Genomic DNA, 144,179 nt, shown 5'->3' on the forward strand with positions numbered 1-144,179 from the left:
TGGCTACATGGAAATTATACAGAGCATACAAAAGATTGGGCACCCCGTTCAAAATTTCTGTTACTGTGAATAGTTAATTGAGTAGCAGATGAAATGATCTCCAAACGTTATAAAGTTAAATATGAGACAATGATTTTGGAAAATAAATTTCCACTCTGTCCTGAATATGTGTTCCTTAATTCTGAGGCAGCGTTCCATTAATAGAATTCTTCTTCAGATATACATTTGAAAACTTCTGACGCTGAATCTTGTGATGAGAACGCAGGAAAGGTTTCCGTCTGATGACTATTCCATGAAGGTCACATTTCTGCAGGCCTCGCTGCAGAGTAGAACAGTAGAACCACTCCAGAGTCTGCTAAATCTTCCTGAAGTTCATTTGCAGTGAAACGTGGATTCTGATTTGCCTTTCAAGGAATTCTAAGAGCAGTTCACTCGGAAAGTTTTATTGGTCGTCCAGACGTCAACTTGACCTCCACCCTTCCTGTTAAATACCATTTCTTAATTACATTACGAACTGAGGAAGCAGCTACCTGAAAACGCTTTGCTATCTTCTTATAGCCTTCTCGTGCTTTGTGGGCATAATTTATTTTAATGTTCAGAGTGCTGGGCAGCTGTTTAGAGGAGCCCATGGCTGCTGATTGTTGGGACAAGGTTTGAAGAGTCAGGGTATTTATAAAGCTTTTCAGTTGGCATCACCTGGCCTTTCCCAACAAGCTAATTAAAGTCTGAGGCCTTCGGAAAAGTTATCTGAGGGGTCACAACTCTTGGGGTACCCAAACATTTGCATGGTACTCCTTTTTTCTTTCATTCTAAAATTGTACAAAGCAAGAACAATACACTAATTTTGCTTAAAATGTTGAAAAGAATGTTTCATCTTTATCTTTATGACCTTTGCAGTTCAGTTCATCTTCTACTCACTTAACTATTCACAGTAACATAACTTTTGACCGGGATACCCAAACTTTTTCCTGCTACTGTAGGCCCTTTGCCAGACACCTCTTGGAGTACTCTGCTCAGTTCTGGTCGCCGCACTATAGGAAGGATGTGGAAACCATGGAAACGGTGCAAAGGATGTCGCCTGGAATGGGAAGCATGCCTTATTGGAATACCTTCAGTGAACTCGGCCTTTTCCCTTTGGAGCGACGGAAGATGAGAGCTGACCTGATGGAGGTGTACAAGATAATGAGAGGCATTGATCGTGTGAATAGTCAGAGGACTTTCCCCGGGACTGAAATGGCTAACACGAGAGGGCACAGTTTAAGGTGCTTGAAAGTACTGTAGGCACAGAGGAGATGTCAGGGGTAAGTTGTTTTTTGTTACGCAGGGAGTGGTGAATGAGTGGAATGTGTTGCCGGCGACGATGATGGAGGCGGATACTATATGGTCCTATAAGAGATTCCTGGACAGGTAGATGGAGCTCAGAAAAATAGAGTACTATGGGTAACCGGAGGTATTTTCTAAGGACACTGATCGCACAGCTTTGTGAGCCGAAGAGCCTGTATTGTGCTGTAGGTTTTCTACGTTTTTTAAAAAAAATGTTTATATGCTTATATGAATAATCACGCATCAAATCCGTGAAATCTGTGTATGTGACTGCTCCGTGACTATACTCAGTCTTCGAATTTAGAGCTCCGGCATTTTTCCTCTAGGTGACTCTCGGCTGAGGTAATGCCCAATAACTTAGTTGCGCTTATCTTCAATCAGCCCAATATTTCCATCAGAGTCAATGGTATAGAATTAAATTGTTTGTCCAAGTAACTGTAATGAAGAAAGTTACTCAGGGGTATAATCTTATCTCCAGAGACCGATCCTCTGTATAAATCAGGGCCGTTTAGAGTTCAATAGCTTAGCGTGTCTGATGGAGCTGTGATGTCAGGAGCATCAGCAGTCACGCATTTTCACTAAAATGGTGTATCCAGTCATCTGGCGAATAGAAGATGTCTACTATCCTTTTATTTCAGCCTTTGGAATTCCCGGTAAGCCGCAGTGTCAGATGCCGTTGGTGGGAAATGAAGCTTAATTCCAATGTTGTTTCCGTTCCTGTCGCTGGTTTGCATTGTCGCATGTACAGTGCTAATATTCCAATTTTCCAATCTGATGTCAACATAAGGACTGTGGAATATGGGATCTGGATCTTAAGATCGCTTCAGAAAGTAGAGATTCCGCCAACAACTATGCAATGGGAACGCTCAGGCAGCGCTGTTCCAACTGTTTGTGTTCAATAATATGATCTTTGGGTCTCCATGCTTTAGGTCTTGTATGCATTTGCACATATTGTTCCGCAGAAATTACACCAATTGATTGTCTGTATTTGTATGTGAGTGGTTCGCTGAGTTAGGTGTAACAACCAAATTATCGAGTGTTAGTACCACTTTAGCAAATGTGAGGAGTTCTGCGTTGTAGCATGAAACTTGCGGATGTTTAACAAATGTGTGCGATATGACTGAATGTGAAACAGTTGATGGACAACACAATGAAGTCGTTGCTGAGCGATTAACGCCATCGGCGTGTTGTTTCATAGTTATGTGTACTGTGAAATGTTTTCAATTTTGTCGACAATGACAATGTTACAAACATAGGACTACAGCACTGAGCTCACTGCTGGTCGGAGAAATCCTCTCCCCGACTCCCCTGTGATGGAGCCTGTGGGAGGCGTCATGTCTGTCTGTGAGGTTGTGTCAGACTGCGATGTAGATTAGGGATCAGTCAATGATCTGTTAGTGAGGTGGCAAACAGAGAAACAGGAAACGAACGCGGGGATTTCTGGAAGTACTGCGCTCCAGGCAGCTTTTAAGGAAAGAGAAGCTAGTTAACACTCGTGTCAGCGTCTTCTCTGAGAACAGATCTGAAAAACGACTCTTCGAATGCTTTGCCACATATACTTTTTTTTTTGCCTGGATGAGTGTTTCCAGCATTTTATATTTTTGTACAGTTCGTCGGCTGTTTTGTAGCTGAGAGGCATAGCCATGAAGTTCATAATTCAAGAATCCCGTATTTAGCGTCTGGCTTTATTCATTTCATCCGCATGAGATGCAAAAGGCGCCAGTAGAATTGTTCCATCCAGTATTGACTCTGAGGAGGTGGTTACCCAGTTTTAGATTTCCTCTGCTACTTCACATTTCGGTCATCAGTAAGGAATCTGTATTCAGATCATATTAATTTTATTTTACTGTGTAAACTCCTTCTTGGGCTCCAGCAACTCTGCGCTCTCTCTCGACCCTTCCACCACTAAATGCAACTTTAAAGTGGAAATATTGCAGGTTCCGCTCAAACTGCTGCATTAACTATTGCTCCATATATTTATTTCAACTTGCTGTTTCTTGTCTCCATTCCAGCGAACCTGGTGGCTATTGTGATCCTATCGCGGGGGAAGTGCGGTCTCTCCAAATGTGTGACTCGCTACATGGTGGGAATGGCAGCGGCCGATCTCCTGGTCGTTATCTCGGATCCGCTGCTGACGAGGACATCTGCGATTTATTTTTACCGATCATTCCTGTCCATCACTCCTGTCTGCAGACTTGGCAGATGGCTGATTTTTGCCAGCACTGCGACCTCTGACTGGCTGACTGTTGCATTCACCGTCGATCGATTTGTGGCTATTTGCTGTGAGAAGCTGAAAACTAAATATTGCACCGAGAGAACGGCGGCTGTGGTTATCGGGACAGTGAGTCTGCTGGCCAGTTTGGAGTGTCTCCCCTGGAGCTTTGCATACGAGACTAGAGAATTCATTGATGGTGTTCCCTGGTATTGTGTGTTTACACAGAGCTTCGAAAACTCCCCCTCATGGGTGGTATTTGAGGTACTTCATCGCATTTTAACCCCTTGTGTCCCGTTCTTTCTGATTTTGTTGTTCAATGTTCTGACCGTCAGGCGGATTCTAGCGGCCAGTCGAGCCCGCAGGGGGATCCGTGGACAAAAGAGTGGAGAGAATGACAAGGACCGGGAGATGGAGAACCGACGCAAATCCATCGTTTTGCTCTTCAGCCTCACCGGTAGTTTCATATTGTTGTGGTTAACACAGGTGGTATTTTTTATCTATGAACGGCTTTCAATAAGTGTTGATTATTCTTTCACCGATCACCGTTACATCACAAAACAGACATCGGTAATGCTGCAGATCCTCAGTTCCTGCACCAATACGTGTATTTACGGCCTGACCCAGAGCAAATTCCGAGACGAACTAAAGAATGCGGTGAAATACCCATTGAATCAGATTTTGATATTCATTAAAGGTTGGAAATAAACGTTGTACAGCATAACGTTTCAGCTGCTTTCATGTTCCCTACTCTGTACTCTCTCCACCCCCAATGTGGGTAAGTAGAAACAAGGTGATGGACAGAGTTACGAAAAAATATGCAGATGCTCGAATCTCAAAACGACACCAAGGTCAGAGCTCTGAAACGTTGACTGTTTTTTTTTCAATAGCTGCTGTGTGGTCTGATGAATTTCTCCTTTGTGCTTGTGTGTTCTCTGTGATTTACAAACAACTGTTTACAGCTGATCCCAACAGCATCAATGGCCCTAGCATCCCTGAGAGATCCCATTAGCCCTCCACCTTCCTTTCGGATTAAATTGAAGCGAGGCGAACCTGTTACTGCTGATACACCATTCCAATGAAACCGGCTGATCATGGAGTATATTTGCATCTGTAACAAACACCTGCTCCCGCATAGTATGTCCATTAATTCTAATACTTTTTTTTCTCCTCGTCTTCCGCAGTAGGTTCTCCTTTTCTCTGTCACCTTGCAATATCAACAGGTAACAGGATTTCAAATGTTTTACAAATGACGATTAAGTCCCACTGCCTTAACGCATCTGCGAGAGAGAGAGAGAGAGAGAGAGAGAGAGAGAGAGAGAGAGAGCGAGAGAGAGAGAGAGAGAGAGAGAGAGAGAGAGAGAGAGAGAGAGAGCGAGAGAGAGAGAGAGAGAGAGAGAGAGAGAGGAGAGAGAGAGAGAGAGAGAGAGAGAGAGAGAGAGAGAGAGAGAGAGAGAGAGAGAGAGAAAGAGAGAGAGAGAGAGAGCCAGCGCGAGGGACACATTGCGTGACAAAACCGCGAGATAGAGAAATCGTAATGAAGACAGAGAATGCAAAATCGCGAGAGAGAGCGGGAGACAGAATGAGAAGAAGAGCGAATCAAAAATCGAGTGGGAGAGTACTCGACAGTGAGACATATAGAGAAGTAAACATCACGCAGAAGAGTGCACGAGAGACAAGGAGGTTGAGAGATCGGGGGATAGAGAGAGAGAGAGGAGTAAGAGAGAGCAAGTGATAATGATCTCTCGCAAAAGAGAGAAAGAGCAGGGAGGAAATTCGAGAAACAGAGGGTGAAAGTGGGAGAGAGGGAGTGTGAGATATAGGAGAGTGAAATGGAGAGAGACAGACATACAGACAGACAAAAAACGTATGCAGACAGGTAGACAGGCAGACAAGTATTGATGTCTTGAGCCTCACAACAAAAGAGACAGCGAAGGGAAATGTGAACTAATATGATCTTCCCCTTAGTAACATCAACGTGAAATTCGACGGTACTAAAACGGGCCGCCCTATACAAAGAACTCGTGAATAATAGGTGGAAAAGATCATCTGATAGATTGCAAAAACAATAACTGAATATGATTACAAACAAGAGAAAATCCGCAGATACTGCAAATCCCAGCAAAACACAAAATCTGTCAGGAACTCAGCAGGCCAAGAAGCATCTAGGAAAAGAGTACAATCGAGTCGAACACAGTCCTGGCGAAACGTTTCGTGTCACCGGGTTCGGATCTGGTTCAAGTACGCAGTGAGAGACACGGTTGCTGTTGCCTGTCCCAAAAGCGGTCAAGTCGAAGTTGTGACTGGTGCATGACTTACGAGCAGTGAATGAAGTAGTGGAGGATTTGGCAGCAGTGGTCCCAAATCCACACACACTGCTGACTAATATCCCACCAGAAGCGAGCTACTTTTCACTGATTGATTTATGTTCGGCTTTCTTCAGCATTCCCTTAGCCCAGTGGTTCCCAACCTTTTTTTGGCCATGCCCCACCTAATCACCTCTAAAATCCTGATGCCCCCTGTGGTGATATACAATTCTTATTATTCAAAAAGTGAACTCCTATTCACCTGGAGGAAGCCTAAAAGACCAGTAACTTGGTTTAAACAAGCTTCCAAAGAACATGGCATTCATGATCGAGAAAAATAAAAGAGCCAAAGGACTGTTAAAGTTCTGAGGAAGTCATTACTAAGAAATTGTAAAAAAAAGAACATTAAGTGATTTTAAAATAATAATAATAATAATAATAATAATAATAATAATAATAAATAAACAGTGCCGATTCGTTTCTACAGAATACAAAGACAGATACACCGTTTAAAAGAGATGACGCAATGTACACATCTTCACACCACCAAGAACCGAAAGCTACTGCAAAAATCAGCATTGGCGGGACCTCGTACGAGTTTCGTACGCGTTTGGACTTGTTCATTCGTTCCTTCCTACATCAGTCAATTCATTAATTTAATTATGAAAGCCATTTGATGGTTGCAATGATGGTGATACACTATATATACAGTACATACGCAATTACACATGTACATACACACAAGTATTTTTATGCATGCATACTGTATATACACATATGTATTACCTCGCACGCATACTCATAATCATAATCATAATTCTTACTAGAAAGAATTCACTGTTAATAACTCATTCTCGAATTGCCCCCCTTAAAAATCAAATTACCCCCCTGTGGGGCGTATGCCCCACGTTGGGAACCACTGCCTTAGCCAAACAGTGTCAGTACCTATTCGCATTTACATACAGAGGCAGCCAGTACACTTACACCAGAATGCCGCAAGGATTTAAGCAATCGCCACATGTTTTTAACCAAGTATTGAAGGCAGATTTGGATGGCATTCCGCTGGAAAGTACACTGATACAGTATGTGGATGATTTGTTGATTTGCTCTGAAAGTGAGGAGCAGTGTGAACAGGATACTGTGACACTTTTAGAGAAACTGGCGTATGGAGGACATAAAGTAGCTAAGCAAAAGATGCAGTTTTGCAAGTAGCAGGTGAAATACAGGGAGTATGGTATCAAAAAGTGTGAAGGCAATAGCGCCGTCAGATTGAGGCGATAACGAAGGCTCCAAAGCCCCAGACAGTAGGGCAGATGAGGACGTTTCTGGGAATGACAGGATATAGCTCAGACTGGATTGGAGAATATGCTGAGATTGTAGCACCACTGAGGCAGATAATGAAGGAGGCAGGCCATACCAATTTGAGAACTAGCCTGCTGTGGAATAAGGAGACGGAGATAACCTTCAACACTATTAAACAGGAACTGCAGTCAGCCCCGGCATTAGCTTTACCTGACTATGAAAAGGCTTTCCATCTGTATGTATCTAATCGACAGGAAGGCTATGTCGCAGCAGAGCTGACACAAGAGACAGGTACAGGGAAAGCGAAGCAGCCAATAGCGTACTACAGTGCAAAACTGGACGAGGTGGCCCAGGAGTATCCACCTTGTTATCAGGGATTGGCAGCACTGTACTATGCGTATGAGAAGACATCATCTGTAACTATGGGTTATACTGTGATACTGTACACACACCACAAGGTAGCAGAATTGCTGGATAGAGGGAAATTTGTGTTAACACCAGCCAGGATGGCAGCGTATCAGATGTTGTTGACATTTCCGGATGTAACTATACAAAGATGTACCACCAGCAACGTAGCCGATTATGTCACTTTGAGCTGCGAAGGAGAACCCCATGATTGTGTAGGGGAAACTATGACATTTGCCAAGCTGAGAGCAGATTTACGGTCAGAGCCACTAGAGGATTCGAATAAAAAGGTTTTGTTTGTAGATGGTTCTTGCTATAGGGATTATGATGGGAATCATGCGGGATTCTCAGTAGCACAGCAGGATCAGTCAATCTTCAAGACCCTCAGAGTGGAAGCTTGTCCACAACCCTGCTCAGCCCAATTAGCAGAACTCAAGGCTTTGACAGCAGCATGTGAGACATGGAAGGTGAGAAAGTAGACATTTACACTGATTCGGCTTATGCCCATGGGGTATGTCATCTGTTTGGGGCAGTGTGGAAACAGAGAGGTTTCAGGAACAGTAATGGAGACCCCATACAGCATTGTCAGCAAATTTCAGACTTAATAAAAGCACTTATGAAACCCCAAGCACTGGCTATAGTGAAATGCCAGGCACATAAGAAAGGGAATGGTATGATAACAAAAGGGAATCAAGCTGCGGGCGAAGCGGCCAGGAAAGCGTCTGGGTGTACATCAGCTGTTATTGCACCCCAGGTAAGCCTAGAGCCGGAACTCATGGTACAGGACCTGGCTGAAATGCAAGGTAGAGCAACGTTGGCAGAACAGACAATGTGGAGGCGACGGGGGCCAGGTAGAACCCAGAAGGCCTGTGGAGCACGGAGGATGGTTTGTGGGAAGCACCTGCTCCTTTGTTGACTATCCTAATCTCAGAAGCGCATGGAGTGGACCATTGTGCAAGGGGGGAAGTAATAAATAAAATAAAAAAGGATGGTTTCTGGTCACCTTACTTACAGGTTTCGGTAGACTATGTTTTAGCACAATGCGAGATTTGTGCACGGAATAACATTCGAGAGGGGATTACAACCCCAATAGTTCACATACCCGTGGCTGAAGGACCCTTTCCACATCTGGTGATCGACTACGTAGATATGATAAAGACGTTAAGAGGAAAAAGATACATTCTGGTGGTAATTGACAGGTTCAGCAGGTGGGTAGAGGCAGTGCCCTCGAAGGATCAAGGGGCAGGAACAGTGGTAAAGTTCCTGACAAACGAAGTGATCCCAAGATTTGGAATATCTGCGGAGATTGGCTCGGACAACGGTTCGGCCTTCATCCAAAAGGTGGTCAAGTAGGTATTACAGGTACTGAGAATAAAGCAAAGGTTTGGATGTGTGTACCAGCCGCGGTCACAGGGCATGGTAGAAAGAATCAATGGCACTCTGAAGGCCAAGCTGAACAAAATATGTGCAGAGACCAGACTGAATTGGGTTGATTCATTACCGTTAGCACTAATGAGTTACCGTATGCAGACTAATCGGGTAACATGCTTGACACCACATGAAATGCTAACTGGAAGGCCCATGCCAGTGCCCCAGTGGAGAGGACCATATAAGGGACCCAGTTTAGAGCAACTGGAACTGGAACTAAGAAAATACATGCGGCAACTAACTATGATACATCAGTCTATCTCTACGCAGGAAAAGCAGAAAGAGCCGGAGACCGTCCAAGGGGAAGGACCAATCCGACCGGGAGATCAGGTCTACGTGCGAGCGTTTCGAAGGAAGTGGAGCGAACCAAGAAGGGAAGGGCCTTTCACGGTAATCAAGACATCACCCACTGCGGTTCAGGTGGAAGGGCGTTCCACTTGGTATCATCTCAACCACTGCACTAAGGCAGTTCCGCAGGTACAGACAGAGCCGGAACCCGAGGTAAGTGGTGAGGAGGAGCAGATTGCAGAGACCAGCCAGGAGGAACGAGAAGCCGACACTGCAGCACAGGAATTTGACCAGGTGGTAAGGGAAGTCTTTGGTAATTCTGATAACTCTGAGAATGAAGTTGGGGATAGTAGTATTCCTCCAGACAATGGGGGTGGTTTGGGTACAGTCAGTTTTGCCCCACAGGATAACACACCTGCCTACTATAGCGCAGAGTTAGAAACCATCAACATGGAGGATATGGGATGGGAATGATGTAACCCTGGGAAACTCGGGAGCACGCAGTAAGAGAAGTAGCACACACACCGTTTTGCCACGACAAGAGAAAACATGGTACCAATGGGCAATGTATACAGCAAGCACGATGGGAAGACAGAATTGCTACCTGTGCTCAAGGGCAAACCCTGCGCAGCATGTAGTCCCCATGCCTTATAATTCTTCCACTTGTGCGCAGTGACGTAGGGAACACATGGAGCGATGGGGACAACGATGTCCTGGTCCAGTCAATGCCAGGGCTTGTTACATGAGGATTTGTGTTAACACTGATCCCTGTTATCGAAACTGTCTGAACAATGCACCCATGTGCCCATATTGGTGTATGTTATATCAGGCGTCCTCGCAGTGTGACCAAAACAAGCTTGCCTATTACTGTAATTGTAGCAGACCCTGTGCTATAAATAAAAGGAGCCAAACACCTATGCAGGAACAACTTATGATGCAGGATCACCTGAGTTATGAATGCTTCATGCGGGTGGGCACTCGCCCGGTTGGCCACTTCCAAGGCAACTGCACTCAGACGTGGGATGTCACCACAGGTAAAAAACACATAACGGGCTCCCCTCCTCCTAGGGTGCATTGGGCACTCAGACCATCCCATTAGCAGACACCTGGTGGCTGTGCAGACAGGAGTGAGGTCTGAGATCTACGCTCCCCCTCAACTGGGCAGGAACATGTATGCGTGTCATGCTGCTTCAGGAAGTTATAATGTCCCCTGAAGTACAGTCCAACGCTAACTTCCCTGAGCAGCGGACACTGCTATGGCAGAAGAGAAAATATGAACCTAACCCGACAATCCGGATTGACAGTATAGGACAGCCGAGAGGTATACCTAACGAATTCAAGGCGCGGAATGAGATTGCTGCAGGCTGGGAAGCACTCATACCTGTGATAGGGGCAAGCAAAATTGTTGAATGGATAAATTATATATACTACACTCAACAGAGGTTCATCAACTACACCGATGATGCGCTGGAGGCCTTAGGGCAACAGCTGGATGCAGTAGCAGGATGGCGTGGCAAAACAGACAGGTACTGGATTGGCTTTTGGCAGAAAAAGGGAGTGTGTGTGTAATGTTTGGAGAACAATGCTGCACTTTCATACCGAACAATACTAGCCAGGAAGGGTCTTTCACCAGAGCAATGAATTAATTAAAGAATCTGCAGAAGGAGGTCAAAAAGAATGCAGGATTTGGGCATCAGTGGTTTGACTGGTTAGAAAGCAGACTAGGGGGATGGGGTGCGTGGCTGACTAAACTGGCAATGACTGCAGGCATTGTGCTGATAAGTTGTGCATTTATTCTGTGCTGTTTTCTTCCATGTCTCAAGACTTTGATAGTGCGTGCGACAGCAAAACAATTCCGGATGCTCCTGGAAATTGTTGAATCTGACCCCAGACAAGGAGAAAAACCGATGATGTACTGTTACAGTCTGCACGATGCATCAAGCGGACTGGAGGGTGCTAATGATGTGGACACTAGTCTGTAAGGGTGTCTGAGTCTTTTTTCCTGTCTCAGCTACGGAGGGACAGGTTTTTGGCTCAACAGCCTAGGATAACAGAGAGAGATCATTTTGAGCTCCGACTATGGAAATTGTAGCTGACCCAAATTTAGGATTAAAATGCTGGACTTTATTTTGGCTTTGGTGCACGGCCTCTGAGTGTTCTCTTTCTGTGTGAGACCCTGTGGGTCTCAAAGGGGGAATTATATTGAGAAATATACCTGACATAATCATTACATATACCTGAATTATAATCACTATGTATTAGCTATTTACTATACTATGTAATCACTTCTAGGTACTGAATATTACTATGTATTATTTTACTAGACACATGTTGCTATGTGTTGTTTTAACTAGATACGTTGTACTCTCTTAGCTGCATACTGTGGCACTTGCAGAACACCTGTTTAGCTAGCAGCACTATTAGCTGCGATGTATCCCATGTATTACACTCAGCCTTTGTTTAGTACGAGATAACGGTGGCGGACAGGAAGCTGCGAGCAGGAATGTAATGTGACGGAGGTTGTCTAGAAAGCATAACCTTGGCCAGGAATAAGGCCCCAATGCGAACGGGTGAAACATAATGGTGGCGCACCGTGAGCTAGGCAAGAGAGATTAATTAGTTAATATATAGATGATATGCAATTAAAACTTGATTGGGTATGCTGATGAAACCGAAATGTAACTGAGATAAGAAATTACTATAAAGAATGCTGTATACCGGAGCTCGGTGGGCTTTCGGTGACAAGTTCATTGATTGCCTCAGTCTTTGTTTGCAAATAAAAGTTTAATTTTCTTGAAGAATTGTCTGTGTCTCCAGGTCATTTCAAGTAACCACGACATGATCTTGCATTTCTTACGGTCCTTAAGCACCTCGTTGCACAAGGGATTTCCTGCGATTCACCATCTGCGATCCCCTGTCATCCTGCCCCATGTCAGCGCACTGGAGTCTTCTGCGCCCTCTACTGGTGACTAAAACGGGCTTGATGGTTAATTCACGCGCCTGGGGAACCAACAGGAATGGGATTTACAGAAGTGAGGATGCAATTAAATAACTTCATTGGAATTGCAAAAGACAAGAACAAATAACATACAGACGGCGAACAAATAAATGGAGTAATTTAACATTGTATAATACTGTGAGAAACGAAAGTACCAGTAAATGTTTCTTAACCAGCTGATCACTGTCACTGTCCCCAGAGTGATTGCCCCGATTTTCGTGGTGCAATTTTTTTTTGGCAACAAATGGCCACGGATCGATCAAAAGTGAAGGAGACTAAGTACCAGACTGAACAAAGAGGAACAGCGTGGATGTTAAACACCGATGCACACTCAGACAAGAAGAAAATTCCAGTTAACATGTGAGCATTCGGAATCCTGCTCAGTATCTGGTGCAGGACAACGATCAGCAGATCCCCCGCTTCCAATGCAACCAGTTAGCGAGTGAGAACTCCGGAGAGAATTCAAAATACAGATATGCAAAGTGACTTCGGTTCCTTCTGCAGGATACCCTAAAGTTTACCCTCCAAGGTTGAGTCGGTGGTGAAGTAGGCGAATGCAACGTTGGCATTCATTTCTGGCGGTATAGAATACAAGAGCAATGATGTGATTGTGAGGCTCTATAAGGGCTCATGAGACCACACTTGGAGTATTGTGTGCACTTTTGGGCTCCTTATTTCAGAAAAGATATACTGACTTTGGAGAGGGTTCATAGAAGATCCAGGAGAATGATTCAGGAATGAAAGGGCTACCTTATGAGGAACGTTTGACATCTCTTGGGCTGTATTCCGTGGAGTTCAGGAGAATGAGGGGGGATCTCAGAGAAACTTTCCGAATGTTAAGAGGCCTGAACAGATTAGATATGGCAAAGTTATTTCCCATGGTAGAGGAGTCTAGGACAAGAGGGCACGACTTCAGGATTGAATGACGTCCATTTAGAAAAGAGATGGGGATACATTACTGTAGTCAGAGCATGGTAAATCTGTGGAATTTGTTGACAGGTCGTTGGGTGTATTTAAGGAAGAGATAGATATTTTCATGATTTGCCAGGTCATCAACGGGTAGGGGAGGAGGTAGATGCGTAGGGATGACCGGAAGAACTGGATCAGCCCATGATTGAATGGAGGGACGGACTCGCTGGGCCGAATGGCCTGCATCTGCTTCTTTATCTTATGGTCTTATGCTCATACGCAATAAGCACAAGATTAAATTCCTCACGAGGTCGTTACGAGGGGCATAAAATCTTAGTGGTTACACATCCGGTAGCGTGTTCCTTTAATTTCATGAGGGACAATGTACAAGAACAGAGATATGTTGTTACAAATGTACTTGGCTCGTTTCAGCTCTGACTGAAGAGCTAGTCACAGCTTTCGACAACGCACTATCGGGAGGAAGATCCCCTGCACAAATGTGCTGAAGACTCTCACCAGAGTCTTGGGACATGTTCCTGGGATGGAAAGTTTCACAACAGGGACACACAGGTACCCGAGATAAGAGCTTGTTCGTGGTTTTCATCAGCAGTGAATAACTCAGATAAAGATCACTGATGATTAGGCAATTTCATAAATGGTGAGGGAAAGGTGGTCAATGGGGCATCAAATACAAACACCACAGAACTTAAATTCCATTCAATATCAGAATTAGAATCCGGTTTATTAACACTTGCATCTGTCGTGAAATTTGTTAACTTAGCAGCAACAGTTCAATGCAAAGCATAATATAGAAAAAGTAAAAAAAAACAATAAATAAGTAAATCAATAATGGTATATCGGTATTGAACAGATAAAAAGTGGAAAAACAGAAATAATATATATTTTAAAAGTGAACACAAGTGAATCTGCAGATGCTGAAAATAAATAAAAACGCAAAATGCTGGCAGAACTCAGCAGGCCAGACAGCATCTATGGGAGGAGATAGTGACAACGTTTCGGGCCGAAACCCTTCATCAGGAGTTAAGTGACACGTCGTCACTACCTCCTCCCATAGATGCTATCTGGCCTGCTGAGTTCTGCCAGAATTTTGAGTTTTTATTAAAAAAGTGAGGTGGTTTCATGGGTTTAATGCCCATTTAGGAACCGGATGGCGGGGGGTAGACGTGTTCGTAATAGTGACCCATTGTAACTGGTGGAAGGAAAGGATTTTGGGAATGCCTAGGGTGGAGCACCGTGGGAGGAGTGTGAGACGGATGTCATAGAAGGAGAAACAGGGGCGGAGCGTGAAGCGGTTACAGATATACCCAGACATGGTATTTCTCTCTGCGTGTCGGATGTCGGAATACTGGGAATCATCCAGTCTCACAGATGGCCACATCTACGCCAGGTGCACCGAGAGTCTGTGTTAGGGATCTGGAGCTGCGGCTCGATGAACTACAGCTTATTAGGGAGAGTGAACAGGAGATAGAGAGGAGCTATTTGTCACCCGGAGGCTGCAGGAGTTAGATAATTGGGTGACCGTTAGGGGAGCGAGAGAAAGTGCTCAGATAGTAGAGAGCACACCTGTGGCCACCCCGCTCAGTAATCGTTATCTTGTTTTGCATGCGGCTGGAAGAAGTGACCTGACAGAGGACGATCACAGCGATCTGGCACTGAGCGTGGTCCCGTGGTGCAGAAGGGAAAGAGGAATATGAGGAATGCAGCATTCACAGGGGATTCCATCGTGAGGGAACAGACAGTGGATTCTGTCAACCGGATAGAGACACCCGCATACTGTGTTGCCACCCAGGTGCCAGGGTACGGGTTGTCTTGGATCGGGTGCAGGGTATTCTGAAGGGAGAGGGTGAACAGCTGGAAGTCTTGGTACACGTTGGTACCAATGGCATAGATAGAACTAGGGAGGAGGTTCTGACGAGAGAATACATGGATTTGGGTAGGAAGTTGGAAAGCAGGATCTGCAGCGTAGTATCCTCGAGATTGCCGCCTGTACCTCGTGCTAACGATTCGAGAATAGCACAATCAGGCATGTTAATGAGTAGCTGAGACTGGTGTACGGGCAGGGATTCGGGTTCCTGGATCATTGGGACATGTTCTGCGGGAGGTACAACCTGTACGAAAAGGACGGATTACACCTGAACCCAAAGAGGTCCAATACCATCGCGGGAACACTTAATTGAGCTGTAAGGGGTGGGGGGGGGGCGGGTGGATGGGAACCGGAGTGATAGGCGTCAGGAAGGGGAAAACAGAAATAAGTCACAGATAGCGTGCAACAGAGATGATAGAAATGAAAGGCTGGAGATGAGGCATAATCACAGCCAGTGGGATGAGCTACAGGGCAATAGAGGCGTGGTGCAGTTAAATCAGAAAGCAACAAATACTGGAATGAAAGTGTTGCAGTAGAATGCACGCTACATAAGAAATAAAACGGACGATCTTTAAATTCAGCTACTGATTGGCAAATATGAGGATGTGGCCATCTCTGAAACTTGGCTAAAAGATGGCTGCCATTGAGAGCTGAACGCCCAAGGATATATGGTGCATCGGAAAGATGCAAGGGGTGGGGGAGTGCTGGTGTAGCCCTGTATATAAAAAATGATATTAAATCATTGGAAAGAGATGACATAGGGATTGGAATGTGTAGGATCTCTACGGGTTGAGATAAGAAATGGCAAAGGTAAATGAACCCTAATGGCAATTGTATACGGGCCTCTAAACAACACCCGGGATTTGGATTACAAATTACACCAGGAGATAGAAAAGGTGTGTCAAGAGGGTAATGTCATGATAATCGTTGGGGATTTTAGCATGAAATTCGATTGGGAAAGCCAGGCCAGTACTGGACCTCAAGAGAGAAAAACTGAAGAATGTCTAAGAGAACAGCTTGTTGTTGAACCCAATACGGGGTCGGCTGTGCTGGATTGGATTTTGTGTAACGATCGGGGGTGATAAAAGAGATTAAGGTTAAGGAACCCTTAGGGAAGTGTGATCACAATATGATCGAGTTCACTTTGAAATTTGAGAAGGAGAAACTAAATGTCAATGTGTCGGTATTTCAGTGGAAAAAAAGGAAATTTTAATGGCATGAGAGGTAAACGGGCTAAAGTTGACTGGAAAGAGACACTGGCAGGAAGGACAGCAGAGCAGCAATGGCTGGAGTTTCTGCGAAAAATTAGGGAATTGTGAGACAAATATATTTCAAATAAGAATACATTTTCGAATGGAAGATGGACACTACCGTTACTGACAAGTAAATTCGGAGATAAAATAAAAGTAAAATGGAGAGCATACAAGGAAGCCAAATCTAGTGGAAGGTAGATGATTGCGAAGATTTTAAAAACTTACAGAAGGAAACTAAGAAGATCATTAGGAAGGAAAAGATTAATTATGAAAGGTAGCTGGCGACTAAAGAGAACAATAGAATTGAGGGTAGATAGAGGACTAATAGAAAATGACGCTGGAGATAATGTAATGAGAGACGCAGAGATGGCAGAAGAGCCGAATGTGAATTTTGCATCAGTCTTCACAGTGGAAGACATCTGCGGTATACCAGACATTCAAGAGTATCAGGGAATGTGCAGTGAAAATTACGACTGTGAAGGTGCTCAGGGAGCATAATGGTCTGACAATGGACAAATCCATTTTCAGGATGGAGTAAAACGGGGGAAGATGCCAAAATAAGAAAATTGGGAGGAGCTGGAAAGAGCACAAGCTAGAAGGTAGTAGATGAAACTGGATGTGTGGGATAGTGGGCGAAATGTAGCTTGGGTGATAATGGGAAAAAGCAAAGAGCTGGAGAAGAAGGAATCTGATAGGAGAGAGTGGATCATTGGAGAAAGGGAAGCAGAAGGGGACCGAAGTGAGGTGATTGGCAAGTGAAGAGAAGAGTAGGCCAGAGTGGTGAAATGAAGAAGAGGGAAAAGGGAGAGGGGAAATACCGGAAAGCCGAGATATCTGTGTTCATGTCGTAAAATTGGAGGTTCCATAGACAGAATATATTTGCAGTTTACTCCTCCAACCTGAGGCTGCTCATGTGGCAGCAAAGGAGACGATGTGCGACATTTCTGACCAGGAATGGGGATTGGAATTGAAATGTTTGGCCACTGGGAAATTCTGCTTTTTGTTGTTGGAGCTGAGATGCTGGACTAAACGTTAATTAATCTGAAGAAGGCACGTCTGTATGAAACTTCGACATTATTCATCTCCATAGAATTTGCCTTATCCGTTGAGTTCTTTCAGCATTTTGTATGTGTTGTGATTATTATTGTTAACGGTTTTCGTGCGTCCATTATCTTCGTAAGTCTGGACGCGATATCAGGTTAAGGTTCTTCAATATATTACAGGAGCATACAAACAACATATATTTTTTTTATATTTCTATTGAAAGATCGATAACTGAGACAATTTCCCAGAGCGGATCTATAATCCAGACAAAGTCTATGGAGTCTGGAAATGGACAAGATCAACAATAAGAATCATGAAACCGAGAGGTGAGACTGAGAGACTTTCACGGCAGCATTCACTGAATTCTCGATTCATCATTTCTTCGTCTTTGGGATTTTGCAATTTCGTATGAAGCTCTCCATACCTCATCATACTTGAGATTTTACCTGAATGAAATCATGCTTATTTTTACCCCAGCTGTTGGGAGATGGATATATTTTGTGGACATGACTGGCAGCTTTGATTTATCAAGGTAAAACCGCTATCAAAGTAAACTCCAATTCTCCAGCGTGCTCGGCAGCATCCAGGGCCACGGCGTTTTTTTTTCCGCCCCAATAGTTCAAGATGCTTTAATTTCAAATTGAAAGCAATTGCGCTGTGTTTGAAAAAATGATACAAGGTTGAAGAGAACGCGGAGAGCGAAACCCTGGTGAGATTCGCTTATATGTTCAATCTCGGACCATCGGGAGTTTTGAAAATTCAAATCGTGTCGCTGTGCGTTTTCGTTTACAAGGGTTTGTTTCCACGCCTTATTATCGGTGAAGAGGGGTTTCACCAACCAGAGGTGTCTGTTAGATGCCTGACGGGGTAATGTACATGCAATACTCTGGTCGGGAAAAATAAACATCGAACCATTTGGAATAATGCTTCTGTAATTTGGAGCAGGTCAGGAAGAATGTGCAAAAAAAAAGAAAATGGGAACTTCCTGATCTGATCCCTTGAAGGAACAGCGTCCAAGTGTAGTTGCAGAATTTGAAAGCAGCGAGCCCAGCTGGGCCGGCGAGGGCAGGTGACAAACCGGAGTCGAAAAGGAGATGGATGCCTGCGAACAGAGGAAGTAAATGTGCTACGAACTTTGAACATTGTAAATGGACAACCTCAGAGGCAGCGGGGCGTAGCGACATGCGATGAGTGCCAGGATATGAAGGAAGTGCCGAGGTATCCAAACTTTACACATCGGTCGTAAAGCTCCCTTGGCGATCAGTTGACAGTGCCTCATTCCCAAATCCTGCTCCTCTTGCAGTACCGAGTATGTAACCTTCCTCCCTGCTTGCGCACCATTGCTCAGTCTGCGAAGCACGATTTAAACCTTTTAAACCTCCAGTATTGAGCGCCCGCCAGGTTTGATTGTTCTCTCTTTACAGCTTATCTCTGTCCCACAGAGCGTGAGAGAGTAATTCATTGATTCCTTCTGCTGTCCCCACCCCACCCCAAATGAATTTAGTGACGATTGTGATCCTGTCCCGGGGGAAGTGCGACCTCTCCACCTGCACCACTCGCTACCTGGTGGCCGTGACAACGGTGGATCTATTGACCGTTGTCTTGGTGGTGATAATGTGGCCGCTCAGTTATTATTACTTCCCTGGGACTTTCCTGGACATCACCCCCGTATGCAGTGTGATTGCTGCCCTGACAGAGACAGCCACAGACTCCTCTGTCTGGTCCACTGTCAGCTTTACCTTTGATCGGTTTGTCGTCATCTGTTGCCAGAGGTGGAGAGCAAAGTATTGCACCGGGAAAACTGCGTCTGTGGTTCTGATAACAACCAGTGTTCTGGTCTGTTTGAATCATTTGCCCTACTTCTTATATTGCAACCTGTGAAAGTGATTGACAATATACCCGGAGACTGCGTTCCAAAGACGGGATACTATACGGATCCCGGGTGGGTGGGATATGACTGTCTTACTACTGTTCTAACGTCATTACTCCTGTTCTTGTTAAAAATACTCCTCAACAACCTGACAGTCAGACACATTTTGGTGACTAATGGCGTCCAAAAGGGTTGAAAGGTCAGTGCAAGGTGGAGAACCGCAGTGACCAGGAGATGGAGAGCAGGAGGAGGTCTGTGATCTTACTTCTCACCATCTCCAGAAGCTTCATCATCCTGTGGTCAGTGGATGTTGCCCAATTGTTTATAACACCATTGCTGGATTGGATCAGAATTATTAGAATGATTTGGAATACATTTCTTCAACAGACAGGATACATACCAATGATATTTAGTTGCTGCACAGACGTGATTATTTATGGTAACTCAGTCCAAGTTCAGAGAGCAGTTCGTCAGCGCAGTGAAATATCCACTCACGACAATTATTCAACTAATTAACAAACAAAATATCTAACCTCTTCTCAGAGGCGGTTGCCGTGATTTCCATCTGGACACTGCAGAATGGACGGTCACCGAAGAACATGACAGCGGAGAGAATAAAACTGGTTTAGAGCCCGAGAGAGGACAACACAGGCAAACACACATTCACACCTTTAGCCCGCGACATCCACCTTCTATCTCACCTTACCTTTTCTGTTTATTTGCCCAGCATATTCCGGCCCTGTCACCGTCACAACGCTGTCGGTAATGATAAAGCGGGAGAGCATCCAAGGGTATTTAAAACCTAATCAGCAAAATTGATTCTCATTTGTTACTTCAGTCTTTTGCGTCAGGATGAAATGAAAAAGAAAGTCATCAGTCTAAGGAGCTTACAGTAAACCTCACACTTGTCCTTGGTATCAGATAAAGCTGTTGTGGAGAAATGATTAACACTACAGAACTCTTGGATTAGGTTCATAATTGTGCAAATTTCCATGGAACACCCAAATTCCTACTCCAGGGAGAAATGTCACCTTCCTTCCTGATTTTGATGAATGATGCTTGCCACTTGATGGCGACTGTGTGAGCAATCAAATGGCATATTCTGCTTTAGAGCCTGAGAAAGGAACAACACTTCGTCTTGAATTTGTTACTCTTTCAAAGTGCATGTTTGTTATTTTTGTGTCAACCGCCTGGTCCTCTATTGACACAAGGAACCACTCAGCTTCTGAGAAGAGATCTCCAGTTTTGAGCCTGTCCTCAGACGCTTCACATTGACACCTCGTCTGCTCAGATGGTGGATCTCACCCGTGGACGGTTATGTTCATCCATTGGTTAACTCAATCCTCTTTAGCAGAGTTTCCCAACCTACTTTAGCCCCAGTGCCGCGAGTTGAGAACAGTCCAGTACCCCCGTCACTAATTTATGCATCTGCAACAACGTCCGCTAGGGTGGTTAGGTCGGACGAGATCGCCAAGTGTCAGACGCGTTGTGATGACGAATGCTCAAGGCCTGCAGTGCGATGCTTCTTCCTGTGTCCCAGCGCCACCACCTTTTTTGGAAGTGCCTGCTCTACTAATGGTCGGTCAGATCTGATGCCTTAAGTTAGAGGCGGCTTATCGCCCCACCAAGATTCTTTAATGTCCCCCTAGCGAGTGTTATTTGCTCCTAAAGCCATCTTAGGACATGTAACCACCCCAGAGGGAATAACTGCTCGATTGTGATCATTTCTTCATCTTTCTGGTCTGAGCTTTCATTTCAGTTCAGAATAGTACATGCTCGCAGCATGTTGAATCCTGTTTTCATTGATGAAAATACATCCTTAGAAGAGTTACAGTGAGTAGGACAGAGGGAATGGGACTCCCTCAACACTGTGTGTGCAGCTCCATCAACATCTTGCTTGCTCCTCTCCATAGTGCACTCACTTTATCTTCCACTCCCTTTCTCCCTACCCTTCACCCTCCTCTCAATTCTCAGCACACCTTCCTCTCTGCTTCTCCTCCGTCTTCTCTCACTCTCCATTTCCTCCTCTCCCCCTTATCCTAATACATCCTCTCCCACTTCCTCACTTGCCTCTCCTACTCCAGTCACCCCAACTTCCGCTCACTCTCACCTCTCTTCTCCCCTTTCTGTCTACAAACCACACCCCCACCCCGACACTGAATCTCAGCCCGTGCTCACTGCAGGATGGCAACCCGTCCCTTTCAATATGCGACAGTGACATCGACAAGATAAGTAGCCTTGGTGACATCGGAACATACTGGCGTTTGGAGTTGGATGAAGCAGAGGAGGGAGAGAAAGTGACAGGAAGATAGAGGAAGAGGGAGAAAGAGAGAAGGGGAAGTGGGAGAGGAAGAGATAGAGAAAGAGGGGGAGGGAGGTTTGGAGGGAGGAGAGAACAGGCTGAGTGGTGGTTGTGAAAAAGAGGGAGAGAGAATCGAGAGACTAGGAGTGTTAGTGAGCAAGACTGAGGAGAGCTGGCAGGGACGTGTTAGAGGTGAGAAACAGAGGGGAGAGAGATGGTGGCAACAACCAGTGAGGGGAGAGAATTGCGGGAAGAGTGAGATGGATGTGGGTAAGAAATAAACGGGGAGCAAGTGAGGGGCAGAAAGAGGCATGGGAGATAATGACGGAGGAGAGAGATTGGAGGGAATATGAGAGGGAAGAGAGATGGGGAGTTAAGCTGGGATAGAAACCAGGGATTGAGACAGGGGAGATATACGAGGGAAAGGGACATATTGATCAGTGAGAGAGAAACTGACAGGGATCGAAAAGGGCCACTCATTTTAAATGGAGACATATGGAAATTTCTAAAATTCTAAATCTTCCATGTAAATTCCTTTAGTATTAGTGAAGTGTCTATCTAGCTGAGTGTAGGCGGCTGACTGGGTACATTTTAGGTGGAGATAGAGGGGGATAGACACAGAAGCATAGATCAGTCATGGCCATGTTGAATAAACATAATATCATAAGACTTCCTCTTTCTTATGAATTGATTTCCCTGTAGTCTGAGGGTGTACCCCTGGTCCTGGGCTATGCATTATGGGAAACACCCTCTCTATCTTGGCTTTACAGTAGTCAGGAAACCCGCCCATAATTCTAAACTCCAGCGGGAACAGCACAGAGACATCATATACCATGAGCTGTGGTCTTGTTAAGCAGTTTCAGCTGCAGCACCTTGTTCAGAACCATCTGAAAATCCAAACAAACAACACCCACCACCTTTCTTATTTCACCAAAAAATTCCAAGAGATCTGTCTGGGAAGAGGAAAACCATGCTGTTTTGGCCATAAAGGGGAGGATTTAAAAGGACTGTCATGGAACAGAATCACTGGCAGGGTCCAGCTGGCTAGAGTTGACTCTCTACTGTACACTAGGTGTGTTATAAATTCACTTCAGTACCAGAGACAGAGTTTAAAATAAACTGATTTATTTGTTTCATATTCAGAATATTAAACACCAGTCCCATTAAAGGTGAAAGAAGAAACTACTCCCATTCCCAGTGACCAGGGTGCAGAACTGGGTGTGGTGAGCAGCAGCAATAATTGCAGAGTTCAGCACCGACAGTCACTCTCGAAATTGCATTCAGCAACGGTGATGGACAAATATCCAGCATGCAGCTCATTGAAACTTTCTCCCCAGTGTGAACCCGATAATGTGTCACATGTGTAACATGCTGCAAGGTTTCACTGCTCATGTAATGGCCTCTCTGCAATGTTTCACTGCTGAGGTAATGGTTTCTCTGCAGCATCAATGTTCAGGTTAAGACTAGAGATAACAGGGTTTTGGAGTGCGGGGCTATCCAATGAGAGAAACATTCTTTCTTGTGAGTCTGGAAGAGAGAATTTGTGGTCTTTCGCTAGGGAGAGATGAGAAGACGTGAATGGAGAGAGAGGGCCCTTTTTCTTTGTTTACTTTACTAACCCTATAATCAAAGTAAGAATTATAAAGCTCAATCGTTTAATCGCATATTGTGTACTGTTTGTAATTTCGGGGAACTTATTTGTAACAGGGGACACATCACACAGCATCCACCCAAACGAGATTTCACAAGTTTGGCCGGGCTGGGGGCTATCACCCTTACATTAAGCTGCTAGCCGAAGCAAGAGTTACATACGCCTAGATGACTGAGTGAATCGCTTCCCAAGGTCTGAGCAGGTGATCAGCCTCCACCCACTGTGAACTCGTTGGTGTCTCTGTAGTTGAGATGACCAAGTGAATCCCTTCCCGCAGTCTGGGCAGGTGAACGGCTTCTCCCCAGTGTGAACTCTCTGATGTACCCTCAGTTGGGATGAGCAAGTGAATCCCTTCCCACAGTCTGAGCAGGTGAACGGCCGCTCACCAGTGTGAACTCTCTGATGTACGTTCAGTTGAGATGACTGAGTGAATCCCTTCCCGCAGTCTGAGCAGGTGAACGGCCTCTCGCCAGTGTGACCTCGCTGATGTACCCTCAGTTGGGATGAGTAAGGGAATCCCTTCCCACAGTCTGAGCAGGTGAATGGCCTCTCGCCAGTGTGAACTCGCTGATGTACTTTCAGTTCAGATGACTGAGTGAATCTCTTCCCACAGTCTGAGCAGGTGAACGGCCTCTCGCCAGTGTGACCTCGCTGATGTACCCTCAGTTGGGATGAGTAAGGGAATCCCTTCCCACAGTCTGAGCAGGTGAATGGCCTCTCTCCAGTGTGAACTCGTTGATGTACCTTCAGTTCGGATGAGCAGGGGAATCCCTTCCCACAGTCTGAGCAGGTGAACGGCCGCTCCCTTATGTGAACTCGTTGGTGAGCCATCAGGTACGACGACCGAATGAATCCCTTCCCACAGTCTGAACAGGTGAATGGCCTCTCACCAGTGTGAACTTGCTGATGTGACTTCAGGTTAGATGAGCAAATGAATCCCTTCCCACAGTCCGAGCAGGTGAATGGCCGCTCCCCGGTGTGAACTCGCTGGTGTTTCATTAGGGAGGATGACTGAGTGAATCCTGTCCCACAGTATGAGCAGGTGAATGGCCTCTCTCCAGTGTGAACTCTCTGATGTACCTTCAGTTGAGATGACCGAGTGAATCCCTTCCCACAGTCTGAGCAGGAGAACGGCTTCTCCCCAGTGTGAACTAGCTGGTGTACCATTAGGTCAGATGACCGAGTGAATCCCTTTCCACAGTCTGAGCAGGTGAACGGCTTCTCTCCAGTGTGAACTCGCTGATGTATCTTCAGTTGAGATGACTGAGTGAATCCCTTCCCACAGTCTGAGCAGGTGAATGGCCTCTCCCCAGTGTGAACTCTCTGATGTACCCTCAGTTGGGATGAGCAAGTGAATCCCTTCCCACAGTCTGAGCAGGTGAATGGCCTCTCCCCAGTGTGAACTCTCTGATGTACCTTCAGATGGGATGAGCAAGTGAATCGCTTCCCACAGTCTGAGCAGGTGAATGGCCTCTCGCCAGTGTGAACTCGCTGATGTACCTTCAGTTCAGATGACTGAGTAAATCCCTTCCCACAGTCTGAGCAGGTGAACGGCCTCTCTCCAGTGTGAACTCGCTGATGTATTTTCAGTTTAGATGAGCAAGTGAATCCCTTCCCACAGTCTGAGCAGGTGAACGGCCTCTGCCCACTGTGAACTCGCTGGTGTACCTTCAGATGGGATGACTGAGTGAATCCCTTCCCACAGTCCGAGCAGTTGAACAGCCTCTCCCCAGTGTGAACTCGCAGATGAGCCATTAGGTCAGATGGGCAAGTGAATCCCCTCCCACAGTCCGAGCAGGTGAATGGCCTGTCCCCAGTGTGAACTCACTGGTGAGCCATTATGTCAGATGACCAAGTGGATTTTTCCCCACAATTTCAGCAGATGACCAGCCTCTGCCCAGTGTGAACCGACTGGTGTGTCCACAGGTGGGAAGACCGACTGGATCCCTTCTCTCACACAGAACAGGTGAATAGCCTTGTCCCAGTATGAACTTGCTGATGTACCTTCAGTTGAGACGACCAACTGAACCCATTCCCACAGTCTGGGCAGGTGAATGGGTTCCCCCATGTAAAATAACGGGTGTAGAAGTCAGTCAGATGATCGAGTGAATCCCTCCCCACAGTCTGAACAGGAAGGAAGATGAAGTGAATCCCTTGCTCCACTTCGTAAATATCTGGTCAGAGACAGCAAAACTGGCGTGATCTGCTTGAGATTCCAGTCGACAAATTCCTCATCATTTTCAACCTGTAAAAAGATTTACTAAATCCATCAATGGGTGTAGGACAACATTTCAGATGAGATCACTTGACTCGTCAAGGTGTGATATGGCTTCACACCGTTACAGTAAAGTTCAACCCAAGTTGGAGAGAGCAGTCATCTTCTAACTGGGCACAGTGCTAGTATCTGGAATGACCATCAAATTCTCTGATGCTCCTCCTGTCTCTATGAGAATGGGGCATTTCTGCCGTCTCCAATCTGTGACCTGGCTCATTTTGACTCTCTCCATTGGTATTATTCCCTGTTCCCACTGAGCAGCATGGGTGCCTGGCCCCACAGTAACTGAAACACTCTCTACGCACCCACCACTCTCTGTGTAAAAAAACTAACCCCTGACATCCCCTCAGTATCTATTTCCAAGCACCTTAAAACTACGCCCCTTGTGTTAGCCACTTTAGACCTGGGGGAAAAAGCCTCTGGCTATCCACACGATCAATGCCCCTCATCATCTTTTCACCTAAAATATGCTCTAAACATAAACAAGGGAATCATACATTGCTTTGAGGTTTTGTTAGAAGTATACAAAATTATTAGGGTACAGATAGGGTAAATGCAAGCAGCATTTTCCACTGAGGTTGGGTGGGATGATAACCAGAGGATCATGGGTAAGTGGCGAAGGTGAAAATTTAATAGCAGCGTGTAGAAAAGCTCTTCACTGAAATAGTTGTGAGAGTGTGGAATGAGATGTCAGCATGAGTGATGAATATGAGCTCAGTTTCACCATTTTAAAGAAGTTTGGATGGGAGCCTGGATGGTAGGGGTATGGAGGGTGATGGTCCCAGTGCAGGTAGTTGCATTATACAGCTTAAATGTTTTTTCAGCATTGACTAGATTGGCCAAATAGCCTGTTTCCTTACTGAGCTTCTCCACGTTTCTGTGACAGAGAAGCTGGACAAACTTGTTTGGAAGGGGAAAGGTAGGAGTGACAACGGAGCAGCAATGGCTGGAGTTTCTGGGAGCAATTCGGGAGCTGAGTGATCGATACATCCCAAAGAAGTGGAAGCATTGGAAAGGCAGGAGGACACAACTGTGGCTAAAATGAGAAGCCAAAGCCAACATAAAAGCCCAAGAGAGGGCAAACAAAAGAGCAAAAACTATTGGGAAGCTTTTGGAAACCAACAGAAGATGAGTAAAAAAAGTCAGATGAGTTCAGTACATGGAATCATGATATTATAGTCATTTAATGAGTCTTGGTAGCACCCAACAGTCTGAGGCATTTAGAGGAACAAAATATCCGGGGCCTCAATATCTCTTAAAAACCCAGGTTCCCTGCACCAGTTACCTTTCAACCTTTATTTTGTCAGGCATGTACAAACTCCACACCCTCAAAATTTCATTTCTGAAGGCCTCCCACTTACCAAGTACTCCTTTGCCAGAAAACAGCCTGTCCCAAACCACACTTGCCAGATCCTTTCTGATACCACAAAATTGACCTTTCTCCAATTTAGAATCTCAACCCGTGATCCAGATCTCTCTTTTTGCATATTTACTTTGAATCTCATAGCATTATGATCCCTAATTGCTATCACCAGCCCTGGATCATTTCCTAACAGCTTATTGCACACTTCTATGTCGGGAATCCTATGTACTGATTAAGGGCACATTTGACAAACTCTACCCCATCTAGTCCTTTTATAGTATGGGAGTCACAGACAATATCTGGAAAGTTAAAAGCACTTGCTGAATCAACCTTTGTTTCTTGTCATGGTCTGCGATCTCTCTGGAAATTTGTTCCTCTAAATCCCTCAGACTGTTGGGTGCAACCAAGTCCCAATAATGGCTACAATATCATAATTCCCTGTCATCAGCTTATCTGGCTTTCCTACGATGCTTCTTGCATTGTGATAAATGCAGCTCAGCACATTCATACCATGCTTGACCATTTGATTGCTGACTCTTATCTGAGGTCTGAGCAACATCTGACTGGTGTCAAGAAAACAACCTTTCCCTGATTGTCACAAAAACAAAGGAGCTGATTGTGGATTACAGGAGGAATGGAGAAAGGCTAGCCCCTATTGATATCAATGGATCTGGGGTCGAGAGGGTGAACAGCTTTAAGATCCTCAGCACAAACATCAACAAGGATCTCACATGGTCTGTACAAACCGGATGTATTGTGAAAAGAGCACAGGAGCCCCTTTTAAACCTCAGATGGTTGAAGAGGTTTGTTATGGGCCCCAAATCCTAAGAGCATTCTAGAGGGAGACAATTGAGAGCATCCTGACTGGCTGCATCACTGCCTGGTATGTGAACTGTACTTCCCTCAATCTCAGGAACCTGCAGAGAGTGGTGCAGACAGCCCTGCACATCTGTAGATGTGAACTTCCCATGATTAAGGGCATTTACAGAAACAGGTGTTTAAAAGGGGCACAAAGGATATTGGGGACCCAATTCACCACAACCACAAACTGTTCCTGCTGCTACCATCCAGGAAACAGTACCGCAGCAAAAGGATTAATAGGCTTCAGGATGGCATCTTCTCCCAGGCCTTCAGACTGATTAATTCATGCTGATAGAATTGCATTTTTGCTTTATTGACTGTCCTATGTACAAACTATTTATTAGAAATTACTATAACTTACACATTGCACATTTAGACGGAGATGTAACGTAAAGATTTCTACTCGTCATGTATATGAAGGACTCCGAGCTGATCCAGAATTCATCCATTTCAAGATCCAACTCCTTAAGTGCAGGGTTACAAGCTGCAGCTGGATGCACATCTTGTAGTTGAGGGCATCAGGGACACTGGAGGTCTCCCCACCTTCCCACCAATGTCCCCTCTAATTTGTAATGATCAGTGGGCACATAAATCATGTACTGTACATTTTTTTCCAAGTGACAACATGTGCAGAGTGAACTTTATATAGAGGTATTCATTTTAACAGCTAGCAAATCACTGTCGATAACAACTTTGATCTCCTTTGGGTTTGATCAAGTTCATCTGCTCTCTCACACAAACTATATAGCAGGCCTGTAATGGGTAATGAAGGATTTTCTCACCAAAGCTCTTGCATATTGTCCATAAGTGGTTTGTTTGCTAAATTACGCTTTAAAAAGTCAGAGTTCCAAATATCACTCCACTTCTTCCCACTTCTAAATTCTCCAGCAACTTTTGCATCACCACAATACACACAGGGAACACCAGTTTCTATAATGGACACAAATATTTCCCATGAACCCTCCTGAGGAATTAAGGATATATAAAAAAAAACCATTTTGAACCTATGTAATCTCTGGCTAAAGGAATATTTGGGACTGAATAGGAATTTTTGAACTGAAGTAAACTCTGTGTTCAGCGGTTTGCTAAGACAGGCTCATTACCAGTTCTCTGCGGCTTGCAGAGAGACTCACTGAGAGCTGATAACATTATGCATTGCTCCCTCATTAGCTGATAACATTATACATTGTACCCTCGTTTGAGTGAAGGGAGGAGGACTCGCTGATAAGGGCCAGAATGAACATGTCTGTAATTAAGTCAGAGCCTTACAAAGGGAATAATTGATAAGGACTGGACAGTACATCCATCTGTAATTAGAACCTTCATTTAGCAAACTCTCTTATCTACGTAATTTAGTTTTGCACCAACAGATTTGGTGGGCATACCAGTTCTAATAACACCTTGCAATAGTAATGTCTGGGGCTTACTTTGTATAAATGTCTGGGTTCATGTATAAATACACGGCTGTAACCTGACTAAGTCAGTCCACTTGTCAGATGGTGGCAGTGCTTACGTGCCTTCCCTTTGACAACTGGGTCTCAAACTCCTACAGGAGAATGCACAATAAACTGTGGTGACGATAAGAAGCTGGTCTCGTGTTTTATTCAGATTCAACTTTAACATTTGGCGTCACGAACAGGATCCCAATATAGGGAGTGCCAAGCCGACGGGCTGAGTAAGCGGCTGGACCACTCTGGGGACTGCAGAGACCGACCAGGCACCCAATAGCTATTTTACATTTTGTCGCTCTCCGTTAGTTCCTTTCGATGTATGGTCCCTCGTCCAACCCTGATCGCATACCTTGACAGGATCGGGAAAGAATCCGTTTGGGGACTTGTATAAGGTAGGCAAAATTTTACTAAGTGGGCAGGAGGCGGTTCCAGGTAAATTTCACTAAGTGGACAGGAGGCAGGAGGTGCCAGCCGGGTAAATATATCTGATTGTTAATTGAGCGGGAGGCTTTGTGCTGGGTATATTATTTGGTGCACATGGGTCAATTGCAGTCGATTGATATGAGTGGGCCAGGAGCAGCCCTACACAACGTGCAAGAGTTTTCCAGACAAGGAAAAAGATTTGCGCATGTTGAGTACAGCGCTGAATAAGAAATTGGGGAACAAAATGTGGCCACTGCGGAGGAACCAGGGATATTACCTCATGAGAACAAGCAGTAAATTTGATGTGGGAAAAAAACTGTGGAAAGAAGTGGAAATTGTTGAAAAGGGAATGGAAGGAAAAGGCAGATGGAAAGTGGAACAGTACATTATTAGCAAGTTGGAGGAATAATGCATGTGACAAAGGGAGAGAGGTATGTACTGCAGGAAGAACACCAAAGTTTGGGAGACGCTAAAAGTGGAGCGTGAATGGGTGGATAGATGCAGCAAGCAGGAGCAGGGAAAACAACGTAAGCAAACCAAGGCTGGCCTAGATAGGAGAGCAGGGCAGGAACATCAGTCTGAAGTTCGAACTGATAGGGAAACAAGGGATCCCAAACCCATGTCTGGCATACTGACCCTGTTTGAGGACAGTGACCGTGATGAGCAGTGGGCACCCACCGTAGCACCCCCCACCCAACTTACCAGGAGCCAAGTGCACCCAGTGCTCCCAAACCCCAATCCTCCCAGTACTCAGATACAGTGCCCGCTCAGGTAAAACAGTGGCGGCAGGGAAGGGGAGGTCCGTAAACCCTGAGATTCATTAAGAGAATACCGAGACAGGAAGGGAAGGATCCAATAGAACCCCAGAGTTAATGGCTCCACAAAGACATTGGCTCAATGGAAGAAGCGAGAGAGTGGTAGTGGAGGATTGCTACTCTGAGTGGAGGCCTGTGACGAGTGGAGGCCTGTGACTAGTGGTGTGCCACAGGGATCAGTGCTGGGTCCATTGTTATTTGTCATCTATATCAATGATCTGGATGATAATGTGGCAAATTGGATCAGCAAATTTGCCGATGATACAAAGATTGGAGGTGTAGTGGACAGTGAGGAAGGTTTTCAAAGCTTGCAGAGAGATTTGGACCAGTCGGAGGAACAGACTGATAAATGGCAGATGGAGTTTAATGCGGACAAGTGTGAGGTATTGCACCGGAAGGTCAAACCAAGGTAGAACATACAAGGTAAATGGTAGGACACTGAGGAGTGCGGTAGAACAGAGGGCTCTGGGAGTACAGATACATCATTCCCTAAAAGTGGCGTCACAAGTAGATAGGGTTGTAAAGAGACCTTTTGGTACATTAGCATTTATAAATCAAAGTACTGAGTATCAGAGTTGGAATGTAATGGTCAGGTTGTACAAGACATTGGTGAGATCGAATTTGGAGTACTGTGTGCAGTTTTGGTCACCTAATTACAGGAAGGATATTAATAAGGTTGAAAGAGTGCAGAGAAGGTTTACAAGGATGTTACCGGGACTTGAGAAACTGAGTTACAGAGAAAGGTTGAATAGGTTAGGACTTTATTCCCTGGAGTGTAGAAGAATGAGGGGAGATTTGATAGGGGTGTATAAAATTATGATAGGTATAGACAGAGTGAATGCTATCAGGCTTTTTCCACTGAGGCCAGAAGACAAAAAAAAAAACTAGAGGTCATGGGTTAAGGGTGAAAGGGGAAAAGTTTAAAGGGAACATGGGGGGGCTTCTTCAGGCAGAGAGTGGTGGGAGTGTGGAATGAGCTGCCAGATGAAGTGGTGAAAGTGGACTCACTTTTGACATTTAAGAAAAACTTGGTCAGGTATATGGATGAGAGGGGTTTGGAGGGATATGGCCCAGGTGCAGGTCAGTGGGACGAGGCAGAAAAATGGTTTGGCACAGCCAAGAAGGGCCAAAAGGCCTGTTTCTGTGCTGTAATGTTCTGTGGTTCTAAAGGCAATTGCCCACCGAATGCTGCCCAGTCCACCAGCAGCAGGAGGAGGGACAGTCCTCAGTGATTCCTGTGTATGCACCCTGGAAGCCTCAAGAAATGATAATGATCATGAATCAGGTCCCAGGTAGAAGAGAAAAACCAGCACAGTTTGCTCAGTGTGTCCGCAGTACTATACAAATGTTTAATGTGACCCTGCAAGATTTATTCGGTCTCTGCTGCATGATTCTCTCAGCTGATGAGGGGTGGAAACGGAAGGCAGAACTGAGATACCAAACCTATCAGGAGTTACAGGTGGGAAAGCATAATGAGAATGAACAGACAGACCAAATTATTCAATCCTTGGAAAGGGCTTTCCAGCAACCTGTAGACATCACTGAAGTTCTTGAATGCAAACCTAAGCCTGGGGAATTGGGACCAGACTATCGGGAGCAGTTTGTGGCCTGCTACGGCACTGGGAATCCACCCCACCCCCAGTTTAAAGCCTTACCACTCCAATACTTACCAACTAAGTTATCCACCATGATTAAAACAAATAATATGGATTGGCCTGACAATGACCGAAATCGAATGCGACAAGCTTTGACATATTATTGGGACCCGACTTTCGAATCCCGATCAAACCCAAAGGGAACTAACATTAAAGGTGAATATGTTCAGCAGCAAAGAAAGATGCGAGCGGGCTATATCTGGGGATCCGAAATGGGAACAAAAACCTACCAAGGGACAGGTGGGGACAGCAACCTGTTTAGAAATTGACAATCAATGATGCTTCCTACCGTGAGTACCACCCCTCAGGAAGAGCCCAGTGTAATATTGCAAGTTGCTGGAATTCCTGTTCCGTTTATGATTGATATGGGGGCAACCACAACCACTCTCGATCAGGAAATAGTATCGGAAAAGGGAAAACAGCTATCAGACAATCACTCAGTTTGGGTTTGAATGAACGGAATGTACGTATCCACGTACCCGGCCACTGCAGGTGGAATTCCAGGGGACCCAGTGTGAGGTTTCATTTACAGTCACCACTAGTCGGGGGTGTAATCTAGCAGAGAGAGATTTGCTCTGTCCGTTGGAAGTCGAGATTCTCTGTGTGGACAAGGATATCACCCTGGGACTAGTGAACAACCGACAGCTTCCCCAGTTACTGACACCACCCCTCCTCCCCCCCCCCCCCAGTGGTGGGCACTTAATCTGGACTCCACTGTGTTTGAACCCCTTCTGCCAGCGGCCGACCCTCATATGACTCTGTGCTATGACCCTCCGGGGTGCTCAACTGAGGAAAGCCAGTATTATGTCCCCCTCGAGGGACAGAAGTTCCCGGTCACGGTGATTGGAGAACTTAAAGGAAAAGAGGGCAGTGCATTTCTGGCCGAAGTTCCAGATTTCCTTTGACGACAGACAGGACTGGTTGTTCCCCATACTACCTTCAGGGTTTGCCCCGGGTTCAAACCAAAGACCCTAGGGTTCTTTGCCTACACGCTGATGAAACAAGCCTCTAGCAACGAGGGAGACTGGCAAAACTTGGTCGCGGGACAACTCCAATACTGGAAGGACTTTGAGTTGAAGATGGCACATCTGGTAAGACAACCTTTTAATATTGACCAAGATGTTGTACCCCATCTCTGGGCAATTTCAGGCCACGAGATCGGCCACACCGACTGCCCCAGTCCGGATCACTGCGGAAGAAGGACAGACTCTCCCATCCATTCCGCAATACCCCCTCAAGCCCAACGCAACTCCATATAAGGATGGAGGCTCTTTTGTGGATCCAGCAGGGAAACAATATTCTGGCTATGCGATAGTAACTGACAGTGAAGTAATTGAGCAGGCCTCTTTTGAAGCAGCTGTCTCGTCCAGAAGGCTGAGTCGTTTGCTCTGACTTGTGCCTGTATCCTAGCAACAGATAAAAATGCGAACAATTACACGGACTCCCGTTATGCATTTGGAGTTGTACATGACTACCGGGCTCTCTGGGAACATGGGGATTCCTGACTTGCTCTGGCCACCCCATTAGTAATGCCACCTTTGTAAACAACTTACTCACCGCTCAACAGCTACCTCGAGTTTTGGCTATTATTAAATGTACGGCCCACACCCGCATGGCCAACCAGGTCACTAAACTCAATGCTTCAGCAGATGAGACAGCGAAAAGTGCTGCACAATCCTCGATAGTTGTCGTCTCCTCGGGTTCCCATCAAGCAATCCTCCGTGACTCAAGCAGAACGATTTTGCCAGACATGTGGGAGGTACGTACTTTTCAGGGGGAGTGCAAGCTGTAGTTCCAGGTGGGGTGCCAGAAAGACCCCGACCGAGGTTTCTGGATCACCCCAGCGGGACAGGTTTGTGTTCCTACACAGTTTTTACCTATATTGGTCGATTATGCACACACCTGGAAAAGGAGGGAATGGTTTTTAACCTGTACCCTGCACACCGGGTACGATTCCCTTGACCATTTTTGTGTCTACAAGTTGATGTTACTGAATTGCCTAGAGTATATTGCTATAGATACTGCTTAGTTATTATAGATGCATTTAACAGATGGATTGAAGCTATTCCAACTACCAATAATACTGTTATGACTGTTGTGAAGGAATTATTACGGGATATAATTCCCAGGTACGGCCTGCCAGAGATGCTGAGCTCTGACAATGGCTCACACTTTGTGGCGAAAGCAAGCGAAGGGGTGTGTAACAAACTAGCTATCAAGCAACATTTCCACTGTGTACACCACTCATGGGCCGCTGGCTTAGTGGAAAGTGTCAATGGCACTCTGAAGAGTAAATTGGCCAAACTAACAGCGGAGACTGGACTCACTTGGTTGAAGGTCCCACTGTTAGACCTATTCTACATGAGGGTCACCCCACAGGGGAAAACAGTGTTGTCACCAGCTGAAATCATTTATGGACGGCCCATGAGGACACCCTGTGGACCAAGACCTTGTGTAACATTGTTCCCAGAAAGTCTACCAGGTAAATTGGATATGCATACCCTCGGGGAAGAGATGGGGAAATACATATGCCAACTAAACAGAATTTTCCAAGCATTACATTCACAGGTACGACAGGCTTACAAGGAAGAGAACCACCCTGCAGAGAGGAGTGACTATCCCACCCAAGAACCTGGGAATTTTGTCCTGACCAAGAACTGCGATTGAGGGAAACTCGGACCTCGGTGGAGAGGACCATATTAGGTGTTACTGACCACTCCACGGCTCTGAGACTGAAGGGGCAATCTCGGTGGATACATTGAACAGACTACAAACGTGTTACTGAAGGAACAGAGTAGAAGGACTCTCTCGGACTAAAGGAAAAAGTATTGGTTGATTGTGGTGTGATGAACCTTTAGGTTTCTTGTCATTTTAAGAGAGATTGCCTGAGTGACGTCAGCCGCCGGCTTTCTCAGCTCCTGTTTGATTCTTACTGAGAGAGAGGGAGGAGTGGAACTATTTGACTCTGCAGCGTGTTTACACTTGCTCACAGCTTGCGTTTACATAGCTCGCAGTTTGTTTTATTTAAGCAAGGACAGTCAGAGACAGACAGTCAGATGGAGAGAAAGAAAGAAGATGGAAGGTTCGAAACAAAGGACCTAGTGGCCGAAGTTCGGTGTTTGAACTCTCCTGTGCCCACAAGGGTGGGTTGATTATTGATCCAGCAAATACCTGGAAAATACCTGAGGAGGAAGGTAAAGCTGCGCAAGCACGGGTGACGTCAGTGGTGAGCGCGGGCTTTAAAAAGCGACCCACTTTCAGGAGCGGGCAGCGGAGTGCGCAGGAGCAGAGTGCTGGGCTTTGGCTCAGCGGGCTTCGGCGCAAGAGGACTTCGACAAGAAGCCTGCTTTTCATTTATTCTGACTAATCTGGGATCAGGTAATGGGGGAGATGGTTAGAGCAGTGGTGTGCTCCGTATGCAGTATGTGGGAGGTCAGGGTCAACACAGTTGTCCCTGATGACCACACCTGCAATAGGTGCATCCAGCTGCAGCTCCTATCAGACCGAGTTAGGGAATTGGAGCAGGAGCTGGATGAACTACGGATCATTCGGGAGGCAGAGGCAGAGATAGATAAGAGTTATCGGGAGGTAGTCACACCGAAAAGACAGGAGGTAGGCAAATGGGTGACAGTCAAGAGAGGCAGGGGGAGCAGACAGAGAGAGAAGAGCACCCCTGTGGCCGTTCCCATCAAAAATAATTATACTGTTTTGGATACTGTTGGTGGGGATGACCTACCAGGAACAAGCTGCAGTGGTCCTGTCTCTGGCACTGAGGTTGGACCCGCGACTAGGAAGGGGAGGAGGGAAGAGAAGAGAGCAGTAGTGATAGGGGATTTATTAGTCAGCGGGGCGGACAGGAGATTTTGTGGGGAAGATTGGGAGTCTCGGATGGTATGTTGCTTCCCTGGTGCCGGGGTCCGAGACATCTCAGATCGGGTGCAGGTTATTCTCGAGAGGGAGGGCAAGGATCTAAATGTTGTGGTCCATGTAGGGACCAATGATATGGGTAAGATGAGTGAGGCGGTCCTGCGTAGGGAGTTCAGGGAGTTAGGTGCGAAGCTGAAGAGCAGGACCTCCAGGGTAACAATCTCAGGATTGCTACCTGTGCCACGTGTGAGTGAGGCAAGGAACAGGAGGATTATAAAAATTAATACATGGCTGAGAGGATGGTGCAGGAGGGAGGGCTTCAGGTTTATGGATAATTGGGCCTTGTTCCAGGGAAGGTGGGATCTGTTCCGAAGGGACGGTTTACACCAGAACTGGAGCGGTACTAACATTCTTGCAGGGAAGTTTGCTAGAGCTTCTTGGGGGGGTTTAAACTAAATTTGCAGGGGGTGGGGATCCAGAATGTGAGAGAGGATAGCGAGAGGATGAATAAAGGACAGGTGGGGATTACACGGTTCCAGAATATTAAGTGTGTCGTAGAGGAAGGTGGGGCGGAACAAGCGATAAGGAGGACTCGTGTAGAGAGGGATGGTCTGACTGAACATGGAGTTAAATGTGTTGCAAGAATAAGTAAATGTAGGAAGGACAACAAAACTCTAGGTGCGTATAGCCCGATGGGAGTTCGGGGAGCTGGGTTAAGCACAATAGGCAGCGATTCAAACAGAGAGAGGAGAAATGGGTTAAAAATTCTATACCTGAATGCACGAAGTGTCAGGAATAAGGCAGATGAGCTTGAAGCCCAGGTGCGAATGGGTAACTATGATGTTGTTGGCATAACGGAGACATGGCTGCAGGGAGATCAGACTTGGGAAATGAATGTACAAGGGTATACGTGCATGTGGCAAAGGTAATGTTGCAGTAGTTATGGGGGATTTCAACATGCAGGTGAACTGGGAGAATCAGGTTGGTGCTGGACCACAGGATAGGGAGTTTGTAGAGTGCCTACGGGATGCATTCTTGGAACAGCTTGTACCAGAGCCATCCAGGGACAAGACTATTCTGGATTTAATGTTATGTAATGAACAGGATTTGATAAGTGATCTCGCAGTAAAGGAGCCATTAGGAGGTAGTGATCACAATATGATAAGCCTTTATCTGCAATTTGAGAGGGATAAGGGCAGCTCGGAGGTGTCAGTGTTGCAGATGAACAGGGGAAACTATGGAGCCATGAGGGAGGAGCTGGCCAAAGTTGACTGGACGGATAGCCTAGCAGAAAAGACAGTGGAACAGCAATGGCGGGTATTCTTGGGAATAATGCATAAGGTGCAAAATCAGTTCATCCCCCAGAGAAGGAAGGATTCAAAGGGGGGAAAAGGGGCCTCAGTGGTTGACAAAGGAAGTCAGAGACTGCATAGCATTAAAAAAAAGGAAATATGACAGAGCTAAGGTGAGTGGGAGGACAGATGATTGGGAAGTTTTTAAGGAACAACAAAACTTAACTAAAAAGACAATACGGGGAGAAAAAATGAGGTATGAACGCAAGCTAGCCAGGAATATAAAGGAAGATAGCAAAAAGCTTTTTTAGGTATGTGAAGAGAAAGAAGATAGTTAAGAACAATGTTGGACACTTGAAGACTGAATTGGGTGAAATTGTTATGGAAAACAGAGAAATGGCAGAAGAATTTAATGAGTACTTTAGATCTGTTTTCACTAAGCAATCTCCCAAATGTATGGATGGGCCAAGGACATAGGGTAACAGAGGAAATGAAACAGATTGGCATTCGGAAGGAAATGGTGATGAGAAGACTGATGGGACTGAAGGCTGACAAATCCCCAGGTCCAGATGGTCTGCACCCTAGGGTACTAAAAAGGTGGCTCTGGAAATTGCGGATGCATTGGTAATCATTTTCCAATGTTCCTTAGATTCAGGATCAGTTCTTGAGGATTGGAGAATGGCTAATGTTATCCCACTTTTTAAGAAAGGAGCGAGGGAGAAAACGGAGAACTATCGACCTGTCAGCCTGACATCGGTGGTGGGAGAGATGCTAGAGTCCATTATTAAGGATGAAATAGTGGCATATCTAGATGGCAGTGATAGGATTGGGCCGAGCCAGCATGGATTTACCAAGGGTAAATCATGCTTGACTAATCTGTTGGAGTTTTTCGAGGATGTAACCAGGAAGTTAGACGGGGGAGATCCAGTGGATGTAGTGTACCTCGATTTTCAGAAGGCATTTGATAAGGTCCCACATAGAAGATTGGTGGGTAAAATCAAAGCTCAGGGCATCGGGGGGAAGGCATTGACATGGATAGAAAACTGGTTGGCAGATAGAAAGCAAAGGGTAGCGGTGAATGGGTGTTTCTCAGAATGACAGGTGGTGACTAGTGGGGTGCCACAGGGCTCGGTATTGGGACCACAGCTGTTTATAATTTACATCAACGATTTAGATGAAGGCATAGAGAATAGCATCAGCAAATGTGCTGATCATACTAAGCTGGGTGGCAGTGTTAGAATGTTAGGAGAATTCAGGGTGACTTGGATAGGCTGGGTGAGTGGGCAGATACTTGGCAGATGGCGTTTAATGTGAATAAGTGTGAGGTTATCCACTTTGGGAGTAAGAACAGGAAGGCAGATTATTATCTGAATGGTATAGAGTTGGGTAAGGGAGTAATACAAAGAGATCTCGGAGTCCTTGTTCATCAGTCACTGAAGGTGAATGAGCAAGCGCAGCAGGCAGTGAAGAAGGCTAATGGAATGTTGGCCTTTATTACAAAGGGAATTGAGTACAAGAGCAAGGAAATCCTCTTGCATTTGTACAGAGCCCTGGTGAGACCACACCTGGAGGATTGTGTACAGTTTTGGTCTCCAGGGTTAAGGAAGGACATCCTGGCTGTACAGGAAGTGCAGCGTAGATTCACGAGGTTAATTCCTGGGATGTCTGGACTGTCTTACGCAGAGAGGTTAGAGAGACTGGGCTTGTACACGCTGGAATTAAGGAGATTGAGAGGGGATCTGATTGAAACATATAAGATTATTAAGGGATTGGACAAGATAGAGGCAGGAAATATGTTCCAGATGCTGGGAGAGTCCAGTACCAGAGGGCATGGTTTGAGAATAAGGGAAAAACTTCTTCTCCTAGAGAGTTGGGGGTGGTCTGGAATGCATTGCCTCGGAAGGTAGTAGAGGCCAATTCTCCAGATGCTTTCAAGAAGGAGATAGATCGGTATCTTATGGATAGGGGAATCAAAGGATATGGGGAAAAGGCAGGAACTGGGAATTAGATAGATAGATAGATAGATACTTTATTCATCCCCATGGGGAAATTCAACATTTTTCCAATGTCCCATACACTTATTGTAGCAAAACTAATTACATACAGTTCTTAACTCAATATAAATATGCATCTAAAATCACCCTCTCAAAAAGCATTCATAAATAGCTTTTAGAAAGTTCTTAAATAGTTTACTAAGAAATACATTGAATGGTAACTTAAGCTCAGTCCTGACCCCGGCACTTTAACATATCCTACCCCTGGCGTTTGAATTGTAAAGCCGAATGGCATTGGGGAGTAATGATCTCTTCATCCTGTCTGAGGAGCTTTGCATCGATAGCAACCTGTCGCTGAAGCTGCTTCTCTGTCTCTGGATGGTGCTATGCAGAGGATGTTCAGGGTTTTCCATGATTGACCGTAGCTTACTCAGCGCCCTTCGCTCTGCTACCGATGTCATACTCTCCAGTTCTGTGCCCACGACAGAGCCCGCCTTCCTTACCAGCTTATTAAGACGTGAGGCGTCCCTCTTCTTAATGCTGCCTCCCCAACACGCCACCACAAAGAAGAGGGCGCTCTCCACAACTGACCTATAGAACATCTTCTTTGATAAGGAATTGATCATCCATGATCTCAAAATGGCGGTGCAGGCTCGAAGGGCTGAATAGTCTACTTCTGCGTCTATTGTCTATTGTCTGTTGAATGTGTGATTGTCACTTTGTTTGATCCACTGGAGTGGATCTTTACGTTTGGCAGTAACCTGTGAAGACCACTTGTGCTAACCCTTGCCTGGGGGTGGTAATTCACTTGTACAGGGTAGCCCGTGACAAACCACTGTTGGTGATAATTCCTATAATCCATATGGGGATTTTGATGGAATATCCCGTGGCTACCACTTCTGTTAACCCTTAACTGGATTCGGGTGTGTTATGTGGTAACCACTTATGAGAAAGGTATTCTGTGGAAATCACTGTCAGTTATACTTTGTGTGTTGGATCTGGATTGAGAGTACCTTGTGGAATCTACCTGTGTGTTAACCCTTGCCTGGGTGGTAGTTCCCTTTGAAGACGGTACCCCTGTTATCAGCTAGTTTTGGTGATAATTCATATGTGGATTTGGAACAAAGACGGATAAGATCTTCGGCGACTGTTATCCTGTTTTACCACCGTGGAACTTGTGGAATTGGAAGCAATTGCCTATTCTCGACATTCACCTTCAATTACAAATATCTCTCTCTCATCATTTATTCCGTGGATGAGCTGAACTTTCATACTTTACCATCTTAAGACTCTAAGCTTGGTATTCCTTAAGCTCAATGGTTTGGGAGTTATATTTACACATAAGTATACACATAACACTGTTAACCATAGAACACTACAGCACAGTACAGGCCCTTCAGCCCTCCATGTTGTGCCGACCCATATAATCCTTTAAAAAATGTACTAAATCCACACTACCACATAACCCTCTATTTTTCTTTCATCCATGTGCCTGTCCAAGAGGCTCTTAAATAGCCCTAATGTTATAGCCTCCACCACCATCCCTGGCAAGTCATTCCAGGCACCCACAACCCTCTGTGTAAAATAACTTACCACTGATGTCTCCCCTAGACTTCCCTCCCTTAATTTTGTACATATGCCCTCTGGTATTTGCTATTGCTGCCCTGGGAAACAGATACTGACTATCCACCCTGTCTATGCTTCTCATAATCTTGTAGACCTCTATCGTCCCCTCTCATTCTTCTACTCTCCAAAGAGAAAAGTCCCAGCTCTGCTAACCTTGATTCATATGACTTGTTCTCCAAACCAGGCAACATCCTGGTAAATCTCCTCTGCACCCTCTCCATAGCGTCCACATCCTTCCTATAATGAGTTGACCAGAATTAAACATTAAGAGCAGTCTCACCAGAGATTTGTAGAGTTGCAACATGACCTCTCTACTCTTGAACTCAATCCCCCTGTTAATGAAGCCTAGCATACCATAGGCCTTCTTAACCACCCTATCAACCTGTGCAGCAACCTTGAGGGATGTATGGATTTGAACCCCAAGATCCCTTTTGATTGTTTTGCTTAAGTTGTTATATTATAAGTAGATACAAATAAAGATAGTGGTGTTAACATCAAAACCAGACTCCATGTGTGGTCTATTGCTGCTGGTTCATTTAAATTGGTATGTAACAGTGGTGTTCGTGTTTATGTCTTTGAGAGGGATCACCCCAGCATCCGGGGTCCCCATGTTAACACATTTCTGTGTCTCTGTCACACCGATGCCAAACAGGTAGAACTAGGGGCCTGCTGGGTTTGTGCCAAAATTCCACAGCATAGTAAAACTATGACTCCAATGTCAGTAATCCCGCTCAACCAGAGTGAGGAACTCTCAGCCTAGGCTTTCACAAATGACACCCGGGGAAGAGAGATGCGGAACTGGGGTCCAGTCAGAGATGACTGTGACTGTCAGTGTTTTCAGGGATGGTATCTCAGGCTCCCACCAAACAGAACTTCCTATACTGGGAAACATGCATCCTGACCATACTTGCAGGTGCCCAGCAGCGGAGAGGAACAACTGAGACTGAGCGATTTTGGATGACCACTTTTCTCTCCTATGGAGTAGCCAAGAATCCACGAAAGATAATCAATTTGGCTACAGCACTTGAGCTGGCCACAATACTGCAGAGGCCCTGACAGAAACGCAGGCCCAAGTAACAGAAATATCCACTGAAATGAATGCAATCCAGCAAACAGTCGTACAGAATCGTATGGCTTTAGATTTTATCCTAGCTGAGAAAGGGGGAACCTGTGTTATTATTGACACAGAATGCTGCACCTATATCCCTGATGAGTCTACTAACATTACATCCCTCTCCAAGCACACTGCCAGGGAGATTGACAGCATCAAGAAAGTAGGGTAGGATTTACACAGGTTCACCGAAGGGTCGAAATGGTAGTATTTGAAGGCCTGTTTGGTAATATGTGAGGCATGATATTGCATTATGGCTTAATAGTTGTGCAGATCATTGTTATAATTACTGTTGTGCATTGTTTTTATTCATTGATAAGTCAATGCTGTACACTGTTGCTTTCTCTGTGAAAAAATTACGGCTTTGTTGATCATGTAATGATCAAAAGGAGGGAGTGGTAAAGTATGTAAAAGGGTTAACACTTCCTTAAACAATAGCCGCCTGTTCTTCTGAAAGAAATTGCTGATGATTAGCCAATGTACTAAGCCATACTGAGCCATATTTCTTCTTGAGGGTAGCTAGCTAGGGTTTCTGGATGTTTATCTGAATTGTGCACTCATGCGTAGAGATAGGACAGCTTCAGTCTGTTCTGTGTGTGTAAGCCATTATGACTATTTTGTAATTTATCTTTAATATAGTAAATAACTTTGGCTCCAGCCTGCCTTGTGTGGTGGGTATCTGGACAGATATATCTGTGGTGTAAGGGGAATTGTTAGTCAGTTAGTGGATTGGGCGGGAACAGTCATAGACTGTCCTGTTTGAGCGACTAACTGAGTAAGCCCCAGATGCTTGGAGTAAAGAGTTTGTAGTTATACGGTCTCTGAGTGACTTTTTCTAGATTCGACTTCCACAGAATGGGAGTGGTTTTAAAGGGCTGGGCTGCTGGAAGCACATTACCAGACCTGGAGTAATTGCAACTGGATCTGACAGAGGCATAACTGGTTCTTCTGGGCACATTCAGTCTCACTCCAACTGTTTCCTACCTTCCATTTACAGGTATGTAATGTCTAAAGGACCAGTGTTTGAGTAAATGAGACTCACCAAACTTTCTCTTGCCTGAATCACTGGATTCTCTGAGTCAGATGGGTTCTCTCCAGTTGATGCTCTCAATCCTCGGGCTGGTTCACTTGTTGATGTTCCACTGTCTTCAGTCGTGGTTTGCTTCCAGTTGGGGTTTTTCTTCCAATAAATCTCTCACTGCAGGTCTAACTTTAACATGATAGATAGAAGCACTTTAACAATAGAAAAGAGAACCAAACGTTTCTGCTTAATGTTACTAACAACAAAACTCACTGAAATTTAAACGTTGAAGGCAGATATAATGATCTGAGTGAACAATCTTTCATTGTCCCTCACAAGTCACAAAACGATATGGGATAAGAAGGAGCCATCATTCAGTCATGGTAAGACATAAGACACAGGAACAGAATTAGGTGATTCGATCCAGCTGGTCTGCCCCACCACTGGGCAGATGAAAACATGGCTGATTTTCATTCCAACACCATATTTGTAACCCTGAAACTACTTAGCAATCATGAGTATATTAATCTCTGTCATAAATATACCCAAATGGCAGCCTCAACCAACCTCTGCAGCAACAAATTACATAGATCAGACATCTTTTCAACAAAACAATAATTCTCAGTTTTAAAGGGAACAACTTTATTCTGAGACTGTGCTGCCAGATCACAGGCTCTCCATCTAATGGAAACATCCTCTCTGTGTCCACTGTATCCAGGCTTTACAGCATTCGGTAGGTTTACTTAACCATACATTCCCCAATCACCCCCACTGTCCCTCTGAACTCCATTGAGCACAGGTCCAGAACCATCAAATACTCCTCATACATAAAGCCAGTCATTCCTGAGATTACTCTTCTAAACCTCATTAGCAACAACTGTACTGAACACATTTCCAGGAAGAACAGACGGATTGGTACCAGGATTATGTTACAGGTAAAAGCTGTGTTTTCTTTACTGTTCTACTATCACAGAATGATCCATTTCCAGGTTAAAACAGGTCCATTTCAGGAAATATAAACCATTCCAGGGTGAGTGTAATAAAATGAAACTGGAATTACCAGAAACGCTCAGCAGGTAAGGAACAGCTGTGGGGAGAGGAACAGTCTTTACAATTCAGGTTAATAACATTTTGTCAGAATGACTTCAAAACATTTTCAGTTTTTAGTGCAGATCGCCAGCAACTTGACTTCCACCGAGTGACAGACTTGTGACAGTGGGGGGGGGGGGGGAGATTTCCAAACATAGATTGAACACAATACTCATGGTTTTTTTCTATTGTTGTAAACATGAAACAGCCCATTTACTCACAGCCTGTCCCTGTGAGAATGGAATGGGAACTAATCCTCTCCTCAGATTAGCAGTCATTGCTTCCAAAGGAACTCCAGTAACAAACGCTTGATCCCAACAAGAAATACTCATTCAAGATGTCATAATCCCAAGCAGCTCGATCCCCAGGTCCATTTTACCTGGATCAAAAACTGTGATATCCCAGGACCCATCCTCACAGAGTCACACAACTGAATCTGCCACTCACCGACCCTGAGATTCTCACACAATGTCCCTGCATCTCACACTGGGTAGTGCAATCAGGGATTTCCCTACAACCAATATCCAGCTGCTCAAAATTTCTGCTTCATTTCAGAAGGATGACCATCCAGCACCATCTGCAGAAGCACTAACCAATCTCAAAGCCAAAACACCGACAGTTCCATATGCTGGGAATGCCGATCATGGGATTATAGCCCAAGTACCAACTCTTCCAGTACTCTTTGCTGACAGTCACAGTTTGAAAACAATGCACAACAGAACTGGTACCTGATGACCCTCTGGCATTCCAGCTTACAAAAACCAATTTTGGAAATAACTCAGCAAGACCAAAGGTGCAAAAGAACATTTCACTATGAAGACAAGGGTTAGAAGAAAGTTTGCTGATATATAACATCGAGATTGTGGGATATAGGGTGGACCAAGTTTGCCCCAGATGCTTGATATACATCACTGAAGCTGGGGGAGAGAGAGACTGGACAGAGGTTGAACAAGATGGGCTGGGAATGAGCAGATGGAACCAGGTGGGAGAAGGGTTCAAGGACAATCACTGATGATCCTCCAGCAATACACAGATACTGAATGAATAGTACATACTACTGTATAAAATATTCTAAAATGACAAAGTTTAAACAAACAGCAAGAACTTTGCCACATATACTTTGACCCTCACCAAATTTTTATCAACACACCATAGAAAGTTTCCCATCCGGACACTTCATGCTCTGCATGGTAACAGCTCTGCCCATGACTGTGAGGAACAGCAGAGACCTTTGGATACTAAACAACATATTACAGAAACCATTCTCCCCTCAAGGAACTCTTTCTAGACTTCCTAGTCCCTTGGTAAAGCAGGCATTGAAATCAAAAATAGAAACATAGTATCATAGAAATTTTACAGCACAATACAGGCACTTCGGACCTCAAAGTTGTGCCAAACATGTCCCTACATTAATTGCTAGGCTTACCCATAGCCCTCCATTTTTCAAAGCTCCATGTACCTATCCAAAAGTCTCTTAAAAGACCCTATCGTATCCACCTCCACCACCGTTGCTGGCAGCCCATTCCAAGCACTCACCACTCTCTGAGCAAAAAACTTACCCCTGACATCTCCTCTATACCTACTCCCCAGCACCGTAAACCTGTGTCTTCTTGTGGCAACCATTTCAGCCCTGGGAAAATGCTTCTGACTATTCACACGATCCCCACAATCTGGGATGTTCTCCTTTTTCACCCACCCCAATCAGGGAGAAGACACAACAGCCATAAAGCTCAGGACAAATGCAAGGAGCCTCAGGAAGCGAGGCGAGTTGGGGGAAGTTAACAGGACTCAGTGGCCAACATCAGATCTCCCCAACACAACATGGAGGAAGCATCACCACCCATCTGGGAACTGTGTGCACACACCACATGATCTTACGTCACAAAGCAGAGGGTGGGGCAGATCTGCAGTAAACAGCCTCACGTGACCTGTCGGCAGGACTTCCATTTCAATTCTGCGGAAAAAGACAGCCTGGGCTCCTGGTTTGGATCATTCAATACAGATTCAGTGAAGCCGACATATTTTTGATGAGCCCAGATAATTGGAAAATAAATGCGTAACTCGCCCTCAGTTTGGGGCTCACGGCCAACATCGGATCTCCCCGCTCGGGATCGGTCTCAATACTCACCGATGGGAAAGTGATATCTTCAACCCACAGACCGTGATCCAGGAAGTGAGGATCCCTCCCGATCCCGCAGACGATCCACTTCAGCACTGAGCGGAAAGGAAATCACCATCCATCCGAAGACTGTGAGCATGTGCGCAATGATTGTTACATCATCCAGAGGGCGGGGCAGAAACAGACACGCAGATGCTGCCCATCTGCAGTTAAATGGGAGGGGCAAATGTGAACACATAACCGGTGGGGACTCCCAACCCAAGCAGAGCACCCCAACTAACCTCCCACTCTAGACATCTCACCTATCCCAGAAGTTCTGGGAGTCTCCCACATATTGACAGCGGCTCCCTGATGCCCAGAAATTATATATAATATCCAGGAAACGATCTTTTTGAGAGTGAGCCAGCAAGAGGGAGAGAGACATCCTGATTAGTCTCTCTTTGTGCTAAGTAGACCTATCAGTTTTCTCTGTGGGTGGGACCTCTCTCTCTCTTTTATTGTCCATCGGTTCTGTTCAGTGTCTCAACTAACCTTGAAGGACTGGTGCCAAACTACAAAAGTTTGCCAGTTGATTAGTTCTGACGGAAGCTGTCCAAAGTAAAATCTGTGAGCACAGGACAGTTGAGATTCAAAGAGCTCTGCCAATTGATGAAGCTGATTTTGGTGCTGACAAATTCTGATTGTGAAGTAGAAATTGCACTCAGAATGGCGTGTCACATTAAGGCAGAATTCAGAAGTCTGCTGTCTCACAAAACACTTGCGAATCTGATGTCTTGCAAAATTAACAATTTCATTAATACAGAATGCTGTGAGGTTAAAACTTCTGGCAAAATGCTCTAATTTGCCAAGCAAGCCACATCACAGTGTAAGGAATGTTTGCAAAATAGAAAAGCTCTTTGCATTAGTATTTAGTTATTAGCATTGAGACTGCCTACAAGATACTCTACAACGAATATATATATATATATATATATATATATATACACATACATATATACACACACATATACATATATGTGTGTGTGTGTGTGTGTGTGTGTGTGTAAATAGATTCAATATGTGATCTAATAAATTGTTGTGCTCTTTCATAATCAAATCTCCTGTATGCATACACACTTGGAGGTCGATGGGGGGAGGTGAGGACTTATGGGGTTGTGAGGGGTGGGGGTGGTGGTGCTACATCCCTGAAATTAGTTTTTGCAGGGTAGGATGTCTGCCACAAGCTTGCCCCTCACATCTCCTCTCACCTTAAATGTATTGGACATTTCAACCCCTAGGTAAAGATTTCGTATTTCACTCTATCTGTTCCTCTGGCAATCTTATAAACGTCCATCCAGTCTCACCCCAGCCAGCGCCGCTCTGGAGAAAACAAAACAAATTTGTCCAAACTCTCATTATAGCTCATGCCCTCTAATCCAGGCAGTATCCTGGTAAACCTCTTCCACACCCTCTCCAAAGCCCCGACATCCTTCCGAGAGTGGGGGCGCCCAGAACTGTATGAAACACTCCAGATGTGGTCTAACTAGTTTTATAAAGCTGCAACACAACTTCCCGACTTTTGAACTCAATGCTTCAAATAATAAAGACTATCATGCCATTTGCCTTCTTAACCACCCGATCAATCTGTGCAGATCTTTCAGGCAGCGATGAGTCTGAAGATCCCTCTGATCATCGACACTGCTCAGGGTTTTGCATTTAACAGAGTCCTGTCTCCCGACATTCCACTCACCGAGCTGCCAAGGGGATCATCACTAATCAAATCTCACTGCGCTTTCTCAAGTCCAGTAGAATTTGTTGCCAAGTGAGAAAGTACGGGTAGGTACAGGCACAGAGAAACACTGACGTGTAGCAGCATCACAGGCAAGTACATTCAGATAACACACGGAACATAAAATTGCAATTCTCTGTCAGTAACAATATAGAAACATGTTTAACGTCATCCTGCTAATCGGACCGGAACAACAGGGGCTGAGCGGCGGCTCATCTCAGACGGTTCGGTGTGAAGGTCTCACAACCCGGACCGACCCCGGCAGATTCTGTGAAGGAAGCGAGGCGAGGCCGCCAGTTCGGGAAAGTTCATCCCCTCCCCCTTCAGGTTTCACTGATCACCTTGTGTTTCCTTCTCCCTTCCCCACCCCCACCTTTTATTCTCCAGTCCTGCCGAAGGGTTTCGGCCGGTAACGTTAACTGTACTCTTTTCCTAGCTGCTACCCGGCCTGCTGAGTTCCCCCAGCATTTTGTACGTGTTGCTCGGAATTCCAGCATCTGCAGATTTTCTCTTGTTTGGGTTGGGGAAAGTTTACGGGACATCAGAACTCCGCTCTCGAGACCGGCTCCAGTACTCACCGAAGGGAAATTGTTGGTGTCGCCCGGCAGAGAATAATCCGTCCCCGGCTCCACGCCCCGAAGAGCAAAGACCCACTCCCGATTCCGATCCCTCCACCGACCCGCTTCCACAAAGAACGAGAGAAACACCGACCATCAAGGACTGAGCTTGCGCGATGTCGTCAGCGCGTCAAACGGGCGGAGCCTCGGAAACAAACCCGCAGATACTGCGGATACGCGGTAAAACGGGTTCAGGTGACGGTGGAGGGTCGCCCATGTGACCCAGTGACTCTGCTCCTCTTCCCTCACACTCTGCCCGACCCATGCTTCATTTCCCCACGTTAATTCATTATTTCCCACATTATTTCATGTTTACGTCAGATACATTTTTAATTTTCCCTCTATATCTTCCCCGTCCCCACCCCTCCACCCTACTGGTTACAGAGTTAGGCATTCCATTCCCACCCCAGACACAAAATTCAGACCCAAACCGGAAATATGCAGGTTTCACTTAAATCAGTTTTGTTTATAAACACTCATTTCTATTCACATTTCTCCAGAGCCTCACTGGACAGGAACTGAAACATCAAGTGAGAAACAGCACGAGGAGACAATTCAGCCCCTCTAACTAGCAACAAGATGGCGACTGATCTCCCATCTCAGCCATATCTTTCGGCCCGATCCTCGTTTCCTCGATTCCTTCAGTCCCCACACATCTGCCGGCCTCTGTTTTATGCGAGGAAGGTCACAGAGTCTTCACCGCCCTCTGTAGTGGGGATTTACAGACATTCATCACCCTCGGTGTAGAGACATTTCCCCTCATCTTAATCCCAGACAGTCCACCCCCGTTTTCAGAGACTGGGATTCCTGGTTCAACCGGTAATGATGTTGTGCATTTCAATGTGTTCACCTCTCAGTTCTCGGTTCTCTAAATGAAAGGGTTATCGCATTTGATTTTTCTTCATATGATGACACACCACTCCAGGGATCAGTCTGGTGAATCTTCATTGCACTCTCTATAACAAATACGCTCTAACCTCTTTGTTAATCCTCTGTGGAATTAATTTACATCTTCTGCAGCCCGGTTTTGCCCCAAACACTCACCTCCCACCCCTGTCAGTATTTCCAACTTCCACCTCCCCCTCACCTGGACCCACCTCTCACTCCCCAGCTCTTGCCCCATCCCCACCCCTCACCTCTTTTCTCCGACTATTTCCCGTCCACTCTCAGTCCAGAGGGAGGGTCTCGGCCCGAAATGTTGACGGTCCATTTCCCTCCGCAGATGCTGCCCGACCCACTGAGTTCCTCCGGCAGTTTGTTCTTTAGTCTGTCTAACCCGTGTTAGTATTGGGAACCGGATTTTACACCATATTCCAGGTACAGTCTCAACAAAGCACTATGTACTGATTGCAAAGCTATGAAATTGCATGTGAATAGCCTCCCGTTCCCCAACTCCACTCGTTCTGCGTCACCAGCAGACTGGGACATCTCACATCTCGCTGCCTCCGCCAGGACATTAAACTGTGAACAACTGCGGTCAGGGACTGATCTATGGGGTACTCCAAACGCTACCTCCTTCCAGTTTGAGAACGACCACACACACACTACCGGCAGTCTATCGATCTCCAACGAAAAATCCTAATCACCTACTCCTGAGGTTCAGTAGCATTGCTGTCTCTGAGTTTACCACCGTCAAATGCCAGGAGGGACACAATAATCAGAAAGTCTCTAGTCGCAGCCGTGTAAATAAAATGTGATCTCAGTGAGTGTGTGGCGCATGCTCAGAATGGGAAGGAGATAGACAAACTGAGCCAAGTCACAGACTGATGAAGGGGAGGAATGATCATTTTGATTCAGAGGGAAGCAGAGAGTTTGATATTGTGCCTGATGCCGGAACTGTGGCCAGTTAGAAGGTGAAGTCTTGTTCCTCCAAATTGTTTTGAACTGTGACTGTTTTCTTTCTGAAGGCACCATGGAGACTAAAATTATCTGAGTTGAAATGTTGTCCTTCACCCGCTGACGTGCGTTGTAAACTTTTAAAAGTGCAGAACCTTCTGTACACTTTTTGTGTATGGGAATCTCAAACACAACAGCACGTTGGTTCCACTGTATCTGCCAGTTTACCAGCGCTTGAATACCACCGATCCTTCATTATGGAGGCGGAGATGCTGGAGAAGACAGCGCCCCACTCGCTACAAGGAGAAACGGAACACGTGTCCATGTCCGTGATCTGATAGGATACATTGCCATGACGTTGCAGCATTGTTACATCATTCGCTGGGTCTCATTTTGGAAGGGATTCAGTCGGCCGTTCACCAGCTCCGTGAGGGTGAAGCGAGTCATTCAGTTAACCCACCTTGTGATGCTCCAGTGATTTGAAAATAAATAGAGGCCACATTTTTGTCCGGAGTGAGCAAAGAGTTTTACTCAATCATCCCAGCTGCTGCAACACCAGCGACTTCACATCAGGGAGGAAGTTCAAATCAGCTCCGTGTTAAATGTTTAACCTTCACGGTGACTGAAGGCAGCTGCAGGATCATGAGGGACTGTTACTGTCAGATTCTGCAGTTCTTGTGACTGCTCGTCGCATCCAGGACTGAACCCTGGTCACTGAGCATTGGAGGAGTCTGTTCTGCTGATGTTAGCCTTAATCTAGACTGGTGTTTAATATAGTGGAACTGTGAAAGATAAATCGGTTCTGTATCAAATCCCGTTTCTCAGGTACTTACTGTCTCTACCACACTCACAATGTATACTAATGAGGCCACTCGGCCCATCTTGTCCCTGCCCATGTTTCTGTTCCATATCAGTATTTTAAAATCTATCCCTGCCGCTCCCCCCTCACTCCCTCTGTGATGACAGGTTGCAACTAGTCAAAACTCGGTCAGAGAAAAGATTTCCCTTGAATTTCAAGGAATTATATAAATCTAGAACACATCACAAGCCCTTCAGCCCACAATGTTGTGCCAACCAGAAACTGCCTACAATTACCCTACCGCATAGCCCTCTAATTTTTTTAGGGTCCATGTAACAATCTAGGAATCTCTTAAAATACCCTATTGTATCCCACTCCAACACTGTCACCGGCAGTGCATTTCACACACCCACCACACTTTGTGTGGAAAAACTTACCTCTGACATATCCTTTGCAACTTCTTCCAAGTACCTTAAAACCATGCCCCCTCATTTAGCCATTTCAGATGAGCTTACTGTGGTTTTAACAATCTTCAGAGCTCTGGACTAAGGTGGTTAAACTCCTTCTTCCCTGCTCTTTTCAAAGTTTTGTGTCATTGTCACTCATTTCAAAGGATTGTGCCTCAGACAGCTGGGTTGTTGCAATGCGCCTCCAAACTCTGACAGCAGACTAGAGAGTGAATTTTCAATGGAGCAGAGTCAGAAACCAAAGAGTTGCCAGCTTGAGTCAGGGCTTTGGGGCCCCAGAAAGAGATGGGGCTTAGGATTTACAAGGAGTAGGAAGAAGAGGAATCAGACCAGCAGGATGTGGCTACAAATGAAAGATCAGAAACATTTTGAAACTGGTCGATCGAAAAGCAAAAGGATGGTTAATTTCTGCAAAATACTGGTGGAAATTATCAGATCAGGCAGCAAGTGCAGAGAGGAATAAATAGACAACGTTTAGGCTGACCCCCTTTAGCATGTCGAGACTGAGTACTCCTCTGCTTACCTGCTGCCTGAACTGCAGAGTTCCTCCTGCATTTTGTGTGTGTGCGTTTCTATATTTCCAGCAACAGCAGAATCTCCTGTGTTTCCAAACTGCATTTGTAAGAATGTTCTCCTTCGGCATTAGACATGCGGAAAGGTTGCTGTTATTAAGTACATTGTTTATGGGAGCTGTATTTTTGCGTTAAAAGAGCTGCTGAGTTTTCTACACAATAAAAAAAACCTGAGGTATAGGCATGGAACCGGAGCTTGCAGAAACTTTTAATGGCACCGTGATTACCCAGAATGCGCTGCGTCACAATTTTCGCCGCTGAAGTACCGATCGAATGCGCAGGCGTCAGGATTGCGGGTGCTCCCGAATATCGCGCATGCGCAGTACACAAAAGGCCTCAGGATTTCGGCTTCAGGTAAGGAAGAAATCGTGGCGCTTTCTTTCAGCCCCGAATTCTGGGCAATTGCTCTGGACTCCGGACCGCCGTAACCCCGGGACAGTTCTGTTCTTTTCCCTCTTTCTCAGCCCAACGATCCGTACACGAGCCCCGGGGAGCTTCCAGTTGATGAGGGAATGGGAACCGATGAGCTGAGCTCCAGCTATCTGAATGCAAGGATTAGGAACTCGGAGAAAGGGAACAAAATCTTTTACATCACCAATTGAGAAAATCTCCTTTGTTCTACCTCCAATCACAAACAACAGAAAATGTGCAGACATTAAAAATCCGAGCAACACATCCAAAATGCTGGAGGAACTCAGCATTAGTATTCTTTCCCATAGATGCTGTCTGGCCTGCTGAGTTCCTCCAGCATTTTATGTGTGTTGCTTGTTCTATCTCCTGTTGTTTTGAACTTTTCTACCGGTGAGAACATGTTTTGATCCATTCTGTCTGGGTACATAATGATATCAAACACTTTTGCCGTGGGCAACAAGTATCTTTCACATCACAAAGCTGCCAGACTCCAGTCAGTGCCCTTCCCTTCATATTCACTGGCATTGCCAACAATGAATTCAACACCGTCAGATGGAGGGTTCAGGGGAAATATTTATGTACAATACAGAAACTGGTGTTACCTGTGAGTATTGTGGTGATGCAGAAGTTGCTGGAGAATTTGCAAGTGGGAGGAAGTGGAGTGATACTTGGAAATCTGACTTTTTAAATCATCATTTAGCAAGCAAATCAGATATGGATGGTGTGCAAAAGCTGGAGTGAGAAAATCCTTCATTATCCTCTGCAGTCCTGCTACACAGGCTGTGTGAGAGTGCAGATGAACTCAATCAAACCTAGAGGAGATCAAAGTTCTGATTAACAGAGTTTTGCTAGGTGTTAAAATAAATACCTCTCTATTTAAAATTCAGTGTACACATGTTGTCAGTGGATAAAAATTGCACAGCACAAGATTTTTTGACACACCAGTCATTACAAATTAGAGGGGACATTGGTGGGAAGGTGGGGAGACCTCCAGTGTCCCTGATGCCCTCAACTACAAATTGTGCATCCAGCTGCAGCTTGTAGCCCTGCACGTTAGGGAGTTGGAAGTTGAAATGCATGAATTCCAGATCATCCGGGAGTTGGAGGGGGTGATAGGGTGATAGATATGACAAGAAGAGAGATGAGTTGCACCCAAGGTGCAGGACACAGGGAACTGCGTGACAGTCAGGAAGGGGATAGAGGTTAAATAGCCATCACAGAGTACTCTTCTGGCCATCCCCTGTAACAACGGGTAGAACACTTTAGAAACTGTTAAGGGGGATTACCTCACAGAGGAATGTCAAAGGGCTGATAGCTGATTTGCTTGTTAGGGAATTAAAACTAACAGAGGTCTAAGATCCTAGTGGTAAGGCTTGCTCGTGCTAGTGTGTGCCGGGGTGGGGGGGGGGGTGTAAACTAAAGTGGAGTCAGAATGCCAGAACAGACAGTGGAGAGGGTGAATTGAAATGACTGATATCCTTCGTATACCTGAGGAGTAGAAATCTTTACATTACTTCTCTATCTAAATGTGCAATGTGTAATATATAGTAATTATAGTAAGGACAGTCAATACAATTGTATCAGCATAAACTAATCAGTCTGATAACTTGGTGGAAGGAGCTGTCCCAGAGCCTGTAGAGCCCAGAGCTTTTATGTTGTGATACCGTTTCCCGGATGGTGGCAGCTGGAACAGTTTGTGGTTGGGGTGATCCTTCGGGCCTTTTTGCGCAACTGTCTTTGTAAATGTCCTGAATAGTGGGAAGTTCACATCTACATTTAAAGGTAAAATTTTGAGGGTACAGAATCTTTATGTTCCTATTAGGTTGAAAGGAAAGGTTAAAAGTTTTAGAGCGCCGTGGTTTTCAAGGGATATTGGAAACTTGGTTCAGAAAAAGAGGGAGATCTACAATAAATATAGGCAGCATGGAGCACATGAGGTGCTCAAGGAATATAAAGAATGTAAAAAGAATCTTAAGAAAGAAACTAGAAAAGTTAAAAGAAGATATGAGGTTGCTTTGGCAAGTAAGGTGAAAATAAATCCGAAGTGTTTCTACAGCTATATTTATAGCAAAAGGATAGTGAGGGATAAAATTGGTCCCTTAGAGAATCAGAGTGGACAGCTATGTGTGAAGCCGAAAGAGATGGGGGAGATTTTGAACAATTTCTTTTCTTCGGTATTCACTAAGGAGAAGGATATTGAATTGTGCAAGGTAAGGGAAACAAGTAGGGAAGTTCTGGGAACTACGACAATTCAAGAGGAGGAAGTACTGGCACTCTTAAAGAATATAAAAGTGATAAGTCTCCGGGTCCTGATGGGATATTGCCTAGGACCTTGCGGGAAGTTGGTGTAGAAATAGCAGAAATATTTCAAATGTCATTAGAAACGGGGATGGTGCCAGAGGATTGGCGTATTGTTCATGTTGTTCCATTGTTTAAGAAGGGTTCTAAGAGGAAACTTAGCAAATATAGGCCTGTCAGTTTGGCGTCAGTGGTGGGTAAATTAATGGAAAGTATTGTTAGAGATGGTATATATAATGATCTGGATAGACAGGGTCTGATTAGTAATAGTCAGCATGGATTTGTGCGTGGAAGGTCATATTTGACAAATCTTATTGAATTTTTTGAAGAGGTTACGAGGAAAGTTGACGAGGGTAAAGCAGTGGATGTTGCTATATGGACTTCAGTAAGGCTTTTGACAAGGTTCCACACGGAAGGTTTGTTAGGAAGGTTTAATCGTTAGGTATTAATATTGAAGTAGTAAAATGGATTCAACAGTGGCTAGATGGGAGATGCCAGAGAGTAGTGGTGGATAACTGTTTGTCAGGTTGGAGGCCGGTGACTAGTGGTGTGCCTCAGGGATCTGTATTGGGTCCAATGTTGTTTGTCATATACATTAATGATCTGGATGATGGGGTGGTAAATTGGATTAGTAAGTATGCAGATGATACTAAGGTAGGTGGTGTTGTGGATAATGAACTAGGCTTTCAAAGCTTGCAGGGAGATTTAGGCCAGAGAGATTTAGCGTGGGCTGAACGATGGAGATGGGCAGATGGATTTTAATGCTGATAAGTGTAAGATGCTACATTTTGGTAGGAATAATCCAAATAGAACATAAATGGTAAATGGTAGGGCATTGAAGAATGCAGTAGAACAGAATGATCTAGGAATAATGGTGCACAGTTCCCTGAAGGTGGAATCTCATGTGGATAGGGTGGTGAAGGAAGTGTTTTGTATGCTGGACTTTATAAATCAGAGCATTGAGTATAGGATTTGGGACGTAATGTTAAAATTGTACAAGTCATTTGTGAGGAAAATTTGGAGTATTGTGTGCAGTTCTGGTCACCGAACTAAAGGAAAAATGTCAACAAAATAGAGAGAGTACAGAGGAGATTTAGTAGAATGTTACCCAGAGCTTTAAGACCAAGAACTCAACAAGATCAAAATCCAAGATCAATTTTGATAAAATGTTTAAGGTACCAAGATAAAGAAATGATCTTGAAGGCAGCTACTCAAGGTGCTAAAAAGAGAAATGGGCCATTGATAATAGGAGGAAAAGAGTTTCTTTTTTATCCAGACATAAGTTACGATCTTCTGAAGAGGTGGAAGGAATTTAATCCAGTGAAAAAATCTTTATGGGTAAAGGGCTATAAATTTTTATTGAGCTATCCAGCAAAATTGATAATTTTCCTGGATAATGAAGAAAGAAGTTTTTTCGTTGACTACCGGAAAGCGGAGAAATTTGTACAAGAATTACCTGATGTCCACAAAGAAGTAAAGAATTATAGAAATGAAATGGACTAATGATGAAGACTGAAACAAGGTTGGATTTGACGGCCATTTATAAAAAAAAAATGGTTGGGTATTAATTGGGAGTAGAGACATTAATTATTTTCTTTTTTTTTTCTTCACTAATATATTTTCTTTTTTTTTTGCGGGGGAGCGGGAAGAGCTCCTGATCGATAGCTGCGAGTTTCACGTGTACAATCATGGCGATTGCCATGACCCGTAAAATGGTGGGGGGGTAATGTTGTGTTCTTTTTATTCGCAACATTAGTGGGGGGGTACTTTGTTTTTTTTTCGTATATATTAGTTATCTTTCTTCTATTTTTCTTCTTTTTTGCCTGGATGGTTGGGGAGAAACTCATAGCAACATGGAGAATTTTAAGGAGTTCCCAAGGTATTATGAATGATTAATTTACTTAATTTTTTAAGTTCTAATGTTAATTGAATTAATGGACCTGTGAAAAGAAAAAGGGTTTTAACATATATTAAGAAAATGAAAGGAGATATAGCTTTTTTACAAGAAACACATTTAACAGAAGCAGAACATAAGAAATTAAGAGGGATTGGGTTGGAAATGTCATTGCAGCTTCATTTAATTCAAAATCGAGAGGAGTTGCAATTTTGGTTAATAAATCTTTACCAATTAAAATACAAAATGTAATAATTGATTCTGGGGGAGATATGTGATTATACATTGTCAAATTTTTTCAGAATTATGGACTTTTATGAACATTTATGCACCAAATGAAAATGATGCAGAATTCATACAAGATGTTTTTTTGAACCTGGCTGATGCACATGATAAAATATTAATAGGTGGAGATTTTAATTTTTGTTTAGATCCAGTTTTGGATAGGTCAACTAAAATTGCTACAAAATCAAAAGTAATAAAACTAACTTTATCATTAATGAAAGATTTAAACCTGATTGATATATGGAGGAAAATTAATCCAAGAGAAAGAGATTATTCATTTTATTCAAATAGACATAAAACTTACTCGAGGATTGATTTTTTTTATTATCAAAAAGTATTATGAGTGAAAAGTGTGGAATATAAAGCAAGAATACTGTCAGATCATTCCCCCTTGATAATGACAATGATAATGATGGATAAGGAGGAATCGATTTATAGATGGAGATTTAATTCAATTTTATTAAAACGTCAAGATTTTTGTGATTTTATGAAAAAACAGATTCAATTTTTTTTGGATACAAATTTACATTCAGTTGAGGATAAAATTGTATTATGGGAAGCGATGAAAGCATATTTAAAGGGTCAGATTATAAGTTATACATCTAAAATTAAGAAGGAATACATGGCAGAAATAGATCAATTGGAAAAAGATATCATAAAGTTAGAAAAAGAATCTCAAAGATATATGACAGAAGAAAAACGAAGACAACTTGTTAATAAAAAACTACAATATAATACACTCCAGACATATCATACAGAAAAAGTAATTATGAGAACTAATATTACGAATTAGGTGAAAGATCACATAAAATTCTTGCTTGGCAGTTGAAAACAGAACAGGCTTCTAAAACAATAAATGCAATTAGAACAAGTGTAAATAAGGTTACTTATAAACCTTTAGAAATTAATGAAACTTTAAAAAAAAATTTATACTGAACTATCAGAATCACAAAATAAGATTGCTGAGATAGATAAATTTTTATCACAAATAACCCTTCCAAAATTAAATTTGGAAGAACAGAAAGGATTAGATATGCCATTTACATTAAAAGAGGTTGAAGAAGCTTTAGGATCATTTCAGAGTAATAAATCCCCAGGAGAAGATGGTTTTCCTCCTGAATTTTATAAAAAATTTAAAGATTTATTAATTCCACCTTTTATGGAATTAATATACCAAATGGAAAGAATGCATAAACTCCCACAATCTTTTTTAACAGCGATCATAACTGTATTGCCAAAAAAAGATAGAGATCCTTTAAAACCAACATCATATAGGCCTATTTCTTTGTTGAATACAGATTATAAAATAATAACAAAAATTTTATCTAGAAGAATATCTAAATATTTACCAAAATTAATACAATTGGATCAAACAGGTTTTATTAAAAACAGACCATCAATGGATAATATAACCCGGTTACTTAGTATAATTCATTTGGCACAAAAAAGAGAGGAAATGAGTGTGGCAGTTGCTTTGGATGCAGAAAAAGCATTTGATAGATTGGAATGGGATTTTTTTTATTTAAGGTATTGGAAAAATATGAGTTAGGAAAATCTTTTATACAATGGATTAAAACCTTAAATACTAATCCTCAATCTAAAGTAGTTACAAATGGTCAGATTTCAACACCGTTTTGCTTAACGAGGTCAACTGGACAAGGCTGCCCATTATCACCTGCTTTATTTGTATTGTCAATAGAACCATTAGCTGAACTAATTAGAACAGAATCAGACATTGGGGGCTTTAGAGTTGATCAAGAAGAATATAAGATTAATTTATTTGCTGATGATGTTTTGATTTATTTAACAAACTCATTGCAATCTTTGCAAAGATTATCTTTTAGATTGGAAGAATATGGGAAAGTATCAGGGTACAAAGTAAATTGGGATAAAAGTGAAATTTTACCCCTTACCAAAGGAAATTATAATCAATGTTGATTAGTAACTCAATTTTGATGGTCAATAAATGGGATAAAATATTTAGGTATTAGAGTTGATAATGATGTAAAAAAATTATATAAACAAAATTATTTGCCATTATTAAAAAAAATAAAAGAGTATCTTGATAAATGGATGATGTTACCAATGACATTAATAGGTAGAGTTAATGCTGTAAAAATGAATATATTTCCTAAATTACAATATTTATTTCAAACTTTACCAATACAATTTCCTCAGAAGTTTTTTCAAGAACTGAATAAATATGTAAGGAAATTTCTTTGGAAAGGAAAGATGTCAAGAATATCATTGGAAAAATTGACATGTAAATTTGATTTAGGAGGGTTACAACTTCCAAATTTTAAGAATTATTATAAAGCAAATCAACTTAGATTTATTGCGTCTTTTTTTGATGAAGAAAAAATGGCATGGATTAGAATAGAATTAGATAAGATAGGAGAAAACATACCAGAAGATTTTATATATAAATGGGAATCCAAATGGATACGGGGGAAAAAACATCTCCTATATTAAGACACTTGATTGATTTATGGAATAAGGTAAATGTGATAGATAGATACTTTATTCATCCCCATGGGGAAATTCAACTTTTTTTCCAATGTCCCATACACTTGTTGTAGCAAAACTAATAACATACAATACTTAACTCAGTAAAAAAAATATGATATGCATCTAAATCACTATCTCAAAAAGCATTAATAATAGCTTTTAAAAAGTTCTTAAGTCCTGGTGGTAGAATTGTAAAGCCTAATGGCATTGGGGAGTATTGACCTCTTCATCCTGTCTGAGGAGCATTGCATCGATAGTAACCTGTCGCTGAAACTGCTTCTCTGTGTCTGGATGGTGCTATGTAGAGGATGTTCAGAGTTATCCATAATTGACCATAGCCTACTCAGCGCCCTTCGCTCAGCTACCGATGTTAGATGAGATAAAGAAATCTCTATTAGCAAAGAGAACTTTAATTCAAAATAGGTTTATTCCTTTTACAATGGATAATAAACTTTTACTAATTGGTTCCAAAAGGGGATTAAATATATAGGTGATTGTTTTGAAGGAGGTATACAACAAGTGTATGGGACATTGGAAAAAAAGTTGAATTTCCCCATGGGGATGAATAAAGTATCTATCTATCTATCTATTGATGTCGTTTGATCAATTAAAAAATAAATATAAAATATCAAATAACACTCTTTTCTGTTATTTTCAATTAAAGGCTTATTTACAAGAAAAGTTGGGTCAAACAATGTTGATGCCAAAATCTGGTGAAATAGAAATATTAATTCAAAAAGGAAAAATTAAAACATTTACATCTTGTATGTATAATTTGATTCAAAAACAGACAATTAAATCAGGAATTCATAAGTCAAGACAAAAATGGGAATTGATTTGAATGTTAAAATTGATGGAAAAAACTGGTCAAGATTAGGTTCTGATAGTATGAGAAATACAATAAATATTCGACTTAGATTAATACAATATAATTTTTTACGTCAATCATATATAACACCACAGAAAATAAATAGATTAAATTCAAATATGTCTGACCAATGTTTTCGATGTAATCAAGAAATTGGTACTTTTTTACATTCTACTTGGTCTTGTTTTAAAATTCAACCATTTTGGATAAATCTAAGACTTTTATTGGAACAAATCACTGGAGTGCAACTCCCACATAGTCCAGTATTATTTTTATTAGGAGACATTGAAGAGACGATACCGAAACTTAAATTGAATAAGTGTCAGAAAAAATTTATAAAAATTGCATTGGCAGTAGCCAAAAAAGTTATCACAGTTATTTGGAAATCTGATTTATATTTAACTATGGATCATTGGAATAATGAAATACATAGTTGTATTCCACTTGAAAAAATTACATACAATCTAAGAAATGAATATGATATATTTTTGAAGATTTAGCTCCCATACCTACAAAAGATAGGATTAAATACATAGGTCCTTTGAAGATAAAATTATAAAGTAATTGGGGAAAGTAAAAATAAATCTTAAAATTATTTTGAACTCCATGGAGCATGTGGGGATCCTCCGATATCCAGGCAATCTTTCTCTCTTTTTTTTCTTTCTTTAGATAAGGGTTAAGAGGGGGAGGGTTAAGGGGAGGGTTAATATTATATTTCTCACTATTTTATCATCACATTTATTCTTCGTAATTTTCGAAAATTTTAATAAATAAATAAATAACACAACTTCACGTGGAAAATCTTCAAAAAAGCGAATGTCTGAATTCAGATACTGAAAAGGTCTTTTTTTTCTCACAAGCTTAATAATACGTTCTTTGTCTCTGAAACAGAGAAAACGCACAACAATATGTCTGTTTTTACCTTGATCCAAAAATTTTAAAGTGCCGATTCTGTGAGCCATTTTAATATCTGAAGGCTGTAAGCAAACCTCTGGAAATAAAGACTGAAGCATTTTTTGCGAAATAATCCAGTGTGTCGGCCAATTCTGATTTCTCTTTTAATCCAACAATTCGAATATTGTTCCGATGTGATCGAGCTCCAAGATCAATGATCCTTTGTTGGGCTTTTTCCAAACGAGAAGAAAGGTCCAAAGTATTTCGACTAACTTCTTTAAGATCAAGGCTCAAAGCGTCAACTTTTCCTTCGATTTTCTCTTTTAGTTGAGTTATCTCAATGCTGATATTGCTGATTTGAGATTTTAGTCTCTTTACCCGGGAGTGGGTTCCTCCGAGAATTCGTCAGTTTTCTTAATTTTCCCATTGCCCGGGTCCTTATTTCTTATGGCGCTTCTGAGAGTGGCCATAATTATATTTGATCCGACTGAATAAGGTTGAAATTTCTAAGTATAAATCGGAAAAGGGAGAGATTAAAGACGGACAAGAAGCGGCTGTGTCCGACATGTCCATAGCTGGGAGGCTGAGTCCCCTAGAGGAACAAATGTGTAGACAGATCACAGACCGTGCCAAGAAACAAAGGTTGATATGGTAAGCGATTTTAACTTTCCAAATATTGACTGTGTCTCCCATCCTGCAAAAGGACTAGCTGGGGTAGAATTTGGCAAATGTGTCCTTAATCAGTATGTAGAATTCCCAACATAGAAGTGTGCAATATGCTATTACGGAATGATCGAGGGCTAGTGACAGAAATTAGTGTATGGGAACACTTTGTATTTAGTGATCATAATGCCATGAGATTCCAAGTAAATATGGAAAAAAGAGAGGTCTGGGACACAGGTTGAGATTCTACATAGGAAAAAGGTCAATTTGGATGTTAACAGAAAGGATCTGAAGTATGGACTGGGTCAGGATGTTTTCTGTCGAAGGAGTACTTGGTAAATGGGTGTCCTTCAGCAGTGGAATTTTGAATCTGTGGAGTTTGTATGTGCCTGCAAAATTAAAAGTTGAAAGGTAACTGGTGCAGGGAACCTTGGTTTTCAAAAGATATAGTGGCCCCGGATATTTTATTCCTGTAAATGCCTCAGACTGGTAGGTGCAACCAAGACTCATTAGTGACTACAAATCATAATTCAGTGCCCTGAGCATACCTGGTCTTTATTTTAGTTATAACCATATAACGATTACAGCACGGAAACAGGCCATCTCAGCCCTTCTAGTCTGTGCTGAATGTTTACTCTCACTTAGTCCCACTGGCCCGCACTCAGCCCATAACCCTCCATCCCTTTCCTGTCCATATACCTATACAATTTTACTTTAAATGACAATACCGAATGTGCCTCTACCACTTCTACTAGAAGCTCGTTCCACACAACTACCACTCTCTGAGTAAAGAGATTCCCCCTTGTGTTACCCTGAAACTTTTGCCACCTGACTCTCAAATCATGTCCTCTTGCTTGAATTTGTCCTACTCTCAATGGAAAAAGCCTATCCACGTCAACTCAATCTATCCCCCTCCTTATTTTACATACCTCTATCAAGTCCCCCCTCAACCTTCTACTCTCCAAAGAATAAAGACCTAACTTGTTAAACCTTTCCCTGTAACATAGGTGCTGAAACCCAGGTAACATTCTAGTAAATCTTCTCTGTACTCTCTCTCTCTATTTTGTTAACATCTTTCCTATAATTTGGTGACCAGAACTGTAAACAATACTCCAAATTTGGCCTTACCAATGCCTTGTACAACTTTAACATTACATCCCAACTCCTATACTCAATGCTCTGATTTATAAAGGCCAGCATACCAAAAGCTTTCTTCACCACCCTATCCACATGACATTTCACCTTCAGGGAACTATGCACCATTATTCCTAGATCACTCTGTTCTACTGCATTCTTCAATGCCCTACCATTTACCATGTATGACCTATTTGGATTATTCCTACCAAAATGTAGCACTTCACACTTATCAGCATTAAACTCCCCATCTGCCATTGTTCAGCCCACTCTTCTACCTGGCCTAAATCTCTCTGCATACTTTGAAAACTTACTTCATTATCCACAATGCCACCTACTTTAGTATCATCTGCATACTTACTAATCCAATTTACCACCCCATCATCCAGATCATTAGTGTATATGACAAACAACATTGGACCCAATACAGATCCCTGAAGCACAGCACTAGTCACCGGCCTCCAACCTGACACAGTTATCCACCACTACTGTCTGGCATCTCCCATCCAGCCACTGTTGAATCCATTTTACTACTTCAATATTGATACCTAACGATTAAACCTTCTTAACTAACCTCCTGTGTGGGACATTGTCAAAGGCGTTACTGAAGTCCATATAGACAACATCCACTGCTTTACCCTCGTCAACTTTCCTCGTAACCTCTTCAAAAAATTCAATAAGATTTGTCAAATATGACCTTCCACGCTCAAATTCCTGCTGTCTATTCCTAATCAGACCCTGTCTATCCAGATAATTATACATACCATCTCTAAGAATACTTTCCATTAAATTACCCACCACTGACGTCAAACTGACAGCCCTATAATTGCTAGGTTTACTCTTGGAACCCTTTTTAAACAATGGAACCACATGGGCAATACGCCAATCCTCCGGCACCATCCCCGTTTCTAATGACATTTGAAATATTTCTGTCAGAGCCCCTACTGTTTCTACACTAACTTCCCTCAACGTCCTAGGGAATATCCTGTCAGGACCCGGAGATTCTTGTCTTCTGTTGGTTTCTAAAACTTTCCAATCATTTTTGTTCTATTATTTACCCTCTCTTTGGCATTTATGTTGGCTTTGGCTTCTCATTTCAGTCATGGTTGTGTCCTCCTGCCTTTCCAGTGCTTCCACTTCTTTGGGATGTATCGATCACTCAGCTCCCGAGTTGATCCCAAAAACTCCAGCCATTACTGCTCCATCGTCATTCCTACCAGTCTCCCCTTCCAATCAAGTTTGGCCAGCTTCTCTGTCATAGGGACATGGAGAAGTTACATGAAACCCCCCCCCCCCCCCCCAATTTGGCCCATCCAGACAATGCTGAAAATTTTTAAACTCTCTGATGCAACATCCTACACTGGGATCACAGCCCTTCATACCCCTACCACCCAGGTACCCATCCAAACTCCACTTAAATGCTGAAATTGAGCTGGCATGAACCACTTGTGCTGGCATCTCATTCCACACTCTCACAACCATTTCAGTGAAGGGTTTTTCCACATGTTCCCCTTGAATTTTCACCTTCCCCACTTCCCCATGACCTCTGGTTATCATCACATCCAACCTCAGTGGAAACAATTGCTTGCTTTTACCCTATCTGTACCCTCACAATTGTGTATGCTTTGAACAAATCCTCAAAGCAATGTATAATTTCCTTGTTTATGTTTAGAACCGTTTTTAGGTGTATAAGATGATGAGGGGCATTGATCATGTGGATAGGCAGAGGCTTTTTCCCAGGGCTGAAGTGGCTAACACGAGGGGACAGAATTTTAGGTTGCTTGAAAATGTGTGCCAAGGGGATGTCGGGGGTAACGTTTTTCACACAGAGAGTGGTGGGTGTGTGGAATGCACTGCCAGCAGCGGTGGTGGAAGCGAATACAATAGGGTCTTTTATGACACCCTTAGACAGGTACATGGAGCTTAGAAAAACAGAGGGCTATGGGTTAGGGAAATTCCAGGCAGTTTCCAGAGTAAGTTACATGGTCGGCACAACATTGTGGGCTGAAGGGCCTGTGATATGTTGTAGATTTCTATGTTCTATGTTAAACAGCGAAACATAGAAAACCTACAGCCTTTGGCCCACAAAGTTGAGCCGTACATGTGCCTAACTTAGAAATTACTAGGCTTACCTATAGCCCACTATTTTACTAAGCTCCATGTACCTATCTAAAAGCCTCTTAATATACCCTATCGTATCCGCCTCCACCACTGTTGTCGCACACACTCACCGCTCTCTGAGTAAAAAACTTACCGCTGACATCTCCTCTGTACCAACTCCACAGCATCTTGAACCTGTGTCCTCTTGTGGCAGCTATTTCAGACCTGGCAAGAAGCCTCTTACTATCCACATGATCAATGCCTCTCATCATCTTGTACAACTCTATCAGGTCACCTCTCAGCCTCATTTGCTCCAAGGAGAAAAGGCCGAGTTCACTCAACCTATTCTTGTAAGGCTTGCTCCTCAATCCTGGCAACATCCTTGTAAATCTCCTCTGCACCCTTTGTACGGCTTCAACATCCTTCCTGTAGTGAGGCGACCAGAACTGAGCACAGTACACCAAGTGGGGTCTGACCAGGGTGCTATATAGCTGCAACATTACCTCTTGGCTCCCAAATTCAGTTCCATGATTGATGAAGGTCAATACACCATACACCTTCTTAACTACACAGTCAACCTGCGCAGCTGCTTTGAGTGTCCTATGGATTCGGACCCCAAGATCCCTCTGATCCTCCACACTGCTAAGGGTTTTACCATTAATACTATATTCTGCCATCATATTTGACTTGCCAAAATAAACCACTTCACATTTCTCTGAGTTGAACTCCATCTGTCACTTCTCAGCCCAGTTTCGCCTATCAATGTCCCACTGTAACCTCTGACAGCCCTCCACACTATCCATAACACCTCCAACCTTTGTGTCATCAACAAACTTACTAACCCATCCCTCCACTTCCTCATCCAGATCATTTATAAAAATCACAAAGAGTAGCGGTCCCAGAACAGATCCCCGAGGCACAACACTGGTCACCGACCTCCATGCAGAATATGACCCACCTACAACTACTCTTTGCCTTGTGTCATTCATTGAAACAACATTGGCTGTTCTCCAATCCTCTTGTACATCCCCCCATCACCAAGGATAATTTAATTATCTCTAGGGATCCCGACAATTTCTGCACTTGCCTCCTGTAGGGTCCGAGGGAGCACCTTGTCATGCCCTGGAAATTTATCCACTCTCATCTGCCTCAGGACAGCAAACATCTCCTGTTCTTTAATTTGTACAGGGACCAGGATTTTAATGCTGCTTTTCCAAACATACCCATAGACCCTGTGTCCATCTCCTGAGTAAATAGAGGTAAAAAAAATTAAGATCTCCTCCATCTGCTTTGGTTCCACACGTGGGTTACCATTCCGGTCTTCCAGATTGCCTTGCAATCCTGCTCTTACTCTATATCTGGAATCCCTGAGGATTATCCTCCATCTTTTCTGCGAGGGGAATCTCATGCCTTCTTTTAGCCATCCTGATTTATTTCTTATGTGTTCTCTTGCATTTCTTATACTCCGTAAGAACCTGCCTGCCTATCCCAGTTGTGCAACTCCATTTTGTCCTTCACCAGGGTCTCAAAATCTCTTGAAATCCAAGGTTCCCTACAGTTTCTATCTGTACCTTTTATTCTGACAAGCACATACCCACTTTGTACTTTCAGAATTTCACTTTGAAGGCCTCTCATTTACCAAGCACACCTTTGCCATAAAGCAGCCTGTCCCAGTCCACAGTTGCCAGATCCTAGTGTCATAATTCCAGGTGTTGATCCATTCCCTGAACACATCCACCTTTCCTATCATGCTCCTTGCATTGAGATATACAGGGTTCAGCATATTCACTGCACCATGCTCAACGTTTTTCATTCCTGACCTTGTCTGAGGTCTGAACAACATCTGTCTCCACAACCTCTCCTCTATCTGTTCTGTTATTCAGGCTCCCATTCCCCCAGCAACTTTAGTTTAAACATCCATCCCCTACCCCCACCTCCCACCAAGCATCATTAACACCCCTTTGGCTTTCCTATCCCAGATCAATAAAAAGGAGGTGCATACCAGGTACAAGCAAATAGGAACAAATGGGGTACTTATGAAGTACAGTGAATTCAAGTGAACACTTATGAAAGAAATAAAAGAAGGCAAGAGTTTGCCCCAGCAGAGAAGATGAAGGAGAATCCTCAGGGATTCTGCAGATATGTTCAGAGCAAAAAAATTGCAAGGGAAAAAATAAATCCTCTGGAAGATCAGAATGGTAATCCATATGAAGAGACAAAATATATGGGGGATATTTTAAATATTATCTTTGCATCTGTATTTACTCAGGAGATGGTCACAGAGTCTATAGAAGTGAGGCAAAGCAGCATCAACTTCATGGACCCTGTACAGTTTACAGAGGTGGAGGTGTTTGCTGTCCTAAGGAAAATTGCCATGGATCAATCCCCAGGGCCTGACAAGTTGTTACCTGGGACCCTGTGGAAGTCAAGTGCAGAAATTGTTGGGGCCCAAGCACAGATATTTAAATCATCCTTAGTGCCAGGTGAGGTACTGGAGGATTGGAGGACAGCCAATGTTGTTCCGCTGTTCAAGAAAAGCTCTAAAAATAAACTAAGAAATTGTACTTTGGTGAGATTGACATCAGTAGGGGGAAAGTTATTGGAATGTGTGTGCAGGAACTGGATATGCAAGTATTTAGATAGATGTTGTCTGATTAAGGTCAGACAGCATTGCTTTGTGCATGGTCGGTCATGTCTAACCAATCTTACAGAGTCTCTCGAGCAAGTTATCAGGAAAGTTTATGAAGAAAAGGCGGTGGATGTTGTCTACATCGACTTTAGCAAAGCATTTGACAAAGCTTCATATGGGAGGTGGGTCAAGAAGGTTAAGTCACTCAACGTTCAAGATGAGATAGTAAATTGGATCAGACACTGTCTTTGGGAGAAGCTAGAGTGTGGTAGCAGATGATTGCCTCTCTGACTGGTGTGCCACAGAGATCAGTACTGGATCTAGTGTTGTTTGTCATCTATATCAGTAATCTGGATGTTAACATGGTCAGCTGGATCAGCAAATTTGTGGATGAAACCAAGATTGGGGTGTAGTGGACAATGAGGAAGACTACCATGGCTTGCTGATCTGGACCAGCTGGAAAAATGGGTTGAGAAATGGAAAATGGAATTTAATGCAGACATGTGAGGTGTTTTACTTTGGTAGGACCTTCTTACACAGTGACTGGTTGGGCATGGAGGAGTGTTGTAGAGGAAAGGGATCTGGGAATACAGGTCTATATTTCACTGAAAGTGGTGTCACAGTTCGACAGGGACGGAAGGAAAGATTTTGGCACATTGACCTTCGTAAACTAAAGTACTGAGTACAGGAGATGGATGTTATGCTGACATTGTACAAGACATTGGTGAGACCTAGTTTGGAGTATTGTGTGCAGTTTTGGTCTCCAATCTACATGAAAGATGTAAAAGAGGTTGAAAAAGTTCAGAGAAAATTTGCAAAGATGTTGCCAGGTCTGGAGGAGATGGGTTAGAAGGAAAGATTGAACAGGGCAGGACTTTATTTCTTGGAATGGAGAAGATTAAGGGGAGATTTGATGGAGGTGTACCAACATTATGAAGGATCTAGATAAGGTAAATGCAGGCTGGCTTTTACCACTGAGATGGTGTGGGACTACAACCAGAGACCATGGGTTAAGGGTGAAAGGTGAAATGTTAAGGGGAACAAGAGGGGAAACTTCTTCCCGCAGACAGTTATCCAGGTGTGGAATGAGCAGCCAGCGCAAGTGGTGCATGCGAGCTCAATTTCAGCATTTAAGAGTTTTGTATAGGTACCTGGATGTTAAGGGTATGGGAGTAGCCAGATTAAATAGTTCAACACAGACTAGATGGGCCAAAGGGCCTGTTTCTGTTGTACTTTTCCAAGACTGTGACAAGAACATGAAATAATACTGATATTCATTCAATTCCTCTTAACTGCTGTGGAGACCAACCATTCATCTGGGCAGGGCATGTTAACATTGATTTAAAACTGGCACTTTACATTAACAGAACATGAAAGACATTCTCAGCTGAACGTCAACAAAGGCTATTTCTGTGAGAGTGTTTCAGTTACTGTGGGGCCAGGCACCCATGCAGCTCAGTGGGAACAGGGAATAATACCAATGGAGAGAGTCAAACTGAGCCAGGTCACAGATTGGAGATGGCAGAAATGCCCGATTCTTGTAGAGACAGGAAGAGCATCAGAGAGATTGATGGTCATTCCAGATCCCATCACCGTGCCCAGTCGGAAGATGATTTTTCTCTCCAACTTGGGTGAAACTTCACTGTAACAGTGTGATACCAGATCACACCTTGACAACTCAAGTAATGTCATCTGAAATGTTGTCCTACACCCATTGATGGATTTTATAAATCTTTTTTCAGGTTAACAACAACAAGGAATTTATCTGTGGGAATCTTGAACACTGTTTTGCTGTCTCTGTCCATGTATTTAAGAAGTGGAGTGAGGGATTCACTCAATCATCCTTCCTGCTCAGACTGTGGGGAGGGATTCCCTCAATCATCTGACCGACTGGCACACCTGTCATTTTATACATGGGAGAGGCTGCTCACCTTTTCAGACTGTGGGGATTCAAGGTCATCTCATGAAGGTACATCAGCAAGTTCACACTGGGACAAGTCCATTCACCTGTTCTGTGGGTGAGAAGGGATTCAGTCAGTCATCCCACCCGTGGGCACACCAGTCAGTTCACACTGGGCAGAGGCTGGTCATCTGCTGAATTTGTGGGGAAGGATTCACTCGGTCATGTGACCTAATGACACACCAGCGAGTTCACACTGGGGAGCGGCCGTTCACCTGCTCAGGCTGTGGGAAGGGATTCATTTCCTCATCTCAACTGAAGGGACATCAACGAATTCACACTGGAGAGAGGCCGTTCACCTGCTCAGACTGTGGAAAGGGATTCATTTGGTCATCCCAACTGAAGGTACATCAGAGAGTTCACACTGGAGAGAGGCCATTCATCTGCTCAGTTTGTGATAAGGGATTCATTTTGTCATCTCACCTACTGAGACACCAGTCAGTTCACACTGGAGTGTGGCCATTCACCTGCTCGGTCTGTGGGAAAGGATTCACTTCGTCATGTCACCTACAGAAACACCAGTCAGTTCATTCTGGAGAGAGGCCATTTGCCTGCTCAGACTGTGGGAAGAGATTCACTCGGTCATCTGAACTGAAGGTACATCAGCGAGTTCACACCCGGGAGAGGCCGTTTGCCTGCTCAGACTGTGGGAAGGGATTCACTTTGTCATCTCAGCTACTGAGACACCAGTCAGTTCACACTGGGGAGTGGCCATTCATCTGCTCAGTCTGTGGGAAGGGATTCATTGAATCATCCTCCCTACAGGGACACCAGTCATTTCACACTGGGAAGTGGCGGTTCACCTGCTCAGACTGTGGGAAGGGATTCAATCGGTTATCTCACCTACTGCGACACCAGTCTGTTCACAGTGGGGAGAGGCCGTTCACCTGCTCAGAGTGTGGGAAAGGATTCAGTCAGTATTCCAACCTACAAGCGCACTGGTCTGTTCACACTGGAGAGCGGGCATTCACCTGCTCAGACTGTGGGAAAGGATTCACTTCGTCATCTAAACTGAAGGTACATCAGCGAGTTCACACAGGGGAGAGGCCATTCACCTGCTCAAACTGCGGGAAGTGATTCACACAGTTAGCTAGCCTACAAGTACACCAGTCAGTTCACACTGGAGAGAGGCCGTTCACCTGCTCAGAGTGTGGGAAGGGATTCACTCTGTCATCTCAACTGAAGGTACATCAGCGAGTTCACATGGGAGAGTGGCCATTCACCTGCTCCGACTGCGGGAAGGGATTCCCTCAGTCATGTCAACTGAAGGTACATCAGAGAATTCACACTGGAGTGAGGCCGTTCACCTGTTCAGACTGTGGGAAGGGATTCACTTTGTCATTTCAACTGAAGGTACATCAGAGAGTTCACACCGGAGAGAGGCCGTTCACCTGTTCAGACTGTGGAAAGGGATTCACTGAATCATCTCAACTGAAGGTACATCAGAGTGTTCACACTGGAGAGAGGCCGTTCACTTGCTCAGACTGTGGGAAGGGATTCTCTCTGTCATCTCGTCTACTGACACACCAGTCGGTTCACACCGGGGAGAGGCCGTTCACCTGCTCAGTGTGTGGGAAGGGATTCACTCGGTCCACCGACCTACAGAGACACCAGCGAGTTCACACCGGGTAGAGGCCGTTCACCTGCTGTGATTGTGGGAACCGAATCACTGAGTCAACTAACCTTGTGTAACTCTCGCTTCGGCTAGCAGCTTATTATAGGGGGTGATAGCCCTACAGGCCGGCCAAAAAGAAATCTCGTTTGGGTGGATGTTGTGTGATGTATCCCCTGTTACAGATCAGTACCCCGAAATAACAAACAATACACAATATATGATTAAACAATTGAGCTTTAGAATGCTTACTTTGACCATAGGGTTAGTTGAGAAAATAAAGAAAGATAAAGGGCCCACTCTCTCCATTCACGTCTTCGCATCTCTCCGTAGAAAAAGAGCACGAAAATCTCTCTTCCAGATTCACAAGAAAGAACATTTCTGTCATTGGATAGCCCTGCACTCCAAAACCCTGTTATCTCTCGTTGTAACCTAAACATTGCTGTTACAGAGAAACCATTACCTCAACAGTGAAACATCACAGAGAGGCCATTATGTGAGCAGTGAAACCTTACAGCATGTTACACATATGACATTCTCGCAGGTTCACACTGGGAGAAGGTTTCAATAAACTGCATGCTGGATATTTGTCCGTCACCGTTGCTGAATGCAATTTCGAGAGTGACTGTCGGTGCTGAACTCTGCAATTATTGCTGCTGCTCACCACACCCAGTTCTGCACCCTGGTCACTGGGCATGGGAGGAGTTTCTTCTGCATATTCACCTTTAATGGTACTGGAGTTTGATATTCTGCAGAAGTGACAAATAAATCAATTCTATTTTGAACTTTTTCTTTGGTACTTAGTGAGTTCATAACACAACTAGTGTACAGTAGAGAGTCAGCTCAGGCCAGTTGGACCCTGCCAGGGATTCTGTTCCACGATAGGCCTTTTGAATCCTCCCCTTTTTTTCACTTCCTGCTCCCCCTGTGGGATAGGTTCCAGTCACCACTCTGTGGGTGAAGAGGTTTCCCTTAAACTTTCTGTAGACTGAAGAAGTCAAGCTGACTGCAGTTCTGTCTGAGATGTTCTTTGACCCTCAAATCTCTGGGCTGAGGAAGAATGACATTGGGAGCTAATCCCCTTATTCAGGGATCATTTCCACATTATGAGTCATTTTCCCTGCTTCTAAAGGGTTGTTAGAAAACACCACTGTCCTCTAAACACTGAAAGCAGAATGGGAAACCATTACTTGGATGTTCAACGGAGCAGGGTCAGATACCAGAGGCGGGTCAGCACAGGGCAGAGTTTGGGGCTCTGGTCGTTGGTCTGGGTAAGAACGTATGATGAGGAGAAGGGAATCAGCAGCAGGGCGTGACAACAAATGACAGACTAGCAACATTTGGATGATAATTGGCAGAGAAAATAATTCGCTTGACTGACTGATGACACAAACAATGCCTGTAGTGAGGTGCCCCATTGGTCGAGGCACATGTGTGTGTTGAGAATGGTTATTTCCATTGAGGGAGTTGTTCCTGCTTGTTTATCCTGTTATGTTATATCTGGATGTTTATTTTAGATTATACTATCTGCAATGATGTATTGATTATCATATTAATTGTGAGATTCTGTCCCTAACTGGATCAGGCTTGAATTTATGGTGCCTTAATAAAGTTACTGTGGTCATTCATGACTTTGTATTTTAAAGCAAGATTTTGGTGAATGATATTTGCCACTTGATTGTACCTGCATAAGTAATCAGATTCAGTTAAACTGCTGCAGAATCCCAGAATGTGTTGGATTGTGTCTGGTTTCTCTGCATTTTCTGCTTGTATTGCCTTGTTTGTTTGTATTGTATGCATTTTTTCTTTTTTTTTTCTTTTTTGTTCATCATCTTGTTCTGTATTTCTGCAAGGAACCCCTCTGTTTTTAGGAAGAGGTCTCCAAATCTCAGTCAGGTGCTCGATGCTTCCTTGTCAACATCTAGTCTGCTCAGATCGTTGGGATGCCTCCCATGGAGGGTCATACACATTGCACTGGTTAATGCTTTCTTCCCTATAAATGATTTATTTTTCTGAGGTTGCCTCTCATTTAAGTTTTCTGGTCTGTATTTCTTATCACAATTGCATTTACACACATGGAGCATTCAATAATGTTTATTTTTGATAAAAAAAATATATACTTAGAAGTTGTATCTGACTGTTGTGTGATTTTTTTTCATGTGTTATTCCTCTTCCTCCTCCTGTCCAAGGTAGTGTCAGTCTAAGTGGGTTTGAGTGTAAATAGTCTTTTCTAAAGTTGTCATTTCAGTTCTTATATATCTTTGTAAATTTTAATGATTGAAATGGGACCAAGGTATCTTCATTAAAAAAGGTCACTGTCAGTATTGATGAAAGAGTTTATTGCCTTTATTGTTTTTATTAACTATTGAGCTCTGCTTGGCAGGTAGTGAGATTCTGTGGCTCTGTTGGTAAAATAAGTAAAATCATTAGAAAGAGGTGGCCTAGGGTTGGAATGTGTAGAATCTCTGTGGGTAGAATTACAGAACAGCAAATGTAAAAAAAAAAATCCCTGATGGAAATTGTACAGAGACCTCCTAACAGTAGTAAGTATGTGGTCCACAAGTTACAATGGGAGATAGAAAATGCTTGTCAAAAGGGCAATGTTGCAGTAGTCATGGGGGGTTGTCATGCAGGTGATTGGGAAAATTAGGATGGTGTTTTGGTCTGAAGAGGAGTAATTCCTAGATGCCTACAAGATGCTTTTATAAAGCAGTTCATGTTTGACACAACTTGGGGATCAACTATTCTGGATTGGGTATTGTAATGAACTGGAATTAATTAGGTCACTTAAGTTCAAAGAACCCTGAGGGGCAAGTAATTTTAATATGATCAAATTCACCTGACATTAGAGAAGGAGAAACTAAAGTTGGATGTGGAATACAGAGAATTAGAGAGGCATGAGAGAAAAATTGGTCAAAATTGATTTGAAAGGAACACGGTGAAAACAGAGCAACAATGGCTGGAATTTCTGGAAGCAATTTGGAAGGCACAGGATATATACATCACAAAGAGGAGTTAGTATTCTAAAGGTAAGGTGACAGAACCGTGGCTGATGAGAGAAACCAAACACAACATGAAAACCACAGACAGGGCATGGAGCTAAAATGACTGGGAAGTTAGAGGATTGGGAAGCTTTTAAAAACAAATAGCATGCAACTAAAATAATTAAGAAGGAAAAGATGGAATACATAGTTGAGCTGGCCAGTAATATTAAAGAGGATACAAGATTTTTCTTCAGGTGGAAGTGGATATCGGACCACTGAAAAATGATGCTGGAGAGGTAGTAATGGGGTGAGGGTGCAAGGTGATGAACTGAATAAGTCTTGTACATCACTCTTAGCTGTCTAAAAAACTGGCAGGAATATGGAATACACAGATGTTAGTGGTCAGAATGTGTAAAGTTACGTTACTCGGGAGAAGGTTCTTGGGAAACAGTCTGAAGGTAAATAGGTCACCTGAACCAAGATGGTGTACACCCCAGAGATCTGAAAGAGGTGGCTGAAGAGATGTGGAGGCAGTAGCAATGATCTTTTGAGAATCGTGAAAGAAATTATATCCTAAGTAGTTTTTTTTTCCTTCACTACTCCCCCTCTCCCGGTTTCACCTATCACCTACCCCTTCTTCCACCCCTTTCACCCCAACACTTCTTCCTCTGACTTTTTTCCCCCAGACCTGATTAAGGGTCTTGGCCCGAAACGTCGTCTGTTTACTATTTCCCATATATGCCGCTTGGCCTCCGAGGTTCCACCAACATTTTAGACAATAGACAATAGATGCAGGAGTAGGCCATTTGGCCCTTTGAGCCAGCACTGCCATTCAATGCCATTGTGATCATCCACAATCTGTACCCCGTTCCTGCCTTCTCCTCATATCCCTTGACTCCGCTATCTTTAAGTGCTCTATCTAACTCTTTCTTGAAAGCATCCAGAGAATTGGCCTCCACTGCCTTCTGAGGCAGAGCATTCCATAGAACCGCAACTCCCCGAGTGAAAAACTTTTTCCTGAACTCCATTCTAAATTGCCTAGCCCTTATTCTTAAACTGCGTCCTCAGGTTCTGGACTCCCCCAACATCAGGAACATGTTTCCTGCCTCCAGTGTGTCCAATCCCTTACGTCAACGCTTTAGATGCAGGCATTGAGAATAACATCAGCAAATTTGCTGATGTTACTAAGCTGGGTGGCAGTGTGACGTGATGAGGATGTTAGGAGAATTCAGGGTGATAGGCTGGGTGAGTGGGCAGATACTTAGCAGATGGCGTTTAATGTGAATAATTGTGAGGTTGTCCACTTTGGGAGTAAGATCAGGAAGGCAGATTATTATCTGAACGGTGTAGAGTTAGGTAAGGGAGAAATACAAAGAGATCTAGGAGTCCTTGTTCATCAGTCACTGAAGGTGAATGAGCAAGTGCAGCAGGCAGTGAAGAAGGCTAATGGAATGTTGGTCTTTATTACAAAGGGAATTAAGTACAAGAGCAAGGAAATCCTCTTGCATTTGTACAGGGCCCTGGTGAGACCACACCTGGAGTATTGTGTACAGTTTTGGTCTCCAGGATTAAGGAAGGACATCCTGGTTGTAGAGGAAGTGCAGCGTAGATTCACGAGGTTAATTCCTGGGATGTCTGGACTGTCTTACGCAGAGGGGTTAGAGACTGGGCTTGTACACGCTGGAATTAAGGAGATTGAGAGGGGATCTGATTGAAGCATATAAGATTATTAAGGGATTGGACAAGATAGTGGCAGGAAATATGTTCCAGATGCTGGGAGAGTCCAGTACCAGAGGGCATGTTTTGAGAATAAGGGGTAGGTCATTTAGGACAGAGTTAAGGAAAAACTTCTTCTCCCAGAGAGTTGTGGGGGTCTGGAATGCACTGCCTCGGAAGGTAGTGGAGGCCAATTCTCTGGATGCTTTCAAGAAGGAGCTAGATAGGTATCTTATGGATAGGGGAATCAAGGGATATGGGGACAAGGCAGGAACCAGGTATTGATAGTAGATGATCAGCCATGATCTCAAAATGGTGGTGCAGGCTCGAAAGGCCGAATGGTCTACCACTGCACCTATTGTCTATTGTCTAATCTTATATGTTTCAATCTGATCCCCTCTCATCCTTTAAATTCCAGTGTACACAAGCCCAGTCACTGCAATCTTTCAACGTATGACAGTCATGCCATCCCGGGAATCAACCTCGTGAACCTGCGCTGCAGTCCCTCAATAGCAAGAATGTCCTTTTTCAAATTTGGAGACCAAAACTGAACACAATACTCCAGGTGTGGTCTCAACAGGGCCCTGTAAAACTGTAGAAGGACCTCTTTGCTCCTACACTCAACAACCGTTGTTATGAAGACCAACGTGCCATTAGCTTTCTTCACTGCCTGCTGTACCTGTATGCTTACTTTCAGTGACTGATGAACAAGGACACCTAGATCTCGTTGTACTTCCCCTTTTACGAATTTGACACCATTCAGATAGTAATCTGCCTTCCTGTTCTTGCCACCAAAGTGGATAACCTCACATTTATCCACATTAAACTGCATCTGCCCACTCACCCAACCTGTCCATGTCAGGAGCGGACATGGAATGGACCCAAATGCAGAACGCAGGCTATGAAGTACTAGGGGTAGGACAGGATGGGGATGCCATGGCATGCATGGGGTAATGCAGGCGGGGCTGGATCCCGGAGGTCAGGCGAGGCAGGAGGATCCCAGAGTTCATGGCAGACAGGAGGATCCCAGAGTTTGTGGCAGACAGGAGGATACCAGAGTTCTTGGCAGACAGGAGGATCCCAGAGTTTGTGGCAGGCGGGAGGATCCCAGAGTTCAGGCAGGGCAGGAAGATCCCAGAGTTCAGGCGGGGCAGGAGGATCCCAGAGTTTGTGGCAGACAGGAGGATCCCAGAGTTTGTGGCAGGCAGGAAGATCCCAGAGTTCAGGCGGGGCAGGAGGATCCCAGAGTTAAGGCGGGGCAGAAGAGATCTCAGGTCAGGCCACATAGATCCTGGGTAGGGCCGCCTCCCAGGCAGAAACACGGAGGCCTGGGCAAGGTGTGGGGCACAAGCCATCAGAGCTGAGGGCTAGGAAGGGACTGAACTACCTGTAGGGCAACGGCAATGGCCTGGCTTACCTAACGGGAGTAACGGACAGGAAGGGACAGAACCACCAGAGGGGTTACGGCGATGGCCTGGCTTAACCGATGGGGGTAAGGGCTGAAATGGTTGCCTCAAGCAGACAAAGGTTTAAGGTGCTGGGGAGCTAGTACCGAGGAAATGTCAGGGGTACGTTTTTCACTCAGAGAGTGGTGAGTGCATAGAATGGGCTGCCGGCAACGGTGGTGGAGGCAATACGATAGGGTATTTTAAGAGACTTTTGGATAGGTACATGGAGCTTAGAAAAATAGAGGGCTACGGATAAGCCGAGCAATTTCTAAAGGCAGGGACATGTTTGGCACAACTTTGTGGGCCGAAAGGGCTGCAATGTGCTGTAGGTTTTCTATGTTTTAAAAGCAGAACATTGATCTCAGAGTATAGTCTGCGTCTACTACCCATTAATTTGAACATGGCATGTGACACCCACCTTCTAAATTCATGTACAATGTTTATCTATGTCATCTGATGGGCATTGACATTGTTGAAACACTTCTACGAACGGAGATTCTTACAAGCGAATTGATGCATCATCGGTCTCTCCACACGATAATGAAAACTTGCAATTTGCTTTTCAGTAAAAGATCTGAATAGGAACAGTTGTTAAAAATGTCTGCTTGATATCTTTTGTTTTTACTTTGAAGGGATTAGCATTTGTTGGAATATGGTTTTGTTGTCTTGTAGTTCTCATTGTTTTTCAACCGAAATGACAACTTTGATATCGAATTCCATCTGATTTTTTTTTAAATTTTATGTTTTCTTGATCTTTATGTTGGACGATGCAACATTGAACGTCCGTAACTAGTAAAGGGTAACGCTTTCTGAAACCAAACTCCGTCTAATTGAACGCCCTCCCAAACTGTGCCCACACCCCGGGCTCTATTTGCACCTGTTAGGGTAGCAAAAACACTTACGAAAATGAACGAGATAAATTAATTGATAAAGGAATGTAATTCATTTCCAGAGTTTGAATGTCATAATTTATTCATTCCACCTGTGAGTATTAAGCATAATAAAGAATATCTTTTGCAAGTTATATAAGAAAAGGAGAAACATCAACTTAAGTAGTTTCTGACCAAACACGGAGGTCCAATCAGCGGATTCCAGAGGTGCGATCAGCCTTGGGAGCAGAGGACATTGAGGAGGTGATTCGCAGGGCGGCGAATCTGGTATTAAAAGGGAGTTTGTGGACATTCCAGAGACCCAGTGAGTGTTGGAACAGAGATGTTTGAATTAAATAAAAGTATGAAAGGGGCAAGCAGGACGGCATTGTCTTGTGTAGGCCCCCGGTGTGACTAGGGGCTTCATACTTTGTCTCATGAGGCGTGGACGAAAGGAAACAGAAGCCAAAGAAATACATTAGAGAACTTGGTCGTGGTTGCCCATTGTACAAAGCAGGCAGGATGGTAGTGGAATGCTCCTCCTGTAATATGTGGAAAATCATGGAACCTCAGGATCTCCCCGATGACTACGCACTCGAGAAGAGCAGCCAACTCCAGCTCATGAAATACCGCATGAAGAATCTGGAGCTGGTGTTGGGTGAGCTTAGGACCACCCGGGAGACAGAGCATCTAATAGATAGAACTATTAGCCAGGTCGTTACACCCAGAGGGCAGAATTCGGGCAATCGATGTATGAACACCGAGAGAGGTAAATGAAGAAGTGAGTAAGTGCAGGGTCTTTCTGTAGCCGTTTCCCTCAGCAACATGTAAACCCCTTCGGATACTGCTGAGGGCGATGACATAGCTGGGCACTGTGGTCGGCTCTGATCCTCAGAACGGTACGGTGTATTCAAGCGGAGCAATAGTCATAGGTGTTTAGATAATTAGGGGGGCAGATGGGAGATTCTGCGGCAGCAAAAAGGACGCCGGACTAGTGTGTTGCCTCCAGGATGTCTCCGGACGTTTGCAGAATGTTCTTGAAAATGAGCCAGAGGCCGCGGTACATGTTGGTACCAATGACATAGGCAGGAGAGTGTTAGAGGCCTGGACAGTATGTCTAGAGAGTTAGGAGGGAGGCGAAGAGCAAGACCTCCAAGGTGGTAATCTCCGGATTACTCCCGGTGCTAGGAGCTAGAGAAGGTCACAACAGGAATATAGGCAGATGAATACGTGACTGAGGAGGTGGTGCAGGGTTTCATGTTCTCAGATCATTGGAATCCTCTCTGGGCAAGGAGTGGCCTTTACAAGTGAGACGGGAGGCATGTGAACTGGAAGGGAATCAATATCCTGGAAGGGAAGTTTGCTGACGCTGAAGTGAAGAGGCAGAGGATGGGGCGGTTGTCGCACAAGCAATGACAGATAATGAAGCACTGAGCCCGATGGTTGGAAATGTGACTATTTTAATGCAGGTCGAACCATAAACAGGGCAGGGCGGATGAACCTGGATAAATACGTTAAACTATGATATTTTGGCCATTACCGAATGTTGGATCTCTCGGGGCAGGAATGACTGCTGAGTGTTCCGGGAGTCAGATGTTTCAAAAGGGGCAGGGAGGGAGAAGAAGAGGCGGGACAGTGGTACTACTAATCAGGGCTATTATCACGGCTGCAGAAAAGGTGGAAGTCATGAAGGAACTGTCCACTGAGTCACTGTGAATGGAAGTCAGAAACTAGAATAGGATAATAACTCTACTAGTTGCTTTTGTCGTCAACACCCCAACCCCGCAAACAGAAACATTGAGGAACGGATGGGGAGGCAGATTCTGGAACGCTGCAATAATAATAGGGTTGCTGTGATGGGTGATTTTAACTTTCATAATATTGACAGTCATCTGCTTAGAGCAAGGAGTTTTGATGTAGTGGAGTTTACTAGGAGTATTCCGAAAGGTTTCCTGACACGATATGTCGGTAAACCAACTGCAGGAGGGGCTGTATATGATCTGGTACTGGGAAATTTAGCTCGGCTCGGTGGAAGAGCGTTTTGGAGGTAATGATTGCAACTCTGTCTCCTTTACCATGGTGCATGAGCGAAATAGCAGCTGACAATGTGCGAAAACAGTTGATTGGATTAGCGGGCGGAATATGATGTCATTAGACAAGATCTTGGGAACCTAAATTGGGAGCAGATGTTCTCAGGGAAATTCATGGCAGAAATGTGATAAGTATTGAGGGATCATTTACATTGCGTTCTGCAATTGGTATCTTCCACTGAGGCAGGAAAGGATGATAGTGTAAAAGAACCATAGCATACAAAAGTTGTAGAACATCTAGTTAAGAAGAGAAGAAATGCTTCTGAAACTTTCAAGAAATTCGGTACTGTTTGAACTCTAGAAAAATTATAAGGGTGCCAGGAAGGATACCAAAAATGAAATCAGTAGAGCTAGAAGGAGCCACGAGAAGGCCTTGGCGAGCAGGATTAAGGAAAACCCCATGGCATTCTACAAGTATGTGAGGAGCAAGTCGGTGAGCCTTGTGAGTATAGGACCAATCAGGAGCGAAAGTGGAAACATGCGCATGGAGCTGGAGGAACCAGCAGAGGCCCTTTAAGAATACCTTGCTTCAGTAGTTACCAGTGAAAACGACCTTGGCATTTGTGGGGAGGACTTACAGCGGACTGAAACGCTTGAGTGTATAAACATTAGGAAAAAGGATGCACTAGAGATTAAGTTAGATGAGTCGCTGCGACCGGTTGAGTTGTACACCAGACTACTGCGGGAAGCGAGGGGGGGGGGGGGGGATTGCTGAGACACGGGCGGTGATTTATCGGCAGCAAGAACGGGAGAGGAGCCATTGGGTTGAAAGGTCGCAAACGTTCTTGTGTTCAAGAAAGAGAGAAGAGATCAGAAATTGTAGATCAGTGAGTCTTACTTCAGTGGTGGGCAAGTTATTAAAGAAGATACTGAAAGGCAGGATTTATGAGCATCTGGAGAGACATAATCTGCTTAAGCATAGTCAGCATGGCCTTTTCAAGGGCAAGTGCCTAATGAAACTGAATGAATTATTTTGAGGATGTAACAAAGCAGATTGATAAAGGTAGAGCAGTGGATACTCTAAGGATTATAACGATTTCAGTAACGCACTTGCTATGGTCCCCCAAGCGAGGCTCATTCAGAAAGTAATGAGGCGTATGATCAAGGAGACATTGCTTTGTGGATCTAGAATTAGCTTGCCAAAAAAGGGAAGGGACTATTGTCCATGGTTCATATTCTGCATGGAGGGCGGTGACCAGAAGTGTTCTGCAGTGATCTGTTCAGGAACCTCTCCTCTTTGTAATTATTGTAAATGACCTGGATGAGCAAGCTGAAGGGGGAAGCGGGGGTTAGCAAGTTTTCTGAGGATACAGAAGTTGGTGTTGTTGTGGATGGTCTGGAGGTTTGTCAGAGGTTACAGCAGGGCATTGATAGGATGCAGAACTGGGCTGGGAAGTGGAAGGTGGAGTTCAGCTCAGATGTGTGAAGCGGTTCATGGCGGTAGGTCAAATTTGAAGAAAACATACTATTAATCATAAGAGTCTTGGCAGAGTTGCGGATCAACGAGATCTTGGGCTCCGTCCCCATAGGACAGGCAAAGCTGCTGCGCATGCTGACAGTATTGTTAAGAAGGCGCATAGCGTGATGGTCCTCATCAACCGTGGGACTAAGTGAATTGAAGAGACTTGCGGTAATGTTACAGCAAGGGAAGACCATGGTTAGACCCCACTTTGAGTACTGTGTTCAATTTTGATCACCCCACTGCAGGAAAGATGTGTATACCGTGGGGAGAGTGTAGAGGAAGTTTACAAGGAGGTTGCCTGCTGTGGAGTGAATTCCTTATGAGAACAGGTTGAATTAACTTGGCTTTTTCTCCTTGAAGCGAGGGAGGAGGAGAGGTGAACTGATGGAGGTGTAAAAGATGGTGAGAGGAATTGATCGTGTCGATAGCCAGAGGCTTTTTCTCACCCAGAGCTGAAATGGCTGCCATGAGTTGGCATAGTTTTAAGGTGCTTAGAAGAAGGTAGACAGGAAATTTCAGAGGTATATTTTTCACACAGAGAGTGGCGGGTGAGTAGAAAGCACTGCCAGCAAAGGTGGGAGATGCTGATCAAATAGGTTCCTTTAAGAGAGATAAATAGATGAAGCCCGGAAAATAGAGAGCCTTGCGGTAGATAAATTCTCGGCAGTTTCCAGAGCAGTTTATATGATGGGCAATAGACTCTGTGCCAAAGACCATATAATGTGCCGTAGTTTTCCGAGGTTCCATGTTTTCATCAATACGTCCGTTACTGGCAATAGATCAATAGAAAATAACAATCTGAAAATCTGCATATTCATCATTCTGGATTGGAGAAAAGGACATGCTGTCAGTGTAATACATTTTATTTGATGTAAAATCAATACTGCCAATAGTAAAATAAGTTGTGCACTTGTTTATAAATTTGGCTGCCAAATAAATCAAAGTCATTTCTTGTTGTATAAAAGGGATTGCAATTAAATGCCAATACCGATAGGAATATTGATTTCGTGCATATATTTAAGTAGCTAGATTTTAAGTGTGCAATGTAATCGCACTGACAGTGACATTAACTTTAAAATGGATTACAAGCATCACCAAAGTATGCTACCTCAATAGAAATGTGCAATTTAATTCAAAACCATCATATGGAATTCTTCCCACATTTATTATCGTAGTTCCATAGCCCTTCGCTAATATTTGAATATGGCACACTTTATTGTGCCTATATTGAACAATTCTACAACAGCGTACTTCACAGACAATAACATATAGAAAGTGCAAGCAAAAGAGGGCACAGTTTGTTTTTCGGTCTTCATCGGCCTGATGTGAAGGATGTGAATAAACCATCGACGATTCAAGCTGCAAGTGACTTGGAAATCCTGAACTGTTGTCGTTCATTTCATCGTTGCTGTCAGTCGAACAGAAAACAGGGAAAGCCAGATGCAAGCGAATCTAGGACTGGGGCTCTGTTCGAGAGAAAATGACTGGCGTCAAACTGAGCAAAAAAATCACAGTTTCACCAAACAACACACACAAACTGCTGGTGGAACGCTGCAGGCCAGGCAGCATCTATAGGGAGAAGCACTGTCAACGTTTCGGGCCAAGACCCTTCGTCAGGACTAACTAAAAGGAATGATAGTAAGAGATTCGAAAGTAGGAGGGGGAGGGGGAAATGCGAAATGATAGGAGAAGACCGGAGGGGGTGGGATGAAGCTGAGAGCCGGAAAGGTGATTGGCAAAAGGTATACTGAGCTGGAGAAGGGAAAGGATCATGGGACGGGAGGCCTAGGGAGAAAGAAAGGGGGAGGGGTGCACCAGAGGGAGATAGAGAACAGACAGAATATTGGGCAAAAAGAGAAAAAAAGCGGGGGGGGGATCTAAATATATCAGGGATGGGGTACGATGGGGAGGACGGGTATTAACTGAAGTTAGAGAAGTCAATGTTCATGCCATCAGGTTGGAGGCTACCCAGAGTTATATAAGGTGTTGTTCCTCCAACCTGAGAGTGGCTTCATCTTGACAGTAGAGGAGGCCATGGATTGACATATCAGATTGGGATTTGTCTATCTGATATCTGATATATCTATCCATGGCCTCCTCTACGGTCAAGATGAAGCCACTCTCCAACCTGATGGCGTGAACATTGACTTTTCCAACTTCCGTTAATGCCCCTCCTCCCCTTCGTACCCCATCACTGATATATTTAGTTTTTCGTTGCCCCCTTTTTTTCCTCTCTTTCTGCCCATCACTCTGCCTGTTCTCCATGTCCCTCTGGTGCTCCCCGACCCATTTCTTGCTCCCGAGGCCTCCCGTCCCATGATCCTTTCCCTTCTCCAGCTCAGTATACCTTTTGCCAATCACCTTTCCGGCTCTCAGCTTCACCCCACCCCCTCCGGTCTGCTCCTATCATTTCCCATTTTACCCTCCCCCCTCCTACTTTCATGTCTCTTACTGCCTTTCCTTTCAGTTAGTCCTGACGAAGTGTCACGGCCCGAAACGTTGACAGTGCTTCTCCCTATAGATGCTGCCTGGCCTGCTACGTTCCACCAGCATTTAGTGTGTGTTGCTTGAATTTCCAGCATCAGCAGATTTCCTCGTGTTCACCAAACAAAGTAATGTTTAACGAAGAGCACATTGGGAGAATGTTCAATGTGGAGTGAAAACAAATAATTTCTTTGAAATGGCCAATGTTGGCAACAGGCAGTCTGCAATATTTCTGGTTTGCATAACCAGTCCGCTTCAACTTTTAAAAGTAGTATATTAAAAGAACATGTGCAGTGTGAAAATTCACATAGTTCGCTTTAAACTTGGAAGTCATGTTTTGCACGCATCAAAACAGAGCTTCTCGTAAGCCTCTGACGGAAACGATATATTTGTGGAAACAGAGTGTTAAGCAGACACAAAAATACATCAGTAAATACAAGGCAATCAATGAATATGTATGTCTGGTTACTGTGGATAGGCTAGAAGAAAAGAAAGAACTCGTCTTGTTTGTTCTGAACAATATCGGCAATAGAGTGTTGCAGAATATCAGGACAACCACTGTCCGTCACATTCACACAGTCTAAGGAATACATTATGGCACCCACAACATCATTGCGATCGTCAGGAACCAGATCAGGGAGCGATTATATATAAAACATTATTTCTGCCGATTGCCGCTGTGCAACAAATTACTTGGGATGTTGAACTATTTTCTCATACTCCAAACTTGCTCATTTATTTCATATTTAAAGGACTATAATTCAAAGTGATTTAAAAGAAGGGAATCAGTCATGTATTAAATTGACTACAGGCTTTAATAACACGCTTCTTGTAACGCAAGACCCTTACAAAACCACGAGATTGTTCAATCACATCAATACGCACAAGTTACGACAATTTTCTTTGCCGGTTCATGATCACAGACAGATTGAACTAAAGTACAGCAAAATGAAAATAAGTGTACCGACCGTGAATACTGGAAAACAAACCTTCAGGGTCTTGTGGAGCATGACATGTACTATATAGATCGTAGTCGGTGTAATATTCGACTTCACTAATGGAATGAGTGGATCCAGTAACTAAAATTCAATGAAATAGATATTCAAGACATTTACTTGGTATTTTTCTTGTTTTTGTAATGAACACATCATTCAATCATCACATCAATGACAGTATCATCTTTACCATATATGGCATAATCGTTGAATACTGTTCAATAGAAGGTAAAAGGAAGATGTGTGTTCCGCCTTGAATTGATAATAAAACAATCGATACGTGTACATGGAATCGATTTTATAGCTGACTCGTCTGTGTAGTGCTTTTTGAAACGCTATCGTTGACGGATGAAGGTAACTACGGCAATCCTGCTGGAGGAGAATGAGGTAATATATAGATAGAAACAAAGACAGATTGATAAAGTAATACGATGAAAGGGTACTTATCACGGGTCTCCTTTAAGTGGGGACAGTTAATGTTATCGGTTACAGTTCATTCGATATTATAAGTAGAAATAAAGTAAGCTAAAGTGACTGAAGTCGTCATCCAGTTAGCAGAACATGTTTAGAGGGAGAATGAGTTCACGTTTCTAGTTAATGTCTTCGTACTAGAATGTGAGCAGGTATGGCCCTGGAAAGTTTGGAAGACTGAGCCATAGTTCGTGGTGGGTAAATTATTCAAGAGGATAGTCTGTGAAGTAATTTATCTGTTTAAATCACGCTTAGAATATCACGCTCACTTCCGGTCAGCTCATTTTTAGAAAGGCATGAATCCTCAGAGACGGTGTAGAAGAGATTTAACAGAATGATACCCGAAGTAGGGCACACAGTTTTTAATTACAGATTTTTCGGTATAGAGTGCTCCTCCTCAGAGTCTTTAATCTGATTAAAGGAGGGAGCTACCTTTAATCTGATTCGAAGAAATAATGCAGTGTTGTCAGTGGTAATTTTGCTGGGGGTGAAAGCGTGGAACGCCCTTTCGAGGCTGGTATTGGAGATAGATATATTAGAGCCATTTAGGAAACTTTTTATGTGGCCACGTGTGGTCAGTTGCTTTATGTGAAAGCAACTAAAGAATGTGTAGGATGGGAGAGCAAAATTGATCCCTTTGTAAGTTAACAGGTCGGCACAACATCGTGAGCGTAATGAACCGTACTGCGCCATGTTGCTCCATGTTCAGTGTTCTCTGTTCTACATTCTATTGCCGAACAGAGAAAAGTTTAGAAAGAAGGCTCTTCGAACTTGCTGAAAAAAGTGCTAGTTGTTTCAGGAAAGAAAAAAGGGAATGCCTCTAATACTCTGAAGTACTGGAGACTATATCAGCAGATGCTGGCAGAGTATGCTTCAGATTTGTATTATTCATTGAGGTTCCCGACAATGATCGTGAATGATATCATACCAATCCAGAATCCAGACTGAGATAGCTGAAACCTGGTTCACAGCATCCCTCACAATTCATATCTAATGTGCTATGGAACAATGGATATGCATTTTCATCGTCTATTTGCCGCATCTATTTATGTCCTCGAAGCTTATGACTTAAATTCCCACGTGCCCTAAGGTTTCCTTGCCTCTCATCCTGTCTCGCCAATCACCTATCAACCTACCCTCCTTTCCCATGCTCCAGCTCCTTATTTTGGCTTCTGTAACTCCTTTACAGAGCCAATAAAATGTTTTGGTTCGAAACGTTGACGGTTCATTCTCTACCATAGGTGCACCTTGATCTGCTGAGTTCCATTAGAATACTGTGTGCATTGCTCAAGATTTTCAGCATCCGCAGAATCTCTTGTGTTTATTGTATGATACCCCATTATTATTTTTGTTACAATTTCATTTCTGAAGTACCTACACAGCCGTGAGTTTTTGTTATTTCTTGATTTTGTTAACAATATTGGATGAATTGAAACGGTATCAATTTGTACATCGCGGATTCTGTGTCATAATACACACCTGAATCTTGCATCTCAGAAAAATTCTGGAATGGTGGCATATTCTCAATTTCCTCATAAATTGTTTGGTAAAAGTCAACAGGTAATCCTTGGCCACTCATTAGTGTACCTAATGAAGAGGGAGTTGAGATGAATATCTGCTTCAACGAATTTGTACACGAACATTAGGATTATACTAAAATTAATTAAAATGACCTTAGTCAAGGTGAAGAGTCAGTGAACGTGATCGTTGAAACGGACTGATGTGTGCATTATGTCCCTGGCCAATTAACCGAATAAATTTGAGATCAGAAAGACAAAGGGAACGGTACAGAAGAACGAGTATATTTCCGATCATTGTTTCATAATGAATACACGTCACATTTGAATCGATGACGAGTTTAATATTATTATTAGATAGATGTAGATGCCATCAGTATGGCAGCGGATGGAGACAGGATGGAAATTCACACCTCACTTCAGCACATGACAGAGAAAGTTTGGCTGTGTCAACGAAATTTAAAAGCATTGTGAATATAGAATGATAAAATGATAAGAAGATAAAGAATGGGGAAAATGCATTCTCTTACTTCTATTGTGAGAACCGAATCAGAATCTTCGAGGATACACAACAGATTCTTGAAATTTATACTTCCAGATGTTCAGCGCATGGATGTATTACAGTGAAATAAACAGTAAAGCAGCTAATTTCCAAATCCGATTTAACCTTGAATTTCCATTACGACATAATGAAAATTAATAATAGATCCACGAAAAATAAGGGACAGTGAAAGCCACCATTATAAATGTCTCACGGACGTCAAATTAATTTCGAACTAAAGCGGTGAAAACATATTTAATTTAGTCATTTTTGCACAAAAATATTTTTTTCGGAATACGCCAACAAACTGAAAACGTCACATTAAAAAGTCGTTGTAAAGATTTGTCCTCACCACTGATTGCTGATCGTCTCCATGCTATCGTGAAAAGTATTAATAACTCAATGATGAATATAATTCCAAGAGTTATGCAGACAGTAACCATGATGGATGGGGTCCAGCTTCCAAAATCTTAAAACGAAACGTAAAAACATATATTTCGATAAACGAAAAACAAACACTATAGATCCAATGCAACGAAATTTTGAGCGATGTTTAATGAATTTAATCATATATTCAGTTATCACGATTTTTGTAAGTTATATCTCTATACATTTCATGAGAGAAAGAGCGGAGCGGAGACACAAAGTCTCTTTCACAATAAAGCCGGATATGTCAGAAGTATTTCCCAGAGCAATAAACGTTCTCTCCAGCCACTTGGTATCAGATCAGGATTAACACCCCAAGCAACGTCGTGTTCAAATTCCATTTTCCCGCACATTGCTGGATTGGAACAGCAAGAGGGAAAGTGAGTTTAATTTTATGAAAACATTTCCAGGAAGAAAAATATTTCAACGTACTTATCATTGCATTTTTTTCTTATCCGCCTCTAATGAGCAGAGATTTAGCTAATAATTAGCTAATAATTTAAAAAGAGTCATTCTTGGACCTCCACACCTTTCCTTTCTTCCACTACCCTCCACATTCCCCTCAGCTGTGGCGAGGAGGGAGGGCCATAGGGGTTAGGAGGGAACTGTGGGAGGGGAGTGAGGGGTGACATTGTGGGAGGGGGTGAGGAGGGAATGTTGTGGGAGGGGAGTGATCTAACACGATTAACTCAACCCAGACGAAACGCAATGGCCCAGAAAATGTTGGTAAGCTGCGGATAATTACCGCTGGCAGTCTGTATGTAACTAGCAGCTGTGGATTTTTTTTCCATTCCACATATGCATTCATAGGCCAGGTCCACATAGCCATGTTGGTCTTTATGAAGTCAGGGCAATACAGAGGAAATGGGATCTCATAGCCTTAATATTTCTTCCTCAACGGGTGCATGGAGGGTTCAAAAATAAGTGAGCACTTGCACTCTTACAGACCGTCACCAAATCTTGAATATTATATCCGGTCCAAAATATTATTCAACTATACTGCCGTTGAGCACACATTACATGCTGAGCTGTGGCAGGATAACTAAATACTCATCAGGCCATGCACTCTTAGCGCTGATGTCATCAGGAAGAATGTACCGGAGCCTTGGGTCCACACAACTGGGCTCAGGAATAGTTATTATCTATCAACCGCTATGATCCTGCTAGGGTGCGTAACTTCAATTATTCCAGTGGTGAACAGATTCCACAACCTATATTTGCTTTCAAGGGTTACATAACTCTTGTTCTCAGTATTAACTTTTACTGATCCATTTGTTCACATTTTTTTCTGATTTTGCATTTGCGTACTTCGTTGCCTTTTGTTATTTGTTATTTTTCCGAGCTTGTTTTTGTGAATTTCTTTACAATTTCTGTTATATTTCTATGTATGTACACTGAATGTCGTAGGAAATTGAATCTCAAGGCAGTATATGACGATATGTGGATATCTGATAACAAATTGCCTTTTAACTTTAATCTTTACTATCTGCAAACATCAAAACTTTCTCAAGACTATCAAATGTGCAACTAGTTGAGTCACAAAAATGTTTGAACGGGAGTGGAGTTCATGTTTTTAAGAATTCTGCATATTCCTGCTTAAAATAATTGGCGAGACGATCGGGATCCCATGCAGTTTCTAAAGCATCCATGGTGAACTTAGCATTTAGACAATACGAATAATCAATTCTTGACATCTGCAGCATAAATGCGATATTTAAGCGTCAAAAATCCATACCTGAATTGTTGCGTTCAGTAAGAGTCACTCTGGAACCTGTGTACATATTGAAAGTAAATTTCAACAAAAGCATCTCTATTGGTGTTTATAATTTGTTATTTCTAATTACGAAATTAACAAATCATTTGAAGAAAAATTGGAAATGTCAGACAAAGCACAAAGCCTACCAGAACAAAGAACGATGACATCTTCTTTGTGATCACAGTCGTGTTGACCAAATGATGAGGATCGACAGCTGGACAGTAACGATTCACTTCCGGTGCATTTTACTTCATCAAGCCAGACAGCACCAGCTACCTGGGTCATTTTAACATCTTCTGGAGGGCAGAGAGCAAGGCCACACCCTAGCTGTCTGCAGACTACATTGGCATCGGCCAGATCCCAAGAGTCGTCACACACCGTGCCCCAGCTGTTATTAAACAGTATCTCAAGCTTCCCGGAGCAGTTGTGACTGCCGCCAACAAGACGCAATGGAACATCTAGGTATGAAACTATAAAATGAAAATTTATTTAATAATTAGTCTGGGAATCTGAAGTTCATCAGAGGGAAAATAGAACTAATTAAATTAACAAGGACGCAACCCGGCCCACCATTTGTTAATCCAACACTATGCAAATTATACCACCTCTCTTCTGCCTCATATAATCGATATCGCTCAAATATTTACACTTGCCTACTCCAGCGGAAAGCCTTTTAAAGACGATAATTGTAAATATTTCTTATATCACTCCTCAAAGCCCGTTCCAAGCAAAATCATTCTCAATTTGGGAATAAAGGTTTTTCTCTAACACTTCATTTAAGCCGTCGTTTGTCACCATAAATGCGTCCGTTAATGTTTGGTATGTTTTACAATGTTTCAGACACTCTACCTGACCTGTCTCACCTAATGTTATGCATCTATTAGGACTAATTTTAGGTCCGCAGAAGGAGTCTGAGGTGTTTCCGTCCTTTCTTACCCAGGCAGACTCTGAGTAAGTCTCCTTTATACCCCCCACATGCTTCTTGAAATGCGGCATATCCACAAACACATTTTGCAGTCAATTCCTTGTTGAATGAACACGCAACATATCTTATTCTTACCATCAGTGTCCGATTAATGTAGGCAAGTCACAGACCTTCCTCTTCAACTCATATCTCATCACGAAATGCTCAAACACACGATGAAGACACTATCAGCCACTTTTGTTTTCTATCTTTAGTTCATACCGGCGAAGAAAATAGTCGAATACAGCTCATGCATATTTTTCAACTCCAACCATAAATTGCGGGCTTTGAACATACGTCGACCTATGTTCTGTCCATTTAACCACTTGTGTTATTTTGGTAATGTAACACAGTATGCCATGATGTTTCCTTTCCTCATATTTCCAACCAAATAGATATATTTTTCTATTGATCGCAGCCTTTATTCTTCTTTCTATATTGCCCTACAGCCTGACCGTTTTTATGCATCCTGCGGTTTACATATATTTACTTCATTTATTTTGACCAAACCAACAATGTCTCTCGCCTTCGAATATCCCCATTACTTCCGACGTTCACTTCCCTCCTTACTAGGTAATACAGTTTCCCAAGTCCGTCCAGCTGGTCATAAGACAATTCCTGCATATCATTTATAATCTTGCCAGATAACAAATGCTCCCAATTAATTCCAATTAACTCCCTCTAACTTCTGTCTGGGCATGGAATTTTTCACAAGACACTCCCATTTGGCAGTGCTCAACAGGGTCAAGGGAAACCAGGATTCTAGTCAATGCGGGCACAATTTCGTTGAGGGCAAAAGGAACGAAATTCATTTTTTTAATAGCGACATTTATACAAGGTTTTCTGATTTCAGCAAAGGCATTTTCGAATTCGTTACCTTCTGAAGGGAAAGAGGAGAATGTGTTTTCTTGCAAGCAGGCTTTTTCAGTGAATCCTTCCGTCATGTTGGTTTCTGTTGGCAAAACAAATATTTTGACGATTTTATACATAAAGATGTAAAATGTAAATAGATATAAGACTCTCTTATTTACCCTTACATACAACTCCTCCGTCATTCGAATGGTCACACTGGTGCTCTCCCCACGGTTGTGACTCACACTGCCAAATGGTCGATTCGTGTGTAGTACATTCAATCTCATCCAACCATATAGGTCCAAGTCCCTTTCCAAATTGATCTGAGTCATGATAAATATTTTGTATTGGTCCACATTTTATTTGTTTGCAGATCACTTCTGCAGATTTGGCATCAAGTTTCGTGGAGCACACTGTTCCCCAGGTCCCGTTGTACCACACTTCAATTCTTCCTTCGCATCGACTACCTCCGTTCTGCAGGCGCAACTTTTTGTGCTCTGATAAGGATGCATTTGAAACAAAGGTTTTCGAAAATTAGAATACAATGGTAATCGCGTTTTTTCTACTACAGCAAAATAAATTAGCCCTTTGTGTGTGTGTGTGTGTGTGTGTGTGTGTGTGTGTGTGTGTGTGTGTGTGTGTGTGTGTGTGTGTGTGTGTGTGTGTGTGTGTGTGTGTGTATGTGGTGTGTAGAGCTAGGACAATCAAATTAAAAGAGCACATTCAGTAGGAAGTGATAGACTAGCAAAATTAAGCGAAACCAGGAAGCACGAAGTGATATATTATGCTGAACTACTGAATGGAGAGAAGGGGTTAGTGACGGAAAATTGAGGAATAGCGGACTGATACTGGAATCTCATCGGATTCACCAACAATTAAGAAAGGTAAATATTTGAATTCCTTCAGGGAAGAAGTTGAACAGCAAGGAGAAACTGTCCATCCTCTGCCCTTAACGAAAAGTATGAATTGAGTCGTTGGAAATAAGTGGACCGAGACAAACCGTCACTTACTCTTCGGGGCAAAAGCGGTACGTGGTTAAATGTGTTGACTGTACCTCAGTACCTTATTCTTAAGACCGCACCTACTAAATCCAGACTAACAGGAGACTGTGATGAAATAAAGGCGAAATTACAATATTATTTTCATTTATTCTATCCCCCGATTCGATAACAGTATTTGAAACAGATTTTAGGATTGATTTTTTAAAAACATTATTTATATATATTCCAGAAATTGTCTTCGGAGATTCTAATGTGATCACCTACACTATCTAATCACATGCAAAACCCGCGTGTTTTGAATTCGGAAAAGCTGACCTCACATGAGGTTCCGGCTTTTTGCCACTTTACTTCATTATGCCACAAGTACTCTGATTGTGTTATATGACGTTTATTCTTTTCTGCGGCATTAAAACTCAACAGAATATTTGTCTTCTCTGGACACATTACAACCTTCCAGTCTCAGTATCAAATTTCTAACGTTGGCTCTTCCAGTTGATTTTGTTTCGGAAGGGTTCTTTTACTTCAGATTTTTTTGTACCGATTGCTTTAATTAGTAAGAAGGAGAGGTAAAGAAACATGGGGAGAAAGAAACAATGGAAATTGGAAAAAAAAATCAATGGTATGTTTTTGAATCCAATTAGTATTTTTTTTGTATTTTATTACGTGGAATTTGGATTTTTCAGTTTGATAAATTGTATTACTCCATCTCTCTTGATTTGGATTGCTGTGTTACTTCTCGTCACCAGCTGGCTCTGCTTACTTGTATGTTCACAGCTACTTACTACTGCTTTGCTCAGTAATTGAATTTCCTCAGGAGATTGTGCATTTAAGAATTAAGAATACGTAGGGAATAAGTTGATTGTTTCTGCGTAGGTGTGCTCTCACGCATTATCAACATTTAGACAGTTCATCCTGGCCCAATGGTCTTCTTCCCTGCTTTACATTATTTATTACATCTCCTTAGTCACTGCGTGCTGTAAAAACAAAGAAAAATAAATTTTAACAAATTGAAATTTTCTTTACCAGAGCAAGTCAATGTCACAGATTCTTTTTGACTGCAGTCATGTTCGCCCCATGGTGCTGATGGACATTCCCAGAGAAATGTTTCGTTACCCGAGCATCTCACTTCATCTAACCAAACTGGGAGAGAGTGTCTTCCGCAGTAAACGTGAGTTTTATCCTCCAAAGCATATCCACAACCCAGTTGTCTGCAGACCACGTTAGTGTCAACCAGATCCCAGGAGTCATCGCAAACCATGCCCCAAGATCCACGGTAATAAACCTCTAGTTGACCAGCACATGGATCTTCACTTCCGGAGAGCCGTAACTGCAAGTGGCCTATCGAGCAGTAACATGGAACGTAAATCAATACATTGGAAATTAGAAACATCACCGGTCTGTCGTTTCTAAAGATGATTCTGGAATTATTATCATTACTGTTAAAAAGAGCTATGCCGTGATGTAACAATTATCCCGGAATTTGAAAATGTTTGAAATCTAAGCATAAGATGTAAAAGTTTGGAAGAATAGATAACCATATAACCATATAACAATCACAGCACGGAAACAGGCCATTCCGGCCCTCCTAGTCCGTGCCGAACTCTTAATCTCACCTAGTCCCACCTACCCGCACTCAGCCCATAACCCTCCACTCCATTCCTGTCCATATACCTATCCAATTTTACCTTAAATGACACAACTGAACTGGCCTCTACTACTTCTACAGGAAGCTCATTCCACACAGCTATCACTCTGCCAACACAGATGCCTTGTGCAGGAAGGCACAGAGTCGACTGTACTTCCTTAGAAGGTTGGCGTCATTCAATGTCTGTAGTGAGATGCTGAAGATGTTCTATAGGTCAGTTGTGGAGAGCGCCCTCTTCTTTGTGGTGGCGCGTTGGGGAGGAAGCATTAAGAAGAGGGAGGCCTCACGTCTTAATAAGCTGGTAAGGAAGGCGGGCTCTGTCGTGGGCAAAGTACTGGAGAGTTTAACATCGGTAGCTGAGCGAAGGGCGCTGAGTAGGCTACGGTCAATTATGGAAAACTCTGAACATCCTCTACATGGCACCATCCAGAGACAGAGAAGCAGTTTCAGCGACAGCTTACTATTGATGCAATGCTCCTCAGACAGGATGAAGAGGTCAATACTCCCCAATGCCATTAGGCTTTACAATTCAAGCGCCAGGACTTAAGAACTTTTTAAAAGCTATTATTAATGCTTTTTGAGATAGTGATTTAGATGCATATCATATTTTTACTGAGTTAAGTATTGTATGTTATTAGTTTTGCTACAACAAGTGTATGGGACATTGGAAAAAAAGTTGAATTTCCCCATGGGGATGAATAAAGTATCTATCTATCTATCTCTGAGTAAAGAAATACCCCCTCGTGTTTCCCTTAAACTTTTGTCCCCTAACTCTCAAATCATGTCCTCTCGTTTGAATCTCCCCTACTCTCAATGGAAACAGCCTATTCACGTCAAATCATATCGAGAAGCGTAGAGTTGCTTCTCTCATTAAGGATGGAACTCAGCGGCTGGTATTTTGACGTTTTACAATATCTGCTGCCTTTCCATTTCTCTGCCTTTTGCACAAACGAGGAAACTACAAGCCAGTAAGCCTGATCTCAGTGTATGGAAATATATTGAAATCTATTATCAATGAGAATGCAGAAGATTAAAAAAAAAGTCTGACAAATGTACTAGCCTGACAAATCTGGTGTAATTATTTTGAAGAAATAATAAGCAGGATAGACAGAGGAGAATGGGTTGATTTTGTGGTACTTGGATCTTCAAACGGCCATCGTCAACTGGCCACACATGTGGCTGCTTAACGAGTTAGAGCCCATTGTATTAAAGGAAATATCCTATGCTGGATCGAACAGTCGCTGATTGGCAGCATGCAAAGATTGGGAATGAAGGGAATGTTTTCTGGCTGGCCGCCGGTGACACGTGCTATTTTTAGTGATATCTGTTTGGACCAATTCCTTTACGTTCTGTGTCAATGATTTGGATGATTTTGTTGATGACTTTGTCAGAGGTTTGCAGAGAATACGAAGGTTGCTGGCGGGTCGGTTAGATTTGAGGAGGTGATAGGCCACAGAATTACAAATATAGTTTAGGAGAGTGGACAAAAAAGGACAGATGCAATACAGTTCTGGGTAGAGTATGGTCATGCTCTTTGGCAGAAAAAAAATAAAGGTTTGACTGTTTCCTAACTGGAGAGAAAATACAAAAAGAAAATGAAGCGCAAAGGGGCTTGGGAGCCCTTGTGCTGGATTCTCCAATCGATAGTGAGCTTGTGGATAATACGGCAAGTGCAATAGATGTAATTTTGAAATTATATGAAGCTCTGGTGAGACCTCACTAGTAATACTCTGTGCAGTTTTGACCACTTATCTCAGAATGGATCTGCTGAAAATGGAGTGGGTCAGAGGAGGTTCACTAGAATGTATTTTCATAAGAATAGCGTTTGATGGCTCTGGGTTGTGTTCACAGGAATTCAGAAGAATGAGGGTGTCGTCATTGAATCCTATCGGATGATGAAAGGCTTTGACAGAGTGGATATGCAGAACATGTTTCCTGTGTTGTTCACGTCTGAGACCAAAGGACACTGCCTGAGAATATAGGACAATGCAGTTGTGTCATTGTTGATATTCAGCGAGGAGGAGATTTTGTTTTCGATCCTACCTGTTGTCCCCGATGAGGAAGTCAATAATCCAGTTGCAGAGGGAGGAACAGAGACCCGGGTTATTGATCTTGTTTATTAGTTCTGGGAATTTAGTACAAAATAAATCTATTATCAAGGTACGTATATGTCAGCAAAAACGACGCTGAAATTCGCCAATTTAGTAAATTGCTTTCCACTTCTTTTTGTAGGATTTCCCTTCTGTAGAATTGATTTTCCTATACTAAGCTCTGATGTAGCTTGTTAATATACTTTCTACTACAAACCTTTCGAAGTTTGTTAAATACCATGCCGAATCTTCGAAATCTCCCAGGAAACTTGGGGTTTTGCTGTGCTTTCGCTGTAATTTCAGTTAAGAGTTGCGTCTAGGACAGGTTCTCCGAAATTATAACAGGGGGTAATTTAAATTGATGACCCTCTCCGCATCTGATGCTCCGTTGAGGCCTGACTCATGGACTGCTGGTTTCCTCCTCCTGAACTCAATACCTACTATTTGTCAGGCTGACTTTGAGGAGGAGTTTGGTGCTGTGGCACCACTCCTCCTGATTTTTAATATCCATTCAAAATGCTGTTGTGTCACCAACTTTGTTTCGGCGTTCGTCAGTTGTGTCGGCAGCAAATTTGAGTATGGCAGAGGTGTAGTTTAAAGCGAATGAAACACGAAGCTGTGCTCACAAACTTTTGGATCACCAGTGCTGATGGAGATTTTAGACTAGACCTTGTTGTCATTCAGAACATATTGTCTGGGTCAATTGTATAAGTAGTTATTGGGGTACCCACTTCAACTTTCTGATCAGTTGTAAGGGGATGGTGGCATTTTATGCTGAGCTGCAGTGAGGAAACAAACCTATAATGTGTGTATCTTTGCTGTCCCGATGTCCCTGGATTGTATGAAGTGCCAACGAGATGACATCTTTAGTGGACCTATTGCTCCGGTAGGCAAATTTGCGATGTCATGGTCCTTTCTGTCAAACCCCACTTTCCTATTTACCTCCGGAATTGGGCCTCAGTCCCCTCGTTTAACTTCCAATCATTCTGAGATTCCACTAACTACACTCTCCTGTTTTCCATCAGAAAATGCAGGATAAAGACAACAAGGAGCTGCCAGTTCGTTGTCGACTCCGGTGCGAGTAACCTCGTTTCATTGTTCTTAGGACTGTCAGTCCTAAGTCTAACATCGGTCCTGGATTCTCTACAAACCCAGGACTCCGGGTAAAGACTCTCCTGGATACCGATTCCACGCTCGCTACGACAATAACGCCTCCCGAATCTGTCTCTGCGCCCGTGTTCTGCACTTGGGTTCGTCCACCGACATGCTGTGTAACACGGACATGGCTCCTCTGAGACAGAAGTTGATATGTTCCATTAAATTCTCAAAACACTTCCTCATTGTTGCTGTCATTGTAACTGACCGATAGTTCTTCAGGCAGATCATCAGGTTCTCATAAGAAATCGGTATGTGAAATTTACTTGTATCTCTATCAGACTGTCGAAACAAGATGCTGACTATCCCCCTGAGCACGCCAGGCAGTTGATCAGCTCTGGATTGATCTACTTGGCCAGATATCCCTTCTAGTCCGGTTGCTTTTGGTGAGTTTGCCCTCATGAACGCTAATTGCATGTCAGCCTCACAGACTTAAATCACAGAATTATCGGGGGCTTCGGGAATTCTTGATGCCTCCTCCACGTTTTGACAGTCAAAGCGGGCATAAAATGGATTAAGCCCATCTGGAAGCGAAGCTTTTTGACGATTACGTCGCTTGATTTTACTTTGTTCAATCCCTGCCAAACTTGTCAAGCTTCCTTCATGGATTTCAGCAAGGCATTTAGAAAGGTACACTAAGCAAGGCTTAATGAGAAAATAAGGAGACAGGAGATCCAAGGGGACATTGCTTTGTGGATTCAGAACTGGCTTGCCCACAGAAGGCAAAGACTGGTTGTGGATGATTCCTATTCTGCATGGAAGTCGGTGACCAGGTGTGGCTGACGGATCTGTTCTTGAACACATACTCTACGTGATTTTTATAATTGCTCTGGAGGATGGGTTAGTAGTTTGCCGATGAGCCAAAGTTTGGGAGTGTTGTGGATTGTGTAGAGGGCTGTCGGAGGGCACAGCTGGACACTGATAGGATGCAAAACTGGATTGAGAAGTGGCAGATGGGGTAGAACCTCGATAAATGTAAGATGGTTCATTTTGGTACGTAGATCAAATACAATAGCAGAATATACAGAGTATTAATTTTAAGACTCTTAGCAGGGCGGAGAATCACAGGCATCTTGAGGTCCGTGTCCATTCGACAATCAAGCTGCTGGACAGTTTGACTCTGTGGTTAAGTAAGATTATGGTGCATTTGGCGTTCATAAATCGTGGGACTGAGTTTAGGAGCCGAAAGGTAATGTTGCAGCTATATAGGACCCTGGTCAGACCCCACTTGGAGTACTTTTCTCAGCTCTGGTCGCCTCACTACAGGAAGGATGTGAAAGCCATAGATGTTGCCTAGATTGGGGAGCATCCCTTATGAGAATAGATTGAGTGATCTCGGCCTTTTTCCCTTGGAGCGCCGAAGGATGAGTGGTGACAGGATTGAGATGTATAAGATTATGAGAGGATTTTGTTTTCCCAGAGCTGAAATGGCTAGCACGGGATGGCACACTTTTAAGGTAATTCGAAGTAGGTACAGAGGAGATGACATGGGTAAGTTTTTTTTTAACGTAGAGTGTGGTGACTGTGTGGAATGGGTTGCCGGCGACGATGGTGGAGGAGGATACGTTAGCATCTTTCAACAGACTCCTGGACAGGTACATGGAGCTCAGAAAAATAGAGCGCTGTAGGTAATTAACCCTAGGTAATTTCTAGGGTAAGGATATGTTCGGCACTGCTTTGTGGGCCGAAGAGGCTGTATTACGCTGTAGCTCTTCTATGTTTCTATGATTCATGCTTATTGTGGAAATGTCCTTCTCCCCTTACATTTCTTCCTGGGCATAGTCCCATGGCCACCTGTAACTTTCCTGCTCACCGGTCTTGTATTCCTCTTATCCGGCCCTCGCCAGATTGCGAATCTCATGTTTCATCTAATTTTTCGCTTTGCGAAAGATTCTGAGTGATTTAGTACGTCCACACTGGTCTATAATTAATTATATGAAGTATGTAAGAGCCATGGTGTTTTCATTCAGATCCACAGACAAGTTCTTGATCTCAGCTCAGTCCTCCAAAGATAAACATCCCGTAGCTGTGGCTTCTGCCTCCCGCGACGTCCCCTTTTCTGTCCAAATAGATAGCGCTTATCTGCTTGTCTGCAGGTACGAGAAGGGTGACTGCTAAATCCGATCTGGTCATGGAACGACATTTTCCACAGTTATTTATCCGAATATACAAACTACACGAACGACAAATTAAGAATTGCTCAGGTAGATCGCGGGAAGATTCTGGCAGCGATGACAACAGATGAGAAAAGGCTGAAATTTCTGGTCAGGATAGGCAGGACAGATATGTCCGGCAAAGGAAGAAATACTCAAATGGCAGGAGTAGGCAACTGTGTCTTACAAAGGAACTTATGGAATGCGTAAAATCCAAGGAAGTGATATATGAAGTAGCAAAATTGAGTCAGAAATTGGATGATTGGGAAGATCGTAAATTCCAAAAATAGGCATCCAAAAAAAAACTCTAATGGAAACATGAAATATGAGAGCAGAACAGCCAATAATATAAAAAAGGATAGCGAAAGTTGTTTCCTTTCAGTTGTCTGAAGTGGGAAAGGGAGATGAACGCTCATATTGGACCACGGGAAAATGACGCTGTGAGGTGGGAATTTGAGACAAAAATAGCAGATGAGCTTAATATTTATTTTGCATCTGGGGTGTAATGTGATGGCACCAGCAGTGTACTAGCAACCAGTGAGCGTCCGTTGGCAGGAGAGAGTGCTATTTCAAACGAAAAAGGCTTGGCAAAGGTCTGAAGGTAGCTGAAGGTAGCTGAAGCAACTGGACGAAATTGACTAAATCCCGGAATTCTGAGAGAGTATGCTGAAGAGAAAACAGAAAACAGAAAACTCATTTCATTCTGGTATGGTCCTGGAGGACGGGATGATTGTAAATATCACTGTAAGAAAGGAGGAAGGAAAAGGAGAGAGAATTAATGTCCTGTTTACCGATCCACAGTGGTTTGGAAAGTGTTGGATTCTATTATATATGATGATGTCCCAAGGTACTTGGAGAATAATGATAACATAAGTCAATGTCAGCATGTTTTGTGCTGAAGTAAATCTTGTCTGATATACATGTTAGAGTTCTTCGAAGAAGTAATAAGCAGAGTGGACAAAGGTGAGGCAGTGGATGTCATTTACCTGGACTTTCGACGTCGTTTAATAAGGTGCCACACATAAGGTTGCTTAACAAGATTAAATCCTATGGCGTATAGGAAAGGAACGGAGATGGATAACGGAATGGCTGATAGGCAAGAAGCAGGGAGTGGGAATGAAAGCGGCCCTTTCTGATTAGTTGCCAGTGACGCACGGTGCTCCTCAGGGGTCAGTATTGGGACCGCTGCTTTTCACATTGCTTTCAGTGATTCAGATAATGGATTTGATTATCAAAGCTTGCTGATATTACGAAGAAATGTGTAGTGGTAGGTAGTGCTGAGAGTGCAAAGTGCTGGCAGCAGGATTTAAGCAAATTGGAAGAATGGGCAGAGAAAATTGCAGATGGATTACAGTGTAGAGAAATGTATGATAACGCATTTCGATAAAAAAGGAGCAATATGCGGACTATTATCTAACTGGGGAGAAGTTTCAAACATCAGAGGTGCAAGGGAATTAAGAGTACACGTGAAAGACTACCAGAGGTTAATTTAGAGCTTCAGTCTGTGGGAGCAAAAGACGAATGTAATGTTGACATTTCTCTCAAGTGGAATAGAATATAAAAGCAAGGAAATAATATAGTACACTAGACAGACGGCACTTGCAGTATCCTCAGCAGTTTTAGCCCTGTCTCTCTGAAAGGGTGTGCTGTTATTGCAAAGAGTGCAGAGGAGATTTTCGATGATGATTCCGGGAAGGAAGGTGTTAACACATGAGGTTTGTCCGGCAGGTGGATCTATACTAACAGGTGTCACATTGAAATCTACTGAGTGTTGAAGGGACAAGATAGGGTGGGTGTGGAGAGGGTGTTTCCTATGGTGTGGGTATCCAGAAGTAGATGACGCAGCCTCAGTTTTGAGGGGCGCCCGTTTAAAAGAAGGGTACAGAGGAATATGTTCAGCCATCTAGAAGTAAATATTTGTAATGATATGCCACAGACGGCGGTGGAGGCCAAGTCTGTACGGAGAGTTAGGGCGGAAGCTCATCGTTACTTGATCAGACAGAATATCAAAAGATATGGCCAGAAGTCAGGTGTTTGGTGTAGATTGGAATCCGAGATCAACGTTGATAGATGCGTCGCAGATTCGATGGGCTGAATGGCCTAATTCTGGTTCTATGTCTTTTTTATGTGATAGCATCAAATTTGCTCACAACCTGCTGCAACTTTCAGGATGAACCTATCAAAACTCAAAATGCAGCAAAATATCACTGATGGAACAAATATTACATTCAAAAGTCAGTGTAGTGACGGCGACAAGTACTAAGTCAGTCAAACAGGAAGAAGTCTATCGATCCCTACATGAAAATCAGCTAGAAGGTAAGACACACTTTCGCTAGATTCAACTCATGAAGACGAAAAAGGACAGCATTTCTGTTACAATGGTGTTGAACGATGAAATGCAATCGCCAAACGTCAGCTGACGTGGGTATTGCTACCACTTGATGTGCGGACCTTGGTAAGTCTGATGCAATTTGCATACTGTGTGACATCGCTTGTGATTGAACAATGTCACATCTCCAGTTAGGTTGATCGTAAAAAAGGTTCTCAATTTAATTGTACAATTGGCAGATTGCGTCCTGCATTGTCGATGACTAGCATGCATCTGGGCATGGAGAATATCAGTAATAGAACTGCATTTGTCTCAAAGGCTGCACTGAGCTACAAGCCAGTTAAGAGTCTATGCATTGTAGTGAATATCATTCCATTGCAAGGACGTTTCAGTTTAGGTAGCTGCGTGCGTAAAAAAGACAATATGTGCATTATTCATGATATTTACAACGGATTTTCCTGTCAACGTGTCACTCGTTCGTATTTCATTTTCCCTTTGTATACCGATTGATATTCATCACATTTATGTCCAGGGCAAGTATCACTTTTATATAAAAGAATAGCACTGAATGCACAAGTATACAAACAAACTATTTCATCCCATACATTGACACATCAAGACTAGAGTTTCAGAGAAAATCTACGGAATATAGCAAACAATTAATGTTGGTTCAAAATTAATCTCACAAAATTGATCTCTTTCAGACACTCCTGGTGACTAGACAATCAGATGCACAAAAATAAAATAATAATTCCATGAAATTTGTTATTAGTGCACGGAGAAAAATATCACCAAATTACTTCATTAAAAGTTGTAGCGAAAAATATTAGAAGTAAAAGACAATTACTTCCGTCGTACTTGAATGTTTATTTGAGTCCTTATCCGTAATGGTTCCGATCAGAAAAAACGTCAGGCGTCAGTACCATCGCTTTCTTTTGCACTTTCTTGCAAATTTCTTTTTTTAAATTCCCCCTCCAGAATCTCTTCCTTGCGCAACTGAATGCTCAATTTCCATCTTTTGGAACATAGAACAAAGAACATAGATGTGCCCAGCGTGTAACCCACTCTATAAACTGCATATAAATGCCCCAACACATAGCACTCTACTTTTCTGAACTCAAAGTATCTATTTAAGAGTCTCTTAAAAGACCCTATTCTATCTGCATCCATCACTGACAGTGCACTTCATGCACCCATCACACTTTGTAAAAACATACCCCTTACATCCCCTCTATATTTACTTCCAAGAACCTTAAAACAGTGCCCTGTTGTAGTACCATTTCACTCCTATGACCAAAATATAATTCCTATAATCTTTGTATGTATCTCTATCAGGTAGAGCCATAGAACCATAGGACAATAGAACAGTACGGTACAGTACAGGCCCTTCAGCCTTCCATGTTGTGCTGACCCATATAATCTATGAAAAAAGTACTAAACCCACATTAACCCATAACACACAATTGTTCTTTCATCCATTTGCCTGTCCAAGAGGCTCTTAAATACCCCTAATGTTTCAGCCTCCACCACCATCCCTGGCAAGTCATTGCAGGCACTCACAACCCTCTGTGTAAAAAAACGTACCCCTGATGTCCCCCCCAAACTTCCCTCCGTTAATTTTGTACCTATGCCCACTGGTATTTACTATTTCTGCACTGGGAAATAGGTGCTGACTATCCACCCTATCTATGCCTCTCATAATCTTGTAGACCTCTATCAAGTCCCCTCTCATTCTTCTACGCTCCAAAGACAAAAGTACTAGCTCTGCTAACCTTGCTTCATATGACTTGTTCTCCAATCCAGGGAACATCCTGGTAAATCTCGTCTGCACACTCCACATCCACACAGCTTCCACATCCTTCCTATAATGAGGTGACCAGAATTGAACACAATACTCTAAGTGCGGTCTCACCAGAGATTTGTAGAATTGCAACATGACCTCTCTACTCTTGAACTCAGTCACCCTGTTAATGAAGCCTAGCAACCCATAGGCATTCTTAACTGCCCTATCAAACTGTGCAGCGTCCTTGAGGGATGAACGAATTAGAACCCCATGGTCCCTTTGTTGATCCACACTCTTTAGTAATTGACCATTAATCCTGTACTCAGTTTTCTCATTTGTCGTTCTAAAATGCTTCACCTCACAATTGTCCGGATTGAAATCCATCTGCCATTTTTATGCCCAACTCTGCAGCCTATCTATATCGTCTTGTAACATTCGACCACCTACAACTCCATCTACAACTCTTCCAGTCTTCGTGTCATCCGGAAAATTACTCATCCATCCTTCCGCTTCTACATCCAGGTCATTTATAAAAATCACAAATAGCAGGGGTCCCAGGACAGATCCCTGCGGCACTCCACTAGTCACGGACCTACAGGCAGAATACTTTCCATCCACAGCTACCCTCTGTTTTCTTCCTTTAAGCCATTTTTTTTTATCCAAACAACCAAGGTGCCACTTATCCTGTGCCTCATGACTTTCTGGATGAGTCTCTCATGAGGGACCCTGTCAAATGCTTTGCTATAGTCCATGTAGACCCCACCCACTGCCCTACCCTCATCAATTTCTTCTGTTACCTCTTCAGAAAACTCACTCAGGCTCGTGAGGCACGATCTTCCCTTCAGAAAGCCATTTTTACTATACGGTAACCTCTTATCCTCCGTCACTCCAAGAAGAAAAAAATCCGGGTTCACTCAACCTACTCTCATAAGGCACGCTCTGCAATCAAGGCAAAATCCTCGTAAATCTCCTTTGCACCCTGCCTACAGTACCCGCATTTTCTCTGTAGTAAGCTGTCCAAGTTGTGTCTGACCAAGCTGTAACATTGCCTCACGGCTCTCGATTGTGCCAGTGCTATAACTTAAATCATCATATATTTTGACCTGAATGGAAGTCTGAATTTGGAAAGGATAAACAAGGAGACTAGCAATAATACAGAGGGAATAAGGGAGGTATGTGGGGGGGGGGGGGTGGTGAGGGGAAGAGAGAGAGAAAGCGTGAGAGCGAGAGAGATAGAGAGAGAGAGATAGAGATAGAGAGAAAGAGAGAGAGAGAGAGGGAGAGAGAGAGAGAGAGAGAGAGAGAGAGAGAGAGAGAGAGAGAGAGAGAGAGAGAGAGAGAGAGAGAGAGAGAGAGAGAGAGAGAGAGAGAAGAGAGAGAGAGAATGCAGGTAGTACCCTTGGTATTTAATTGTAATCAATAGCAAAATTGTCGAACTGCCAGGACGATCCCGTTCAGTACATATCCCAAATTATGGATAAATCGTTGAAAACATCTGTAGCAATTTCGTAGTTCTAGCGAAGCAGAATTAATGCTCATCTTCTATGCGAGGTTTGCACATTTAGTCCAAATAAATACATTTTTATTCATTCGTGCACAGTTTTCTATGCACCTTCTCAACTTGTACTAGCTACTAGGTTAATTGAGTGCAATAAATTCTTCCGTATGTTTTAGGAGCGGGGCTGCCGTAGGAGCTGTGGGTGGGTATATAAATTGGAAACCCTGCAAGAGGGGATATGATTATCAACGCCGATTTGAGTAAACAAATGGAGATATAAATATCGGCAAGTCTCAGTGTTTCTAGATTTATCTAAATATAATTAATAGCAACACGATATTACAAATTAAAATTTCCACTTTTCCATGCTATTCACCTGAACACAGGACGCCAACGCCGATGATGTCGGAGGAAGACCGATTCAATATGGATGTCCTGCAATTTTGAAGATGCGATTCGCTTCCTTCACACTGAAGGTCGGTCACCCACACGGGCCTGTCTTTCCCTCTGTGCCCAGAGGCGATATAGGAGGATGTGGCCACACCGCAACGCAATTGATTACAGACAACGTTGGTTTCATTGATATTCCAGAAGTTATCCTGAATTCTGCTCCATCTGCCGTTCTCATAAACCTCCACCTGGCCGTCGCAGCGGCTTCCCCCGTCGGTCAGCCGCAGAGACCAAATGTCATCTACAATCTGGATGGGATAGTGTAAAACAGTTAATAATTAGCCAATGTGTCCCAGATATGTTCAGCTATTAGCGGCAAAAATTAGTTTATACACCGATTTCCTACACGGCAATCACTCAAGAAGCCATTTAACCACTCTTCTCAATCCGCAGGATAACAAAAGACACACACATAGCGGTCCCAGGTATTATTCTTACTCGCCGAACATAAAGGAAGCTATTTATTTATTTTTTAATATCAGTCATCGTTTTTTTTTTCAACGGTTTATAATATGAGTTAACTCACCTGAAAATATTACATCTTTATTTTTACAGATTTTAAAATGTTACTAAAAATTACTATCTTGACACCAATTGACATAATTCACTGCACTTTCAAATATTTTCTCCTCATATTTTAGATTTATTCACTGTGTACCCAAGGTCTGGATAATGACAATAAAACAGTTCAAATTGCAAACACAGATTGTTGCCTCAAAAATTTAGATTCGTGACATAGTTTTGTCGGAAAATTTTGGATACATTCAATTGTTATTTTTTCTTATTTTTGTCTCTGTTATGGATATCTTTACGACCAAAAAATGGTTTCATTCAGACAAACGCTTCAACAACTCACCGGTGCAGATCAGGCTGGCGTCATCTCCATGCGAACAGCTGATCTGACTCCACGCTGAGACTTGACAATCAGCTAATCGGGACTCATTTCCCAAACAAATGTAGTCATCCTTCCACATTGACCCGTTTCCTGAGCCAAAGTATGCATCTCTGGGAGTTGCATTTACTGCACCACACTGTAGCTGTTCACAGACCACGGCAGCATCTTCCAAGCTGAAGTACTCATCACAAAGTGTTCCCCACTGGTCCCCGTGCCGAACTTCCACCCGGCCGGAACATCTGTTGTCCCCATCAACGAGTCGTGCTTCATGATTCCCTGTTTTATTCATAAAAGAAGTCAGTTAATTAACCGCAACATAAACTAATTGAAAGAACTTGCACAGGATAGGACCGCCATCCACTCCGTCTGCTCGGCAGAGCCTCGCGAAAATAACAGAGTATAGCACAATGCAGACATGTTATTTTTTAATCTGATTGACCCGCAATCATTTTTCCAAAGTATTTTCAAAGTGTTGTGAATAATCTGCATATACCACGACAGGAATCTCGCGTTTTTGAAGGTTTTTAGCAGAATGAATACCATTGTTTCAAACATTGGGCCATGCAGGTGAAGAAGGGTTTCCTTGTCTGATTTCTATACAGTACTCCTGATTCTGTTGATCGTTCAGTTTCATGCCCATAATTCTAAATGTTATATTCTGTCCAAGTTGAAAATACCGTTATTCAGCACCATATTCGACCCATGCAGTTCTTGCCCACTCAATGGCCGATATGAATATGTATTATATTTATTTATTTTCTTATTTATATGCTTCATGCATTCAAATATTATGCACTCACACGGAACATTTTCGAATTTCTTTTTAGTTATTGGTGATTAAATTGATGTTTGTCTTTGGTTGTGATGTATATTTTCTTTGCACTTTTCCATTATCTATTTCCATCTTTGTTTATTTAAATGGCGACTTATTTCTTAGGTTTCATAAGCAACTTTCAAACTGTTCATCACGTTCGGTCCCAACAAGTGTCCGCTGATGATTATAAACTATGGAAATTCACAAGCTATCTTTCGTTCAACTAACAGCTATATAGTTGATATTTTATTTATTCTTCTGCTTTTTTATCATTTTACAGTCGTTATGTCTAAATTTGTAGCAGTAAAATCCGAGGCTGTTGGAACAAGTTATCTCGCTATAATCATGTATTTTCTATACTGGTGCAGATGCACGCTTCGAGGTTGTGCGGCAAAATCAATGGTTTGTATTCATCTGCAGTTCCGCACCAATTCATCTGTGTGGTTCCGTTCAGAAGAAAGGAGAATTGTTTCGGGCAATATTCAATAATCCGTCAACATATCAGTACTGAAATAAATCATATTTAATTGCTTTGTATTATTAGAGATAGCCGTTATAGAGCTGCAAAACCAGCTGGGAATTTTAACGTTTCATCAGTTTTGTGTCTGTATTCAGACATGTGACAAGATCCAGTATCATTAAATTTATTCGAATTAGTAATTTTCGCGTTCAGGTGTACGGTATAATTTGAAAGATGTGCTGAAAAAACTTCACACTCAATTTCTAAAGGAAAATACCATTCCGCATTTTTTTAATATATTTTCCACTGCGATGATGTATTGTTTTTAATTTATAATAACGCTGCATGACGAGCTATTTTCCTACAAACATAGAAATGCGTATGTCTCTCCATGCTTATCTTTGTGTACTTAACGAATCTTAACCTGCACGTTTTTGTGAGAGTTGCATCATCGTGCATAACGCCTGCCATTAAGTCCCCCGCTGAAACAAATTCCACGTTATTAAGGACACTCAGTGTCTTGATGCAGAAGTAAATGGGCGAATCTACAAACTTCCTTTGCTCTCGGCTTTGTGGTTTTATCAGCGAAATTGCTGCGCTATTGTTGGTGATTTTTGTTTTCAGTTTATTAACAAATATCAAATATCCTAATTTCTTTCGCCGAAACCAAATTGAAGCCAATCATTATTTTATTCTTCCGGCACTTTCACCCTGGTAATCTGTCCGTCAATGTCAGATGAAAATCATATCGAACAGTGCTCTGCTGATGCAATTTGTAAATCGCTAATGGGAGAATTGTCGATAACAGATATCTGGATTCTAGGTACTCACCAGAGCAGATCACACTGACATCATTCCCATGGGTGCAGCGATGAGTTCTGGAGGAAAATGGACAGTCCCATAGCCTGGACTCATTACCCTGACATTCAAAGACATGAGTCGAAACATGTCCACTTCCTTCCCCAAAATAAGCTCCTCCCCGCACAGCAACAACGACTCCGCATTGAAGCTGACTGCACACCACGCTGGCCTCATTCATATCCCAGTGCAGATCACACACCGTTTTCCAGGTGTCTCCGAATTGCACTTCCAGTCTTCCCGAGCATTCATCATTTCCGGACACCAATCTTGGAGCTCGGTGGTCTGAGGACGATATGAAACAGAGTCAGGAAAAAGAACTTTTGAACAATGTGCAACGAATTCCTATTGCGTTCATTGTATATAAAGTCCCAATTGGTTCTCAAACAGATGACATGGTTTTCCATGTCCAAATTTCATAATGGGATATCGGAACTGAGTATCAAAATTACTTTCTCTCTTTGTCGTTAATTAAGGCTAGATAATTATTCTTAACACGTTTATTTTTTTATATCCTCTTTTTACTACAGGAAATTATATTTTCTTTCTTATGTTACGAAAACAAAGACATGGAAGTATCATTATAATTATGGAAAAAGTAAGAACATTTATTATTATTATTATTATTATTATTATTATTATCGTCATCATGATCATGATCATCATCATCATCATCCCCATCATTTCCAGATACGGTGACGTTTGTATCGGAATTACAAAAGCATCATTCACTTTTCTCAAAGAGAATACGTGGAAATGGAATTGTTAAAATATATATTGCAACTTCTCCATTGTTGCCCCATGGTGGAGCCAAGTATTCACTGAAAAACGTGTGTACAAAAAATGAAGTAAGCATTATATATAGGAGACAAATACTTCAAACATGAAATAAATAAATCAGATGAAATTAAGTCAACATTTTCGACGAAGAGAACTTGGCTAGATAATAGCATTCCGCATTCATTATTTCTCATTCGGTATTCTTTAAAGGCGCAGAATGCAAGCACGGTAATTAAGTTAAATCAAGACTGACAGCATATTGATCTGGATTTGATGGGAAGGAGAATCGCCTGTTTAACCGACAGCACTGTCATTCAAAGAAATAATGGTTGGCGAATTTTGTCAATTTTGTTATACCTAATTCATTTTCCTCAACCTTTTGCCTCACAGGTAGATTAGGTAGTTAACAAAGCTTATGGGGTGTTAGCTTTCATAAGTCGAGGGATAGAGTTTAAGAGTCGCGATGTAATGATGCAGCTATATAAAACTATGGTTAGGCCACACTTGGAGTACTGTGTCCAGTTCTGTTCGCCTCACTATAGGAGGGATGTGGAAGCATTAGAAAGGGTACAGAGGAGATGTACCAGGATGCTGCCTGGTTCAGAGAGTATGGATTATGATCTGAGATAAAGGGAGCTAGGGATTTATGTTTGGAGAGAAGGAGGATGAGAGGAGACATGATAGAGGTGTACAAGATATTAAGAGGAATAGACAGAGTGGACAGCCAGCGGCTCTTCACCAGGGCACCGCTGCTCAGTACAAGAGGACATGGCTTTAAGGTAAAGGGGAGGAAAGTTCAAGGGGGATTTTAGTGGAAGGTTTTTCACTCAGAGAGTGGACGGTGCGTGGAATACACTACCTGAGTCAGTGGTGGAGGCAAATACACTAGTGAAGTTTAAGAGACTACTAGACAGGTATATGGAAGAATTTAGTGTGGGGGTTATCCTGGAGGCAGGGTTTGAGGGTCGGCACAACATTGTGGACCGACGGGCCTGTAATGTGCTGTACTATTCTATGTTACTATGTTTTCTACAAAAGCGCCATTCCAAAAGATCTCGAACTTCCCCCGCACAAGCAGCTGCAAGGCAGCGATAACCCCACCCACCAACAAAAAACATCAGCAACCTCTATCGACCACTCAAGCGTGCAGCAAACTATCAATAAAGACCCAGAATTGCAGTATCCCAAAAACGACGTGCACCCGATAATGTGTCATATCACAGGCTCGCTCTCTCCCTAATTAGGGAACAAGAGGTGTCGGCGTTTCACAGTGAGAGGGGGGCATAACAAACAACTCGCTGACTTACGATTTTAGAAGTTTGTTGTGTCGCTTTTCCCGAGCACTCCGGCCACTGAGTTGGCAGCAGAAAGGCGCTGCTTTCCGTACAGACAATCCACGGCAATTAACCCGCTGCCGAACTTCTTGTCTATGCGACGTGTCATTTTTAAATATGCGCTATGGGGTAATATCTCAGTCCGCGTTAGTGAGAAATAGCTTTATCTATTGTTAAAAGATCTCAAGCTGTCCGTGCAATATCGTTCTGATGCTTTTCTACATCTTGTCAAGATTAATAGTAGCATTCACTTATCACGTCGATTATAATTGAAATAAAATTTTAAAAGTGCATTGGCATGAAGATAGCGTACAGCCTTACCTCAGCAATATCACGATCGAAACCTCGGCCAATGATGCAAATATACTATACCAATTTCTAATTGGCATGTCATTGCCGGTAAGCAAAGTACTCATTACTGGCTCTCTATTTTCAGCAAAAGACCTCAAGATCTATATAATAATTCTATATTAACACGACTGAATCTGCAGATGATGGAAATAAATAAAAACACAAAATGCTGGCAGAAATCAGCAGGTCAGAAGGGTTTCGGCCCGAAACGTTGTCACTACCTCCTCCCATAGATGCTGTCTGGCCTGCTGACTTCTGCCAGCATTTTGTGTTTTAATAATTCTATATGTTCCGATCGACTATGCATCTGAGTTAAATTCTTAAAGTCATTCATTTTCGCACATTCCCATTTGATCCAATTCCAGCTGTAAATGCAGGCAATATTCTTAACAAACCAATGTATCAGTAATTTGATGTCATCAACAGAGCTAGTAATTATTATATTTGGATAGTAACGTAATTCCTTAAGCGATACGAGAGACGCAAGGAAAATGATTTTCCTCGGTCGCAAAACTGAAAGATAAAAACAATACCTCAGCGTGTCTCTCTGTGTCCTATCAACAATAAAGTTTAGTGGTGAAATAGCTACCCCAACAACTTTACCACGTGAGTTAACTTTATGGACTAAACTTCCATTACTACCATGACTCATCGGTTCTCTTGTTTAGCTTTTCGAAAACCTCAGTTTCATGATACATGACTCCTCGAGGACAAACGTCAAAGCGCATAATACAAATTCCATACAAACCCTCACATAGAATCCACCTCCAATATTGCACATGTAATACACTTCACGGTTTCACTACTAAGGCTAATGCAATGGCTTCTGTGTAATGTTCTACCGTTAAGGTAATGGCTTCTCTGTGGCAGCAATGTTTGTGTTATGACTGGTGATAACGGGACTTTGGAATTCAGTGGCAGCTAATAAGAGATTGTTGCTGTGTTTTGTGATTGTGGAAGCAGTTGTTTTCGCGGGCTTTTGCCAGAGGACGAGAAAGGGATGAACAGAGAGGACGCGATTGGGGAGATTCGGTTGGGCGCCAGACGGAGTGGACTCCGAGCGGGTGTCCGTAGGTGGGTGACGCTCGGAGTAGATCGGATGGTGGAAGGAAGACTACTGACTGAGCGCCAACGATTGTGCACAGACTGTTTAATAGGATTGGCACCCTTTTTCTTCTATATTTTGTTTCTCTGCTAACCACATAGTCAAATTAAGAGTTATAAACTTAATCATTTAATCGCATATTGTGCATTGTTTGTTTTTTCGGGTTACTGATTTGTAACAGGGGACACATCGCGCAGCATCCACCCAAATGAGATTTCCTAAGTTTGGCCGGAACGGGGGTTAGCACCCCCGAGATCAAGCCGCTCGGCGAAGCCAGTGTTACACACCTTTCATACAGTTTATTGTTCTCAATACTTGTTTGTCTTTGCAGCCAACATAAATCAAGGCTTTGCTTTAAACTCCCCGAATCTTCAGCTGCATCTCCTTTAACTAACGAAAAGGCATTCACCTTTGCCAAGGTTTGATATTTCTGCATTTGTTTACCACGTCCTTTAGGGATAGCATTCCGAAATTAACAGAAAAATATAGTTTGCAAGATACAACCAAATCAGAAGAGGTAGATTTTTTGTTGTTTTTTTTCCACATGTTGACATTTTATCTTTGGCAGTACATTCAAGATGTCATTCAGAGTCTGTCAGGCAAAACATGTCCCCATATTCACATACGATTAAATATCGTAATACGATAATCAGCGCCAACGACGACGATCTAATTCCCTCCATGGTCTGTAAGGTGTTTCTCCGTCCTGTCAAAGACCGCGCAGGCTTCTTCGGGATGTTCCGGCTTACTCACATTCAAAATATGTTCAAGTTATTCAGGGTTGGTGAGTGGAGAACATGCTGTGTTGAATTATGGCCGATGTTCGTCTTCAACTTATAAGACACGTTTCAATGAATGTTTCTGTGATTCAATGTACCGATGATCAACAGAGAAACTCTTTATTCTATTTTTTTAACTTAACTTTCTGAATATAACGTTTTCCCAGGTTATCTAATCTGTCTTCCTCATTAGGTTACTCAATTCCCAGCAATATTTCTGTGTCACAAGTGTGGATTAAGCACAGCTGTATAAAGTTCTGGTTAGTGACAATATTCTCTTTTTATCCATATCCTGTTTTACTATATATTAAATATCTATCAATTTCGTTTCCTCTATATAGTTGATAATCTTACGACAAGCATTTATTACCTAGTTATTGATACACATCGTACACAACAGAAGTTCAAGCACCACCCTTTGGATGCAACATTGGTCACAGATTAACAATAAGACAAACATTGTTCTATCATTGGACTCTGTCTCCTGCATCGCAGCGCAATATCAAAATGATTCAGCTTGCCTTGCAACCCGTGTGCCTCACCTTTACGAAAGACTGTTATGCAAATCCCTGTGCAAAATATCTTTAATGTGTACAGTTGTGCCATGAAAAAATTCTCAATTACCTGAGCAATCAATATAGGTAGATTAGAAACACGGGGTTACCCCATCACAACGTTATGCAGAATATGCAGAATCAGACCCTGCCTTTCCAACAATTTGCTTTCCCCAGTGAATACAAATATCGTCCTGCGGAGTTCCTGTCGGTTGACGACGTTCAGAGAAGGCAGAAACGGTTCCAGACGATGGAAGCCCAGCAAGCCAATGCAAATACCAGTTTTAGTAAAGGTTACTTAATAATTAAGGACTGTTAAAATTAACTAATTAGAGGCTAGTGAAGTCGAAGTATCATATTAAAAAATATTGCTAGGCGGTATATTAATTATATATTAGGCATGCTGTCCGGATTTTATGAGAACAGATTCCCTCTCAAAGGCGGACAAATACTAGGGCTCAGTTGTACAAATTGCTACTGTGTAAACTGGGTTTGCTTCATGGGATTTGATGGAGACTTTGAAACGCAGTCATGAAGAATAGATTTGAATAACTTTCAAACTATTAAGTCTTTCTCACCGTCCGCTACAGAGAGACAACTTCAAGGATCTCGTAAGCTGCAAAAAGTTCTAAATTTTGTCAGTCCCATCATGAGAACTGGTCTCTATAATATCGAAGACATCGTCAAGGAACGGTGCCTCAAAGAGGCGATGTCAATCATTAAAGAGACTCCCTCCACCAAGGGCATGACAATTCTCATTGCTAACATCAAGAAGCGGGTACAGAAGCCTGAAGGCACTCACTCAGCGATTCAAGGGCAGCTTCTTTCCATCTGCCATCTGGTTTCTGAATGGTCCTTGAACCTATGATCACGACCTCACTATTCTTAATATCTGCTTTTGCACTCTTTATTTAAATTAACTATTTCATACACACACACACACACACACACACACACACACACACACACACACACACACACACACACACACACACACACACACACACACACACACACACACACACACACACACACACACACACACACCATGACATATATGGAACAAATGGATTAGCCAGGATGAACTGCCGGAGTGAACTTGATTGCATAATGTTGCTCTGATATTATATACCTAATGCAATTCACAATTTTTCTATATTTTCATGTACTGCATTCTACTGCTGCTACAATGTTGACATATTTCAAGACAAAGGCCGGTAACATTATTTCCGATTCTAATTCCGGAAACCCGATGGTCGAAGCAGTATCTCTCTAGAAACGGCAGCATATACTACGGTGCAATTTTCTTTTCCACTGTTCATAGAAACCCCTTCCAGCCGTATCTCCAGTTTTACGAGGTCGAGAACTCCCTCTGAATCCCTTGCGCACTGGTTCCTGTTCAGGCAATCTACAGCATTGCCCCTAAATGGAATGGTGTTGTTCATATTTTTTTCTATATACAGGACTGGTGATTATTTCAGTTCATTCAGCGGTTTAAATTTTGTTCAAGTTTCCTGCAGTCCCGATAGCTTTTGATACACTCAAGTGTGACAATATCTGGGAATAATCTTCTATGAAAAAGTAAATTCGGAATTGTATTAACGCCACTTTTTTGCACGTTGTTTTCATACACTGTAGGTTCAATTACCGGTTCTGCGAGACAATGGCAGTTACACAACGGCAAAACTTACTTCATTTGAAACTTAAAATGCGACACTGCAGTTAATACAAATCTGAACCAAATAGAAAAAAACACAGAAGCACACAGACGGCATCATCAACGCAAAGGGGAGTACACACACGTTCTGAGGTCGGAGATACTTCGTTATAACTAAAAAAGCAAACGGTTCTTTGTAATGATATCAAGCAATAGCGATGGTCTGAAATCATGTTCATATTTTCTCACAGAATGAATGTGGAATCTAATCCGGAGGGACGTTGGCATTCACAATGCCTTCAGGTAGCAGAAGTAGGCGATTCGGTCCATCCAGTATGCTCCGCCATTCAGTCATGGCTGATCCAATGTTTCCAGTCATCCCCACTCCGCTGCCTTCCCCCCAAACGCTCTGATGTCCTGACTAATCAAGTACCCACCTACCTCTGCCTTAAATGCACTCAATGACTTGGTGTCCACAGCCGCTCGGAGCAACAAATTCCACAGACTTACCGTCCTCTGACGAAAGTAGTGTATCCGTATCTCCTTTTGAAATCGCCCTTCAATCTGTTCAGGAGTTTTAACATTCCGAATGTTTCTATAAGAACCTCCCTCATTCTCTGGAACTTCAGGGAGCACAGCCCAAGAGCTGCCCTTCAATTCCTGGAATCATTCTCACGAATCTACTATGAAACCTCTCCAATGTCAGAATATTGTTTCTAAAATACGGAGGCCAAAACTGCGCACAATACACTGTGTGGTCTGCAACTAACTTATAGAACGTCAACATCACATCCCAGCTCTTATATTCTGCACCTCTAGAAACGAATGGCAAAATTGCATTTGCCGTCTTCAGCACCACCTTAGCCTGAAGGTTAACCTGATGGTATCCAGCACAAGGCCTCCCGAGTCCCTTTGTATTTATGCATTTTGAATACTCTCCCCATCCAAATAATAGTCTGCCCGTTTATTTCTTCCCCATGCACTTTCCAACATTGTATTTCATTTGTCACGTATTTGCACATTCCCCTAATCTATCTAAGTCTCTAAGCACTACACGCTCTTCCACCTATCTTTGTATCATCGGCAAATTTAACCACAAGTACAGTAATTCCATAGTTCAAATCATCGACATACATCGTAAAACACAGCGGTCCCAACACCGACCACTGTGGAACTCCACTGCTAATCGTAGCAGGCCTGAATAAGATCTGTTTTCTGCCGAACAGCCAATCCTCCACCCATGCTAGTAACTCCCCTGTAATTCTGTTGTTCTTATCTTGCTAAGCACCCTCATGTGCGGCACCTTGTCAAAGGCCTTCTGAAAATCCAAGCACAGCATTTCTACTATATCTCCTTTTTCTAACCTGCTTTTAAGTTCCTCAAATAATTGCAATAGTTTAGTCATGCAGGATTTTTCTTTCTTTCATGAAACCATTCTGGCGTTGGCCTATCTTATAATGTGCCTCCAGGTATTCCGTGATCTCATACATATTAATCGATTCCAACAACTTCCCAATTACTGATATCAGCTAACTTCTTAAATTGTAACGTAATATTTTCAATTCTCCAGTCATGCAGCACAATGCCAGAATCTTTCGATTTTTGAAAGATCATCGTCGTTAAAGGCTGCACAATCTCTCCAACTAAATCCTTCAGAACCCGAGGGTGCATTATATCAGGTCCAGAAGATTTACCCTCAGCCATTAAGCTTCCCGAGCACCTTCTCAGTTGTAATTTTCTCTGTACATACTTCAATTCCATGACACTCTTGAATGCCCGATATAATGCAGATCACTCCCTACTTGTACATAGTTATTTCCTTTTGCTTGTTTTTTTTTTCTTTCCACTCTTTTCTATAAGTGTATACCCCAGATAAATACTTTGTGGAGATTTTGTGATGTATATGATTATATGATATATATGTACCATGTCTGAAATACAACTTATGGAAATATTTTTCGCAGAAACTCCAGCCATTAATGTTCTGCTGTCCTTTCTGCTGTTGTCCATTTCCAGTCACCTTCTTCTGTTCCCTTCTCATGCCATTGTAATTTCATTCACTCCACCCAAATACCAACACATTGGGATTTAGTTTCTTCTTATCATATTGCAAAGTGAACTCCATCATATTCTGATCACTTTTCCCTAAGGGTTCCTTAACCATAAGCTCTCTTATCACCGCCAGATCATTGTGCAACACCCAGTTCAGCACAGCCTATCCCACAGTGAGCTCATCAACAAGTTGTTCTAAAAAGCTATCCTTTAGACATTCCACAAATTCTCTCTCTTGACGTCCAATACTAACCTAGTTTCCCAATGCACTTCCGTGTTAAAATCCCCAACCAATATCATGACACTACTCTTCTGACATGGCCTTCAGAAATCTCCTGCTGCAACTTGAAATCCACATTCTGGATGTTGTTTGGAAGTCTTTGTAAAACTGCCAGTAGATTCTGTCATACGGGAGGCGTTGGAACGGACACAAGTGCAAGACACAGACACTGAAGTACTAGGGAGAAGACTAGGTGTATCAGGAAAACAAGGGAAGTGGGGAAGAAACGACTTTGGACAAGTCACAGGCCCCGAACGAGACTAGGATACAGGGGCTGGGCGAAAACTAGACTAGGAAAGTGGGAATTGGAACTAGGACCTGGGAACTAGGAACTAGGAACCTGGACAAGGACTCCGAGCCAGAGACTGGACAGGGACCCGGAACCTGAGTTTTGACTCGGTCTCGGACTCCGGATCCAGGCAAGGAGTGGACGTGACAAGGCAACAGGACTGGACGTGGGGGCAGGAAGCGGGACTACAGGACTGGACTTGGAGGCAGGACGCGGGACTCCAGGGCTGGACGAGGACATGAAGCTCAGACTAGGTCTTGGTGGAGGGAGAGCAAAGCAGAGGCGGGGAGTGGCGTAGCTGGACCAGGAATCAGGGACTGGGCTACGACTTGGACTTGCACAGGGACTGGACCCTCCTCGGAGCCTTGAACACGGACTGGGAATCTCCACGGAGCCTTGGTCACGGAGTACAGGAAAACCGTGCCTTGGACTGGAGCACAGGAACACTGAGCCTTTGACTGGAGTACAAGAACACTGAGCCTTGGACTGGAGTACAGGAACACTGAGCCTTTGACTGGAGCACAGGAACACTGAGCCTTGGACTGGAGCACAGGAACACTGAGCCTTGGACTGGAGCACAGAAACACTGAGCCTTTGACTGGAGTACAAGAACACTGAGCCTTGGACTGGAGCACAGGAACACTGAGCCTTGGACTGGAGCACAGGAATACAGAACACTCATCCAGGACCCTTCCTTTGGGACAGGAATTAGGGCCGGAACTCATACACGGACACTAAACACAGGGACACAAAGAGACAGTTCCAAGTTCAACGATAGATAGTTCCTTCTGTTGGCGTGGCAAGGCTCCGGTCTCACTCGGACGCCTGAATTTGACGGCGAAGCAGGCGAGGATGCAGACGAGTTTGCCGGCAAGGCTTCAGACATTGGTTGCGGGCAAGGCTTCAGGTGTAGGTTGCAGCGAAGGCTTCAGAGGGAAAGACGGCCTGACTTGCCCAACGGAGGCAAGGACAGGAAGGGACAGATCCAACTGTTGTGTAACGACAAGGACTGTCTGACTTACCCCACAGAGGCAAGGACGGTATACCGATGAGACGAACCAGCAACCACACTCGATCCCAGGGCCACTTATAACCCAGCCCCAATATGAGAATTAGGTACCTGATTAAGCCCAGCTGAAACAACGGACGGCCAGAAGACCCGGATGTCGCTTGACCGTTCAATCGTTCTGGTGGCTGTGCCGATTGTCATGTATTTACGTATTTATGTAGGTGTTTGAAATCATAATGCTATCTGAACATAACAGTATTAATCTCTAAACAGATAGATTTAGTTCCCGATCTCTCGCAGCGAGCGGTAAGCTTGTGTTATTTTGATTCTCGGACAGCCCGGATCAATAAAGACAGGGTGTACCCAGAGAAAAGGGGCTCAATTTACCTGCGCAGATAACTCCGGCATAATCGGGTCGAGAATGGGTGTAGTAACTCCATTCTTCTGATTTACATTCCCGCAGAGCAGCCTCGGTGCCGTCGCAGGTGACATTATAGGTTATAATGCTTCTAAAAACCTTTCCAAAGTGATATTCGTGTGGGGCTTTCAGCGCGGCGCCGCAGCTCAACTCTCTGCACACCACAGTTGCATCCAGCAGATCCCAGCCCTCAGCACCGACAGGTCTCCAGTATCCTTCATGGTTCACTTCCAGTCTCCCGGTGCATGGACTGCCACCTTTTTCCAGTATCACCATCCTACTTTCTGGAATAAAAAGAAATATTAAACGTTAACACGAGAGTTTTTGAATAGGCTAGAAATGTTCAGCAACAGACACAAAATGCTGATGGATCTTTCTACATCAGTCAGCACACAAAATACGAACATTGATTGTTCACGCTGAGGAATGGCCTAAGCCCGAAGCATCGATTATTTGTTGATTTCCACATATGTTTAATTTAGATACAGGGTAATTGACATCACTGCTGGGGGAAATATGACTTTTGCCAAAGTGCTGGGCTGCGCCTGAACCTGAAGGGTGCTGATATCCTCGCGGTGAGATCATTGGCTGACTGCTAGGAGGCAGCGAGTGGGAAAAGCCATTTTAGTTGGGTGCCATTGTCTAGTGGTGTTTCGCAGGGTTGGGTTTCTGGATTGCTTCTTTTTACGCTGTATGTCAATGACTTAGATGATGAAATAGATGGCTTTGTTGTCAGGTTTGCAGATGAAATGAAGGCTGGTGGAAGGGCAGGTAGTGTTGAGGAAACGTTTAGGCTGCAGAAGGACGTCGACACATTTGGAGAGCAGGGAAGAAAGTGAGAAATGAAATACAATGTTGGAAAATGTATGTTCACAATCTTTGGTAATAGAAATAAAGGTTCAGACTATTATCTAAACGGGGAGAAATTCAAAACAAACTCTGAGCTGTCAAGGAACCTGGAGGTCTTGGTACAAAACACCCGAAAAGGTTAACTTGCAGGCTGAGTCGGTGGTGAGTTAGGCAAACGCATTATGTTGCTCTAACGTCTTCATTTCCAGACGACTGGAATAAAATAAAAGCGCAGGGATGTGATGCTGAGGCTTTATACGCACTGGCGAGGCTTCACCGTGAGCACTGTTAACAGATCTGTGCTCCCATTCTGAGAAAAAGATGCGCTGGTATTGAAAAAGTTTCAGAGGAAGCTGCGACGATGAGTCCACGAATGAAAGGATTCTCACAGAAGAAGGTTTAATCCCACGGATCTGTACGCGCTGTAATTTAGAAGGATGGGGAGGGGATCTCAGTGAAAATTTCAATTAAAAATACGTAAAAAGGACGATTCTCGTGTCGGAGGATTCTTGGACAGGAGGGAAAAGCCTCACGAAAGAGGGACGTCCATATAGAACAGAGATGCTGAGAAGTTTATTTTGCCAGACAGAGGCATATTTGTGAATTTATTACGAAAGACTGCGCTGAGAGCCAGGTCGTTGGGGATATTTAACACAGAACTTGATAAGCTCTTGATGGACACGGCAAGAGAATTTACAGAGAGAAGGCCGGGGAGTGGAGCTGAGGAGGGGGGAAATGATTAGCCGTGACTGAATGTGTAGCAGACTCATTGGATCAAATAGTCTAATTCTGCTCCTGTGTCTCAGGGTCTTACGGAGAATTTCTCTCCCACCACAGATGCTGTTCGACCTGGTCATATGATTGTGTACTTGTACAGATTAACAAGTATTTTTATTTTGGTTAACATCAGTACAGGATACGACATCACGAATAGTAACTCCAACATGACGAAAATAATCCCCACACAAATATGATTTAGATTGAAACCGAGGACGTTCTGTTCGAGTTAGTGATATGCCGGAGGACATCAAAATCGTGGGACCGCCGATATAAAAACCTGACTTTTACCTTTACAAACAACAGCAGCATCCTGACTGTGTGAATAGCCAGTGTCACCCCATGGATCTGATTTACACTCCTGAAGAGCGGACTCGCTCCCACCGCACTGAACGTTCGTCGTGAAAACAGGTCCGGATCCTTCCCCATAGTCACCATTAGCATAGACTTGCACTGCAGCGCCGCAGCCCAGCTGCCGACACACCACATTCGCGTCCGGCATATCCCAGGAATTACCATTCACTGTCCCTCAGTTTCCCTTGTAGTGAATCTGCAATCTCCCATCGCATCGACTGCCGCCATTCACCAACCTCAACTTCACGCTTTCTGCAAAATATCAGAAAATAACCACCCACGGTAAACAGCGGTTTAAGCTGGGGGCAATTGGCGCTCGGTACATCGCGTACGCTACTAAACGACGCCTGAAAGTTCCAAATTCTGCATGGAAAACGTGTGATCAAGCGGGAGGTCAGGATAGAGAAACCCCCTTTGAGCTGCTTAACGTGACAGAAAGACAAGAAACTAGTTGATGACTGAGAGCTAGAGGCAGTCTGTCGTCCCAGGAGAAGAATCGGGTCTCTCCCCAAAAGACACGGGTATATGCATTCTTCGGAGAGCGGCACATCTGCTAATCTGTCATTGTCAGACTGCACACAGTCCACATGTATTGGGTAATAGAAACCAAAATTTGTTGGAAAGAGTCGAACTGAGACTTCGCGTGTCGTCAGCATCAGCAGCAAGAGGATGAATTTAACAATGAAAGCTTGTTTAAACCTGGGGAATAATAAGGTCAGGGGAAATACTTTTTCAGCTCTCTGCCCTGTCTGGAGATGACTGATTATCGTCCCAAGTAAAAATAAACTCCTATTTCCTTACCGGAAAGACACTGGCAAGGGCAGAGGAATGACTGACAGGCAAGAGGCAGCGTCTTGGAATAAATGGTGTCTTTTATTTTGGCTGCCAGTGGTGATCCTCGTGGGTCAGTATTGGGGCCGCTACTTTTCACATTGTTTGGCAATGAATTAGATAACAGAAATTGTGACTTTGCGACAAAGTCTGACGATGATACGAAGATAGTATAGGAGCGGTTAGTGCCGAGAAAGCAATGCGTTTGCAGAAGAACGTAGACACATTGGAAAATCGGGCAAAAAAGTGGCTGAGACATTATGTTGGGAATTGTATGAGAATGCATTTTGGTAAAATGAACAATGGTGCAAATTATTGTCTAAATGGTGAGAGAACTCAAAACTCAGTGTTTATGCAAGACTCCTGCAAGATTCCCAGAAGGATAATTTATAGATTCAGTCTGCGGCAAAGAATGAAAATGGGCCTTTATTTCAAGGGTATTAGTATAAAAAACAACGAGATAATACTGAGTTTTTACAAGACACTAGTCAGGCCCTCTTGGGGTATTGTCAACTGTTTGGGCTGCATGCCTCAGAAAGTATGTGTTGTCATTAGGGAGAGTTCAGATGAGGCTCACGAGGGTGATTCCCCACGAACAATGATGAGCGTTTGATAGGTTTCCGTCTGCACCGACTGCAATTGAGAGGAATGCGGAAGGGCAGAATCTCTTTGACTCCTACCGAATGTTGAATGGACGAAGGTGGACGCAGACAGGATGGTTATATAGTGGGGTATCCACAACTAGAGCGCACAGCCTCAAAATTCAGGGACGACGTTTTAAAAGAGAGGTATGAGGGGATCTTTTTAGCCAGCCGGTAGTAAATCTCTGCCATGCTCTGCCATAGACTTCGGCAGAGGCCACTCTTAGAACGTAGAACATAGAATAGTACAGCAGATTACAGGCCCTTCGGCCCATAATGTTGTGCCGACCCTCAAACCCTGCCTCCCATATAACCCCCCCACCTTAAAGCCATGTCCTCTTGTACTGAGCAGTGGTGCCCTGGGGAACCACTTGGTTATATTCCCCAGGTCTTTATTATATTTAAAGCAGAAGTTGATAGTTTTCTGATTAGTCATAGCATCAAAAGTTGTGGCGAGAAGGCAGGTGTATGGGGTTGAGTGTGATCAAGAATCAGACATGATGGAACGGCAGAGCAGACTTGATGGGTTGAATGAACTATTTCTGCTCTTAAGTGTAATGGTCCAGTCGCCGATCAGCCTGAGTTTCAATAGCAATTAGTTGTGGTTACCCAGCATTCCGCGCAGTGAAAAGTTAGCAAAGTTACCTGATGGTTCTGGTTGACAATCCCCGAAGCGGCCTGAAATGAGAAATGCAGAATTAGATTTGTTTGTGAAGTAGTGGGTTGAGGCTGTTTGGTCATAGGATGTTAGGCGGGATATGCAACAGAAGAGAAGTAAAGTCAAAAACACAAGACAGATTAAGCTGTATCTGCGGACAAGAGTTATTTGTTTTTTTTCCTAATCATTGATATAGCGCATTCTGCCTGAACGTTAAGTGGATTTCCCATTTCTTTGGTGCACCTGTTTCCCTGGGTGTTTCCATTTGATACAGCAGTCAGGTATTAAACATTTTATACAAAGTACTTCAAGGAGGTAAAACAAAATCGTCGCATGTTCTACGAGAATCTAAATCATAATTTAAACCAAGACAGAGTAAGAATATAAATTTCAACATGTCACTAACTGTGCTTCGTCGCATCCATGCACTGAACACAGGAATATGAACTGCAAAACAAAATGTTTTGTTGCATTTCTCCTGACGCGCAATAAAAGGGAAAACTAAATATAAAATGTGATATATAATGTAATATAAGATCAGAGATAACGAATCACATTCCAACACTGTATGGTGGATTAAAACTACAATTCTTCGAATGATTGAAGAATAAAACCAAAGTTATTAGTAAATGTTCATTGTATTGCAGAATCGTTTCAAGTATGTAAAACTTTTCCAAAAACTGAGTACATTTTTCAAATTCCTTAACTTGAATATGACACATGGTGGCACATGTGTCAGCGAGGGCTGTAACTAATAAATAACAGTCACAGGGTTGTGCAGAAGCCTTCAGCCAGGAACAACAACAGCTTTGGGTGCTGCGCACATTCACAGAGGAATTCATTCCGGACGCCGATGCGAAGATTCCTAACATCGACTTTCCCCAGTTCTAATCAATTCCGATTTATAATCTGTTTGGAATATCATTTGACAACAGCCGCTGGTTTTCGGAGGGATAATTTCTGAGACGAGACACCTCCCTTAGTGTAGGTGCATTTTCAGAGTGAACGGTTTCTCAAAAACCTTAATAGTAGGTTCAAACGTGTAAGTCCATGTAATTAATGTTATCTAAAGTCAGCGATTCCAACGAGAACTTGCTTAAACAATTGAATTAAAAAAAAAAAATTCATTCTCCTATTTTCATCGTCATGAACTGCGAACAAATCTGTCCTTTACACGGGAAATTCTTAGGGGAAATATATGTTTCAACATTGCGTAATTTAAAGTTATTTCTGTGTTTTTCTTTCCATTCCACTCAATATTCAGTAAGGGTGCTATAAACGTGCGCATGTGAACAGTTTATTAATAATATCATATATCTGTTCGTTGTCCAATAATTTATATTTTCTTAATATACTCACTGGTCCAGATATGCATCATCGTCAGTGCCACGACAGAGTGCAGCATTATTGCGGTGGTCATTTAGAAACGTTTCTCCAGAACGTTAAAGGAGCCGGTACTGCAGACAGCTAAGAATCTCTCCGAATGCTTCTCACGCTCAACTTGATCTGAACTTTTTTTTTTCTTTGAGTACTCAGTACTTTTCTCTGAACTGTCAAATTTCTCATATTGAGTTGTGAACTGCAATTTGTTGAAACACACCAATGAGATAAATTTTGCCCTTTAATGGACAAATTGGGGCCATCGTCTTTCATTGGCTGTGAGAAACCAATGAGCTGTGAGAAACTGAAAAGGCCATGAATCACCGACCCGATGTGTGCATCGGAACATATCCTGTCCTGTAACTTTGTTTGAGATCTGGTAAGCTTTCTCTGAGACCAGATTACTCAACTCGACCTCATCCTGATCAAGATATTTTACACTTGTGAATACTGCAGCAAAGTATTCATTTAGGAGCTCCCCAATCTCCTCCGCCTCCAGGCACATGTTGCCTTCTTTATCCTTTAGCGGTCTCACATTCGTTCTCGTCATCCTCCTATTCTTCACATACGCATAGAATGCCTTGGGGCTTTCCTTAATCCTACATGCCACCCCCTTCGAGCTCTTCTAAGCCCTTTCGTTAGCTCCTTCCTGGCTACCCTATATTTCTCATGAGCCCCTCCTACTTCCTGCTTCTTATATCTAACATATTCTTCCTTTTTCCTCTGACGAGTTGCCTCACGTGTTTCGTCAGCCACGGTTCCATTTTCCTAGCATTTCTTCCTTGCCTCAGTAGGACAAACCTATCCTGAACCCAGCTCAAGTGGTTCCTAAACTTCTCCAACATTACTGCTGTGCTTTCCCCTCTGAACATCTCTTTCCATTTTACTCTCGCTAATTCCTGCCTCATCCCTTCAAAGATTACCGTTCCCCAGTTAAACACTTTACCATTTCGCCTGATTTTATCCCTTTCCATAGTTCTACTGAAGCTAAGGGAGTTGTGTTCATTCTCACCAAAATACTCCCCCACCAAGAGGTCTGTCACCTGAGCAAGTTCATTACCTGGAACTAGATACAGTATAGCCTCTCCTCTCGTCGGCCGGTCCACATACTGTGTCAGGAATCCTTCTTGAACACACCTAACAAATTCAGCCCCATCTATCCCCCTTGTACTCAGGAGGTGCCAGTCAGTATGAGGGAATTTGAAATCACACATATTTACTACCCTGTATTTCTTGCACCATTCTAAAATCTGCCTGCTTACCTGCTCCTCGGTGTCCCGAGGGCTATTTGGGGGCCTATAGGCTACTCCAAGCACAGTGTTTGTTCCCTTCCTATTTCTGCCTTCCACCCAGACCGACTCCGTCTGCACTCCCTCTGAAGCGTTCTCCCTTTCTATAGCTGTGATACTATCCCTGACCAGCAATGCCACTCCCACCCACCCCCTTATCTACCTCCCAACCTATTCCTTTCAAAACACCTGAACCCCAGGACATGCATCATCAAATCATGCCCTTCCTCCAACCAGGTTTCAGTAACGACCACAACATCGTAGTTCCACATACTAATCCATGCTCTAAGTTCATCCTCCTTGTTCCTAATACTCCTAGCATTGAAATAGAACATTTCAACCCCTTTAACTGGCTACAATTATGTTCTGTCCGCTGCCTGTCGTTCCTCATCCACTTAGAACTCTTAGCATCATGCCCTTGTTCTTCTACCTTAATCCCTGCACTCACTTATGAATTCTTACCCCCTGCCAAACTAGTTTAAACCCTCCACTACAAAACTGTCAATCCTGCCCGACGGTATGTTGGTCCCCCTGGGATTCAAGTGCAACAGTCCTTTTTGTACAGGTCACACCCGCACCGAAAGAGGTCCCAATGATCCAGAAATCTGAATCCCTGCCCCTGCTCCATTCCTTCAGCCACGCATTTATCCTCCACCTCATTATATTCCTATTCTCACTTCATCTGGCATCATCTTCAGGTACACCAGAAAGCCAGATATCTGCTTTCAGATATCAGACTTCATTATAAAGGGCAAGTTGCAACAATGTAGCAGCAAAATAAGTTGCTTTTTCCCCCTATTTATTTGTTCCTTTCCTTGGGTTTTGTTTTGTTTGATGAACAGTAATGGGATCCGTAGAGTGATGTGATCGTTCTGTCAGTTTTGGGAGATGACGGAGCAGTGGAGCATCTTCGATGATTACGTCTGAAGATATACCTTCAGATGAAGCTCTTCTGAGTCATGATGCGGTGGATGGAATGAAAGCTGGACACATCGACCAGCTGGAAGCAGAGATAATTGCAGGTAGCCGATTCAGGTATGTAGCAGGCCATTATAGATCTATGTCTGACGGGGGATGTGTGCGGCTTGCATGCATTGATGGGGTGCCATGGGCATATGCAGATCAGAAACAAATATACCATTTATATGTTGTTGAGGTACAGGCCACCTCAGGAAAACTAACAGCAATAGTAACACAGAGGAAACACGAGGAAATCTGCAGATGCCGGAAATTCAAACAACAACACACATAAAATGCTGGTGGAACACAGCAGGCCACGCAGCATCTGTAGGGAGAAGCGCTGTCGACGTTTCGGGGCGAGACCCTTCGTCAGGACTAACCGAAAGGAAAGATTGTAAGAGATTTGAAAGTAGTGGGGGGAGGGAATAATGCGAAATGATAGGAGTAGACCGGAGGGGGAGGGTTGAAGCTGAGAGCTGGAGAGGTGATTGGCGAAAGTGATACAGAGCTGGAGAAGGGAAAGGATCATGGGACAGGAGGCCTAGGGAGAAAGAAAGGGGGGAAAGTACCAGAGGGAGATGGAGGACAGGCAAAGAACTAAATATGTCAGGGATGGGGTAAGAAGGGGACGAGAGGCATTAACTGAAGTCAGAGAAGTCAATGTTCATGCCATCAGGTTGGAGGCTACCCAGCCGGTATATAAGGTGTTGTTCCTCCATCCTTAGTTTGGATTCATTCTGTTATGAAGGATGAACAACTCTGATGGGCAGAAGAGTACAGAGTTGCCCATGTCCCTCCCCCCCCCCCCCCGGAGAATCACAAACTGTTACTGTTACCACGCTGCTAATGAGAGAGAAAGAGAGACAAAGGGAAAACATACTGGGACTGGAACATCTGCTTCAGATAAGGGAGAGGTAACAGCGGGAGAGAGAGACTTGTTGACCCACCATATTATGACTACTGAAAGTCTTATGGCTCCGGAGAAGGCTGTTTACTTGGTACCATTCTGTTCATTATAATTCCTCAGTGGACAGCCGGCGTGGGCTGGTTTGATGGACTAAGCCATTCAAAACTGATTGACAACTGAGAGCCCGTGAGTGGGAATAAAAGTGAGGTCTGGGGAGACACCCCTCAGACAAACCAGGAGAGTTGAGTGCTTGAGTGTTGGAACCTACGTGAAGTTGTGGGGCATCGGAGACCGAACAAAGGAGAACGGTCTAGCTGGAGGACAGAGGGGTCATATCTAAATGGCCACAACACATCGACGGATCAAGAAAGTAAAGGAAATTTTGGCTGACTGTAGTTGTCACTGTTTGCTTGCTCTCTCTCTCTCCAACGATTAAGACACAAGAACCAACAACTACCTCAGCACGTAAGAACTGAACTGAACTTTATATTCACTTATGACAATTCATTATCCCCTAGACATCGACAGAGCTTGTTTATTAATGATTATTATTATACCCACACTTTTAGGTTTAGTATTGCTAACGTGTATTATCTATATATTTGCATTGTTGATGTTGATTGGTATATTTTACTAATAAACACTGTTTGAAAATAGTACCACCAGACTCCAACGGACTCTTCTATCTTTGCTGGTAAGACACCCAGTTACGGGGTACGTAACAAATTGGAGCCTCGTCTTGAGATTTGATTACCAAATTGGGGGGGGGGGACAGTGAATCAGGCTATAAGTCCATTATTTGATCTGGTTGTGTGGATAACCAGACGAGAAACCAGCAAAGATGGATATAGACAAATTTATAGAAAACCCGACTTTGAGGGCGCTAGAGAGTGCCAAAAAGACGGACTTGGTGAATATTGCGAAACGATTAAATCTCCCAGAGGTGAAGTCGTCAGTGAAAAATTGGGAGATACAGAGGGCCATAGCCCAGCATTATATATCCGAGGATGTGTTCACGCCGGGGGTATTGGAACTTATCCCTGAGAGGAAATCAGCTGTTTGAGTTGTTCATTTAGACATGGAAAGATTAAGGTTGGACGCAGAACAGAAGAAAATGGAGTATGAGCTCCAGCTAAAGGAGTTAGAGGCGAAAAGGGGGCCGGGAAGAGCTGCATGGGAGAAGGAAAGAGCTGAAAGGGAGATGGAGGAAAGGGCAAAGGAGAAACAGAGGCAGCATGCTCTGGAAATGGAGAGGTTGAAGCAACAGGGAAGATGCCGAGTGGAAGGCTCAGTTGAGAAGTTTAATGTTAGTAGGGAGTTTAGGTTAGTACCTCCGTTCGAGGAGACGGATGTATATAGTCACTTCTTGCATCTTGAAAAGGTGGCAGTGAATCAGAAGTGGCCCAGTGATCAGTGGGTGGCGTTGTTACAATGTGTATTAAAAGGGAAGGCTCAACGGGCATATGCGGAAGAGTCTAAGGGTTATGAGGAAGTAAAACAGGCTATCCTTCGGGCCTACGAGTTGCTACCTGAAGCGTATAGACAAAAGTTCAGAGATTTAAAGAAACTGTGGAATCAGACGTATGCAGAGTTTGCCTATTAAAAGGATGTGCTCCTGGATCGCTGGTGTGCTGCAGAAAGGGTGGGGGAGGATTTCCCTCGTCTCAGAGAGTTAATTCTGATTGAGGAATTTAAAGGTTGTCTTTTGGATAATATCCGGATGTATCTGAACTAGAAGACGAATAAGTCTATATCGGAATTTGCCAGGCCAGCAGATGAATATGCCCTAACCCTCAAGACAAAACTTTCCTCAAATAAGAGTTACCAGAAAGGCAGTAGGGACGGTAGAGAAAATACACCGGTTAAGGTTGAGAATAATCCGGGAGCTAGTGGTAAAGGTAATGAGGAGTAAAAGCAGGCTGGCAGGAAGGTTCCTGGCTTGACCTGTTCTCATTGTGGAAAGGTTGGGCACATTGCAGCTACGTGCTTTGCTCCGAAGAAGGAGACAGGAAAAGGGAAAACAGCAGTCCCTACAGGGTGTATTGAGTCGATCAGCAAATCGACGAGGAAGGCAAAGGTAGATAGAGTACGAGAGGGCCGTGAGAAATTTATTTCGGAGGGGACAGTGTCTGTGAAAGAAGGAGAAACCCCAGTTTAAAATGTGACCTGGTATCTGGACCAGTCGAAGTAGGGGTGCGGTCAGAATTACCGAGAGACGGCGTGGACGTCCTTCTTGGTAACGATTTAGCAGGTGGTGACGTGTGTTCAGCACTGAAGCTGACAAGCAAGCCTGTGAGTGCTGAGGACCCACCCCTAAATTGTAAGATCTATCCCGCATGCGCTATCACTCTCAGCATGTCGAGAAAGGCGGCTGAGAAAGAGAATAGTTTAAATGAGTCCATTGTTGATTTGGCTGAGACGTTTTTACCGACCCTGTACCAAGAGGGGTTAGGGGATGGTAAAGCAGAGAATAGGGAGATGAAAGCTGGTGATATGAATATTATTGAAGGAGAAAGGAAAGGTATTGTTCCTAAATTGAATAAAGAAAATTTAAAGTTTGGATTGGTTTTAGAAGCAGTAACCAGGCTGAAGGAACAATGGCTTGTTAACAAGGTGCCTGTGAATCAATTACAGTTTGTTCTGGAATTTAAAGGTAAACAACTTGCAGATGGTAAACTGAAAACTAATAGAATGAAGGGACCTGAAGATAAAATTAATGACTTGCTCAAAAATAAAGAATTGTGTGGAAGTTCAGAAAATGGGCTTGATTTGGAAAACATTAAGATAACTTCTATGAAAGGAGTCTGTGAAAGCCTATTCCACACTGGTGAGCAAACTAACCACGTGAGAGTTAAGTGGAAAAGGTTGACAAAATGCCACTTTAAATAACAGGATCTGGTTTTGAGGGAATTCGACAATGCGTGTAAATAATAAAGACAAAACCATGGAAGATTGACTGTTAAGTTTAAAAGTAAAATAGAGATTAGTATTTGCACAAACTTTTGTAACGTACTACAGTATAATCAGACCTGTATTTGTTCACATTTTGTAATATACACTTAAGCTAAGATCATAACCCTTTAGTTTTTTTTTGCTGACGAAAAGGAAAAAAAATAGGAGGTTATTAAATTGGAGTCTGATGCTACATGAGTTTGATATTCAGATACAACATATTAAAGGGAGTGACAATGTAATCACTGACTGTATATCTAGATGCTAAGTTGAAGGTATATCTGTATTGCTTTGTAGTTAAAAACACTTCTGTAATATGCTAGATTCCGTAATTCTGTAAGACGCTGTATTAGTAAATTTTCCCCTTTGGTGAAAATTCCTAGAAGGATGGGGGCGTTATGGAGGATGAACAACTCTGATGGGCAGAAGGGTACAGAGTTGCCCATGTCCCCCCCCCCCCCCCGGGAGAATCACAAACTGTTACTGTTACCACGCTGCTAATGAGAGAGAAAGAGAGACAAAGGGAAAACATACTGGGAGTGGAACATCTGCTTCAGATAAGGGAGAGATAACACTGGGAGAGAGATAACTGTTGACCCACTATATTATGACTCCTGAAAGTCTTATGGCTCCGGAGAAGGCTGTTTACTTGGTACCATTCTGTTCATTAAAATTCCTCAGTGGACAGCCGGAGTGGGCTGGTTTGATGGACTAAGCCATTCAAAACTGATAGACACCTGAGAGCCCGTGAGTGGGGATAAAAGTGAGGTCTGGGGAGACACCCCTCAGACACACCAGGAGACACACTAGTGAGCACTGCTTGAGTGTTGGAACCCACGTGAAGGTGTGGGGCATCGGAGACCGAACAAATGATCGATCAGTTTAACTCACAGTGTTTATAGCAGGGCCGGTGTGGGCTTGTGTGTGCGTGTCCGCCCTTGCCCGGGTGACGAGACCACACAGAAGAACGGCCTAGCTGAAGGACAGAGGGGTCATACCTGAATGGCCACAGCACATCGACGGATCAAGAACGTAAAGGAAGGTTTGGCTGACTGTAGCTGTCACTGTTTGCTCTCTCTCTCTCTCTCTCTCTCTCTCTCTCTCTCTCTCTCTCTCTCTCTCCAACGATTGCAACACAAGAACCAACAACTGCATCAGCACGTATGAACTGAACTGAAATTTACATTCAAATATGACAATCCATTGTCCCCTCGACATCGATAGAGCTTGTTTATTATTGATCATTATTAGACCAACACTTTTAGGTTTAGTATTGCTAACGTGTATTATCTATATATTTGCATTGCTGATATTGATTGGTATATTTTACTAATAAACACTGTTTGAAAATAGTACCACCAGACTCCAACGGATTCTTCTATCTTTGCTGGTAAGACACCCAGTTACGGGGTACGTAACAATTTTGACAGCAAAGCAGGCCATGGACAGACATATCAGAATGGGAATGGGACGTGGAATTAAAATGTGTGGCCACTGGGAGATCCTGCTTTTTCTGGCGGACCGAGCGTTGGAGTTCAGCGAAACGGTCTCCCAGTCTGCGTCGTGTCTTACCAATATATAAAAGGTCACACCGGGAGCATCGGACGCAGTATACCACACCAGCCGACTCACAGGTGAAGTGTCGCCTCACCTGGAAGGACTGTCTGGGGCCCTGAATGGTGGTGAGGGAGGAAATAAGGGCAGGTATAGCACTTGTTCCGTTTACAAGGATAAGTACCAGGAGGGAGATCGGTGGGAAGGGATGGAGGGGGGCGGGGGCGTGTGGACAAAGGAGTCGTGTAGGGCGCAATCCCTGCGGAAAGCGGACGAGGAAGGGTGGAGGGAAAATGTGTTTGGTAGTGGGATCCCGTTGGAGGTGGCAGAAGATACGGAGAATTTTACGTTGGACCTGGAGGCTGGTGGGGTGGTACGTAAAGACAAGGGGAACCCTATCCCGAGTGCGGTGGTGGGCGGATTGGGTGAGGGCAGATGTGCGGGAAAAGTGAGAGATGCGTTTGAAAGCAGAGTTGATGGTGGACAAAGAGAAGCCCCTTTGTTTAAAAAAGTAAGACATCTCCTTCGTTCTGGAATGAAAAGCCTCATCCTGAGAGCAGATGCGGCAGAGACGGAGGAATTGTGAGAAGGGGATAGCATTTTTGCAAGAGACAGGGTGGGAAGAGGAATAATCCAGGTAGCTCTGAGAGTTTGTAGGCTTATAGTAGATATCAATAGATAGGCTGTCTCCAGAGATGGAGACAAAAAGATCAAGAAAGGGGGGGGGGGGGGGGAGTTGTCGGAAATGGACCAGGTAAATTTGAGGGCAGGGTGAAAGTTGGAGGCAAAGTTAATGAAGTCAATGAGCTCAGCATGCGAGCAAGAGACAGCGCCAATGCAGTCGTCGATGTAGCGAAGGAAAAGAGGGGGATAGATACCGGTATAGCCTTGGAACATGGACTGTTCCACAAAGCCAACAAAAATACAGGCATAACTGGGACCCTTACGGGTACTCATGGCTACACCCTTGGTTTGCAGGAAGTGGGAGGAGCCAAAGGAGAAATTATTGAGAGTAAGAACTAATTCCGCTAGACGGAGGAGAGTGGTAGTAGAGGGGAATTGGTTAGGTCTGGAATCCAAAAAAAAAAGCGAAGAACTTCGAGACCATCTCGGTGGGGGATGGATGTATATAGGGACTGGACGTCTATGGTGAACATAAGAAGGTGGGGGCAAGGGAACTTCAAATCCTTGAAAAAATTCAAAGCATGAGAAGTATCACAAACATAGGTGGGAAGAGATTGAACAAGGGCAACAGTCTCGCAGAGGAACCAGGTAGGTCATTGCTGAATTGCAAGGCAGACAAAGGCCAGTCGAGCAAAGGCGAGAGGAAATTCTAAATTCAGAGTGACAGGAAGAGATTTCTGTGATCGCAAACCAAAATTCAGAATGGTATGTTGCCTCACTTGCTCCAGAATAAACGATATCTCTGAGCGGGCATAGGATATTCTGAAGGAGATAGTGTGCTGTGTTATACGTTTTTCATTTTGAAACCAAAGTAATGGCCATGAAGGAAGCTGTAGATCTGCTAACGTAATTTCGGGAGTTAGACTGGAGTTTAATGGCAGAAAATCCAGAGTTGTATTCGGAGTATTACTTTCTGTACCTTGTTCTGACAATGTAAATAATTAAAATAGAGTGCGGAACGGGGGCTTTAGAGATATAGGCTAATAGGCGTTTGATGAAGAAGCAGGTAATTGTGTAGGAAAAATGGGCTGCAGCTAAACTGGTAGGGTTCTAAGGTTCTTTGTTTGTATTCATGAGTGCAGTCGGCCTGACAAATAAATCTGAAATGAAAGGCAGGCAGGGAGCGCTTAATGAATATAGTGGGCATTATAGATTGAAGTAAGTTTATCTCTAATCAACGAGTATCACAGATTAGGCTGATGATTCAGAACCTAGATTAATGCTTTAAAATATAGCGTTCACTCCATGATAGAGCCATGGTTGATATTGGGACAAGTCTGCCCACTCAACGTCCCCTAATGTCAATATGCTGGAAGTGATACGATGGGAAGTAAAAATATTAGAAAAATTCTGCGGGTAATCAGATAAAATGTTACTGCTCTACTCAGAGAAGACATTCATCCCCTGAGGCAAAGTGGGTAAATCTGAAATTATTCACACTGGTCTGATTACTTTATTAATTCCCAATATCCTGTAGAAGCATAGGAGCAGGAATGCAGAGTATGACTGATTTAAGTGAGTAAAATATGTTGTCGTGTTTAACTTTAACTTACCAATATTGGTGGGTACAGCATTGCTTCAAAACCAAACAAACAAACAAATCAAGAATCAAACTTTTTTTAAGGCAGAGTTTTTCAGCTGCATCCAGGAGTGTTTTTTTAAGCATATGACAGTGTTAGCAGTCGGAGGATGTCGGCAAAGTAGTAAATCAGTTTTCTGCATTTATATTCACGAAGGGGAATGATACAGGGAAAGTGAGATCAGAGTGTGCTATTAGAATAAGCTACTGAATCGTGAAACAAAGAGGTAGATGCTATTAAGTGATTTGAAAGAAATTAATATGGACATATTCCCCTGGCCTGATAGGACATCCTACCTTATGAAGATGCACGTAGGAAGAATGTTGTGGAATTTATGAAGATTTCTGTAATTATTTTCCATTCAGCCGAGCTGGCAGTGAAATGGAGCTCAATGTTGCTCCCATGTCTACAAATGCGAACAGGCAACTGAATCTCCAATGAGTGTTTTGAAATTAGTGGGGTAGACTGCCAAGGGTAAGATTAATTACAGAAAATAAACAACATATAATAGGAGTGGCAACCAGCGTGTTTGTTTAGTGTGGAAGAGGACATCGCAGAAAAGGTGAATATAGAATTGTAGAAAGCGAGTTCAGTGATTTATGGGATCCGTCTTGCGTGATTTCTGCATGCTGATTAGGGTTGCATCTGTTAATGCTTTCTATGGTGGGTTGAACATGAAGATTAAGATACACAGGATGCCGAGCCACTTGGAAGTTTGGCTTTAGAATTCGACAGACTATGGAGGTTGCAGCGAGAGATTCCAGCTTGAAGACTGTGCCTAGTGGTGTTCTGCAAAAGGCTGTTTTAAGACTGTTTGTTCCTTTGGAATAACATAAAGTTTGCGGTTAAATTTGTGGACGATACAAAATGGCGAAGGTCTGAAAAATGAGGAAGATCGTCAAAACATTCAATAGAACATTATTTAAAGTTATGGCTGAAGGGATTTTAAAAATAGTTCAACCAGCAAAAAAAAAAAAAAAATAGAGGTTTTGTACCTAGCGAGGACACTAGTATCCAGAAACAGAAATTTGTTGCACGTTAGAGAGATTAGAGATATGGCAGCTTTGTCATGGTCCGGTCCGTGTAGTCCGCTTTCCCATTTACGGTCCAGTCCGTGGACACCGGACTCCGGGTCTTCCGGCTATCCTTTGTTTCAGTAGGGCTTAATCATATGCACCTGATACTTGTCTTGGTGCTGGGAATTAAACTGGACCTGGGTTCGATTGTGGCTGCTGGTTCGTCTCGTCAGTATCCCGTTCTCGCCTCCGTGGGATAAGTCAGGCTGTCTTTGCCGTTACCCTGCGGTCAGATCTGCCCCTTCTTGTCCTTGCCTCCATTGGGTAAGCCAGGCCGTCTTTACTGTTACCCTGAGGACGGACTGTTCCCTTCGCTTCCCCTTTCTTTTAAAACCTTGCCTGTTTCGCCATCAAGTTCTACCGCTGAAGCTGTGTCAAGATGATAAACTATCTATCGTTGTTTGGAACTGTCTCTTTGTGTCCTCGCCTTCGCTAGGTAGGTCCAGCCGTTTGCCGCGACCTTGTGTTGGGAACCGTTTCGCCGTGTTTAGCATTCTGTGTTTGAGTCCCGGCCCTACGCCCTGTTCCCAAGGAGGGACCCGGCTCGGGTCCTGTCTCTGAAATCCAAGGCTCCGTGCTCCCGTGCTCTAGGCTAAGGCTTCGAGCCCCCAGTCCACTTCCAATGCTCCGAGGTTCGTGTATCCCAAGACCTGTCATGTCTTCGCCTCGGTCCGGAGTCCGCGTCCGAGTCAAGACCCAGATTCTGGGTCCTTGCCCAGTCTCTAGCTGGGAGTCCAAATACAAGCCTCGCTTAGTCCTGTAGCCACGTCTCGAAGAAACCAAGCCATGTCCAGTCCTGCAGTCACGTCATGTGCTCGCCTAGTTCCGGAATCCGAGCCCGAGTCAAACCCCAGTTTCTGGGTTATTATCTAGCCTCTGGATCGCAGTCCAAGCCCGGTTCCAAGTTCCCAGTTACTTGCCCTGGTTCCGCTTTTCTAGCTGAAGTCCTAGCCTAAGTCTGTGTTCCTGTCCCAGCTCCAAGTCTGTGTCCAGTCAAGTCCGTAACTCTCGTCCAGTCTAGTTCCCAGTACGTTAGTCTCTGTGTCTTGCATTTAGGTCCGTTCCTGCCCCCACCCCATGACAGAACAAACCAGTCATACATGGACCCAGCAACGTAGACACTGTCGTCTAACTCTCGTCATCCTGGGTTCCCTCCTGGTTGAGTAACTCCCCCACCCGCTCAGGTCGTTCTTCGTCCTGGAGAGCCTGTTTGGTCGCCGGGAGGCTCCCATAGAGGTGGGGGGAGGGAGGTGGGGGTACTGTCATGATCCGATCCGTGAAGTGCGCGTTTCGGTTCACGGTCCAGTCCGTGGACACCAGACTCCGGCTCTACCGGCTGTCCCTTGCTTAGTTTGGGCATAATCATAGGCACCTGATGCTCGTCTTGAGGCTGGGAATATAAGTGGCCAGGGTTTGAGTGTGGGTGCTGGTTCTTATTGTCAGTATCGCGTCCTCACTTCCGTGGGGTAAGTCAGGCCGTCTTTGCAGTTACCCGGCGGTTGGATGTGTCACTTCCTGTCCTTGCCTCCATTGCGTAAGCCAGGCTGTCTTTGCCGTTACCCTGAGGCCTGACTCTTCCGTCCTCCTCCTTTTCCTTCTGAAGTCTTGTCTCACGCTTTGCCTGTTTCGCCGTTAAGTTCTGCCGCTGTCGCGGGACCAGAGTCTTGCTGTGTCAAGGTAAGATACTGTCTATCGTTGTTTGGAACTGTCTCTTTATGTCTTCGCCTTCGCTAGGTAGGTCCGGCCGTTTGTCGCTACGTTGTGTTGGGAACAATTTCGTCGTGTTCAGCTTTCTGAGCATGCCTCCCGGCCCTACGTCCTGTTCCCTAGGGGGTGTCCCGGCTCCGTGTTATGTGTTTCAGTCCCGGCCCTACGTCCTGTTCCCAAGGAGGGGTCCCGGCTCTGTGTACCTTGTTCCTGTCTCTCAAATCTAAGGCTTCGTGTTCCCATGCTCTAGACTAAGGTTCCGAGCGACTAGTTCTCGTCCAAGACTCCGAATTTCCTGTCTCCCAAAACCACGCCATGTCTTCGCCTCGTTCCGGAGTCCGAGACCGAGACAAGACCCAGCTGCGGGTCTATGCCCAGACTCTGGCTCGGAGTACATGCCCAAGCCTCGAATAACCCAAGCCTCATCTAGCCTTGCAGCCAAGCCTCGAAGAACACAAGCCATGTCCAGTCATGCAGCCACGTCATGTCCTCGCCTAGTTCCGGGGTCCGAGTCCGAGTCAAGACCTAGGTTTCCAGGTCCTTGTCCAGTCTTTGTCTCGGAGTCCAAGACCAGGCTCCTGTTTCCCAGTTCCTGGTGCTGGTCCCGCTTTCCTAGCAAAATTCCTAGCCCAAGTCTGTGTCCCAGCTCCTAGTCTGTGCCCAGTCAAGTTTCTAACTCTAGTACAGTCCAGTTCCCAGTACTTCAGTGTCTGTGTCTTGTATTTGGGTCCACTCTCAACGACCCCCTTATTTCAAGTTTAACTTTAGGCTGAAAGGAGAGATGGTGGTGAGATGGCTGAATTCCCATGATTCATCCTACCTTTAGGGGATCAACGTGGGCAGATTGCTGGGGAATAGACGGAGATTGCTGTATTTACTGTCCAGACCGCTAAGCTGCCAGTGAACTGGGGCTAAATGTTTGTCCCTTGACTAAGTATGCAAAGAAACAAATTAGACTCTGATCAGTGATCTGAAATTAGTGGGTGCATTGTAAGGGCTAGGATTAATTACAGTCTGTAATACACTTAGGATAGGAGTGGGAACCGTTATAGTTTATTTGTGGAAAAGGACATCTCATTAAAAAATAACTAAATTGGTAATTGTAGAAAGCGAGTTCTGTGATTTTAGGGATTGTGGTTGGATGACGTCTGCATGATGTAAGGTGTTGCATCTGACAGTGTGGTCAGGTGGGTTGAGAAAGACGATGGAGATACATAGGATGACATGTGACATGGAGGTTTGGGTTTAGAATTCGACAGGCTATGGATTGAAGAGAGATATTCTGATATGAAGACTGTGCCCAGTGGTGTTCTGCAGGGGCAACGAGAAAGTTTGTTGTTCAATTTGTGGCAGATACAAAATGGTAAAGGACTGGGGTGTGAAGGAGATCCTCAAAACGTGCAACAGAATATCATTAAAATTTATGGCTGAAGGGATTTCAAATTTGGTTCAACCGGGACAAGTTTGAGGTGCTGTACCTTGGGAGGACAATCGTATCCCAGGACAGAAACTCTTCCCCATATTAGAAAGATCAAAACCAGAGCAGCTAAGCTTTAGGCTAAAAGGAAAACACGTTTGAAGTCAATGTGCAGGGCAAGCTGTTTAATCAGCAAAGAGAGATACGTCTAACATGTTGTTGAAGCTACCAGTAGAGGCAGATACGACAGTTGCGTTCAAAAGACTTTCAGATGGGAACAGGAACATGATGCGGCTGGTTTGACAGTAAATATGCTGGTAGATATGGTGTCTGCAATTTTGTGTGGATTTCACTACAGATATTATTGGCTCAAATATCTGCTCCTGTTGTCTAGCTGTTTACTTTCTATTTCCTCCGGCTAAGGCACTTACTATACTCGTTTTTAAAGTTTTTGCTGTTTTCTATGCCCTCATCAGATTTTGCTTTTTATGGGACATAATGACATACATGTATCTCAAGATTCTTTTTTTTTCTTTTCGTATGACTCCCCGTTTCGAAATTTAAAGTGGTCTCCAGAGTATAGTGGGAAACCATTTTCTGGCAGATGGCTGATCCTCCCCGTGTCCTGGAATCATATTGGTAGCAGCAATCTCAACACAGCAAAAATTAATAAAAACAAAGTCAAAGCTGAGATGAGCAACTAAACGCTATTACAAGGCAAAAGGAGAACAAACCACGTGCGAACAGCTGGGAACATTCAATGGGCCCAGCGAAACTTGTAGACTATGAACCAATCATGCATTTATCTATCGAATTTCTGTTTTTAGGAATAAATTGCGTTCAACGTGAAAATTTTTAAGTCAGTATACTCTTGATGAAAATGCGAATGGAAGTTGAGGAATTTGGAAAAAAAAGACATATCTGAAATCGCAGAATGAATGTCATCAGCTTTTATGTGAAAAATTGGGCTGTGACGAAGCACAGTGAACTCAATGCTGAGTTAGATAAACATCCAATGCACCAAGTAAAAAGACGGAGCAGAACAGAATACTAAAGAATGACAGTGAAGAGGGGAGATGAAAACAGAATAGATTGTTTTTTATTCCAAAATTCAGCATTCTGTTTTTAGAAACTAAAAAAGCAAGGAAGTCCGAGAAAATTTGAAGTATTTTGTGCAGAATGGAAGATGAATGTCCAGCTGGATTGGACGCTGCCTCAAGCTGTGCTTTCCCGATGCCAAAGTTCCTTTGATAATGATTTCATCATATTTACTTCTGGATTGTATGCAGTGCATCGATATACAGAACAGCAGTAATCGAGATACATATCGAGATACACGATGGTACTGTATCATAAAATAACCCTGAGAAATAAGGACACACAACATATGACAATGGTCTCGTCTTCGACTCATTTCAAAACTAAGTTACCACAACATGTATTATCTATTTGTAACGGGTTACCACTGATTCCAATGAATATTGTTTTGCTACTCCAAACCCAGATCACCAAAAGCATTTTCCACAATTTCAAAACAGTGTTGGTGTTATATTCTTAACAGTACTCTTTGTATTTCTCGCACCAGTCATTCCTGAGCACAGATTTGGGACTGCACTAAGCAGTACAGAAATTCAAATAATGCAGCAGGTGTTTATGTCTTCAATCATATATTTAAGGTTAAACCGATTGTTCAGTTAATTTACAATAGCAATTTGAAAAAAAATTCTGCTGTATTTGTCCATTCAGGTTGAGCTAGTTGTTTATTGTCAGATCCTGCACTCGAGTTATTTTATGTTCTGGATGTTAGCAGAGATTTCATTGATTCCAAAATTTGCCAATGTAATCAATTTCTCCTCTCCCTCCCCCTAGCACTGTTGACACTAAGAACTGCTTTAGAACTAGAACATCTGTTTTTTTTTTCTTTTAGTTTTCGTGGCATCTTGCCACGACTTTAAGGTAACGTAGTCACTCCAACTTTAAAATAGCTTTTCAAAATGTGTCTTGCATCCTCTTGTCCCGAGGAATGTCCAGAAAGAATATTTGCACTGTAGTAATTGAATATAGTGTCTAATATTCATTCATTCTCTGTATATATAATCTGTCTTGTCACATTCTGCAGCAATGTCTCTAGAAACTGTTTTTTTTTCTGTTGAGCTCACAGGAAACACCTGCTGTTGTACATATCTCAGATACTTCTCCTCTGAAACACTGATATGCGGTTTCTATATTTATTTTGTAATTAGCTTCTGACTCAATTTTTATGGGCCTAATTTTTGTTCCAGATTCTTTATCCAAGACATCGCTGTGTGAAGGTTTAGTTTGAGTTTCTGAATAGTTATTGAGGTGAATTTACTGAGCTGGCCTAGGAGCTACATAACAATTATCGACAATTCAATTCTGAAATGGTACGAATCTAGGAACGTAAGTCATTTGCAGTCGTATTATTTCAAGAGTTAAATTATACGGACAGTGTCCAAAAGCCTGGAACATTGTTCTATTGATGCAACTAGGCAATGTTAATTCACGTAATCACATAATTATTGAAGGGAAACTTAAATGTACTCGTGAGAATTCTGAAACAAATATACTGTTGCTGAAACCCACCTCACTACAGAAAAGGATCTTGGCGATTGTAGGGATGACGTAAAGCGGACTGAAAAGCCCGAGCATATGGATATTAAGGATATTACGAAACAGGATATGCTGGAACTTTTGGAAAGCCTCAAGTAGGATAGGTCAACGGGACCGGACGAGATGGAGGGTTGAAGAGTGGCGAATGTTGTTCCCTTTTTCAAGAAAGGGAGTAGAGACAGCCCAGGAAACCTTAGAACTTGATTGATTCAGTATTCATCACATTAAAGTCCGTATTTAGTAGATGCAGCTTTGGCAGCAATTGCAGCCTCAATTCTCTGTGGATAGTTCTCTAACGGCTTTGCACTTATGGACACTGCAATTGTCACCATACTTCTTTTGGAGAAACTCGGAGGCTCTGTAATACTGCATGGGGCGCATGAGTGCACATCCTTTTGCAAGACCATCCAGACATTTTCAATTGGATTGAGGTGTGGAATCAGACTTGGCCTCTGTAGGACATTAATTATGTTATTTTAAGCTATTCCTGTATAGCTTTGGCTTTATGCTTGATGATGAGGAGGTGAATTGGATTAGTAAGTATGCAGATGATACTAAGATAGGTACCGTTATGGATAATGAAGTAGGTTTTCAAAGCCTGCCGAGAGATTTGGGCCAGTTAGAAGAGTGGGCTGAAAGTTGGCAGATGGAGTTTAATGCTGATAAGTGTGAGGTGCTACATTTTAGTAGGACTAAATAAAATAGGACATACATGGTAAATAGTAGGGCATTGAAGGATGCAGGAGAACAGAGTGATCTAGGAATAATGGTCATAGTTCTCTGAAGGTGGAATCTCATGTGGATAGGATGGTGAAGAAAGCCTTTGGTATGCTGACATTTATAAATCAGAGCATTAATGTAGGAGTTGGGATGTAATGTTCAAATTGTACAAGGCATTGGTTAGGTCAATCTGGACTATTGTGTAATGTTCTGGTCACCAAATTATAGGAAAGATGTCAACAAAATAAAGAGAGTACAGAGGAGATTTACTAGAATGTTACCTGGGTTAAAGCAGTTACAGAGAAATTTACAGAGAAAGGTTGACCAAGTTAGGCCTTTATTCTTTGGAGCGTAGAAGGTTGAGGGGGGACGATAGAGGTATTTAAAATTATGAGGGGGTAGATAGAGTTGACAAGGATAGGCTTTTTCCATTCAGAATAGGGGAGATTCAAACAAGAGGACATGAGTTGAAAGTTTAGGGGTAACAGGAGGGGGAACTTCCTTACTCAGAGACTGTTGGCTGTGTGGAACGAGCTTTCATTAGAAGTGGTAGAGGCTAGGTCGATATTGTCATTTAAATAAAATATTAGATAGGTATATGGATAGGAAAGGAATGGATGGTTATGGGCTGAGTGTACGTGGGTGGGTCTAGGTGAAATTAATCGCTCGGCACAGAATAGAAGGGCCGAGATGGCTTGTTTCCGTGCTGTAATTGTTAATTGTTATATGTCATTGTCTAGCTGGAAGACATATCTTCTGCAAAGTTGCATTTCTCTTGCAGACCTGGTCAGATTTTCCTGTAGGATTTCCCTGTGTTTGTTAGCAATCATTGTACCCTTTACATTCACTCGCTTTTCAGGGCCCAGTGCAGTGAAGCCTCCCCATGGCACGATGCAGCCAAATATAACGTTTAGTCTGTGGGCAAAATAATCTCATTTTTGTTTTTATCAAGACCATAGAACTTTCTTCCCGCTAACGTCAGAGTCTCCCACGTGCCTTTTGGCACGCTCAAGCGGAGATTTCACGTTAGTTTTTTGCTCAGATGTGGTTTTCTCTTTGCCACTGATGCGGCTGCTGAAACACTCGGGCAACAGCTGTTGTATGCACAGTCGCTACCATCTCAGCCACTGAAGCTTGCAACTCCTCCAGTGTTGTCAAAGATCTCTTGGTGGTCCCCCTCACTAGCTCCCTACTTGCACACTCACTCAGATACTGAGGACAGTCTGCTGTAGCCAGATTTACAACTCTGTCATATGCTTTCCATTTCTTGATGACTTACTCAACTGTCCTCAAAGGGATATTCGGTGATTTAGAAATTACCCTGTGTCCATCTCCTGACTGTTGCTTTTCAATAAAATTTTCGCCGAGCTGCATGAAGTGCTTTTTTATCTTCATGCTGTAACTGTTTTGTGTGTCAAGATACTGACTTACCAGCAGCTGGACCT

General features: G+C 43.3%; 1 protein-coding gene, 1 long non-coding RNA gene and 1 pseudogene across 6 annotated transcripts; 1 reads left to right on the forward strand and 2 right to left on the reverse strand.

Moving 5' to 3' along the window:
* Nucleotides 1-22,687: 22,687 nt before the first annotated feature.
* Nucleotides 22,688-48,623, reverse strand: LOC140723178 (uncharacterized). 5 transcript variants are annotated; one of them, XM_073037790.1, is made up of 5 exons: nucleotides 48,485-48,623; nucleotides 47,386-47,497; nucleotides 46,148-46,341; nucleotides 42,952-43,119; nucleotides 22,688-25,421 (listed from the first exon to the last, which is right to left on the reverse strand). In XM_073037790.1, exon 5 carries the CDS (start codon nucleotides 24,929-24,931, stop codon nucleotides 23,330-23,332), a length of 1,602 nt encoding a protein of 533 aa, XP_072893891.1. In that variant the 5' UTR covers nucleotides 24,932-25,421; nucleotides 42,952-43,119; nucleotides 46,148-46,341; nucleotides 47,386-47,497; nucleotides 48,485-48,623; the 3' UTR covers nucleotides 22,688-23,329. The 5 variants fall into 5 exon arrangements, with proteins under 5 accessions (XP_072893891.1, XP_072893893.1, XP_072893890.1 ...); XM_073037792.1 differs by lacking the exon at nucleotides 47,386-47,497 and having other exon boundaries at nucleotides 46,148-46,267; XM_073037789.1 differs by lacking the exon at nucleotides 47,386-47,497.
* A 3,875-nt stretch (nucleotides 48,624-52,498) lies between these two features.
* LOC140723177 (uncharacterized) lies at nucleotides 52,499-73,583 on the forward strand (annotated as a pseudogene).
* Nucleotides 73,584-87,484: 13,901 nt separating this feature from the next.
* LOC140723179 (uncharacterized) lies at nucleotides 87,485-90,453 on the reverse strand. The gene is made up of 4 exons (XR_012097827.1): nucleotides 90,359-90,453; nucleotides 90,192-90,227; nucleotides 88,383-88,499; nucleotides 87,485-87,559 (listed from the first exon to the last, which is right to left on the reverse strand). It is a non-coding gene; the product is annotated as an uncharacterized lncRNA (long non-coding RNA).
* Between the last annotated feature and the right edge of the window lie 53,726 nt (nucleotides 90,454-144,179).

The sequence above is a fragment of the Hemitrygon akajei genome, unplaced genomic scaffold (assembly GCF_048418815.1).
Source record: "Hemitrygon akajei unplaced genomic scaffold, sHemAka1.3 Scf000103, whole genome shotgun sequence".
Lineage (NCBI taxonomy): Eukaryota > Metazoa > Chordata > Chondrichthyes > Myliobatiformes > Dasyatidae > Hemitrygon > Hemitrygon akajei.

Bases quoted from the DNA above. Each gene is read 5' to 3' on its own strand.
- LOC140723178 (XM_073037793.1), bottom strand. From the start codon at position 24,931: ATGGCTCATCTGCGAGTTCACACTGGGGAGAGGCTGTTCAACTGCTCG.